The following is a 144,179-nucleotide window of genomic DNA, read 5'->3' on the forward strand; positions in this document are numbered from 1 at the left end:
GCACAATCACTGGCAAACAGAAGTTTTGACTACCTGCTCCCCAGGTAGTTGCTCACCAGTCGAGAGATATAGGAGCTCAGCCCGGCTCTCTTCAAAGCTCACACGGATGTACAGTAGTTGAGAAATTAGGAAATTGTTCATCACTGCTATTTCTGACATTTTTTTTTTTTTTTTTTTGTCAGAATTGTGGCTTTAGAAGCTGCTTTTGTCAAAAAAAAAAAAAAAAAAACAGCTCATTCGTTGAGCTGAATGGGGAAAACAGTGATTTCACAAAAAGACACTTGACTCTCTAAAGACTTAGGCAGATAAGTGACTCGTGTATCTCACGCACCTGGTAAAAGGAACATTTCAACAGGGAAGGTGATGTGGCAAGTGTGAAGTTGTATTAAGAATGGCAGCTGCTGTGACAAGAGAGGCTTGTTGAGGGCAAAATAAACAGCTGGTGGTGTAAACAGGGAAAAAGAAAAGGAAAAGTACCCCAATTAAAGTTTGTATGCAGAAAACACCGGAATTATGTAACAGAGGATGGACTTATGGCATGACCGTTGACTGAATCTTACATGATGTTGTTATATCTGTCAAGCAGGACTGTCAGGGGACAACAGATCAGCTTTGAGTCTAATGCCTTCTGACAATTTTGCTACATCTCTTCATTTGCTCTGGTGCTGAGCATATGTCAGTTGTCCCACAGCGGCAGTGGACAAGAACACTTGGGCATGTCAGGGCCATTTTTCATTTAGGACCATGAAAAATTTAAGATTAAAGAAACCTGGATCTACAGGTATGATTTAGGTGAATACATAAATATTAACATGACTAAATGATTTATTAGCATGTAGCTCAGCTGCTAAAAATGAATGTAGCTTATTTGCAAGCTACTTTGAGCAAGTAATGCTCAATAATTGCACATAATGTAACTGTCCTCTATTATGTGTGAGCATAAGTCCAGTAAAACATGTTTAGATTATCCAAATGGTTTCATTTACCTGGTCAAATAATAATAATAACAATAAATAATAATAATAATAATAATAATAATAATAATAATAATAATAATAATAATAATATTTTTAGTTCCTACTAACAAATCTTTGTTTTCCTGGGTTTTTCTTCTTCTCATTATATTTATTGAATTTATGACAATTTATTTTAAATTTCTTGTCACAGAGATCCTCCTGTAGTTCCCCTTCAGGAACTCGAGCTGCTTCCAAAGACACTTTGGAAAGGCTCCCAGCGTGACCATGCTCTGAATCATATGTGTAATCAGTCCATTGGAAGGGCGGGTGATGTAGTGACCAGGAAGCTATAAAAGCATGTGAGATGGAACCGGCATCAGTGAAGCACTCAGTGTTGTGTCAGTCAAAATTGTGTCAGTCCACATAAGACTGTTGTGAGTCTTATGTGGTGTTGTCTGTCAGAAAAGAATGATACAAGAACAATGTCCAAGGCCACAGAGAAAACAAAGCATAAGGGTGAAAGTGAGCAGCGTTTCAGGCTGTGTGTTCCTCCCTACCCTCGCTATATTATGAGTGGAGATACATACAGTTTGTGCATTGTTTACTTGGGGGTGAGCATGCAGCATTGGCTCTCGAGGGGGCTGATTGCCCACAATGTGAACAAATGTACAAAAGTAAACCATCTTAGAGCTTGCCCTTGAATACAGTACCTGTATAGTTTTGTAATCGATGAGTATGTCATGATCTATGGTGTTGAACGCAGCACTAAGATCAAGTAAAACTAGCAATGAGATGCAGCCTTGATCTGACGCAAGAAGCAAGTAATTTGTAATTTTATCAAGTGCACTTTCTGTATGGTGGGGCCTGAAATTCTTCATACAGATCATGTTTTTGCAGGAAGGAGCTCAATTGAGCAGACACAACTTTTTCTAAAATTTTAGACATAAATGGAAGATTTGAAATAGGTCTATAATTTGCCAGTTTACTAGGATCTAGTTTTGGTTTCTTAATAAGAGGCTTAATTACCACCAGCTTGAATGGTTTTGGGACGTGACCTAAAGATGACGACGAGTTAATAATGTTGAGAAGTGGTTCTTCTGCTACAGGTAACAACTTTCAGTAATTTAGTGGGTACAGGATGTAATAAACATGTTGTTTGAATTAGATACAGTGATACGTTTATTTAGCTCTTCTTGTCCTATGGTTGTAAAGCATTTGCGTAAGGTGTGCCTCATCACATGCCGCCAGCCCTGGGTATTTCAGCTCCCCTCCTCTCTCACACACCCACTCCTGTCAGGAGCCTGGTGAGAGGTGGCGATTAAGGGACGAGGTGATGATGATAACTGGGGGGAGGCAGCTGACTAATACGACAAACACAGAGGGTGTGGCACCAGACCTCAAACAGGCTTTTATTAATGGAAACAATAACAAAAACAGGGGATAATAGTGCCCAAAGGGGAAATTGTTCCAAATAAACAGGGGATCTGGTGTCCTCGTCATACTGCAGGGTTTGTGAAGGGCAGGTAGTATTCAGGAAGGAAGGTCCATGTAACGGGGTGTGGTTCTGGCGGCATGGGAGTCCCTCTATGCACCCATCCTGGACCCACGAAGACACCAGAATGCATGCACAGGGATGAGACCGGTCCCCAGAGGAGAGGCGAGCTTGGCATTGAAACAGAAGCGGTGATGAGGCTCCGTTTGCGTCAGGTGAGCCTCATCACACACCGCCGGCCTGGGTATTTCAGCTCCCCTCCTCTCTCACACACCCACTCCTGTTGGGAGCCTGGTGAAGGGCGGCGATTAAGGGACGAGGTGATGATGATAATTAGGGGGGGAGGCAGCCGACTCACCACATTATATTGAAAAATTGTAATGTAGCCATTCTTTCCACTGTTTTCTCTTGCCTAATAAAGAATGGCTAATAAATAATGTATTTGTTAAGCATTATCTCAAGAAGAGAAAACAGTCCCTCCATTCTCTTCTTGCTCTCCTGTGCTCTTCTCTCCTCTGTTTCTCTCTCCTAAGCTCTTCTCTCTTCTCTCTCTGGAATTTGATATCCTCCCTCCACCAGCTTCCACTCACTCCCTCACCTGTCCCAGGACACTTGCAATCCTAAGGCAGAGCAAATAAACCATGCCTGTTAACAAAAACAGCACAATGAATTTCAGCAAAAAATGTGTCTATGAACTTGCTTACTTGGTATGTTTAAGTCTTTCCCCAAAATAGTTCTAAAACAAGAGAAAATGGATACACAAAATATAAAAAAGGTTTGACATCTTAACATTAGAAAATAAGACTATTGCCTTAAATAGTTGTTGTCTTATTGTTTGTGGGCTTTTTTTTTTGGTTTAGTTTTTTTTTATTTTTATTTTATTTTTTACCCTGGATTTTTACACTTGTTTTGCTAGGTATTTGAGTAAATGAAAACACAATATTTACATTTCATTGTGAATTCCCCCATAGAACTGTCATCCTCCATGTTTTTTTTATATAAATTCCATCCTCATCTAAACATAAGACATTCTGGGATATGGTGGGGTGCGAAGTATCCATCAGATGTGCACTTAATTTTTCTGGGAAACGGAGGGTACATTTTAAGTTACTTTTAAATTATGCCAACCTTCGTCGCGCTGCGGTGATGCAGTCTGCCTTGGAATAGGGTCTTTGGAGGGTCCATCCTGAATTGGGACAGCTTACGTTTTGACGCTGTGACATAATCACACTTCACATGCGCTCTTGAAAACCTTCAAAAGGTTTGCATTGGTGTTGTTGATACAGGAAGGCTCTATATATGTTTCACAAACACAGTTTATTTGTGGTCTCTTTCCAAGAGTTTTTAATGAGACTGCATGATAGGAAAGCACTACTTTGACTTAGTTTTGCCTCATCTGGCTCGGCAATAAACTAATGCATGTCTAGATGAGGTGAAACACTGATGTGCAGAATCCCGATTAATTGTGATTCAAAGTCGCCCGCTGCTGCTTAAATCTTTGAATCTGAAGGTTTTAAAGCCAGTAAACGGAGTCGATGTACCCTGATGCTGTAGATCAGAGTTGGTTGATTTGGAGGGTTGATAAGGTACCTCATCACACTTGATGGCAAAGCAAGCGTAAAATGAACGGTGCACCCAGTGTCACAAGGGCATTTCATAGAGGCAGTCATGTGCATTGGCGTTTGTCTCTTTTTATCTGTAAGATAAGAAGAATTGTGATGGTGGAGATGGGACGGTTTTATCTTTAAGTATCAATACCTTCTATACTGATGTTGTGAGAGAAGCACTTGAAGATCAGAAGTTTTAATTTGTTTATATAGCATGAACATGTTATGTTACTGTATGTGAAATGTTACGTCTATCATAAGCTCTGCAGCTGCCCTAAGTAAAAAAAAAAATAATAATAATAATAATAAAAATCATAAAATAACAAAATAATAATAAAAACACATTGTTTTTCACATAACTTACCCTTATTCCACACCGCTCTTGTCCCTTCTCTGAGAAACACACTGATCATTTCCTGTTTTTATGAAGCCCCTCCCTCAGAAATAGGTAATGGGTTCTGATTTGTTTAGCTAACCCAGTGTGTTTTGATTGGCTAAACCACCTCTAGGTTGATCTAAACATCCCGCCCCTTACCTCAGTGGCATGTGCTCCGGTTGTATTGTAAACAACGGTATAGTTAATATCGCTTATTAATTTGAGCCTGATTGAGACGGAAAGGATGTTATTGAAGAGCATCGCGCAGAACCAGTGCAAGCATGGCTTTTAATGGTAGGCTTATGTGTCTTTTTGTTGTTGTTGTTGTTGTCTCATACTTTTAGATATATTTTATTTGTAAATGCTACTGCTTATGTTAGCTTTTAATGTAAGTTTTTATGCTGATTAAAACTTTAATAGAGTACGGTAGCTACATGCAATGTTTAATGCATCTCAGAGCTATGTGAAAATAAGTGCATAATTTAAACAGCTTATTGTTGGAGCTGAGCTGAATGAGAGAGAGAGAGAGAGATGCAGAGAGTGTGCAGAGCAGGGGGACGTGAGGAACAGAATTAAGAACCGCTGCTTTAGAACACTGATTTTGAAACTTGTGAATTCATTAGAATAGACAGAAGACTGAATCACGATTCATATATGAAGAGATTTTTACATGCACCTCTAATTTTCTCTTTCTCTTCTCTACAGCAGTGCAGCATGGCCTTGCCCCCTTTGCTGCCTTCACCCTTGGTTTGTTACATCACGAGCCCGGGAACTAACTTGTTGTAGTCCCTTACCAGCCGTTTTTTGTAGGCATTAAACTGCCAGAATTTTAAAAGACAACATATATACATTTGCATTAAACCTTCAGCTTCCCAACTTTGCAGACATTGTTCAAGCTCAAACAGCAAGATTACACAATAACAAACTTTATATTTTTTTATATTTTTTGTTATAATTATGTATAACTGTATATCGATAAATGCATAAGATCAATGCCCACTGCCTGCTCTGTTATGGAAAAACTGAATCTTTGCACTGCCTTCTGACTGATCCCAACATTATGAAAGTGGATGAAGTTTACTTTAAATTAAGTTCCAGACTTTGTCAGTAAGAACTCGGTCCTTTGTTCACTTCGTTTTACCATGGATTCCTTTACAAACAAGACATAATTTGCCAGGCATTTCAGAAAGATTGAAGCTAAAAGACGATGCAATGGTGACCATTTTGGATTTAACCCTAATGCCATGTTTATTACATGTTTATTACAACTCATGATATGAATTGCTGTCAAGAGCATGCCAAACCTACAGGTGGCAATATAATCTCAACCGTAAAGCCATGTTGGCCAGTCAGAAGCCTGAAAAAGTTTCCAGTTGGCGAAGATAACAGTGTAGCTCCGACATCACAAGCCAAAAACTCAGGTTTCGTTGTATACACGATAACTCTGCAACCAGAGTTTTAAAACATTTTCACCCTGGCAGGCATTTTCAAAAATATTCAGTCTCAGTAACCTGGTGCTGTGTTTGCATGTGGATGAACAGCCAAACCATGTAGAAAAGGCTGTGGTTTAAAAAAAAAAAAAAACTGCATTTATGTGGACAGGGCCTAACTGATCGACAAAAAATAAAACAGAGAAAATAACTGGTAATTTGGGATCGGCTTGAATTATTATGAAAGTAATACAACATTCAACAATTACGTCCAACATGCCCTCTTGTAAAGAAAAAGGGAGAAAAGTACTCTTGCAAAAATCTAATAAACCCTAGATTTTCCTGGGTAACTTGAGTCAAGGAGGTTACTGATTACTGAAAATGCCTTGTGGATGTGTTACCTTAAACAAAGTCTTGAGGGCTAGAGATGAAGCTAATTGAAATGCACAGCACACTCAGCAAAGGGATTTATCCTCCTCCACTTGTTCTATTTCTCCCTTCCCTTTCCACCTCTCTCATATTCTCCATCTGATCCTCAAGGAAGACAGCGAAACTTTTAGCTATCTGATGACACTTTTATCAGTTGACTTTTTGAAGGTTTGTTTTGTAGAGGATTCATAGGCACGCTGCCTACCATTTCACCAACAGCCACTAGAAATTGCTCACGTATGAAGGCATCTCAGGGATGGAGATTTCCCCAAGCCAAAGTGGCTCATTCCAGGAACATGGGATTGTATCACCATGAAAAAAAGTGGCAAATACAATTTCAAAGTTATTAATCCTCAGATTTCCCCATCACACAGCATAGATCAGGGAGATAAAATTTTATTTTGGCACTATTTACCTGTCAGAAATATCAGAAAGTACAGTTATCACTGTCATATATGAATATAAACAACCAGAGCCGGTTCACTCAACAACTCTTATAGAGTTGTTCAATTATGGCTTTATTTAGAAAGCCAGCCGTGAAGATTAGTTCACCATGGCTTTTGAATTTATTTTATTTTGTTTTTATTTACTTATTTATTTATTATTAATTTTAAACTAAAATGTAGTCTGTGTGATGATATTTTATGTAATAGTGATGTTGTTATATCTACACAAATAGCTATTGAGTAATATAAATTACTACATATACTTACCATAGTATTAAGTTTAAGATTTGGTCTTGTTTAATTGCTTGTAATTATGCATAATTTACTGTTATTACTATATTTAACATTTTTTGATATGAGTTTCACATTATTCCAAACCTCCAAACATGAATTTATAATATTCAATTTATAATATTCAGAAATGCAATCGCTTTGAACATTTTTTATGAGTTATGACTGTTTAGTTTTTATTGTTGAAGAAAACATTCAAAGCCTTTTCAAGTAATGTTAACCACAGCCCTTAAGTTACACAAAATCGATATTCTAAAACCCTATAGGAAAAAGATACTCTTGACTTGAAAATGCTAATTTTGCCAGAACGACTTAAAGCAATATGAATATTAATATGATTTTGTGTGAGTGTGTGGGACTGGAATCATATCCTTTGGCGTACATATTCCTAACAAAGAACATCAGCACAGGGGGTGAGGAGTCCACCTCTGGTCAACAGGAGAGGTCCGAAACTGATGGGTGATGCAAACATGAAGCGACAAATGACAGATGTTAAAGATCTGTAAAGTGGAAGCAGCATTAAGAATAAATAAATAAATGAACAGATAATTGACATAACACTTGCTGACATCTCTGACAGAACTACCACTTACGCTGCCATTTCTCTTTGTTCCAGCATCTACAACCTGAAGAGGTCTATTGTGCCACTGTATTCATGAAGCGATGCTTCTTCACATTCACAGTCCGAGCAGGTAGATTGTGAATATCAATATTAAGAGAAAGGAGCTATAACAAGCTGCAAAAAAGTGCGCTCTCTCTCTCTCTCTCTCTCTCTCTCTCTCTCTCTCTCTGTGTGTGTGTGTGTGTGTGTGTGTGTATCTAAGCTCCCGGCCTACAGAATATGGTATAAGTACTTTTATGCAGAATACGATTTGTATCAAGCAGTAGACTAAATAGGCTGACAAACAACTGCTTTCAAGTCTACAGTATAAATCCCCAGCTCCATCCCCTCCAACTGTGTGTCTGGGAAGGAGAATGACGAGAAAAGGCTTCTTCTGTCGACAATGCCTTAATTTCCCCTTTTATTCTCTGCAGAGGAAATGGTGCTGAGGCAATTTAAAAGCAGCTGGCACCCAACAAGGCCTCTTGAAAGGGCTGCTTGCTAAATGCACTCATATATATATATATATATATATATATATATATATATATATATATATATATATATATATATATATATATATATATATATATATATATATATATATATATATATGCTTCTACTGTAAATAATATTTTGGAGATGGACCACTCATTAGAGTTTATTGTTTCTGCCACTCCAAAGGAGTAGATTGCATTCAGCTGGAAACCTCGGGTTGCATCCTCACGGTCTGAATGGCTCTGGCAGTGGCAAATAACAGTATTTACCATGTAAATAGCTCTGCTATGTTGATTCAGTATGGCTTGGCTTTAAAGGCAGATTCATTTATGCTTTATTTCCATAGCGTATCCATCTATACAAACTGAGACCAATCATAATGAATCAGTGTTATTACTTTTGGGGCCCACATATGTATTATTCAACGAGAGCTTTTCTGATATGGGGCTGTCTGGATTGATGCAATAGATCCTGAAAGCATACCCTCTTTTCTCTTACATTTGTCTACAGCGTCTCATTTGCATGTCAGTTCATGCAGCTGTGTGTGGTATTACACTGAGGTGCATTTACTAAAGAGTGCCATTTGCATGATAAAACAAGCTCACTGATGACATGTTGTAGATATGGTAATTACACATTTATAAGCACGAGACCCTGGTCTTACAAATGTCTGAATGTAATAATAGAGCTCTTGGATGTAATTTCAGGATTGTAGATGCTTTGGCTTTGGATCCAACTTCTTTGGATTCAGTAGTCAAATGCAGTCAACTGAATAGGCAATAATAAATGAAAACTGCTAGAGATGAGGGGAAAAACATACAGTATTTTCAGAATCAGCTAGTCAGTGGGTTGTCTGAATGATTATTTGACTATCTGGACAAAGGTAGTCATGTATAATTGGTTTTGAGTTAATTTGAACCCATTCGGACAAAGGGCATTTACATAGGCTACATTTTTTATTTCAAACCATTTAGACAAGGGAATACTGACTGACTATTTTACTGACAGTTTTTTACTTGCATGTGTTGGGATACTTTAAAAACATAATAAAGCAGCCAAAAACACCCAGCTGTTGATGGCTGTAGCGGCAGCGCTGATATAAAATGTAAATACAAATAGTTTCTTTTTGAATATGTAGTAAAGTGTCATTTATTTCTGGGATGGCAAAGCTGAACTTTCAGCACCATTAATCCAGTCTTCAGTGTCATCGTTCTAATATGCTGATTTTCTGCTCAATAAACATTTATTCTTATTTATCAGTGTTGAAATAATTTGTGGTTCTCAATATGTTTGTGGGACATCTATATGAATGAATATACGTTTTAAAGAACATTCATAAGAATTTGAGAACATTTATTTTTAATTTATTATTATTTTATTTTATTTTATTTTATTTTATTTTATTTTATTTTAGTTTAGTTTGTTTAGTGCACCCTTTCTGAATAAAACAATTAATTTCTTATAAAAAAAAAAAAAAAAAAGACTTCAATATTCAACTAGACAATTGGGTGATTAACTGTCCGTTATGACCCATTCGTAATGCCAAAATGCTGTCCTGTTCTTATTCATGTTGACATTAATGCATTTCAAATTTACAAAAAAGGCACAAATGTCTTGAATTAAAGTGAAAATATAAAGTGCCTCCTAAAAAGCATCTGCTGAGTGTCTATATAATGACTTTTCATCCAGTCACTTTATAATGTGCCATTCCATTAAATAAATGAAAATGTCACTTGTCTCATGAAGCCTTGTCTATGTGTGTTTTTATTTTTTAAAGGATCTCTTGCCTCGGGCGAATGAATCAAACGTTCCCCGATCATTAACAATGACAATCAGAGGTAACCTAGGCTTCTCACACTGATTATACGACACACACATAAGAGCAGCCACTGGCTGATGCATCAAGACAGCAGCTGACTGAGGGCAAATTAAACAGCACAGCAATCACCAAATGGCTTCTCCAGGGCCAAATCAAGATGATTGCAGGGCTGGATAGATTACCTCAAATATGGGCAGAGCAATAACATGGCTATACTTACTCATTAGAATTTGTGGATTGTGCTCACCAAGCCTTTGGATTGCATCTAAATAGAAAATTAAATCTATAATTCAGGGATATTTTCATCTGCTCTTGTCTTTCTCATCTTTTGAATGTAAGTGTGTCCTCACGGGTTGGGTTGAGTCAGCAAAGAAATTGCATGGGCTGAAACAACCTTTAATGAGTACTCTAGGATTTCAAGGCACTGAACAAAGTTTTTTTTTTTATGAGACGTAGTGTGAAATAAATTATTATGATGACTAAATTCTTACATACAATAGTATACAGTAAAATCAGGGCTGTGGATTGTAAAATTAAACATTTCTCATTCTTGTATTACTTGTTACTTGTTAAAAGCAAAAATGAAGAATGAATTGATGTGATGTGATCTCATCTGAAAGAAAGTCAGGCCAAAACAATGGTTATTTGGAGAGTTTTTGAAAAAACTTGTCAAAGCGATGTTCTGGAAAAATTTTGTACTGGCTCGCAAAAAAAATTCAAACTACCATTGGTCCATGACAATGATCTTGGTGTGTACTTATACAGTGCTATATGAATAAACATCACTTGACTTTATTGTAATGCTGAATTGCAGAGTTGGTGCAAACATATCCACATGGTCAGAAAGAAAGAAAGAAAGAAAGAAAGAAAGAAAGAAAGAAAGAAAGAAAGAAAGAAAGAAAGAAAGAAAGAAAGAAAGAAAGAAAGAAAGAAAGAAAGAAATATTCATCAATCCTCAACATCAATATTTAGTCATCCTTCAATATTCAATTTAATATTCAGTCCTGAATAAACAATGTATCATAGTTTCAAGAAAAAAAAAAAAAAAAAAAAAAACATTAAGCAGCACAACTGTTTTCAACATTTTTAACAATAATAAGTGTTTCTTGAGCAGCAAATAAGAATATTAGAATGATATCTGAAGAATGATGTGACACTGAAGACTAGATTTATGATGCTGAAAATTCAGCTTTGCATCACAGAAATAAATTGCATTTTAAAATACAGATAGAAAACCATTATTTAAAATTTTAATAATATTTTACAATATTGCTAATAGCTAAGCATGCTAGCCCATGCTAAAAGTCAAACCCTGACCACTTGGATTGTAAAAATAAATGAAGTGAAGGCTACTGATGTAAAATAGAACTTGGATTGTTATAGTATATAAAGTGATGGTTATTGACATAAAATAGAACTAAATTCTGCTTTTATTCATCCTTTGTGTTTGAAATGTAAAGTGATGCACAGCAGGGAAAGCGAGAGCGGGAGAGTGTTGCTCGTTTTGAAATGACTCTCAAGTGTGAGAGCTTGAACCATGTCAGATACAGGGACACTGGGTGGATCCCATTTGCGTGCACTTTCTCTCTGCTCTTTAATGTCTCTAACTCATTAAACAGCACTTTTCTTCTCAAATGTGAAAAGTTAAAGCATTTTATCTTTGCTGTGCAGTCAGTCGGTATTCACCTAGGTATCCAGTGGTAAGGAAACTCATAAAACTACAAGGAGGAAATAATTAAAGCCTAAAGTGGTTTATCTCTTAAATGAATGGAGCCATTGATTTCCTTCTCCTCTATCTCCTTCGCTGGTGTGTTTCTGTGATCAGAGGAGGCTTTGTATGGCAGTGTAAGAATAAAAGGAGGACCACAATGAGGATGGAAGACAGCCATGCTCATTATCAGCAGAAACAAAAGTTCCTGGAACAAAAAGTGGTGTGAACTGTGTGGGAAACACTCCTTATTTTCCTGCCTACTGCTGTGCAAGGCTTCTTTGATACACTCACGCTTTTATATCTTAATGAGCAATATGGTTTAATTCTCTTTCGACCTGTTGCATGCTCAGCGGTATCCTGCTCATCTCCACTGTCTCTTATGTTGCTGACAGACGGCGCTACCTCATTCTCTTTCCTGATCATCAGAATAAGTGTTTGCTTATTCTGTCTATTCCTGGTTGTGATCGCTTTCTGCTTGCTGTGTTGTTTCTTATGAAGAAGGTTACTTGACTTAACTAGGTAGAGAGTTTCAGTTAAATGTTATATAGCTCATTTTACATTTTTAAACACTTCTCCCAGCACTAATGGATGTATATTATTTGGATGTTCGATAGGACTTTTTAAGCATCTCACTGATTATGTTACATACTAGATGTTTAGTCATCTGCTTTTACCCGATCAGGATGTGTGCAATTGTTTTGCTGAACTTTATCCACTGAGTGCTCTGCTGATTTATCAGTCTGACACTTCAGTTACTGAGCATTATGTATCCAAAATACTTGGAAGCAGGGTTTAAATTTGGCCGGGGCCGTCCAGGGTTCGAGTCCATTGACTCTAGGGCTAGACATTAATGCTTCATTAACGCCAGAAAATAGGTCTAAGCATGCTGAGGTAAAAAAAAAAAATAATAAAATTTTTTTTTCTAAATTAAGAGTTTTTATATTTAAAATACAGTTAGTTAGGCAACATCACACATTTTCACCATTACAACTGTTTAATAGTTCAATAATCAGTCCAATTAGCAAGTACAATAATATTAGGTCACTTACACTTTAGGCATATATATTACTTCTCCAAACTTTCAAATGGTATTAATATAATCATAATTTTTTGTTAATATGGAATGTAAAATCCCAGCACATTTTAAGTATCTTTCCTGGGCAATTGCAGTGAAAATGTGTTTTTGTATCCAGGGCTTTAAACAATCCATTGAAGTAAAAAGTGTGACACCTAGCCCCAGTCCCATCATGCTGTTCAGTGTCAGTTGAGTTTACTTTTTTCTTTTAGCTTGACATCTTTACAAAGTACAGTATAGCATGAAGTGTGTTTTTGATAAAACAAGTCTTACATACCCTTTTGCCTTTCGAAATGAGTGTTTTTTGACTACAAGAAATCTCACAGACATTTGATGTGGTATTGAAAATAGAGGACACAGTGCAATCAATTTATCATTATCACTAGCAGTTCAATATTTCTTTCTATGTTTAGACTGGTATTAACAGCAACAAAGGCTTTTAAAAAAATATAATTGTCCCTGCTTCCCTGAGGCAATGAGATAAAGTACAACCTTGTCGCATGCCGCGATTCAACTTTGCCATCCGTAAGCAGCAACAACACTTTAAAGTACATATATACATACATACATACATACATTCATACATACATACATACATACATAAATACATACATACATAAATACATACATACATATATACATATATATATATATATATATATATATATATATATATATATATATATATATATACATATATATATATATATATATATATATATATATATACATATATATATATATATATATATATATATACATATATATATAGTTACATATACCTTGTTTACATTTGACCAGCTCCATTGAGTTCCAGCCAATCACCCGTGTCCAATTAAACGACATGTTTCAGGAAAGTTGAGGAACATCTCAACTCCTTTCTTCTTAAGTGCTTTAAGCCAGTCATTCTCTCTGAGCTGCAGTCATGCTCTGTGGACACCTGATTAATGTTATCCATACCATGTCCGAGCAGCAGGGAATGCTCACTGGACTCCACCTCCAAACACGGCTCCAGGAAGGACACAGGAGCTTAGGGGAGCAAGGCTTTGCAATGACAGACAGAACCAGAGTTATTGCATTTACTTATATCATCACACCTGATATGTCTGCAGACCACTACAGCAAAATACCATAAGACCTCCCGTACAAGAGCTGTTCATTTATTCAGCATCCTTGATCTTCAAATGAAATTGGAGTCTATTGATTTTTACTTGCTTGAATCCCTCATTGCACTTTTTTTTTCATTCACTTAGACTGTAGAAGAATGTTTATAATACATATATTCCAATGAGAGAAGAGGATGGTTTCAAATTAAATCCACATATACAGTGAGCTAAAAATAAAAAAGAAAAAAAAAAGAAAAAAAAAAGGTTGATTTCATTCATAAATCCCTCAAATTAAAATTCTCATTACTGCTACTGCAGTAGCTATTTTTCTAAATTGCTAAGCTTGTGAAATCTTTACATTGAAAGCTTTACTAGATGTTCCATATTTATAATTTATTTTATATAATTTAATATTTTATGAATTATAGGGTAAGACTGAGGAAGATGCCCCCTTAAGAACAATGTGCATTTACTTTTAAATTGTAACATATTTAGATACAAGTTAAACATGTGCAAGATGATGATTTAATATCTAATGGGGTGTCATAGAAGAAAAAAAAATAGAAACATTTGCAAATTTATTTGTTACAGGACAAACTGTAAAATATTGAAAGTGGCTATTTTTGTGATAAGATGGTCCCCTGCCTGCTTAAACTAAACTTTTGCAGAATATATAAATGGGTTTTTATATAATACTTATAATTAAGTGTTATTAATGTAAAATACTAAATTAACAATTCAGTTTAATTATTTATTGACAAAGCACAATGACAAAGCAGAATCCCTGTAAAAGAGATCCATCTGAAGTGTAAATGTATTCTATGACTTATATACAGGCACATGAATATTTACATGCAGTGTTTAATATTTAATTGCTCATATTTTAATAGAAGATTAAAATGAATTAATTATGCAATAACAGCAACACTATGAATGCAAATGAAACTATAGACTCTAGGTTTTAATAAAAAAAGCAAATATATTTTAAATTTAATTCATTAAAATACTGAATCCTACTAATTGCAGTAAGCCCATTAATTACATTTAAAAATAATACAACTAAAAACAACATGCCACTTGGGGCCTTATGTGACAATCCTTAACTGTCTAATTGTATACTTAAAAAAAAAAAAAAAAAAAAAAAAAAAAAAAAAAAAATTCCACAAATTGTAAAAACATCTTACTGATCTTGCTCCGAATTTAATACCATAATATATTTTTCAGGTGGTTAGAAGAGTGTTCATAATGAATCTTTGGGCCAGGGGTGTAGCACCAAATTCTGGGCCCTGTATACTCTCAATGTCAGTGGGCCCCCTACACATGCCATTGTACGATGTGGGTTAGCAAAATGAAAATTCAATTTTGAATGATTTTTTTTTTAATTATTTGAATATAAACAAGCATAAATAGTGTTTAAATCTATTGGGCCTACTTGTGCTCAAATACCTTTAAAACTTAGGCTACATCGGGTTTGTGTACTAACATTTTGATCCATGATACTGATGCAAGTTTTAAATTAAAAACATGTATTTTTGAACAGGAGAACACAAGACAACTGTTCCCTCAGAAACCAATCAAATAAGCTAAGCTTGCCATAATGAAAAAAAAAAAAAATGTCAACTATAAAAAATAAATAAAAGTCAAATGAGATGTAATCTACCTCCCAGTAAATGCCCACTGACGAGTCTTTTTGTTTGTAAAATCAGTGATGAGATCTGTAGAGTCCAACTGTTTGGCCAGTTGGCTTTCAATTGACAGAATGGCGAGGCTGTTTAGTCTGTCCTGGCCCATTGTTGATCTCAGGTAGTTTTTTACCAGTTTTAACTTGCTGAAAGCCCGTTAAGCTAAAGATTTAACATTAGCATACATACGTTAGCAACAGCTGTCTGGAGTTGACTACGTTAACTTTAATTGGATGTAGGTGCATAACAAGCAAACTCAGTTCACCTTTTGGAAAGAAAAAAGGCATCAGCTGCTTCCCCTCACTCTGCCTCCTTTCTTTTTCCTTCCTGTCTTTCTTTTTTTGAAAGCCCGATTTAGGCTTTTTGCGCAGCATGATCAGGCTCCAAGGCTCTAAACTCACTGCGTTACTTGTTTGCCACCGGCTGCCGTCTCTTGTCGGACTAAACCATTGGGGGGGATATATACATTTCAATATATTTTGAAATGAATAATGACATCAATTTGAGGGCCCAATTATTTCGAATTAGGCTACAAAAAAAAAAAAAAAATATATTACAAAAAATATTTGTACAAAATTGACGGGATTTCAAAGGGCCCTCTCCCTAGACGGGGCCCTGGTTAGTCAGGTCCACTTTTCCCCCCACTACCACGCCCATGCTCTGGGCTCTTCAACTGTAACCTCAAATTAATTCATGTAAATTGAATTCCACTTTGTTTGAAATGCTGGTATATATTTTGTGGTATGTTCCTGCTGTCGCTGTTGCTCCATTGCATTGCTGTACATGAAGCCAGTATCCTTTCTGATTGGGGTGCTAATAAAATTCATTTATTCATACATTTGTTTGCGTGGTTTATTCACCCAGAATAACATTCATCCCTAATTTTGTCATAATGCTCATCCAATAATTGCCACAACCATTTTTTTTAAAAATGTCACCTGTCTTGATTTCATGTCCCGTTTAACAAGCAAAAACACACACACACTTTCATTCACTCAACCTGGGTTGTGTACATGAAACACACACATCCTCAAACCTGTTTAATTGGCTGTGATGGTTAGTCTTAGTTAATTGATATGACTCATAAGTCCTCATGGCCCTATACTCCTCAGTACAATTTTAATGGCCTTTGAAAATTTTGCCAGAAACAACTCATTAATTTTCATAGATGGAGATCGGGAAGTGTTAATGTGGTCATGTGTCACTGCATGATTTAAAAATAAAATAAAAAATGCTGTAGTGGTGCTGTTTATTCAACAAGTAGAATGTGTTTTCTTGACATTATCCAAAGGCATAGAATGGTGACCGCTTTGGACTCCTGCTTCATGCTCGTAAGAAGTTTTTAATAACCTGTATAAGGCTGAAGGGTGCATTTTTGTAAGCCAAAACCATGAAAAGAGTTAGCAGTTTAACACTTCCAATTCCATCCCTCTGAAGTCAATGAGTTTTCCAAATCTTTTTTTTTTTTTTTACATTATTATTATTGAAATAAGGTCTGTGCTTAACATGTAGGCTGATCAAGATATTTTTATTTTTAATCTACAACATAAAATACATCGGTAATACTCCATTGTGATATCTTAAAGTTCTTCTGTTTTAGGGGCCGTTTACGCAACACCATTTTCAACTGAAAAATGTTTTTAGTAGATAATAGTCCTGAAAGTACCATTAGTCTTGAAAAAGGCTGTTTCTAAATAGTATCAAACCCAGCTATCAAAAATGTGTTCCAATAATGTTTTACTAACATTCCCATTAGGTTATGAAAATTTTCTTTTCTGATGTTCTCCATATGTTCATGAAGTTTTTAAAATGTTATATTAACATTTAACATTTTATCCATTTAACATTTGGTATAGCATTTTGAAAACATTATGGGAATGTGAGTTTCCAACATTTAAAAAAATGTTAGAAAAATGACTCAAATATTTAAATAAATAAATAAAATTCACTGAGTTTTAAGAACATTTATGACCCAGACAGCATTAGAAGAAAACTGAACGGGACATTGGATGGAAAATTCACTTTTCAAGTTTCAAGTTTCAGTTTATTTAAATAGCACGTATAAAACCAAAGTGACCAAATTGCTGTAAAGAGTTTCAAAATAGTCAAAAGAATATAACAATCAGCACAACTACACAATTGAACAGGGACTCGCCCTAATAATAAAATAAGTAAATGTATTAATAACACAAGAGAAACGAAGTATAAATCCATAAAAGACTAAACAAAGACCATAGTAGAAATTTATTTTTTAGCCAAACAAAACAGATATGTTTTTAGGAGAGATTTAAAAGTGGACAGAGATGGAGCAAGTCAAATCTCTAAAGTGTAGCTATTCCACAGCTGCAGCCTAACCACTGAGAAAAATTCACTTTTATATGGTGTTTGCATTTAATTTGTTATAGCAGTGTGTGGAAACAACCACCCTACAATGATACAAATCTATTCACTTCTTTTCAATCCTCCCAAAACACAAGCAGTCTCAATTATATAGCTGTTTTGATTTTCTGAGCAATATGACATCATATTGCACAAGCCCCGCACACGACCGCTGACAGAGTAGTGACCGTCACATGTTCCCTTCACTAATGGACTTCTGGAAGAGCCCTTCATGAAGGGATTCAGTTGTTCACTTTTGTTTGGAACATCTCTACAAATGGCGCCCCCTTCTTGAAGTGCCATTCGCCGTTTGGAATTCGCAGAAAGACTCAAAAGCAATGCAGGTGTCTTCTAGTTGGATGTAAAAGTGATTATAAGATTCTTCATTTTCTCCTGACATCAGAGCCACTGAGGACACAGTGGATTAGTTTTGTTTTTTTATGGTTATGCACCACGAAATACAACTAAATTGGTTTATATCTCTGTAAATCGTTTTACTCCAGACTGCTTTCTGAACGAGGGACGATTCAAGGCAAGTTTTGCTAAAATGTTAAAACTCAAGGATGGATCATTACCCACTGTTCATGATCCAGCTGCACCTCCAGAAGAAGTAAGTCTCACACTTTATATTTTTTATTATTATGGTCAAATCGCCATTCCTCTTTCACAGAGGAGACCTCCTGTCTCAATAGGAAATGCACATCAAGCATTTAATGTGGTCTTTAGCCAAAACAACCAAAAAACACATGCATTCTGTGAAATGATAAGGAGGACTTTCTTAAGGGCAGTCTGATTACAACATTCTTGATTTTAAGATGTCTGGAGGTCTGACACTAACAAGCAGCTGTCACTGTCTTTCTGTGGAGTTATCACAGCTTTTCACTGATCTAGGTCAAGGCTGCTGACAGAACTATAAGAGAAATTGAGCCAAATTCTGCATTTATACAGAAAGAGCTTAATGATGAGTCCTAGTTTGTTTCATGTGCCAGACATTTTCTAGTTTTATCATTTTGTGAAATGCCAGTGCGTCTGTGCTAATGAAAGCATCAAAGATACTGTATGTGTAAACCACTTGGCATTAAAACATTCACATTAAACATCTTTTGACAGATTAGTTTTATCATTAACTTCTGTTCATTTAAATGAGATTTTCCATTCTTTTACATTTCACTTTTTTGCAGTCTTATTCAATTAACTAAATCTTTTCAAATGTTAGCTTTTAATTTGAATTCAGTCCTTTGGATTTGCCAGCTCGGATGTGTCATTTCCCCCATCAAAAGAGCTCGGAGAGGATATACTGTAACAAAAAAAAAAAAAAGTGCAGCAGATATCTGACATCAGCAGAAATTTTATGTACACAAGCTGCCCAAGGTCAGTCTCACAAATGTAATTAAGCATTTTTTAAAAATGTCATTATAATAGTGCCCATCATCCTTCAGTTCTCCATTCTGCATGTTCAGCTCAGTGTTCCAGCATCCTGTCAAGGCTTCTGGAGTTTGGGCCTTGTTTCTCCTGCCAAACGTCTGGGCTTGCCCTGGGCTCTTTCTCTTCCACTTTCCCTCAGTTTTTCTGTTCCTTCAGAAAGCTCCAGTCTGTCTAGATTAAAGATGGTGTGAAATTGATGTTTGGATGCTTTCAAAGGGCTTCTGCTTTATCTTATTTTCCGTAAAGCCTCAATCCTCACTTTGCACCCTTATCAGTACTTTCCTGAGTAATCTTTGAAGACACTACCGTATTTTTATTTTTACATAAAATAGAATATCCAGTGTTTCTCTAAAGATGAGATTATCATTCTTTAAAGATGTTCTAACTTTAGCGTCATAGTGACTCTTTCTAAAAGAAAAAAATGCAAGTGTATATGTACATACATACATATACATATACATAAACACACATATACACACACTGATTCTAATTAAATGATATATTAAGTAATGTGATTTAATATACAGTATGTGTGATTATGTAATCACAAAGGATGTGATTTATTTACATGAACAGTATATATTTTGGTAATATAAATAATTATCATATTATAGTTCAAGCCAAAAGCACACACATACACACAAAGTTAAGCTATTCAAGTCATCTGGGAAAAAATTATAGTTTTATAATTAGTTAATATAGTGGTTATAATTATTTTAGCATTATTTTTTTGAATTCCCTTTAAAAATAATAAGAACTTGTCATACAATGTAACATTCATAATTCTTCTACATTGTGATCAGATCTTCGTCTAAGTCCAGTAACTAGATAAAGGTAAATCCACTGAAGCAATTTTCATCTTTCTTGGATGCCGTCAAACAACAATAACTGCAATGACATCTTTCTTGCAATATAGATGTATACTGTATATATACACACGTTTACTTAACTATCTAAATGGGGACAATCCATAGGCGAAATGGTTTTATACTGTACAAACTGTATATTCTATCGGCCTACACCTACTCTACACCTAAACCTACCCTTTACAGGAAACTTTCTGCATTTTTACTATTTACAAAAAGCTTTGTTTATATTATTTTTATGATTTTGTCAGGTTTAGCTCAGTTTTGGGTACAGAATTTGTCCCTAAAATATGGTTAAGCAGGCACACGCACACACACACACACACGTACATTTATATTCAAATTATGTATATTTTCAAATAATTTTTGTTGTTTACTTTTAATTTGGTGGTTGCTTGCAATCACTAAACTGAGCTTTAAGATGCACTTTTGGGATCCCCGGAAATCTGTTTTATTAGTAGTAACAGTAGTATAGAAATTATAAATGCATCTACCAAAGTGTTTGGGGGCAAACCGAGCCGGACAATTTGGTCAGTCACCATTTTAAACACATTTATTAGTTTTGTATTTTGCCATTCTAAACTTAGCAATAAACAGGTTTAAAATAATACACAAACATTTCTGTCAAATTATTTCAAAGGAGGCTTTTATTAAGCAAATCAAGGAGTGAATTTCTCACTCAATACTTTAGCTGGGTTTCCACACGAAGGGTCACATTAACTGTCATTATAAAACTTTCCTTTCACTGTGCAACTGTGAAGCGGAGCAGGACAATGCCCCACCAGTATTTGTTTTGGATCCTTATCCACAGTCAACCGGTTTTGGGCAAAGGGAGGGGCATTTTTTTGCATGATAAATATGAGCAGCACGCAGCGGTTTATATGTATGTTTATCCATAAATGGATAAAAATGTACCCTGCAGTTAAAATTATTAAGTACAGACAGTGAGAAACTCTAGCCTATATTTATACATGTAAAAAAAATAATCAATTCTGATTTAAAGGTTGTGACATACGTATATGTGCACATCAACCCGATCACTCAATTTATCTCTCATGTAAACACTGGATTCAGATTCATCAATCAGTATAAATTCAGTTCGATTGAACCAAAAATTGCACAGGGCTATTGCTGTAAATGCCTAAATTATGTGCCACACAAATACATTAAATTGATAATTAAATAATCAGGAATCTTACTAAAAATAAACTTCAGCCACTCATTGGATTCCTTCAATAGGATAAGCAGACCACTAGCTTCTAAACACACTCAGGAGCAGTTGAAGGTTTTCATTTCTGCATGCAATAGCATAAAGCAGTCAAGCAAAAGACTCAGATATTTGATTCTACACATTATGACCCCTTGTCTCTCAGTCAGTCTGTTTACTCAAACTGGCATGTATTGATCAGTTACAATGCATCATTCAATCAGTGGCATTTGGCATCAGTGTCAAACATAGCATTTGTTTTCATGCCATATTTTAATATATGAGCACAAATTAATTTTGTCAATTTATCTGTTCTTTTTCTCTAGGTATACAACCTTCAAGACATCAAAGTGCTTTAATTTAGTTATAAAGCACAGAATAAACCTCAAATCATGCCAAATATTATTGAGGCTTGTAAGAATGTGGATAGATGTTTATCTCCAAAGGTGGCAGAAGGAACACCATGAATCTGAACACTCAAAGGCTCATTTGCATGTTCCAGGAGCTCTCTGGGGTTTTGTAAAGCTGGCTGCATCACGTCTTCACAAGCTTCTCCAGATTAGACAGATGACAGCAGCACAAAGAACTAGTGGTACCTCATATAATTCAGCAACAATACAGCACTCAGAAGAGACTCAAGAGTTGTATGGCTATTTTTCACAGTACATCCGAGTGTGTGAACGGTCCACCAAACATGACTAGATTAAATACTTCTCACAGTTTTTACCTTTGGTCAATGAAATTAAATCTCTGTTCAGAATTTCACAGAGACCTGCTGCAATAATGAGACCCTCCAGTGGGGAGAAGTTATTTTTTTAAAATATACAATTACTTTTTTCTGTATTGCACTACATTCATTTCAAATAGGATGACATCTGGGGGAGAAAACATAATGTCTCAGGTTATGAATGTAACCATGGTTCCCTGAGAGGCAACGAGACACTGCGTCCTCTGAAGGGACACTATGGGGAACACCTCGTCGTGACCCGTGTCTGAAGCATACTTTGAAAAACACCAATGTGTTGGCCGGTGACAGCCTCTGACGTCGCTACCGGCGCAACTATAAATACGCACCCATAGGACCAGTCACTTATCTTCTTCGTGAAGCTTGCATCCGAAGCATGGCAGGGAGCTAGAGGAGGCAGTGTCTCGTTCCCTCTCAGGGAACCATTGCTATATTCGTAACCTGAGAATTTCCCTGTCAAGGGAACTTCGAACTGCGTCCTCTGGAGGGACACTATGGGGAACAGTACACCCACGCCGCCATGCTGAGGGGAGTGCAGGCCAGAATCATGGCAAACACTAAGTACCAACTGGGAGCAGAGCAATTGGAGGACGGAACGTACAGATGTACCATGGCGTCCAGCCCCAATGGAGCTGGATGAGTCAGAGGAAACCAGAGGGAATAGTGCGATGCTCTCTCAAGCCGCAACATGGACTCCGAGCTCCGAGCAGCATGCTCATAGATGACCCTTTCAGAAAAGGGGAGCGCTGCTAACTACCACGAGAATTTACCACACAGCCCCCCAAGGGAAGTCGTGGACTAATGGTTAGAGGGTTGGACTCCCAATCGAAGGGTCGTGAGTTCTAGTCTCGGGCCGGACGGAATTGTGGGTGGGGGAGTGCATGAACAGCTCTCTCTCCACCTTCAATACCATGACTTAGGTGCTCCCAACTGCTCCCCGGGCGCCGCAGCATAAATGGCTGCCCACTGCTCCGGGTGTGTGCTCACTGTGTGTGTGTGTGTGTGTGTGTGTGTTCACTGCTCTGGGTTAAATGCAGAGCACAAATTCTGAGTATGGGTCACCATACTTGGCTGAATGTCACTTCACTTCACTTCATGTTGAGGGGCAGTGCTTGAGGTGTATAACAAATACACACTGGTTGAATGAAACCCAAGGAACCCCAGGGCTAATCATCTTAAGGGGAAGCGGAGCGCGTAACCCCTACCGTACAGGATTTCAGAAAGTGCGCAGAGTCTTGCATGCACACTTACCACTTACGTGGATTTCAGACAGTGTGCAAAGTGTTCACGTGCACTCTGACCACCATGTGGTTTTGAGAAAGTACACAGGCTTAGCATGTGTACTGAAAAGTTACCTGACAACAACAGTATGTGGGAGCTCACCTTCAGAGAGGCCTGGTGAAGCCTACTACCTTGCTTCCCACACGCGGGACTCGCTCCGCGGTGGGTGTCGCCCGGGGGGGCGAACCCATGCGGCACGCCCGCTTGCCGAAAGTCTGTGATCATGGCCACCTCATACCGGAGCACGAGGCCGGAACTGAGAACTGTAAAGGAAACTCACAGAGTTTGTTGGTAGTCATATTACCACCAGCAAAATAACACCCATAAGCAGAAAGGGTTATATACTCATCCACCCTCCTGTACTTGAGTTCCGCTTTATGGGGCGCCCCTTTTGGTCCGGACCGTCAGTAAGGTGGTCACCATGAAAATAGGACCAACCAAAACATCACATGTCCAGGATAGGAGACTGTTATGTGAGAAACTTTTCACCTAACCTCGATCAGGTGGAGCGCTGGTGGCTACATGGGAATTAGGCAGGGGAGAAATAAAAACAGAAGTTAAAAACATCCAAAAGAAGTGAGTAACTCCTAGGTATCGCTCCGATCCAGACAAGAACGCTGCCTCGTCTGAAACACATCCCTCAGATCCTGCTTACCTCTTCGTGACCCGCGATTCCTCTTGCCCCTGCCCTTAGGCGGGGGAGGAGCGCGAGCCGCGACACTAGCCTTCTGCGCCCGTCTTCGATCCTCAGAACGAAATGGGCCAGGTCCCCTTTTTGTTCGTGCTCGGATCTGGACCTTCGCGGGATGAGGGATTTAAAGGCAGCTGAAAGGCCTCGCCTGTATCCAGGTCCCTCAGCAGGACAGCCTGGTAAGCCTGAAGCACTGCCATCGTGTGCAACGAAGCCACAGCCTGACCTGCTGCTGCGTATGATTTTCAATTTAAGCGGGATGTATCCTGGAAGGGCTTAGATGGCAAAGAGGGAGATTTTAGGATTTTTCCCCCACTGAGAGATAGCTAGCCAGCATCTCTTCTACAGGGGGCATCCTCTCATATCCGTTCTCATGCATGCCATCGATATCAGCATAACTCGTATGCTGAAACCGATGGATGCGAGAGGAAAATGGCCTCTTCCATTCCTTTTCGACTTCTGCATGTAAGTCAGGCAAGAATGGAAGGCTCACCTGGGCTGGAAGGCTATGGTCAGACAAATAACGCTCATCGAGGCGACCTCGCGACGTTACCTTTCTGGCACGCTTCCATGGCAACTCTAATTTTGCCGTGGTGCGATCCATAACCTCTAACAGCTCCCCATACGCAGAGCAGGAGAAATGAGAAGGCTCAGCCTCAGCTTCTTCGCCACTCTCAGACATCTCCTGTTCTTTCTGGGTAGAACCCAGCAGAGCACTTACTTCAGTATCAGAAGGGGTTAATGACAACACATCTTCCTCCTGAAGTTCATTCTCATTTGCCGCCTAAAGTCCCTCTCTACACTCCTCAGCGAGATCAACCTGTGATTCCCACGAGCTCATTCTCCTCTGTGCCTTGGCAACTGCGGGTCCTGAGCCGCGGGATCCAGATGGCTGACCCTCTTTCCTCAAAAAGATAGACAAACGAGAGCAGAGCTTTTTCACAGAAAAAAAGCTTGCAGTGCACACAGATTCCCCCCTCAAGGACACCGCGCGCGTGCTCTTTGCCCAAACAAGAGACAAGTGAAGAGTGTGCGTGTCATCAGGTGTCAAATAACGCTGACACGGATGCACACACCGTTTAAATGCCTTGCTATTGGATGCCATGATAACAATAATAGAACGCTCTTACCGTTTTGGTTGTTTCTCAGATGCACGCTTCAAACAAAGCAGTCAATGAAGACGAAGAAGATTAGTGACGGGTCCTACGGGCACGTATTTATAGACGTGCCGGTAGCGAGAGGCAGAGGCTGTTTTGTTTGTAAATTAGGTGTCCCTTTAATATATGAATTTGTTATTTGTAATACATTCCAGTGTTGTCAGGATATTCACATGAGGCAGAGGTAAGTGAATTCAAAGCACAGTGTTTATAAAAAAAAATTAAGTTCATAGTTGGGGGTTTTCAGGTGCAGGCTATGTGCAGATCACAGGGTGCAGGGTTGAAGACAGGTGAGTACTTCCTTTGCAGGAGTGTCAACACCACACAGTCACAGATTGTTAATATAAAATCCTTTCTTTCCTTTTAAGATGCATAAGCTATAAAGCTGACTCATGGAGAACACAGGAGACTAGAGGGATCGTTGGATCTCAGGTAGCAGGAGAATGCTCAGGAGTCCTGGGGGTAGTAGAACAATGACACCGGTTAGTGTTTCAAAGATGAGTATACTTTACATCTTGTCGTTTGCGGTGCATCACAGGATCGGGAGACAACAGCGTATGGTCTTTTCCTGTTGGAGGCTTGACCCAGAACTGGGGCTGAGGTGACTGCTTTATAGTTTCATTTGATGAGGTCACTGATAAGGAACAGGTGTGGGTGATTAGCTTGATCGGTTCCTGACAAGTGTATTAACTTTATTTAATATCCTATGTTCAATTAGACCCAGGTTTAATATTTACTTATATACTTACATATGATAACACGATTAGTTTGTTATTAATTTGTTGTCACTATTTCAAAATAAGCACAAAGCTTTTCTTTTTCCTTTTCTTTCACATATCTGCAATCGATGTCTGATCAAACTGACAGGCTGCACATTATTTTGGCTTGATGAAAAACCATGAAATCAGCTGGGGTCTTTGATTTGACAAGCCATCTTCGAACCCCACAACTCTAAGCCTGTATTTGATTTGGGGCAAAGTGTAATTTATTTTCTGAAATATATTTGATGTGGCTATTTAGCAATTCATTATGAAAGAAAAAAAAAAAAAAAAAAAAACTGGATGTTATTTTCGCTGCTTGCTTCTTGTGTGTGGGTTATTAGAGCAAATATGGGCATTTTTGGAAAAAACCTCAGACCTTGAGATTAAAATACCTGGACTCATTGAGAAACAAGTAAGAAATATTAAATGAAATATTAATAGAAATATTAAACTCTGCTTCAGACAGTCAGCATTCAAAAGAGTTCAGATATTTTACTAATACCAAACATCATCTCATAATATAAGGCCAAGCAGTAAGTGGCTCTTTGGATTGATCTAATGCAAACAGTTAATAATCAGTTTCTCAACATGGAACAGTGAATTTCACACATGAAGGATATTGTAATTGAATCCTGTTTTAGCCCCTCATTTTCACTCGGTAACATTACAAAAAAGGTGTAAAAGTCAGTTTTTGGGCTGATAATTTGACTTGCTATTTTAGCGTGATTAATAAAAACATTAAAATGACAAAATACAAAAAATAAATAAATGCAATTAATCATGTCTCTGACCAGGCAATACTCTGAATATGTGTGTTACCAGTCATGAAGATCTTTAAAGTTCATTATTTATTATAATTTCCTCTAGTCAGTAGGTGAATTAATCATATGTGACATAGGGTGAGAATATTTGGTGCATAACATTATATTCTAGTTTGAGGATAAATATAACCAAAAAAAAAAAAAAAAAAAACAGGACTCCAGGGAAATGTTATCATAAGGATTGTGACAGTATGGGTGCACCCTTTCCTTTATTTCACAGTACTTCGTCTGAAAGCAGGTAACATAGTTTTAAGAAATACAAAATAACACACATTGTGCTCTTGTTTGTATCTGATGCCCTCCATTCACAGATTTCTCAACATTTCTAAATTGAATGAGTTACAGGAGTGCTACACTATGCATTATAAAAACATGTAGGTTACTTGCTAGATTAAGTATAAACCTGACAGCTGTTGAAGTCTACTGAAATGTACTTTCTTAAAAACAAAAAAACAACAACAACAGATCAACAATTAAAGAAAAACACAGTTATACAGATATATCCAGAAGTTTAAGGCTGTTGAAAAGAAAAAAAAAAGGAAAAAAAAAAAAGAAAGAAAGATATTGGACAACCCAGTTACTTCCTGCATTTCCCTAAATGGCAGATCAGTAGTGATGGCCACAGGGTCCGTGCAGTGGCATTCAACATTTACAAAAGCATTTTTACCCGCCAAACAGTAGAAAAGCCTAAAACAATACCCTTAGGTTTATAAACATTTTTGTTTCTTCTGATTGATTAAATATTGTTGACAGATATGCCAAATGCATGAAACTGAAAAGAAGTATGAATATCAAAACTCAGCATAATGCATGAAAAATGGGAATTATGTGATTGTAAAAACAACAACAACAACAACAACAAAGGAACTGCAGCTGAAAAGGCTGCTTTATGTATGTGATACATTCATCCATAGGGCTGTTGGCTCGAGATTGGTGGAAACATCTGCAGATAAATGTGTAATGAGCTGCCACCCAAGCACTTTGGTTAATGATCAGATAACCCCTCACTACTATTAGGCATCGTAAGGTCAAAGCAGAAGTGCATGTTTTGTGGAGTGCTTTACTGGTAAACATATCAGACATAACTACTAAATGTGTATCAAAATGCTCTACTTTTTCATTTTGTTCCACTTTGACACTGCAATCATGTATGCAGATGTTTCTAAACCATCCCAAACAAACGGATTCACTTTGTGATTATGATACACAAATATAACATAATATCAGCCTTGGTGTAATATTGTGCGGTCCGATTAGTGTTATGTATTAAAAATTGGCAAAGCAGGGTAGCGTAAACTGTGGCCTAAAAGAAAATATGCCATTTCATTGACCAGTGCAATGTTTATCCATCAGGACGGTAAACATTCATTTAAGGACAGATAATATCACAGGAGCTAACTCCAAAATCCATGGTCTAAACCTGAATCATACACATTATAGATATTTTTCTCCATTTTTAACAGCGAACGTTGCAAATATAGAAACAGTATCTGTACATAGTTCATTTGTATTTAGAACAAACTCAAATATTGGGAGAAAAATGGTCCATAAATTACAGTGGTCCTGCAGAAGAAATAGTAAGATTTCAAAAATTGTCTGTCACTGTTGGATTCTTTTTAGTCTCACAGTACACAACAGCAAATCCACTGTCACAGGACTTGGCCATGCGGTAATCAAATACTAAAAATCCATTTCAACATATATATTTTATATTTGCAATATATTCTCCCTTTGTTGCTTTAAGTAACATATTTTAATTTTGGTACACAAACCTTTTTCCCTAAATTGAAATTCACTGTAGTTTAATATTTATCCATTAGAATGTGATTTCACTAGATTAAGGATTCCTTCTGGTCCTGTTCATTGTGGTCCTTCAAAAAGACACAGACGAACACTTGAGTAGATTAAGATTTTTGTTGGGCTGACACTCCCTTCCAGTAATCTAGAATGTCATGAAGATCTTCATCCTTAGCAAACTGCACTTTTTTCCTCAGAGCATGACCTGCAGCCATGTACTCCTCATTTTTGTGTCGCTTGCGATGGAGTTTAAAGCGCTCCCAGATGCTGTGTGATGGTTTGCTGTAGTACTCAGGACTAGACGAGTAACTGAGATTGTGGTATTGGGGAGAGAGCTGCGAGTAAGCCAAGTCTCTGGCACGAGGCCGTGTCAGGGGCTCCAAAATGGACGTTTTCCGACTATCTGGTTCTTCCAACTCTTCAATTTGGTGGGCGTCGGGGTAGGAGTGCCGATGCTCACTATATTGACGGATCTTCTCCGCCTCTGCCCTTAGTATCGCAGCTGTGGGTGTAATAGTCAAAATAGTCTCCCCTGTGGGTGAAGTTTTCTCAATATACTTTGACTCTGACTTGTAGGGCCCCTCTGAGCGATAAGGCCTTGGACTCCGCAGTGGACCACCAGTTGCTGTACTTGGACGCTTCGGAGAAGCATCTGATGTGTGATGTCTTTGTAAAGAGTGGTGGTAGCTGTCCTTGTAGACAGGTGACAGGAAGCCAGACTTGCTCTGAGGCTGTTCTGAGATCATTACCAGTTGAGGTTCAGCTGTTGAAACAGCACCAGATTTCACCCCTTGGAAGGAGGTGGACTCTGATTTCAGAGCATCTATACAATTGGTAATAATCTGGTTGACCTTGTCTACTTCCTTTGCGATTGTCGATATCTCGGGAACTGAGCCTTGACTGTTGCCAGGCATAGACATCTCACATTCCCTTCGATCTAGGTGCTCCCCAGTTCTCACTTCCATGTAATTTCCTTTGGCCATTTTTGGAGTGTCACTAATGTCTTGAAGTTTGTATTGCTCCATTCCACTGCCGGAAGGTAGATAGGGCATGCGGGTCATGTTCTCCCCAGCCATAATTTGCTTTTGAGACAGCCTTGATATCGTCCTACCCTCTAGCTCACCACCATATTTAAGCTCAATTATGTTCTTCTTTAAGCTTCCTGCCTTTTTGTGCTTTTCATCTTGTTGTCTCTTTTTTCGCAAGCAATAGTACACTATCCCTAAAACAATTACCATACCAAAAAGACATCCTATGATAGTCATTATGTAGTGAGTGGCTGATGATTTACTAGTTTCTGGCTCTTTTCCATTCCTACGCCCTGTGGATAGTGTTAAACAAGTATGATTGAAACGCAACGAGTTTCTTATGGAAGCCACACAGTAGGTGTAATCGGTGTGGGGTTTCAGGTTTTTCAGTTCAATGTCCTCCTTCTGTCGCTTCAGATTCTGTATAACAGTGAAGAAGCTGTTATTGTACAGGACAAGGATGTACATCTTCTTGTAGGGGTAAGGGATCTGAACAGTGATTAATGCATTCGTGTGAGACACTTGCTTTAGTTTCATGATTGGTTTCACATCTAAGTCAATGTACGTGGGACTGATGCTGATTTCCTCTGGCTCAGTCCCTGAGGGACAGTCTTCCAGCCCACATGGTGTAGAGTCTGGAGGGTAAGTGGTGGTCTCAGTAGGCACAGGGATGTACGGAGTCGTGTAGTCCTCCGTGCACACAGTGGACAGCATATGCAGAGCATTCCGGTATGTGGGATTGTTTGGATTCTGACTTAAGAGACTGTAGCCCGAGACTCCTGCAGGAGAATCGCACACCATCCGTTCACTTGTCCTGTTGGGAAAGACAGAGAGCCACTTGACAAACCCCAAGAGCTCACAGGAGCAGTTGAAAGGATTGGTGTAGAGTTCACAGGTGGTCAGCTTTGTTAGGCTGGTGAAGGTGGACCCATCAAGCACCTGGATGCGATTCATAGAAAGGTCGATGTTTTCTATGTTTGGGCACTCCCAGAAGGCATTGGGTGTCACAGTCTCAATCAGGTTGGCCTGGAGGTAGAGGTACTGCAGCTTTCCCAAACCCCTGAGAATCCCTTCAGTTAAGTTACGTAACTTATTAAAACCCAACTGGAGAACCTGCAAGTTGAACTGGGCTGAAAAAGCACCATCCTCAATGTAATTAATCTCATTCTTGGTCATATTCAGGTATGTGAGGTTGGTAAAGCGGCTAAGGGCAGAGTAGTGGATGCTCTTGATCTTGTTCTCATTCAATCGAAGGTCCACTATGGTGCTGTTGATATGCTGAGGGATGGCCTCATAGGGTGGCTGGTTTTGGCTGCAAATTGCCAGCCACACAAAGCCCTTTTCACCTTCTATGAGCCAGCAATCCCCCCTCACTCCACTTATGTGAGTCAGATAGATTATGGCCAAAGACCAGAAGAAGGCACTCTTCACCATACCTCCATTACTAGCTCCTAATGCCCTCCTGGAAGCCATGAGCAATGCCAGTTGGTAGCAGCTTGGGGTGCCACTTGAGTTTGAACTAGGCTGGATGGAGCCTCACAGTATTTAACAGGGTAATAAACCCTTTCCCTTCAGCCAAGGGATAAAAACTTCCAGTCTCTGGTCCAGAGAATTATTTCACATGAGTTGGGGTGTTCTGCACTAATATGTCAGCCCCTTATTAAACCCGCTGACCATAACTAATACATTTGCAGGTTAAGTCTCCAATGGAGAAGTTTTCACACCAGTGGAGTGCTTGAGCTGGGTCTTAGTCTTTCACCAATTCAAAATGGCCTGTGCTTATTTCCCCAGGGTAGAGCATTGTAGATGGCTTTCATCCTCTTGTCTTTTCTTCTCTTCCACCATTTTAGTCTCATTTATAGGCCCAGAGGTACACCCTGGATAAGAAAAGAAAAAAAGGAAGCATTGACTGATGCTCACAAAGTTTTTAAATTAAAAAAGCAATATTCGAAATACAGTTCAACTTGCGACAGCAGTTATGACATGTTCCATACTATACAAGCAGCATGCTATGTTTGTGTGCAGGCTCAAAGGAATAATTCATATATTTCATTGTATGTATTTCCCTGATGTCTTACTCATATGTCTGTGGACCTGTGAAAGGTAAAAGAATAACTTTGTTATCTGACCATCAATTTTTTTTTGTACACAATTTCACTTCCCTTCAGTTTCTGTGACATATTGCTATTATCAGAAACCATTGGCCAATTTCCTCCTGACAGATAAAAGAAAGCAAAAGCGTCCCAGTTCTCCCTCCATTAACTCTGAGACCATCAAAATGAGCAGAAACAATACTTGGTGGGTAAAACGGATCAATTACATTTCGTCCTTTAAAATGTTCAAGTGAAAACTGATTGTAAGACGCTCTGGATAAAAGCGTCTGCACAATGGCTTAATATAAATGTACATTTGAAACAACCAGTGGCTCTGGAGACTATTTTATAAAAATCAAATGCATCCATATTGCAGAGTTTGGAAGATTTGCATTTAATCTTATATACTTGATTTATAGGAAATACTCATTTTGGAGCAAAAAAACCTGACCAATTACTAAACACTAAAGTCTTATGCAAGCCTTTTCTTCAGAAGGAAATCAAATGAGAATAGTATTTATTTTAAAGACACTGCCCTCACAAAGAGAAGGTACATTCCCTGAGGTGGCAGAGACAAGAGGGAGCTTCAGTTCACTTCACAGTCATCCTAGGCAGTCTTTGAAACCACATTGAGACAGCTCTAAGCAATGTTGGCTGTATCACAAATCATTTTGTGAGTTAAGAGAGGATGGGAACTGGAACAATATTAAAGTCATTCAGTGTCTCCTTGAAGCTGGTGAAAGCTCCTAAAAGCCTCTTCACTCACTGGAGGAATATTTTTAAAACTTGCACAATATGGAATTCTTTACAGAGATTTCCACTGCACTAAAACTCATTCTAATTACCCTGTCTGGTTGACCCACTGTAAGCCGTAACTTCAGCAGCTACTTGCCCTGTGAAAGCCACGTTTACATGCAGAGAGGGAGCACACTGATTTTAAGCGAGTCAATTATGCAAGAAGGGCTTTCACTGAAGAGGACAGAAGCATTTCTCAAGTGCATAGATGGACATGGTCCATAAAGCTCTCTATGGAAGGCAGTGGATCAAATATGGTATTTTATGGGGGAATCTGGGTTTCCCCCAAATGATGCGTTGGTTTTTCTGTGTGTAAGATCACACTACAGTGTACAGCACAAATTACATCTTGTGCATCTTATTAAATTTTTGTTAATCATCGCTCAACTGAATTTTAAGAATTTAGAGGAATCCAAAAATCTGAGTAAACAATGGAAATCTGGGATTTAAAATCCCATTTAAACCAAATAAATAGTTTTAGGAAATAAAAGTTAATGTTAATGAAAAATGACAGAAAGAAGAATAATCAGTAATCAGCATTGTTACATTGACCATGTGACTGTACTGACTGTCAGATGTTCTTCTATTGAAGCTCAAGATCCTCTTTGGATCAGCTCAAATCATGTTGGAAAACATGATCATTAGATTTTACACAAATCTGTGGAGTTCATGCAGCATGATTGCTGCTTCCATGAAAGCAAAATAATGTGATGCCAAATCAGAAGGTCTAACTTGTTGTTATTTAACTTATTTTCTTTTTTTTCCATTTAGATTTTCAGTTGTTAAAATTCGATTGATAACACTTCAATTGTTATTCTAATAATATAACATGTAATTCAAAATATGTAATTATTACATTAGGGTTTTCTTTTTTTTAATTATTTATTTATTTTTTTGCTCATTTATAAAAAGCTAAATAAAAGCATTTTGATTCATTGTCTTAGTCTTTTATAGCACCCTGAATCAGAGTATTGAAGTATAATTTTATTGAAGTATAACTTTACTTCACTGTTTATTTTCTGATATTTTTTTACTTGCACTCCTTACATTTTTTACACAAATATCTGTACTTTCTACTTCTTACATTTTCAGACCAGACTCATTACATTAGTAAGTTACTCACCTTTTTCAACCTAATGTAATACAGAAAACAAAACCCCACATTGGTCTATTATTTCCCTGCTATCACAGCCACAGATGTAGGCTAGTTGCTGAAGTTACCACGGAGCAAGGCAGAAGGGAGCAAAGAGAATGTCTGATGTTATTGTAGAACGATAAGGACGTAGATATGTTAACATTACTGAGAAATTATAGGCGTTTCCAGAGCTGTACAGTGCGACACATCACGCATGCTATGAAAAAATCAGTCCGAACGATTAATAAATTTACCACAGTAGCAGACGTGCAATACAATTTTGCAATGTGTGTGAGTCTGTTTACAAACCTTTTGTCAAAATGGTAAAATTTACAATTTACAAGATAATTTCTTTAATTAATGTATTTAGTCCAAATTCACTTCAACATCAGATGTTTGAAATAACTTCCTTTTGTGATCTGACATGGTTTCATATCAGATAATAAAGCAAAAATCATATTATTATAGTATTCTGTTAAGGGATAGAAGTCGATTAACACTACATTACAAATATATTATATTCTTATAAAAATACCAGAAATGGTCTGAAGAAGACAGATAAACCACATTTTGTCGCAACTGTATATTTATTGTAAAGATGATTTATCAGGAAAAACACCTTTATCTGCATTTTTTTTATTCAAAGAAAACAAAATTGTATATTTTATACAAGTGCAAGAATAATACAATACAATTTTGTATAAAATCATAATAAGAAATAAGCACCCTGGGGAAAAATAAATAAATATGGTTGTTCAGCCTGAATACATTAATTAGCTAACAAAATTTAAATTGTGAGTTTTTGTTTTTGTTTTAATGTATTAATATAATGTGTGGTCCAGTTACCAGCATGACACTAAAACAGGTAGTAATGCTTACTCTTTACTTAACTACATGTAATAGCCCATACTTTTTATTTTAACTTGGGAAAAAATTGTAGTCAGTACTTCAACTTTTACCAGTCTTTTTGAACATGAGTATCTGTACTTCTAAGTGAAGAATGTGTTAACTTTTGCTATTTCTGCTCTGAATATATGACAAACACAATATAAATTATATTTTCCCATATCTTGTTGTCAGGGGCGCTGCCAGGAATTTTGGGCCCCATGACAAAAAAAATCTAATTGGGCCCCCTCTGCGAAGCTGTTGTCACCACATCTGTAGGACCTAACTGTCCCATCAAAAGCTTTACATAATTTTAATCAAAGGCTTGCAACTGTCTTGCTGCTTGTAGTTCAATACTACTACTAGCACATGCTGGTGATTTGTAAATGCAAGTCTGCATACAGTATGCAGTTCACTATTTGATGCAAGATTTAAAGCCACCATAAAAATGTCCTTAAAGCAACACTATGTAACATTTTTTACTTTAAAATAATGTTTCCAAAATTGTTTCAGTGGTTCATCAAGTTGTAACAGGGTGAAAGGCCTCCCTGGAATGATGCTAAGACATTAACACAGTGGTAGCTAATTTATATGTAGTTTTCAAATTAAAATAATCATTAATTCTTCTCTCTTTAGACTAAATCAAGCTTATGAGAAATTTGAATCAAGGAATACATTTGAAAAAGTGTGTGTATTTGAGCGCTGAGAACTGATCGCTCTGTATGTGAGAACTGAGGGAGTGGAGCGTGCGCACGAGAGAACACTTCTATCAGGGTGATTCCACCTATCCAGCCTTCAGTACCTTAAAGTTAATCTACAACCAATTGTGACCCCCAGGAAAAAATGGGACATCTGGTCACCTCATCCCTGCCCCTTTGGGTGCTGAGGCCATTGTTTCAGATCACTAGTTCGCATTTTGGTAGTCTATCCATCCACTGCAGCTGTTATACTATCTAGATATACAAACGGCCCTTATCCGATCGCAATCCAATGACAGGGACGCATATTCTGAAAGAAAATAGCCTATAGGATGCATTTTGAATGTCCAATAGTCCTCAAGTAACATTTTAGTCCAGTCTCGTCTAGTTAATGAAAATGCACATTAAATTTCGTCATTGTTTCGTCATCAGATATTATTTTTAGCTCATCAACGTCTCGTCTTCGTCACATAAAAAAACAATTTCGTTAACAAATATTTTTCGTCGTTGTCTTCGTTAATTAAATTAACACTGCTAGGGCTCTGTGCATTAATTGACTGTCTGCAACTAACCAAACACTGTCACTGATGAGTGTGCTAAGGCAGGACCAAACCATTTCATGCAGATACAGGGGGGTGGTCGGTCAATATGGATGTTTTATTTTTTGGTCAATGGTGATATTTAACTTTTATTGCCAAAATAAGAAAAATCAAAGACATCATTCATTGTATTAGTATTTAAAATATACTCAATGATGTTTTATATAGTGTATCATATAATACAAATTTTTAATTAGCTTTTACCTATTTTTTGGGCCCCTTGTCAGTCAGGGGCCCTTGGAATTGTCCTAACTTTTCCCCCCTATACGGCGTCCATGCTTGTTGTTTTTGTTCACAGGAGCTGATAATATCATCACCGCAACTAGTTATTGAGATACAAGAGTTGGACAAGGAAACCAGCAATGTGGTTATTTATAGAAATATGTGTGTACACATAACAAGCATATGTACATGTCCCCCTTGAGACTACAAGCTAGCAAGATTCTCTGTGTTTGACACTGAAAAATTACATTCATGACATTCAAGTGATTTGTTTTGATAAATATTGTTAGTTTCATCAGACTGAGAAAGACAATTGTCATACTCTGCATGTACAATTAACAATTAGGAAAAAAACTGCTAAAATGTAACATTCAAACTTTAATTTACTTGTGCATATACTCCATAATAATATTTTTTTATACCATTGTAGCAAATTTAAATGCAGATCTTGTCAGTCAAATAAAAAAATAATTTGCTGTGAACTAATTTTCAACGACATGCAAATACAACAAATAATATATTGATTTCTAAAGCCACTGTTTGTTTAATTAACAATTTACTTGTCTGCCACAAAAATGCAGTGTCTTAAATTATTTTAATTCATGGGTACTTCTCAGCAAATATTGACATAGGAGACTAATTAATCAGCAAGCATATGATGCAAGGAATTTCATTCCATTTTCTTTTGTTTTATTTTATTGGTGGTTAGCCCTAATTTTTATTTATGTCTCTGAACCGAAGCCAACATAATCATATTCCATTTCTTTTAATTGCCAGTTCCCTGCCACTAAACTGCCACACTGCAATCAATCTAGGCTCCTCATCTGAGTAAAATTCAAATAATTCTAGAATATGTTAGTGGAGAAAATTTCCCATGCAACCCAATTACAAAGAGTTTTTTTGTATATATTGTCCATGGTGTCTACATTCTTGTGTGATAGGCAACCGGGCCAATGTAAAATAGTATATCAACAGTCAATAGGGTGGTGTACTTGGACATTTTCAAAAAACATAAGCCTTTAGCCTCTAGACAGCTCCTATTATTTGCTGAAGCTCAGCGCTTCTACTCTGAGGTGAAAAAAAAAATTGTGTTCACGATAACCATGCCCCCGCCTCGCCTGCTCTCGGCCCATATTTTTCTATGGCGACTGATAGGACAGTGACAGGACAGGCAAGTGACAGGATGATAGACCGCTTCATCATGGGACACTGCTCTCTGGATGGTTTAATCCTCTGCCCGTGCCGCTCCCTGGTTTCAGCTGGCCTGTGCATACAGATATCCTGCTGTCCAGAATGGCAGCTGCTGACACGAGTGCCCCCCTGTTACGGGCAGGTGCAGAGCAGGAAACTCAGCAGGTGGATATATTCTGTGGTGAATTGAGAGCAGAATGACGCTCGAGGTAATGGAGGCTTCAGTACCAATCAATCAGATCCATCAATGACACTTAAAGGTCAGAGGTCAACTTCTCAATCAGATGACCTTTTCTCTATTTGGTTTGTCTTTTTTAGACCTGCGAGCTGGTGTCTATGTTAATATGACTGAAGTCAGACATTTTAAAGATTAGCCCAGGGACAAGACATTTTAGCATAGGATGTACGGTTCCCTTTAAAGTTAGTCACGTTTGACGTTACATAGACACTGACGTTAGGGATCCACTCATGCATCCACTCATTCAGATTTTTGCTTTTTAAAGATGATTCTCCGTCAAAGTGTTTCTGGATGTAGTCATTTTTTTGTTGGCCTCTTCTGACACGATAGCTGTTTCATGTGTCTGATAAGCATGCTGAGACTATGTTTGTGGACTACTCTGGGAGATCAGAAAATTGTAGCTCAAACTTTCTGCCAGGTCAGTCTCCACGGACCTACCGTTTGTCTACAGCATCACGTACCATCGAGCTGATCCATCTCATGTCATGTCTTGCGTGTTATTCGGGGCACCTGAGGAGGATCCGATTTCGATCTCTTCAATCGCAGGGTGTGCCAATGTCCTCTGAAGGATAAAGGCTTAGCTCAGCGTCACCCCTTTGGATTAATTCCTCGGTCGAATGTGCAGGGGAGGTAACAAGATTTTGAAAGGCACCTTTTTACTGCCCAAAGCTGCCTCCCAGCCTCCTCCACCCTCACTACCCTTGATAGTGGGGCCACCTGAGAGTGAGGAGAGTGGAGGAGAGTTGGATTGCAGTGCTGCAAAACACTGTCACCTGGGGGAATCATGCATGTTTCATGTACTTGGCCTTTGAGCATATGTCAGCTTTCACTGCTTAGACTAACTTGTAATTAGACAGGCCGCCTCCACCCTGCATATGAAGACCAAACTTGCAATTATATGAGGGCAAACCCCCGCTTCAGTCTAAAGGTCCAGCGGTACCCAAATTCTCTATGAAAGAGCTGTTTCTTCAGTCTTGGGGTTACACTTGGTGCGGTCTAGCAGTGAGAGATGTGATCCCTGCTCTCAAGCTAAGAGCTCACATTTCAGGGATGAGTTGCTTCCTCACGGTTTTCTGGCCACTTCCTCGTGAGTTCCATGGACCCAGGTAAGTGATATAATCCACTCACTACCCCTTAAAACCTAGAAGTCAAATACATGAATGATAGGTTGTTTATACTTATTGAGATTAAACTATGTCTATGAAAGATTGTTACTGTACTGTGATGAGAGAGTCACAATGCTGAAAAAGGTGTTTTTTGTTTGTTTGTTTTCATGATTTGAAACCAGAATAATGAACAAATGTTGTGTTTGTGGACGAAACAGCCGCAGATCAGTAGCGGACTGCAAAGGCGTCCTGTGTGAAAGCACAATGAGTCCGTGCTGCTTCTGCTCCACATACGTAACTCACACAGACTTCATATGCACTGAAAACGAAGCATGTGTGACTTGGAGCAGGATAGCTACTTCAGTTCCCTATGAGCATTTAAAAAACGCAAATATTTTTGTCTGGTTTTCATCTGTTTGACGCAACATATTTCCAGCCGTACGCTCTCTGTCCGCTAGTGCTTGTCAGTATGTAACGCAAGTGTTTGTTTTTGTGTGAGTGTGCGGATTGTCTTTTTATTACTCAATGAACCCATGTACTTAGTTTACTTTTTGCAACATCACACACTAGGTGTTTCTGTTTAGATAAGCAGCAAAAATCTGTTTGTTTTGGTGTGTCATAGTGTGAAGAGCACAAAAAAAAGAAAAATCACCACACAAATTTTACACACCTTATACAAACCATTTCTATTTATCTATATCTGTCTTTAAATTAGGTAAGATTCCAAACTGTTTTTCTTAATTCAGACGACCTTAAGCATGCAATATCAGAAAGGAATTTCCCAGAGAAAAATTGCAAAGAGTTTAAGTGCATAATATCATCCAAAGATTCAGAGAATCTCTGGGCCCATAGACGGCACTGCATCACATACAGGAATGCTACTGTAATGGAAATCACAACATGGGCTCAGGAATACTTCCAGAAAGCATTGTCGGTGAACAAGATCCACTGTGCCATTCACTGTTACCGGCTAAAACTACATAGGTCAAAAAAGAAGCAAGTTGTTATCAGTGCTCAGTTCAGAAGCCTGAATCTCTGGTGGTATGGGGTTGCATGAGTGCGTGTGGCATGGGCAGCTTACACATGTGGAAAGGCACAATCAATGCTGAAAGGTATATCCAAGTTCTAGAACAACATATGCTCCCATCCAGACGTCATCTCTTTCAGGGAAGATCTTGCATTTTCCAACATGTCAATGCGACACCACATACTGCATCAATTACAACATCATGGCTGTGTAGAAGCAGCCGGGTACTGAAATGGCCAGCCTGCAGTCCAGATCTTTCACCCATATAAATCATTTGGCACATCATAAAGAGGAAGATGCAACGAAGAAGACCTAAGACAAGAATGGGACAACATTCCTATTCCTAAACTTGAGCAACTTGTCTCCTCAGTCCCCAGACGTTTGCAGACTGTTATAAAAAGGGGAGGGAATGCCACAAAGTGGTAAACATAGCCTTGTACCAACTTTTTAGAGATGTGTTGATGCCATGAAATTTTAAATCAACTTATTTTTCCCTTAAAATTCTACATTTTCTCAGTTTAAACATTTGATATGTCATCTATGTTGCATTCTGAATAAAATATCGAAATTTGAAACTTCCACATCATTGCATTCTGTTTTTATTAACAATTTGTACAGTGGCCCAACTTTTTTGGAATCAGGTTTGTACTATTCACATATTTGAGGTTTCTGAAAGAAGACTTTTTATGCACACCAAGGCATTAATTTGATGAAAAATACAGTGGAACAGCAATATTGTGCATAATATTTTTAAGTTCAAAAGAACAATGTTTATTTGAAATATAAATCTTTTTTTTTTACTTTGTATTTAACTCTTTATGGCACTTTTGATCTATTTAATTTGTTTAGATTTATTTAGATTTTGCTGAATTGAAATGGTAATTTCTTTAAAGTAATAATATAATATCTTATTGACTTTCGAATGATCGTGCAAATAACTTTAATCTGATTTAGGTGCACTGAATAATAGCAACACTGTCATACATATTTTCATATAATATTATACCAAATTAAATGTAATCCTTAAATTAATCCTTTAAATCAATCTTTAAATTCAGATTTGTAAATTATAAAATATGCATGTGCAGTTAGAAAACTTTACTTCTGCCACTAACTTCTGTTTTGTTGACTGTGTCAACTAGTTTTGGATCACATGATTTCAGTTGTCCTTGTTCCATACATGGTAATAGCTGAAGGAAAAATTATGTCTACAAACTCTCCCAGTGCATCTGTATTACATTCATTTTGTAAAGTAAACTATAAAAGGCAAATTAATTTTTGGAATTACACAAAAGTGAAAATAAAGTGATCCCAGAGGGGACTGCATTCGCAAAGGACAAACAAACTGCGGGCAGCTTAGATGGTCTGAGTCTTCACATACAAGCTTCAATTCATGCCTACCACCCTGAAACTAAGTAAGTGGTAGCCAGAGGCTTATAGAAACTATAAGCGAGTGTGTATTTTTGCATTTAAAATGACAACACAAGTAACAAATATGGTGATATCCACACTTGTTTCTCACCCATGTAATCTCAGTTGTGCGGACACTTTCCACTCACACATTATCTGTCAAAGTAGAGCCTGTAAAAACAGAAATGTATGTTGTACAGTATGTTGAGTAATTTACACAAAGTAAACAATGACCCACCGACTAGTAAAAAGTCATAAATGCCCCGAAGTGAAGTTTTGATCTGAGAATTTGATGGGTTTTTAAAATAAATTTTACAGAGGTTCAATTTATTTCATAAAAATGAGACATAAAAGTCAAACAACTGCATTGCCTACAATCAAACGTGTTTGAATAAATCCATTTTTGATCCATTTCAGAAAGCCAGTGCCATCTTGACATCAGGACAGAGTCATAGAGTAGCCAGTGTTAAAATTTGTTTTGTCTGAATCTGAATGAGGCCTGAGGGAGGGATTATATGGAATTGTTATTCAGTGTTGGCTGGGTTTGTGTTTGGACTTAACAGTGGTTTACCAACAATGCACATTTCTATCCAAAACTAAACATTATGCCAAGCATTACTGCCTCCCTTCCCACAAATTTGAGCCCTCTCATCGTTCTGTTCTACGTTCATCCACACATATTAATGACTCTCGCTCTGCATATGCCATTAGTGCCTGCTGGCAGACTGGGTTACAGAAATTAACTTTGTTTTCAGGGGTGCCTGAGGAAGAGCACAGACATCCATGTGTTGAGAGTGGCTTGGCATGAGCTATTGGATTGATGCGAAATTGGTTGGACTGAAAAACCTGTCAGGATGTGGCCAGAGCCTCTCACGTCAGTAATGGTGCTATGTGGTAACATGATCATAGTTTGGGTTGGAACAGCCATTGATATTGATCCTGAATTTCTCTGAACAGATGCTTCCCATACAAACAGAAAGAATAAGGCAACTGTGGTACAGGGACTGGAATTCGCTTATGGTCCCTAAAGGGATAGTTCACCCAAAAATGAAAACATGGAGCACAATTTAAATAATTTTTACACAAATCATCACACTATATTCTCACATACAGTATTACTTAAACTAATGTGTTTTGGATAAATAATGAGATTCAAGCTCTGTGGCTTTTGCTTACATTTCTAATTTTCTTAAAGAGGAGGTTGATTGCTATTTAACTTTTTTAACGTTAGTGTGTACTATTCCTGTTTGAGTTAGGGTTAGGGTTAGGGTTGTGACATAACAAAACCCTGAAATTTACATAAACATCCCCCCCGGGAACACATGCAAAAAGGGGGGGGGGGGGGCATGCCTTCAAAACTAGGGGTGCAAGAAAACATCTGTTGATATATGAATCATTATTCTGTCTTTTAATGAATCTAATGGATTAATACATTTTCAAAATCAGTGTTCTAAAACAGTGGTTCTTAATACTTTTCTTTGCGTCCCCCTGCTCTGTATCTCTCTCTCTTTCTCATTCAGATCATCAGCTCTTCAGCTCCAATAAACTGTGTTCCAATTATATACTTCATGTTTATAGACAGACAGATATTTTTCACATAGCTATGAGAAGCATTAAACATGGATGCGCATGCTGTTGCTGTAATGTATTAAAGTTTAATCAGGATAAAACCATATGTAGTATAAAAGCTAACGTCAGCAGTAGCATTTACAAATCTAAAAGTATGAGACAACAACAAACAAAAAACATACCATTAAGAGCCATGCTTGCACAGGTTCTGCGCAATCCTCTTCACTAATATTATCTACTTCCCAATCGGGCTCAAAATTGTAAGCAATACAGATGATGTCATTGTTTACAATACAACCGAAGCACATGTCGCTAAGGTAAGGGGTGGGAGGCGAATATAGTGAATATAGCGAATCACAACACATTGGACCAGCTAACCAATCTCATCGCATATTTCTGAGGGAGGGCTTCATAAAACCAGGAAATGAACGGACCTTTACTAAACTTATTCAAAGAATGACGAACTTCGGCTACTTCTCACACTTTTCAAGTATTCAAGTATATTCCAGTATTCATCATTATCCGTTTCAATAATAAGCTACGGAATTCATATTTCTTTTGAAGCAATACTGCTTAGGAAATGCATCAAACTAAAGAAAACCCCATGAGAAAATCTATCACTTGCAATTTCCAAAATCACATTGTCAAAATCACAATCACCAAAACCATCTGTGCATGTGCTGATCTTTAGAGTGAGTGTCAAGAATATGTTTATAAAATTGCTGGAGTTCTGCATTGATTTCTTATAAAATGTGGTCTGACCTTAATTAAATTAAATTATACAAACACTATCTGCCTAAACAAATAAAATAATGAAAGCCTTTGGAATGGAGGCATGGTTTACACAAACAAACCTTCCTTGATAAAAGCAGGTTTGCCAGTAACCAGGATTTGTGTGATTTGTGCACAGAGGTTCACTTACTTTTTTCAGCCTGTCTCGTCAATGATCACTCAAACTCAAAATAAACTGTTTGTATGTTATGAATTTAGACTGTTTCTCTATAATTGTATGTTCGATAAAGATCATTAATTTTACGGCAAAAAAACAAACAAAAAAAAACATTATCAGTATCAATGCAACAATCAAGAAATCTTTAAAGGGTTTACAAACATATTATTGCTATTCTACATATTTTATTATTACTATTTTAATTTTTTTTTTTTTTTTTTTTTTTTTTCACTGTAATTTGTGATATCTCCCAAAAAAAAAAAAAAAAAGACCAGTGGAGGGCTCACTCGGGAATACTGGGATGATCTAAAAGCAATGAAATTCCTCCATGGCTCAGTCTCCAACTGAACCTGAAAAAAAAGAACAGAGCCAAAATTATAGGCACTTTCCTCTATCTTCAAAAAAAAAAAAACCTTTACATACCAAACTCAAATGTCCATGAAATGAATATCAGAAATCCATCAGGGCAAAATGTGAAATGGGATGACTGATGACTTTAATGGGCAAAAGAAATGGACTCCATCCTGCGACCCATTCTCCCAAGTCTGTGACATTTAAAGCAACAAAATGGCAAAGGCCAAGAGTGTATATAACCAAAGCCAGCATGATACAGAGGCTAGACCCGCTTTAGGTAAAGTTCTGGGTAAACCAACAGAGACTGGCCTCATTAATATAACATAGACATGCTGTTTGTCCAGCCTGACTCACTCCAGTTAGACTGATTTTACCACAAAGTGCAGCATTCATTACAGATGAGCTGCATAACTTATGTTACATGGAATATGTTCACAGTGGACACAGATAAAAAAAATAAAAAATAAAATAAAAACATGATCTGCATGAGCTATAATTTCCATTCACATTTTGTTTCTCATGTTTTTGCTTGCATTTGGCTCCAAACTCCTTCAAAACATGCAGAATCTCTTGCAAATTTTAGTATAAATGCTTCCATTAACAACTCAGGGCATGTGTTGTTATGGAAGACTATACTCCACTCTTAAACAAACTACATAAATAAATGGTAATAGAGTCTGCAGGGACACTTCCTAGCTCCACTTTATCCTCTGCCCATTCCTCATTAATAGCCTGAGTCTCTATAGTCCAGCAGAGGCCATGTGTGCTGTAGACCAGAACAGTCTGGGTCTTCAAGCCAGACGGAGCATCCTCTGGGAGTGCACAGCTGCTTCCTGGTCTGGGTGACATTTCGCTTTGGCGAGCATGCAGAGCAGCGATGACTTTTTCTGTTGTTTCTTGATGCACAACCTAATGAGATGGCTATAGATAAACTCAAATGTTTTCACCACACATTAAGCACTTTGGAATGCTCTTTGTTATGATTTAAAAGAAAACTGTAATTAGGAAAGGGAATTACAAATTTGTTTTTCTTTAATATTTCAATTGTTCCTACTAGACTGCAAAGAAATGAAAGGGAGGGACTTTTGAGCAACTACGCTTTTTCCTGACAAAAGACCACAGGAATCTTGAGTGTGTGAGAGATCTTAATGTGACACACCAGTAGTGTAGCCAGAAAAGAGACTCTGGGTGTGCAAATGAAAATCTGGTTGTGCCACATTTATTGTCAGATTACTGTGCAAAATTATGGGATAGTATTTTTGTTGCACTGCTTCCGTCCAACCATACTCCTAGTGGTAATTTGCAGGTCGTGTCAAAATGCAATTAATTGTTAAATGTAATAATTTTCTTCCAAATACGATAATTTAGAACTTCTGGTACGATACTTGGACATTTCCAATCTGGCAACAGTGTTTGTTGATGTAGGGCCCGGGGAGGGAGAAACATCCTCGTCAGGTGTAACATGAAGGCCTTGTGTCTGGCTGTCCATCAAGCCAAGGTTTTTTGCTAAAAAAAAATTAAGAAAGGAGATCTGCGACATATTGCTAGCTAGCAATGTGCAATCAAAAATTATCTGTTTATTTCATAGACTGCTGGGTTCACAGTCAGCTGCTCTTTGCTGATTGGTTGGCAGTCCAAATGTCGGCAGATATATTTTAACAAAAATAATTTAAAATGTAAATTACATTTTAACATTTTTAGCATTATTGCACCATATATAGGATTCTTATTTCTGTGCCCCTGAGAGTATGATTTAGAATGTTCAGTGACGTCACAGATCTGGCGCTGAGCCAGAGACGGACGAGCTCAGCGCTTGTCATTAATCACAATTAATAATATGCAGTGCTTTCAACCACATGATGTTTATTTTAGGTTTCATACATGTAAATATACATAATCACTAGTAAAACAATACATTGGTAGTCTGTAAAATACACCGATGTCTATGGAAGCAGCAAAAACTATCTAATCAAATGTAATTTGCCAACGTGTTTTATTCATATATCAGACATAGCAGAACAATAAAGTGTACTCTATTCTTCATGTATTTCGGGAGAAACTGGGGAATTCAAGTGCTGTACGTTAAATCCGGCTGACAGGACTATAGAGAGCTAATCTCGTTATAGATCAAGATAATTTATAAAGGTTTTTAAACGAAGAATCGGAATATCAGATAGTTGACTTGGTAAGCAAGTTTGTGTATATATTTTAATAAAAAATGAAAAACTAAATAAAATGAATAGCGATACATCTGTTAGTGGCTGCGGTGTGTAACGTGACAATAATGACGCGTCGCCATGGAAACAAGGAGTCAGTTAAAATATTTGTAACTTACACGTGAAAGGGTTAATTTAATAATAATTATATATATATATATTTGCCACTCTGGGTGGCACAGGCACACCCTGGCACACCTGTGGATATGCCACTGTGACACACTGTGAAAAGTCTGCAATCAAGTCATAGGATTCAATTTGAACTCAAATATTTCTCATTAGATTCTTCCTAAACCAAATGATCTGAGCCAGTGATATATTGTGTGGTAGATTTACATCTTCAAATGTTTGGGGTTGGAAGATTTTTTAATGCGAAAGAAGTGTCCTCTGCTTACCAGGGCTGCTTTTATTTGATCAAAAATACACTTTTAAATAGATATGTCTAATTGCATAGATGATTTTGGTTAAATAAGAGCTCTAGAGTGACTGATAAAAACATTTCTGAACTATGAATTTTAACTTCTAATCATGGAGCCTATTATAAATTCTAAGACCCTGGTCTCATAAACTGTGAAATTATTCTTAGATCAAGTAAATAATGATGAAAAACATTTGCCCTGTAAGAAATTCATGACAAATATTTCAGTTCATATTGACTTGACTGCAGACTGAGCAGTTAGTAAACAATTTAAGCTCTATATACTGTACGCCCACAAAATTATTATTGAAACATCAGAGTAAAGGTTTACCAAAATAACTGAGAACTCATTTGGGTCTCCTTAGCTGTGAAAAAACAACTTCTGAGCAATGATATTATCCTCTGAACTGGACTGTTTTCCAGCACATGCAATGGCTCTAAAATACTAATAACTGGCAGTGAAAATACCTTGAGAACATCTATAAATCTTCTGGATCTGCATCATAAACTGAATTCTACACATACAAAACTATTCAAAGCAGTACTGGAGAATCCCATGTGAGTAGCAATTGCTGCTGCTTGAAATCCGGTTAGACTGAACGGAGCCGCTATTCTACTGTGCTCTTCTACAGAGCCCTGAGGGTTCAATACTCTGTGATGAGAACATCAGTCTTAGCAAAGTGCAGGTGGTTGGACCTTCACGCCTCATAGAGGACGCAGATACACTGTCTACTGTAACTATCTCACCACCCAGGACCCGTCAGCAGAACTGTCAGACTAAATCACAGCAGCGGTGGGAAACGTTCACAATTTTAAAGGGGTCATGAAATGTCAACATGTTCTTGATATTTACCCATATAAGAGGTTATGCTACAATAAAACATAGTGGAAGTTTCATACCTCAAAGGGTTAATTGATGCTATTTAAATTTCTCCTTTCTCTTTGGGGCGTTACAAGCTCTTGGTGCCTAAAGAAGATCTGTAAAGTTGCAAAAACGAAAGTCTTAAATCCAAAGAGATATTCTTTATAGAAGTTAAGAGTCAAACACACCCTCCTAAAATGCCTCATTCAAACACGCCCTCACATGTCTACATCACGATGTGGATAGATTGGCCTAACGATGCCCAAATGTATACGCAAAGAAAAAAGGCGTATTTTTTTTCTCGCTATTGCTGCTGGCGCCATGTTGTGGAGAAGCTGTGTGTTTCATTGTGAAAGCGAAACTAATTCCAAAAGAGGACGCAACTAGAAATCAGTGGTTAAGTTGTATTTATAACACTGTTCCAGAACAGTTCATCCCAAATATTCAGATGCAGACATCCCAAGTCTCCCGAAAGTTCCGGGAGTCTCCCGCATGTTGAAAACTGAGACCCGCAAATGAGTTAAAATCTCCCGGAATCTAGACCGAGCGAGCAAAAGCGCGCATGCGAAACAGATACTTTGTTTCAAACCGTGTAGCGCGCGCACGGTGGAGAGGGAGAGGGAGCGAGAGACCTTGCGTGTGTGTGCTAATGTGCGTGTGTGCGAAGCGCATGTAAGACAGAGAGCATCATGATTGGCCTGTTTCTGCAAATTAACCAATCAATTGTCAGTGTGGGCGGACTTTTATCTCTTCTCCCGAACAAAATTAATCAGTTATGTCTATCTAGAAACAGGAGCACCATGGCAGAGGGAAAGTGCCACAAAAAAAAAAAAAAAATTAAGTATAAGACACATTTTATGGCAGACTACACGAAAGTGTACCCCTGTCTTATAGATGTAAAACATAATGACAGTCTTGCTCAAGCATTGCCCATGGCAGGTTAAATGATTGCAAAAGGAATGTTTGAGGTGAGTTGACAAGTTTCATTTCATCTGCATATTATTCAGGCTAGTTGCCAAGGCTACATGAAAACAACAAACTCTTTAGACCTGTTTAAAGGTGCAATGGAAAATAAATAAAAGCAGTTTACATAAATTGTATAAGCAGATTATATAAATAGTAAAAGTAATCTACATAATTAACGAATAATTACATAGGCCTATAGCTTACAGAAATAATATTTTATGCTATATCTTTTAGGGACCACAACATGTTAGGGAGGCTAAGGGCAGGGAACTTCTCCCATTCAGATAGGCAAAGTCTCACGGAGAAGGTGACTACAGCTGAGATGTATTTCCTTCCTTTTTTTTGTGTGTGTGTGTGTGTGGGGGGGGGGGGTCTTCGGGATACCTCCATGAAATGACTTTTTGCAGGTTGGGATGTCTGCAGATGTGTGTTGCACATTTTATGAAGTAAAATTGTACCAGTAGGGTACAATGCCTAAAATAGTATATAGATCTGAAAATGCATTTAATGAGCCATTTAAGAGCTTGCTCACAATTCCATTGTTATTTCTTTCTAAATTCAAATCCAAATTACAGATCTACGTATATCCTGTTTGCTACCTCAAATTCATTAATACTTAATTGATTTTTGAATTCTGCACAATCTAAACCACAGAACCTCCCCATTGTTGCCCCCACTGCCTCTTTTATCTCTCTCGCTCTGCCCCTCCAATTGCCCAAGAACCTCATTTCTTCTTGTCATTTCCCTCATATTTTCAGCCCCATCCACCTTTCCTTTAGTCTTCCTTCAGAGGCATTCTGAAGGTGTTTGAACCCCTCTGAGGCCGTCCTGCTATGATGTTCTCCGGCTGCTTATTTGAAGTCATTTCGAATTAATACTGTACGTGTGTAACAGGAAAACATAAAAGAGTTGCACAGAAGGGGCTCAGAGGTGCTGCAACAATTTAGTTGTAATGAAGCCAGCTCTCGTGGGAGAGGAGGACATTTGGCACATCAAACCCTCAAATTACTTTTGAGTGTGAGAGAATTATGAGGAGTTGGGAGTCGTGCTACATTTGTATCAGATGGTATTAAGGTTGTACGTTAATTACTGGAAAAGAACAGGGTGGAATTGAGTGTCAGTGGTCCTGCCCCAGCCAGACCTCTCCGTGTGAAGGGAGCTGGACTTTCTCTTATGACTGTGGAGATACAATTTCAGGTCCGGCTTTCAGGTTTGCCCCAAATAGCTCAGTCAAGAGCATAGACTGCCTTGGGGCTCCGCACACTAATTATCTTTATCTAACATTACCGTGCTGATAAATGAGAGTCATTGTACCGATTCAGGGTACTTCAGATTCATTTGTTTGTGGGACAAAGCCTATTATTTCCTCATGCCCACTGGCGTCGCCTACAAATATAAATTGAAGGTAAAACAGATGACCAGATGCCTCTCTCAATATGCTAAACTTAAATGTGACATTGGCATTTCTTCAAATTTAAGTTTCTTTCGCAGGAACTGAATGTTTAGATATGATCGAGCACAGCGTTAGTTCAGTCAGGCCACGGAGGCATAGGCTGCGACCAGCTGATGCGGTCAGCTGTCAAATCGCTCCAATCACTACCACTCTCCTATTAGACACAGGACATATGTACGTGGCACCACTGCTTGGTAAGTATGCTCAACGGCTCGCAACCCTCCCTCCCTCACCATTATAATCATGAGCATATTACCGTGCACCTTCAGATTGACGTCTTCTTTGTTTCAGATCATTAAGGCTTTCAAATCTTATCTGGCATGGACATCACTGCTGAGAGACACTCATCCTCATAACCAGGCTACAGGATTGACGTCCCACTGCCACATCTAAATGATTATCACTGTTTGCTTTAAAGACATTATTAAGAGTCTTAATTGTCATGTATTTCTAAGCTGATGGTCCCGGGGGGTTAATGTTTAAAACTCTTGTATGTTCAAATATTTTGAGAGCAAGAACCCCCATAAGAAACCATACTGCCAAAGATAAATTGTGTTCAATAAACTCAATTAACTTCCCAAAGTGGTTCCTGTCTTAACTGTATTTAACAGTGACTCTCTGGCAGCACATTAATGCTAAAGTGTCTCAAGAACAGATCACTAGATATTGTGTATTTGATGAGTTTTAAAATGAGCACGTTATGCCAAAAAGATTTTTAAAATTATTATTATTATTATTATTTTAATATGACCTCTATAATTTGATTTTACGCCAAATTAAGTCTAAAGTATGCTTCTAAATGGGAAACATAAACAAAAATCTATATTTTCAGATCCATCTGATAGATAAACTACAGTCGTGATGTCAAAACCTGTAAAAATACTTTGCTTTACTTTAAGTAAATCAAAGAGTGAAAAAAAAAAAAAAAAAAAAAACTGTGGTGCTATGAAGACACTGCTCTGTTTATGCAAACACCATAATCAGCCCAGCAACAACATCTGCTCAACCAATGGCACCAATTTGGGACAAGACCATCAATTTGACCATCCAATAGTAGACACGGGTTTGTTTGATTAAAAACATACATTATTTTTGTAATAACATTCAGTGATGCTAATGGTGAAGAAAATGCTTTGACTTTAAGCAACACAAGAGTAACAATGATCATTTATGTTCAGGATTCATCCAACACAAGTCCTCATAAACCCTCATAAACCCTTTGAATTCAAATGCTTGAATGCAGCTGAGATTACAAAATATTCAATGTCCCATATTTCCATCCCAGCAGGTAAATTAACTTAAGGATATGACAATAATCAGGTTGTAAAGCACCTGTTTCTCCATAGAAATGGTGTCAGTCTATAACTGGACTAATTTGATTCAGCACATAAAATGTGTGTGATGGACGGAGGAATAAGACCTGCAGGTTTTAATGCAATTTTCCAGACCATCAACTTGTTTGCTCGGTGCTGTGGCCTTTGCGTGGAGCAGCTTCAGGCAGGAGGATGGGAGCTGACTCCTTTCCCACTGCTGACTCAGGATATGGAAGCCTACAGCACTTTATCAGCCAGCTCTGGTCGAGAAAATGTAGGTGGAAAGAAGTTGAGACACAGTTTGATGGGTTAATGTGGCCCTGTGCACCATCCGTTTGCTCTTTCATTTTTGTCTTCCAAAGAACAAGGGCTTGACAATCAGAAAACACATGGCAAAACAGTGCACAGAAAATGGGACAGTTTAAAGGGACAGTTCACCCAAAATTAAAAACTGTCATCATTTGTTCACCTTCAAGTCGTTTCAAGCCCATATGAATTTCTTCTATGGAAAAAAATAAACATAACAACATCATACAGATTTAAAACAACATAAGGGTTAGTAAATTATGACATAATATTACATATGGGTGAAATATCCCTTTAAATGTCCTTCTCTCTTCTGACCATTTCAAACAATATCTGGTCTCAGAAAGAAATTTGGGGTGTTACCCCATACTTTTCTCTGCCCTACCTTTCAATTATTGTCATAAGTACAGTATATTATTTTTTGTCTCTTTGCATTTGTATTGATTTCTAATGTCATAGCCAGTTATATATAAATGTACTGTACTCTAAATTATGGACATGCAGTAAATACGGGTAGTGCAATGTAAAGTGTTCATTGGAGTGGAACCTCTTAAACACAGAAATACTGGACACAATCACATTAAATATGGCCCAAAAAAGCCTGAGACTGAATAGCCTACATAAGTAATTTCTCTTATGTAAACATGACACAGCAGAACACAACGTAAGGGCATTGTGCTGCTGCCATGGAAACCTCTTACTAAGCCTCATTATTACCAAGTGAACTCATAATGGGTTCTGGACATAACATCTGGTTATTTGGAGCAGAGCATATTGTAAGCATGCTCTTCGCCCCCACAAAGATTAACCTCAAATCACCATCACAACAAATAACAGCATCGAACAGACTTTGTGTTCATGGAAAAACCTGAGAAAATGTCATCACAGGGTCGATGACTATAGAAATGCAGTTTGGAATTGCTGTTTGATGGGAATGAAACACTTTGACAGGAAAAACAAACAGACTTTTGAGAATAAATACAAGAAAACAATAGCTTCTTTCAAAAACCTAGTTAGCCGACCCATTGGTTACTACATTTACAAAAGATGGCTTCTGAATTTTAATTTCATGGAACATCAAAATGGACTGATTTGGAATGCCCTACTTAGGCAGTATCATGTCAAGTAAATGGGAGACTTGACTTGGAATTGATTTCAGTACAAGCAAAATGTATGTATTTGGGTAAAACACTGAGGTAAAATTATTCTACATTATTAATACTTTAAAAATAAGTATATTTATAATTGGTATTTTCTTGTTTCCTCCATCTATTCATTTGTTTTGTCACAGAGCATATTGCAGTGCATTCTGGGATTGTATTGTATGGAAAATATAGATGCAAAGCTGCCCTAGAATCCAGCTAAAACGAGTTATCTTACACAGTTTTGGAATATAACAAATGCTTTATTTTCTTAGGCCACATACGCAATTAACAGAATGTTCCAGACCAAAGGAAAGCATTTAGAAAGGGCTGACAGTCACTAAATCTGATTGAATTAGTAAAGACCATTTCTTTTCTGCATTCTGTTTTCTTGTACTCTTGTGAAAAAGAATAAGAATAAGAAAATAATTATATAAAAAAGTGTCCTCTTGAGAATCCTACATGTCCAACACTATTAGCAATTATTATATATTATATATTTAATGAAGTTGTCTTGATCCTCTGCAGAGGTTTTCCTGTACGATGTTTGTAAGTGAGCTGTGGGATATTGTACAACCTCACATCCTTCTCCCCATCTGTCATGTCAATGTTTCAGGGCTATGAATTGAAGAGTTGAGGATGCATTAACATAAGAGCCCACAGGTAAACTACTTCATGACTTTTTATTTGTCACACTCACCTTTTTTCCCTCATGAAAACCTTCAGTCCTCAGATACAGTACATGAGCCATTTTTGGCATCCTGGCTTCCATCATGAAGATGCATCCACATTTAAGCAATATCACGGGAAAGTGTGATAAAACTATAAAAAAAATATGTATATATATATATATATATATATATATATATATACGTTTTTTTTTAAAGATAGGGGCTACATGTTTCTAATCTGTATGTTGTAGATTATGTATGGGCCAAAGGGGTTTTCAGGGAAGTTGGACAATAATTAAGACTCTAAAGACTCCATGTTTAATATGAATAAGGGATGATTTATGAAATATCTGTACTGTATTTATAGTTAATGATGACAGATTCACAAACTGAGTTTGTAGTAAACAGAACACACGAGTAGAGCAGCTGATGATACTGAACTGCAGCATGTGCCGGTGTCCTGACATTTTATCCTACCCTGTCAGATTTTCCTACCCGGGTTTTGAGCGATTCTCGTTCTCGAGTCAAGAACCGGTTGTATCAGTTTTCAGATCATCAGTAAACTGAACCGAAAACCGTTTCTTTCGGACGCGTCCGATTCGAGAACCGAGGAGCTGATGATACTGCACATTCGTGATTCAGCATGAAGCCGAATGACTCACAGCGCGTCTGAACCGAACTGATTCTTTTGGTGATTGATTCTGAACTGATTTTGTGCTAATGTAATTAGTGCGGGTAAACCGAGGGCTTGAATGAAGGGCAATCTGACGAAACGTAAATTCATTTAATAACAAATACATTGCAATGGATTATGTCTCCGGTGAACTGTTTTTTTTTTTTCAACCGGTTTATTGAATCAAACCGTCCGAAAGAACCGGTTCGCGGAAAAGAATCGAACTTCCCATCACTAATCCACATTGATATCCAGTGAGTGGTGCGTGTGTTTCGTCTGCAAGCATGAGACTTCTGCCTGCCGGTGTGGTGCAGTAAAATGACAGAAGGGGAGACATTCATTAATTTATCATTTTAATTTTATGCTGGTTTTATTGTTACACATGACGTGGACTCGACTGTACTCTGAATATTTTCAGAGTCCAAAATGTTCAAGTCCGTGTCAAGTCCCAGTACAAATTCACCCGAGTGCGTGACAAGTCCGAGTTCATTCAAAATTGGACTCGAGTCCGGACTCGAGTCCGAGTCCAAGTTCGAGTACCCCAACTCTACTTGCTTCATTTCATTTCCTATCATGTGGATAGTAAAAGGTAGCTAAACAAGAGCTTGAAAATGCCAGCACCTTGAGCACAATGTATGATCTATTTCACTTTAATTCAATAAATAAGCAAAAAGACCATTTCCCTGACTACAGAAAATATGAATAGCAAATGACAGCAGCGAGTGGAGGCATGAGACAAAATTTTCAGGGAGGGGGGAGGATGTTGGATGGGAAAATGGAATCAATCACGCAGAGAATTCGGCGGCAGTGAGGACATTGGGCCTGTCAGAATATTCCAGCTCCTGCGTATGTGATCTATCCGCAGTGACGTAATGACTGTGGAGTGGAGAATTGGATGGATAGAAACATTGAGAGCTGTTCTGCCAGATGGCGGTTTTGGAAAAAGAGGATGCTGTAGAATATTTTTAATATTCTGTCATCACTCTTGTCAATCCATTCAAATTGTACGTAGTAGTAATACGTGTTTTTTTTTTTTTTTTTTCTTGTTGTTGTATTCCAGCTCCCCCATTTGTGATCTATCTTCAGCGAAGTAGTGACTGTGGCATGGAGACTGGAATGGGAAATTGTATGGAGGTGGACTGAAACATTGAGAGCTGTACTGTCAGATGGCTGTTTTGGAAAATATGGTTGTTGTTGTTTTGTTTTCTTGATTTTTGAAATGAAATTATTTTACATGGTATAATTCTGGAGGATGGTGACTGAGAGGGAGATGAGATGGAAACTCGATAGGTATGGAACAGCATCAAGAAGATTGGCACAGATACATAGGGTTTGTTATGGCGCTTCTTGTAAAGATAATTTCAGTATCACAGCAGTTACGATTCTGGACATGTTACTGAACCTTATTGTCCTCGAAGTGCTGAGCATAAGCATAAAGGGGGAAGTCTTGGCCTAATGGTTAGAGAGTTTGACTCCTAACCCTAGGGTTGTGGGTTCGAATCTCAGGCCGGCAATACCATGACTTAGTTGCCCTTGAGCAAGGCATCGAACACCCGACTGCTCCCCGGGCGCTGCTGCATAAATGGCTGCCCACTGCTCCGGGTGTGTGTTCACAGTGTGTGTTTGTGTGTTCACTGCTCTGTGCGTGAGCACTTCGGATGGGTTAAATGCAGGGCAAAAAATCTGAGTATGGGTCACCATACTTGGCTGAATGTCATGTCTCTCTCTCTCTTTATAACAGGAAGAAACAAGCAGTGACTAACACATTTTGATAACGGCTGTGCAAGAAACTTTTGAATTAGCATTTTTATTGCAATTGCTTATTGATGTTTTTTAAAATAAGACAGGGCATGAGGAGGGGAATGTCTTTAAAGCCTAGAGGAGCCTGATGAATATGGAATTTGCTGTGCTCATGCTATTCATTAAGTTCTAAATGTTTTTTGAGATGTGGTGGCCACCATCTTCCATCTTTGGGAAATCATCTTTCAGCTCTTGGCAATTTCCATCAGTGGGTCCCTAACAGGGCACCTTGGCCAGCCCACCCCCTCCTCGTCTCCACCGCCCCGCAGCCACCCCCAGTTCCATCTTCCTGCAGAGGTGTGAGTCAGCCAGCCCTCCTCACAGACTGCAGCTGTTCCACTGCCTCCTCGCTTCCCCGAGAGATGTCGATCGCCATTCCTGGCCAGCTGAGCTCTTGCTATTACCTCCACAGGCACTTCGTCTACTCGCATAACTAACACGCTGCTCTCACTCTCACACACGCTCTCGCATTACCAAACACCTAATGAAAGAGGCACAGAGAATCGAAGATCTGTTCGAAATGCCTGGTTCCCAAGCCTTCACTAAACAGTTCAGCTGCATTAAGCCACCATTCACACTGACAGCCATGCAATCACTGGAGGCCATTGAGTCTCGCTGTTGGTTGTTGCTAGTAGGTGTTTATATTTGATTGCTGAATCTTAAATATTTCTTAGGATTTTTTAAATCATGCCCATTTAAAAACCTAAAGTTCTATATCCAGGATGTAGTCGAAATTGTAGTTGTTTAACACAGTTTATATATATTACTCAAAATTCTATCGCTGGAGATCATTGAGTCTTTTTGTTGTTGGCTGCTAGGTGTTTCTATTTAACTAAAGAAACTTAAATAGTTCAAGTTACAGATTTTCTGTGTGGTCTCAGATGTCTGGACCCCACTGTAGTGTATATTTTAATGACATCTTATAAGATTGCAAAATTGCACTAGTTTACCCAACTGCCACACAATATTCACTTAAAATTGACTCTTCTTTGTCATATGTGTTATGTCATTCAGCTATTACCTGACTGATGAATCTTAAAACACTTCTTGTGATTTTTATGCCATTGACTTTTTAAAAGGCTAAAAAAAAAAACATTTATATTTGCAAGATCAAATGGAATTTACATCAATTTACATTTACGTCATTTTGCACCATTTTAGATAATATTTACTCAAAATTCACAAAATCCCTAGACAATTATTTCACTGGAGGGCAGTGGGACTTTTTGGCTGTAGTAGGCATTTCTACTCGATTACTGAATCTTAAATCTAAAATAATTCTACTCCATGTAAGATTTTCTTCAAATGTCTGGACCACACTGTATTTCATATATATATATATATATATATATATATATATATATATATATATATATATATATATATATATATATATATATATATATATATATATATATATATTTAATGACAGTATATAAGATGTACATGCACTGGTTCTGTGTCCCACAATATTAAATAATAATAAAAAACACAGAGACAAACAAAAATCTAATAAATTTTGTCACATATTTTTTTCTGCTGTATTAAACTCTATCACACCTACCCAGAATTACCTCAGCTTCACCAAAGCTTTATTTTATTTTTTGTAAGTGCAAATATAAAAAATTGTGACTGAAGAACAGACAGCACTTCAAAATGTTTATTCTAAATAGTTAGGATCGGGATAATTTTGTGTTAACTTCACATCAGTCACAGTAAACTAAATTCCTCATCTCATTTTATTGCTCAGCGAATAAATTTCAAATCTTATGAGGGCAATTTATCTTAAGATCTTTATAAGAGATCAGTAAAACTTGTGTGACAGGCTCTTTTAAGTCTGCAAATAATTATTTTGGGTCTTCCTCAAAAGCACTAGTTTGTAAAACTCTTTTCTACAGAAACAGTAATTGGACTCAAAGATAATGAGGACTCCATAACAGATGACAACATCTAATCAGTCTTGACTCCTCTGGCTTCCTTTAGATCCTTAGAACAGTTGCAGCAATCATTCAAAGTCCTCAGTTAAATTTCTCTAAATAAATGTTGGATTTGGTTTATTATTTTAGCCATAAATATCTCACCATCATTTGTAAGCAACTAGTATTACTTTTATGTCATTTCAAAACCTCTGGACTTTCATTCCCCTTATGTTTTTTGATGGAATTGTGGGATTTGATGGTTAGGTAACAGCACAACTAGTGATATATATATATATATATATATATATATATATATATATATAATACTTGTTTATGGATAGGCCTTTTGGGTTTTTCAATACCTGATTCCAATATGATGTCTAGAGAACAGAACAACTGTTAAAATGCTGGTAATTCAATAATATAAAATGTTACTTATTTTATACAATAAAGATTTTATGGGAGCATCATGTCTGCTATTTATTCATTAATTTAAAGGAGCACCAAGTTAACCAGGACTGCTATTCAAATAAATAAATAAAGTAGGTGTATAAGACTCATGTAAAATAAAGTGTAAAATAAGTCAAAATCAGACATCACGAGATTAGACCTGTTTGTAGAATTAGAATCAGAAACAAAAACAAAAACAAAACTATTTTTAAATTAGTAGCTCTTTAAAAAGTATGATTATTTCTGGCCTTGTTGATATATGGGCCTATCATTTTTATATAATATAATACAGATAAAGTAGTATCAGGACAGATACAGCAATGGTATTAAATGCTCTTTTATGACAAATGCATGAGACAAAGTCCTTTCAAGATATAAAGACAAGCTATGATGAAGTGCAACACAAGATGAAAGAGCAGGCCTTTAATGCCACTAGATGGCACCTTCCACACTTTCGACAAAGTGTCCTTTTTCCTCACACCTCTATCTCATTTCATATCTGAGATCACTGTAGGCATTATATACACACTACTACTGCATCTCATGTGTGTGAGAGAGTAGTCAACGCCTGAGATGCCAAAATGCATTCCGTCTTCTAATCCATATCCACAGAACGCAGCCTGCGAATCCATTCAGTTAAAAATCTGTAGTGCCTTACAAACCCTTTCAAGAGCACATAAAAAAGTATGTTACATGAACCAATGATATTTTGACAAAGCACGTATCCTCAGAGTTTAACATGAGTTTGATGTGGATGCTAAGAGCTGGTTCGGTTATAAAGCAATTATGTTCCTAAGGGATTCTGCATGAATGCACTCCATCTTTTCAACTATTTAGACTTGCTGGGGCATGTTAAAGGGGAAAAAAAAGAAAATTATGTCATCGTTTATTTACCCTTATGTCATTCCAAACCCACTGGAATTTCATTCACCTTCAGAACACAAATGAAAATATTGTAAATATATATATTGTTTTATGTCCATCCATTGAAAGCCTAAGTAGTAATAAGTACCGGTAACTATTTTCAAGCTGACATCATATCTGGAAGCTAAAACACAATAGCAATAAGATTATAATATAATATAATATTCTCTTACAATCTTTTTATTAACTTTTTAAACATAGGTTTTCAATGAATGGAACAAATATTAAACACACATATTAAACATTCATTTACAGTATGTTCCACAGAAGAAAGAAAGTTATACAGTGTCGGAAGAACATGAAAATGATTAAATTACAATTTTCATTCTGGAGGAAACAGACGATGAAGAAATTAATATTTTCATCTTTTACTTATGCTCATGTGATTCCAATCTTGTATGCATTTCTTTACACCGTGATATTTTACTGAACGTCTGTGTTCTTACAATCGACATACCTAAGAAAGTAATGGGTAATATAAGATAGCTACAGATATTAATGTTGTGGTTAGGAGTAGGTAGTACTTAGTTATTACCCAGTTATTGTAACCACAGTAAGTACATAGTATGTGCATGTGAAACAGGAATGTAAAACAAAAAGTGCTGGCGAAGAAAAAAAGTTGAAATTGAATGAATTTTAAATTGTGAAAAAAGTCAGTCATACAGTGAAAATTAATGTGGTCCAAAAAGAAATTGTCTTTCATTATTTGTACAAAACCAAAATATCCCCTTTTTTGATCTGCAGAAGAAAGAAAGTCAAACAGGTTTGGAGTGACATCAAGTTAAGCAAATGGCAGATTTTCCTTTCTTGAACGAACACTCCCTTTAAGGCCGCTTGCCCTTTGTAGTAACTTTTTTCTCAACTTGTTCTCCGAGTTTAAGATGGCAAGTTGAGTCAAGAACGTGTGCCAAAGAAGTTACCTGGCCCTTTAAGGATTACATAGGATTATGGTGTGAATAGTTTAAATCTCTTGGTGTTTGTACTCAATTCTCAGCATGCAAGTAATGGCCAACAGTACTAACTGTATACAGCCTTTTAAAATCACCAGTTAATACATGACATTGAATTAATTAATGATGTAAGCCAAAGCAATGTCTTATTTACAGCTTTGTAGCTAAATTACTAATAAAAAGCAATGGCGGATGGTCATACATCCTTATTTAGAGGTGAGTGGCCTCAGGTTTAAACCATTGTTGTCTATGAGAAAGTAATACATTTGCTATATATGGAGTTTTAAAAAAATGTTTGTGTGTCTGTTATTATATATGACTATATAAAAAAATAATAATTATTAAAATATTCAAAATATTTAAATTCTAGTTAAAATATTTACTTAAAGGGGGGGGGGGGGGGGTGACATGCTCAATTTCACTCAATATCCTGTTAATCTTGAGTACCTATAGTCTTTACCGATTTTTCCCGGAAAAACACGACCGGCTAGAGGCGTGACGTGTGGGCGGAGCTAAAGAATCACGAGTGCCAGTAGGCTTTTGCGTTGAGAGCGTTTGGAAGCTGTGACATTACGTGAGGAAAAAAACATCCCAAAAAAAAACAAAACATGGCTAACAGTCAGATTCAGCGTATATTTATGATCCAGAATCAGATCCAGAGGCTGAAATTTAACAAGAGCAGCATCAGCAACAACATCTCTGTGTGTTATGTAGGGGAGAGCAAGGGCGAAAGTACCATTTTTCAGAAAAATATCATTGTAAAAGATAATGTTGTAGACAGAGAGATATTTCTGCTGTGGCCAGTAACTCAGAAGTGTGGTCTAACAATACCAGGTGGTATTTTTAGAAATGTAGAAAGACTTCAGTATAATTTCACTTTGAACATAAGTTGAACATTGCTACTTTCGACCCCATCGGTTGGGACGAAAGTAACACACAGGTGGGTCAAAAGTAACACAACAATATAAGCTAGATTTTTTGCTGTTACTCTTATTTTTCTTAAGTATAGCTGATTGTGACCTTGTTAATATGTAACTGCAAACATATTTTGTCCTTTATCTTTCCAAAAAAAATATTAAATTACATCTTCATATTTTCATTTTAAATTTAAGTCTCATCAGATGTCTCAAAACCTGACTGTATTTTTTTTATTATCAATTTCAATGTATTTTTATATATATATATATATAAAAAATTCAACAGATTGTACAATATAAAAATGTAATTACATTAGCATAATAAAAAAGAAAACTCTGAACATAATGTAACAGTAGGCCTATTTATGTTTCCATCCAGTTGTTTTAATGCATAAATTGAAAATGTAAATTAAAACAAATATAAATGAGATGTAGCAGCTGCCCAGAGAGAGATGTTCCTCTATGTCCAGAAACACCCTCTCAAAAACATCTGGATAAATCCAGACCTCTGTCTGTCTTTCTGACCCTCACTAAGACATATTCTTTTGGTATAATATGACATAAACATTTGTAAGAAATGATGCAAGACACAGAAATTCACAGTATAGCTTGCACTGGAACAAAATAAATACTTTTTGTCACTGCAGTGGGACAAAACAACTGTTACTTTCGTCCCGACAGGAACTCCTGACATTTAAACTCGATTTAATTTTATACAGAAGAAATCTGAAAATGCAAACTTTAGGATGTGTTAAAGCACTAAATAACCTGTAGATTGATCATTACTGTGACACATGAAACAAGAAAAACAACACGACTAATTTAAAAAAATTACCGCTTCAATAATTTACTTTTTGTACTCGAAAACAGTTTTACGGACCTAACTTTGGGAAACGATGAGGAAATCACGTGATATTTCTCAGCTCCGTCAGGAATTGCATGCTGAATATGCTGTCATAGCTGGGAATGAAAATGCAGAAAGAGGCTCGGAGAAAATCGCTTTGTTACTTTCGTCCCACGTTACTTTCGACCCCGCCCTCCCCTACTGAAACTGTATATATTTGCTTAGCGGTTTTGGAAAATGACTAAGTTCCACTTTGTCATCTTTTTTTTTTTTTTTTATTATTTTTTTTTTTAAGCTGTACATGTGGAAAGTGCAGTTTGATGAACACGTCGCATGTTGTTTACTTGATGTGCTTACACGCTGATAGCTAAGTTAACAACACAGAGATATTTGAAGCAGTTTTACTCACCGCATGCGGTTCCAACACACGATCGTGACCCTTTTTCGTTGGGACTGCATTATCCTTAAGAAATAAACCATGTGCAAATCCGGCGTCAAACTGGGCTTTGTTTGTAAAACAAGCGTCTTCGAAATGCAGGGGAACAAACTCAGACACTTGCACAACTCCGTTGATGATCTGTAAAAATAAACTCCATTCACTGGTCCCTTAATGCTGTTTCTCTTTTGGTAATCTGTGCAGGGTTGTTTTGCCCTGGCAACCAAAAACACACTCCTTTTGTGACATTCCGCGACGCTCTCGCTCTGATCACTGAATGCCTCTGCTCTCAGTGCTCTGCTATACGGGAGCGCGCGCTCTTCCGGCAAACGTGCCCTCAGGACCCATATAAGGAAATTCCGCTCCATCTAACGTCACACAGAGCCATACTCGAAAAAAAACTTTCCGAAACTTGTGACAAACCGGAAAGAGTATTTTTGGAACAGAAATACTCCTTCAAACATACAACTTAATTTTTGAAACTTTGTCCATGTTTAGCATGGGAATCCAACTCTTTAACAGTGTAAAAAACTCAGTATGCATGAAATAGCATTTCACCCCCCCGCCCCCTTTAATAATAAATATTATTGTTGCACAATGTCCATGTATACATGATACAAGTGAGTATTATGTTATATATATATATATATATATATATATATATATATATATATATATATATATATATATATATATATATATATATATAATTTTATTGTAAAATTGCAACACTAGTGGCGGTCTTAATTTATTCATATTCTAACCTTAAACTCTCAAGTTTCTCTTTTGGTGGAAAACAACAGGGAACCCTTAAAGCTTCTCTTTTGTTGACAACAGCTGGTTTTTAAGAGCTTCTCTTTACAAGTTTGAAAAGATGGTTGGCATATGTTGCATTCCCAAATGTATGTTAGAGGCAACCCAAACTCACAGCCCATGCAAAGATGAGTGTGTGTGGAGCATCACTTAATGTGAACTGAGCTGCTCTGAATAGAAGGTGCTGCACTTCACTCTGAAACACACAGCGTTTATATTTATTTCATTAAATTGTATGATTATGTTATTATTAATAAGCACTCTTATAATATCATATAACTCTCTCTGAAAGCAATGGCTGCAATCTGAGCTTATTAGTTTCCTTTCTGAAAGCCCTCCATTCCAATGAAATCACAATATAAAAACAGCCAAATATACCTCAGATGCCGGTATACATCTACTGAAAAACAAGATGTAATATTAATGCTTATTTACAAATCTCGCTTGACTGAAATTATTCAAATTCATGACCCTTTGCACTTAAGGCAAGAAATATTCCTCGGAGCCACATCAGCTCATGCTCAGGTAGGGGGCTGATCCCCGCTAAAACTGCAATCCTACCACTGCCCTGTTTCACTCAATCACTTCACTGGCCAAGAAGTCACAGAGCATCTGACAGTCACACTGAGATGAATTTTTCTGTGTAAGTCATGATTTTGTCTGGAATGAAAAGGGAAAAGTGCCTGAACAGATTACACAATCTTTTCCACTTCATTTTTTTTTACCACAGAATTCTGTGGAATGTTTAAATATACACCTGCAAGCATTACTAAGCATTACTAATCAAACATCAAAAACTTGGAAATGACGTTAAATTCTTAGTTTTTATTTTGTATTATTATTATTATTATTATTATTATTATTATTATTATTATTATTATTATTATTATGTATTCAGCAGGCACATATTCCGTACAGGCCTTGAGCTCCCCATGTGCTTATCAGCATCGGCAGTGAGAGAAGTCACACTCGCTGTAATGAACATGTGACAGCTGCCTCTCAGCCTCAACTCGATTTATTTTCTTCATCATTACCTCTCTCAGCTCGAGTGAGACTTGATTAACAAGCAAGCTCTACTCTAATCATTAATAGAGCAGTAGAAGAAGCAGCCATTTGACTCTTACATACAGATGATCACCATCTCATAGGACCTTTATTTATCCTGCCAGGCAAACTAATATATAGCTCTCATAAATATAGCTCTCACAAATCACGGTGCATGCTGGCCACTAATGCTGAATTTATTTTAATTTTTTTTGTATACTGCTGTGTAGTTGTAATTGTACTGCTGTAATTGTACAGTGATGCTCGTAATTGTATATAAAAAATGTACTGTATTTATGTAAAATAGTGTATTTTTTTTTTCTATTGCTCTGATTAAGCTGGGTTGAGTTTCCCAAAAGTTTCATAAGCCTAAGTTTGTAAAAAAATGATCGTACGACTGACCTTAATATTACAGTCAGTTTCCCAAAAGCATCGTAACTTAAGTAGCCCTTGAAAGTCATCGTAGATCTACAGGTAATTAATCATAAAGCCCTAAGTGTATCATAAGAAGACAGATTTATGCAGTCACCTGTAAGACAATCGGCAGATTATACCTTTAACTTGATTCAAGTGCAATGTGATCATAATATAAGAATTCGATTGTGCTTTATTGTACACTTTATGACTCGTTTTATTTATTTTTACATCAATTTATAAATGAAATAATTAAATATGCTTCAAAGACGGGGCTATGTCAAGGACTTGCTGAAGTGCACGAAAACCAGCAATGTATTAGACCCGGAAATAATGTCTCTCTCTCTCTCTCTGTCCTGTATATAAAGTATATTATATATTATTATGTAAAGTATAATATTATACACTATAATATAATATAATATTGTATTATAGTTATTCCAAGTTTTCTGGAATGCAGCAATAGGTTAACAATTGTACTACAATTAAGAGCCATTCTGTAAGGTGGCATTTCAGCACAAGCGGATAGCGACTCCTTAGTAGAACTTAAAGCACCATTATGTGTGATTGATTTACATACATTGTTGAGAAATGCATGAGAAACAATAACTAACGATCGTAAAATTACTCGCAGAAAACATTCTTAAGTGCTAAGATCAATCGTTATCGGGAAACCCGGCCCTAGTTGACATAACAGATTTGTACAGTACATAATATTTTACATGACAAATTAACTGAATTTACACAAATCATTTAATAAACTGATCTCATTAGTATTTATTAGTATCATAAATGTACCTGTTACATAGCTACTTGTATAAAAATCATTAAATGACTTTTCACTCAGTTTAACATGTTTAAGTTTAGTCTCGAGTAATTGAATCCTTCAAAATAAGTTGAATATGGCACCAAAAATTACAGATAACAGAAAGAGACTCTTATAATGTCAAAAATTTGGTAAATGCATTAGATAAATGTGATCGCTTTGACAGAATGAATGAATGTAATTAATTCAATACAATAAAATCAGTCAATATTCTATGAACATAAAATGTTTTGTAACCATTTTTAGATGCTGCACATTTTTTCAATTACAGTTTGTATGTGCATGTGGAAATGCACATTATGTATAAATACAATTATTAAATGAGTCATGTTGAATCATCCTGTTATGATAGTCAATGTTACCCTTGGTTCTGAATACTGTATGTTTCCTCCTCAATGACTCTCTGTAGCCTTTAAAGCCACTTGTGTATGAGTCCCCGGTTTGTAACTTAACAAGTAAATGCTTGCAATACTGAAACTCTGCAAAGGGTATTTAAAGTATAAGCACAACTGTAGGCAGTATGTTATCATCACCATGGAGCACAGTTCATGGGGCCGTCTGCTCAGCCATGTCTTGCCTCCAGCTTGTCCGTCAGTGCACTGTTCATTTGGACCATTTAAAAATGGCTGTTGCTGGGGAACCGGCCCACGTGAGATCTCTGGGCTCCACAATGGATGATTTCCCTTTATGCAAAGTGTGTTATTAATTCCCAAATGCAATGTAGTATAATAAAAATAACAGCTTACCTTTGTGATCAACTACAAATTATGGGCATTTTAGGAAGGCCTTTGTTAAGCCAAAAAAAAAAAGAAAAAAAAGTTTTAAAGGCTGATCTCAGATCTACTACAGTAATCCATTCAAATAAGTCTGAGGATCAAGTCATTAGACACTCAACAGTAAAGCTTGATGGAAACACACATGTTTAGCAGCTACATTATGGCTGTATTTACCACACAGGTAGAAATACAAGAAAACAATTCTTAGAAATCCTTTTAGATATGTCTAGACACACAGTATGTGCACTTCTTTGTCTGTCTTGATGAAGATGTTTTGTTGCTCGCATGTTTAGTTATTTTTTACTTTTGATTTGAAATTGCATGTGAACTTATGAGCTATCACATCCGCCGCCAGTTTTGGAGATGCAGTTGGCTTTTATTAATCCTCTCTGCTTTCAGCTTGCATTGCAGTGAGTTTTCTAAATGTAAGTCATTAGAGATGAACACTTGCTTTAAGCTGATACAGCACGTTGTACCTCTTTTTTTCATGCCCCATATATATGAAATTATTGTATGGCAGAGCTAATGGCCATGGCTGTGGGAGGGATGCCTCTTCTCAGCTGGAAATAAAAATGATGACATTTGGGTAATGCGACTGACTGATTCGTTGAGAAGAATAACATTAGCGGCGCAGCAGAAGTATATTTACAGTACATATTCCGGAGGAGATGTTAGGCGTCAGAGGTTTTAAAAAGTTGCACAACACACAAACAGTGATGAACTCTATATGTTCCATGTAGCTCCACACCAAAAACAGTTTTGCGTGCAGTCTGGAGTTTCGCCTACTCAGTGAGAAAGTGAGAGTGAGCGAGGGCCCAAGAGGCAAAGAAGTATACTGATGAATACTGGGGTTCAGAATTACTTGGGAGAAATACATCTAGAGACTTAAAAAGCTTCAGAGGAGATGTCTATAAAAGCAATAAGCCACAAGAGGCCATGTGTTGGAATGATTTTACCACAGGGTGTTTTTGGGTATGATGTGAAGCCCCTTAGCAGTAGTAAAAATCACTGCAGCACATGGCTTTGAGTGGATTATTGCAGCAACAGCAGTATGAAAACAGCCATCAATGCTCACTCTGTGCTTAAATAATCCACAAAATCAAATGATGTATCCCCCAAGCAATATAGTTCATTAGAATAATTGCAAGGCGTGGGCGGTTACCAAGCAATGTAGTAACTCATCATTGTGTGCATTCATTTCAGTCACTCTTTCTACAGGTTATGGAGGTGTCTTTAAAAGTAAGTGATTTGAATAATTAATTTAACCGATTGGGTCAAAAACACTGATTCGTTTAGGAAAGAAGCAGTCATTTAATTATTAATTCAACTAATTTGTTTAAAAAAAAAAAAAAAACATAACAAATGACTGACTTTTAAGTGATTTACTGAATTAATAATTTAACTGATACCATAACACTATTACTGTGGTTTGCTTAGTGTTGCAGCTGCAACTTCTTGATTATTGCGCTGTTTTATATCACACAATCATGGTGCCTCCTTCTTACTAAAACCTGAAAATGCTTTTTAAATGTTTTAATGTTTCTGCTGTGGTTCTAACATGACAGACATAGAGACAGATGATAGACAGAGATAAAAACATTATGTATCACCATATCCATGAAGGAGAAGGAGGCAGCCCAGTCTATGAGACATCAGTGCAGCAGCACACACATCGTTCAGGAGGTTGATGGTCTTTGGGAGAGCTAATGTGTCTCAGTGCCAGATAATATTGTTCAATTTACATTGTTTATGGGTCTAGAATTCATAAATTATTGAATACTTGACAAAATCATTCATTTTCACCGCTAGACAATATTATGTATATCTGGAATCAACCTGGGGCTCTATAAATAGGATTCCAGGCAGACAGGACATGTTGAATATCTCCCTAAGACATTCCCCTCACAAATGCCTTGCATTATAAGGGAAAACTGTCAGTCAAATCAAGCTGTCTGACTTAATAATGCAACCTCTGAAGGCTTTTTCCCATCAGACAGTCTGGTCCTCTGGGTTCTGATGTATCCCACAATGCCTCACACAAAAAGCTGTCAACTACAAAGCAAGGTTTCAAATCTGTTCACCGATTAAATACTCCTTCATCGTTTAATTTGGACTGATTATTACTTTGGAGTGTTTTTTTTTTTTTTTTTTGCTAATACATTAAATAACTGTATATATATATATACATATACAGGTGCTTCTCAATAAATTAGAATGTCGAGGAAAAGTTCATTTATTTCAGTATTTCAACTCAAATTGGCAAACACATGTATTAAATAAATTCAATGCACACAGATTGAAGTAGTTTAAGTCTTTGGTTATTTTAATTGTGAATATTTTGGCTCATATTTAATAAAAAACAACCAATTCACTATCTCAACAAACTAGAATACTTCATAAAACCAATAAAAGAAAATTATATATAAAAAATAAAATAAAATTTTTTTTAGTGAATTGTTGGCCTTCTGGTAAGTTTGCTCATTTACTGTACATGTACTCAGCACTTGGTAGGGGCTCCTTTTGCTTTATTACTGCCTCAGTTCAGTGTGGCATGGAGGTGATCAGTTTGTGGCACGGCTGAGGTGGTCTGGAAGCCCAGGTTTCTTTGACAGTGGCCTTCAGCTCATCCGCATTTTTTTTTTCTTTTCATTTTCCTCTTGACGATAGCCCATAGATTCTCGGTGGGGTTCAGGTCTGGTGAGTTTGCTGGCCAGTCAAGCATCCTGCTGGAAAATGAAATCAGCATCTTCAAAAATCTGCAGAAGGAAGCATGAAGTGCTCCAAGATTTCTTGGTAAATGGGTGTAGTGACTTTGGTTTTCAAAAAACAAAATGAACCAACACCAGCAGATGACATTGCACCCCAAATCATCACAGACTGTGGAAACCTAACACTGGACTTCAAGCAACTTGGACTATGAGCTTCTCCACCCTTCCTCCAGACTCCAGGACATTGGTTTCCAAATGAAATACAAAACTTGCTCTCATCTGAAAAGAGGACTTTGGACCAATGGCAACAGTCCAGTTCTTCTTCTCCTTAGCCCAGGTAAGATGCCTCTGACATTGTCTGTGGTACAGGAGTGACTTAAAAAGAGGAATACGACAACTGTAGCCAAATTCCTTGTCACGTCTGTGTGTGGTGGCTCTTCATGCCTTGACCCAAGCCTCAGTCCATTCCTTGTGAAGTTCACTAAAACTCTTGAATCCAGTTTGCTTGACCATCCTCATAAGTCTGCGGTTCTCTTAGTTGGTTGTGCATCTTTTTTTTTTTTCAACACTTTTTCGTTCCACTCAACTTTCTGTTAACATGCTTGGATAGAGCACTCTGTGAACAGCCAGCTTATTGGCAATTCATTTTTGTGACTAACACTCCTTGTGAAGGGTGTCAATGATTGTCAGAGACCATTTTGAAGGCTCAGGAAACATTTTCAGGTGTTTTGAGTTGATTAGCTGATTGGCATGTCATCATATTATAATTTGCCAAAATAGTGAATTGGTGGGGTTTTGTTAAATCTGAGACAAAGACATCACAATTAAAAGAACAAAAGACTTAGACTACTTAAGTCTGTGTTGAATTTATTTAATACATGAGTTTCACAATTTGAAATGAATTACTGAAATAAATGAACTTTTCCTCTACTTTCTAATTTATTGAGAAGCACCTATATATATATATATATATATATATATATATATATATATATATATATTCCTTTTTTTTAAGAAACAGAATAAGTCTGAATGACTTTTTGTGGTAGATAGCATTACACCACAAATGCTGTTGACTGAGCTTGATGTGTACTGAACCTGGAATATTCTTTCAATTATTATGCATTGCTCTTATTCATTTACATGTTTAATGTATTGTTCTGCAGCCCTACAAAGGATTGGCAGTATTGAGAATGGAAGGCTGCTAATGAATTGTTGCATATTTGGAGGATTGTCCACGCTCAGTTTTCTCCCCGTGAAGATAAGCAGAGTAAAGCAGCATCTAATCTCTTTGGCATTGCCCCACTGACAGTCTGGGTTGCATCAGCCAGTGTGAACTAGAATGAATGCACCAAGACTCAATGGACAGATTTAAGCAAGAAGTCAACACACGTGGCTGCTGCTGTCAGTGAATAGCCTTGGAGGCAAAACGGTGCAAGTGCATGATGTCTGGAGGAATATTCATAAGAACTAAGCAAATTAAACTGCCTGAGCTATTCACTATGATCAAATATTAAAGCTCTTTCATATTTGCCACTTAATGTGATTTATAAGGACACATCAAAGGATCGGCTCATTCTTACTAAATTAAGTTGTCATAATGGTTTCTGTAGACATCCATGTCATTGATCTCTAGACGAGGACAGAGGCTGTCAGCTGTAGATCCAGCCTGTGATGATAATTAAAGTGTATCTGACAAAGATGATTAAAACATGAATGAAAATAAATATGAGACTTTAAGCATCCTCTATGTGGCTTTGGAATACTATCATGGCACACGTTTATATTTAACTAATTAGATATTTAATTAATTAGTGACCCCTGCCCCATTTGTACATTTTGTAATAATCAATTTTCTTACCATCAACTGAGCAACTGGACCATGAAGTACCACCAAAAAGTAAAGCAGTCAACAAAACAAAACAGAACTGAACTTATTTGAACAAACCTTGGAGTCAATGGTCCTAGACGAAGAAAAATATGATGTGTACCAATGGCCATGTATGCATAGGCAAACAATAAAAAAAAATAGTCCAAGAACACATCCTGTATGAACAACCCCTGTACCTTGGAATAAGCAACATGCTTGGTTGCAGCATGATTGCTGTGGATATTAGGTACAGAAATAAAACAAATAGCAATCTTACTCCAAAGCTACTTTTTGTAATCTCTATTCAGTGCTGTACTCATCTGCTACAATAATAGTGTCTTTGAATCAACATTATGTAACTGATTTAATTTTATCAGCTGACAGAACTAGAACTGAAGGAGAATCAAACTAAATCATCTGTTATCACACTTCAAACATGAGTATATGTTCATTTAATGTCTGAAAGCTTTGACAGAAATCAGAGCGATAACTGAATGTTAAGTCTTTAAGGCTCACAGTAGCACTTTAAAAAGGGGCGGATTCAATCAGAGAGGAGGAAACATGGGCTTTAGAGCAACCTCTCACCGTGCCACTATTCAGGTCATGGATGCATTCCAAAGAGGACTTACCCCGGTTAAACTTTCTAGTGATCACATGCATGTCTGAGATCCACCATCAGTAGCTCGCCTGTCCCTGTAGGAGAAAAGGAGAAAACTAATTAGAGGCGCATTTTCACATTCACATACATACAGTGACATCGCTATGCACATTAGAATGTCTAAGAGCAATGACTTTGTCTTAGACATCAAAAAAAAAAAAAAAATGCAAAAAGTGAGATGGACATTCATTATGCAAAGCATTTAGTAACCTTTTTAAACTGACAAAAAATAAATTAATAATAATAATCAAGTAGCCACGAAAATCCTAGGCTACTAGCGTTATATCTCCTGACTTGACTAAAAGAAGCATATGACACAAATAATATTACATAGCAGCTTTTCAGTGCTTTGACTTTTTATGATAAGTGGTTTATCCAAAGATAATTCCTCTATTTATATCTTGTAATACTTTATGCCTTTAGAAATTAATATTCACTTCTCAAAAGATGCAATGATATGCTATGCAAATAAGATGACACTAATGAGTTAGCAATTATTAACACTCCATTAATTCAGTATGCCTTTTTCTGTGAGCTCCTTGCACATCCATCCAGAGTGCTAAGGCATGTTCGGCCCAGCAATGTAAAAATTCTAACAAAAAGACGAATAGCTACGAACACAGAAAAAAAAGACTACAGGAATAAGGTTTGAGTTTTTTAGATTTCAACAGGAATTATATTAGAACAGAATGAGAAAGTTGCCTGAGCACAAATACAATTTAGGTACAGCTTCAAGATAAGCAAGAGACAGCATGCTAATTGTCACCTTGGAATTATAAGGTTCGTGATTGTGAATGTTGATGCTTAGCCTAAATAATTTTAATGTGAGCGCTGCTGTCTTAGGCCCTCCAATTTTTCTATTAGCTACCAGCATTTATTTTTGTTACACAGCATAGTCACTTATAAAAATCAACATTATAATCACTTACTGTAAATACCTAAATACTATAATTTCAGAGTTCCTGACTCTTCCACCTATGATTAGCTTTCGTTTGCTAATATCAAGCATTCTAGAATACACACAGTTAAGCTAAAAAAAAATAAATACAATTTCACATGGAAAAAGTTTCAAGTGAAAATATCAAGCACTGCAACTGTCAGTAAAGCAGGGGATTGTTGATGCGGTATAATTAGCTGGTCAGGGTATCATTTGCATACCCCTGAAAGAGGTCTCAGGCAGCTGTCATACAGCAAAAGCCTGTGAAACCTCAAAAGCAGCGGAACCCAGAGCTCCGCAGAGACAAGGTTCATGGATTCGGGTGCTATTCTTTTAGTTACTTGTCATAATGACTCCATTTAGCTGGTCAATGACCCATTTAATGGCACAGAGCAGGCTTTGGAAACACCGCGTCCTTGGCAGGGCAGATTTTGCAGCTGCCCTGGCGTATGCTACCTTTAACCCAAACTGTGGCCCCTCTCAACAACACCAGCATCCCTGCAATTTTCTAGATGTGGGAACTAAGAGGAGCTCCAAATGTGACTTCAAAACTTGTAACATGACAACAGCCATATGCACAAACTGGATGAAATAAAATATCATTAGTGTAGTTTAATTAATGACGCATAGATCACAGAGAGCTTTTATACAAATAAATAAACAAAACGAAATTCAGAAACAAAAGGATTTTATACATCACGTCACAGGACAATATTTTCTTCATGGCCATCTTGAACACACACCTTATGTGCATAGCTGGATATGGACTGCAGGCAAAAATAGACTAAATCTGTTATTTTATTTTTTTGTTACTGATTTATTTACATTTATGAATTTAGCAGAAACTTTTATGCAAAGTGACTTACAGTGTATTTTAATTTATTTTTTTATCAGTATTTTGTTTTGTTTTTTCATAACCGTGTGAACAGCACAAACCACTTGAAATCTTTAAATTTTTTATTTGGGCCACCTAAAGGACGTTTATCATTTATCAGGCCCCCTGATAAAAAAAAAGATTCCAAATATTTTGCTGGATATTTTATTATAATTATTAATATTGTTATTATTTAATAATGTCATGGATATAAGGATATCAGTATTTTTCTTTTTTTTTTACCTGTAATATAGTCGTTCAAAAACTGAATCCGAAATAAAGATCATCTTCATTGATGACAATGACAGAAGCTATTTTCCCCACAGTAGAAGGCTTCGGCCTAGTCCCAAACTAAAATAGAAGCCCTAGCTGGTTCAACTGAAAGATACTTGCACTGATTGATCTTAAAATATGTCATTACCCTTCTTTTTTTGTCAAGATGCACACCAATATTGTTTTTTTTTTTCTAAGGCATGTTTATAAAAATTACTTATACGTCCTAATTTAACTATGGCCTAATCCTGATTTAGTGTAAACCCTGTCTGTAACCTCATCTAGAACTCTTGCTGTTTTCTGTCTTATAAAGCTTCAGGGTGAGAAACCACAGGGAACTATTCAGTCCGTGACTGTCTTAATAAATCAAAGTGTTCAAATTCTTAACAGCTGAAAGAAAACACAAGAGATGATTGCTGAAATACTGTCAAAAATGTTTTTCTTCAAGTAGATATTTAAAATTAAACATTAAATAAAATTAAGTACTTAGACTTGCAGTGTGAACATAGCCGTTGTGACAAAACCCTGACCTATATGTGATGTAAGACAGGAAAGCCACAGGTGTGCCGGTGCTCACAGACGATCAGACCCCAGTCCTGAGGAGCATATCACCGGCACACTAACCACGAGCTCCTCAGCGGCTTATGGATCCTACTGCCACTCAGCTCTGATTGATAGCCTCTGCTCAGCTGCTGACAAGTGAAGGAAGCTACACATGGGTACTGTCACTTTGGCTTTGCCGCAGCTGCTTCAGATAAAAAAACAACAACACAGTCATTACACGTCTTGCAAAAGAACCTGGGTCTTTTGAACTGCAAAATGGGAGCACCCTCGGGTTAAATATTTGAACCGATGGCCATCATTAGAAGAGTAAGGATGTTTTTACTGCAGACAACAGCCATTGATTTCATTAATCGATACTGGTAATAGAAATGCTCATTAATGGCATGTTATCCAATAGGCAAATTCCACAACAACTCTTAACACTTCTTAACATTTATGACATGTATAGCATGTATTACGGATGCCAACTGTAATAAAGCAAATAAACCTCTTAAAGGGATTTTCCCTGGTGAATAAGTATTACTCACAGACTTTTGGATGATTTCAATACAATCTCATTATCATCTGCATCCTGGTGCTCCTGACATTTGGAACTGTTCTTATGGTATGGAACTCCCTGGGCAGATGCAAAATTATATGTTTTATGTTAAGAAACTGCACTGGTCTAATGCCCTCTTTAGCACTTGCTCTCTGCAGCAGAGCAGTCTTGGATAAAATTATACTTTTTTCCTCTATTCATCCTCACAGGTACAAACAGGGCCTTGTTCCAAGGTAAAAAGAGCATAGGAGAACTGAAAAGAAGACTGAAGCAGTGTAGGAATTAAAAATGAGAGAGAAAAAATATGAAGGACATATTTGTTTGGAGTGAACTGACAAGGCCTTTTCATTGGCAGTGTGTCAGTCTATTTGTTCCCAAAAGGAGTTAGGCAAATCCAAATAACAGAGAGTAGAACTATACTGTCAGCTGGGCTTTATTGACTTCACTGCTCATTCTAGTGATGCTGAACTATGCATGTGGTTATTATGAAATAAACAGAACGTCTGTTTGCATACACCAAAACAACTGAATAAAGTGTAAAGATATTAATTATCTTGCTCTCAGTACAAATTAGTAAGAACAAGCAAAATAATGTTTTCCTGTACAGAAAAAGGGGTAAAAAAAACATCTACATGTACAGGGAAGTAGAAATGGTACATGTGGTTAATTTGATTGTTTTAATGAAGATCATTTTAGCATTATGATCATGTACAGAACTCTTTCTTTGCATATTCACCTTAGAAATGGCCATGTCGACTCTTATATTAAAAATAAGGTACAGAGTAGTTAGTACTTTTCTTTTTTTTTTTTGCTTTTCTAACAATTAGCTTTTCTGCACTGTAATGGATTTGTTTTTCTTAATTAAAACTCTAAGCTATTTACAAGGGAATTGAAATATAATAAAATGATTCTAACTAATATCAATATTGTATTTCCATGTACAGTAGCTATTTATTTGGTAAGTACTTCTGTAACAAGAGGGATAAAATGTACATTCAGTCAGTTGTTGTTGTGAAATGAACCCCTCAGAATTAAACCCCTAGAATTATTCCTCATTCCATCACCACTCAAATTTGTCAAATATAAATATTTAATTTGATATACCTTTTAACAAAAAAAAAAAAAAGAATAAATGAAATAGAGTACAAGTAAAAAAAGAACCTGCAACACTATTAGCTTAATAAGGGTGAAAAGAGATTGAATCTTCTGCCACGAGGGCCAAGAGCAGAGAGAATAATCAGAGAAGGGTTGCGACTTTGAAGCCGCACAGCATGTGCAAGTGTCAGAAGATGATGGGGGTTTGAACGAAAGCATGCCGTTGGTGAGGACTGATAGGGCTTCTTCTAGTGACTGCCCCTAATGCTGATTTTCAGGTTATTTTAAGATGGAAAAGTCACGCAGCTCATCTCTTGAGCATTTCTGAGAATCCCTTTAATGCTCTGGGGTGGGACGCACTGATGCACGAGTCCACGTTTGAATAGGGCTTCTGCTGAAGATCTGAAGAGAGAATGCCACTATAAGAGAGGCTGAAAGAAGCAATTTTTATATGACAGTGATCGAGTAACATAGGAAATATTTTGACCATATAATAAATGTGAATTTAATTGGAAAGAAAAAAGGCATTGTGATATTGTGTTGTCAGTCAGAGAGATATCAATCCCAAACGCATGGGAACACGCGCACAAAAGCCATCAAGAGAATTATAATAAAAGACAGTCTGACTACATTGCACACTTCCTCATGTTGTGGACTGGCAGCAGTAGGAGACAGAGAAGAAAAAAAAAACAAAAAACTGAGGAGACCCCCGTGAACGTGATTTCACATCTGAGTGACTCTGTCTCTGTTAGGCCTGGAGGAAGAAAAGCAAAAGCCACACTGTTCGTTTCCCCCTAGTGAGATGAGGAGAGAGAAAATCTTGAACCATCCGACCTCCAAATACCCAGAAAACACTCAGACCAAAAATAAAAGCATAAAATCCGCAATTTGCTACAGAACTGCCTTTCTGAATTGATTTTTTACAAGGGATGCCTTTATATACCCTCAGTGTTGGCACAAAACCAACAGAAGTTCAGTCAGGGCAACATCTACTCGGGCATTTTCTCATAGAGAATTTTTCACCATACAAGACATAAAAGACACTATAAGTCTATGATTATTATACATGAGATTTATCAGACCATCAAGGACATCAGGTTATTTTTAAATGCTGTGTGCATATTACAGCATGCAAAATATAATTTGTTGCATTAATTAAAGAAGCAGTTAAGATCAAGATTAAGAACTATATATTCAGCTTTTTTTTTCCTGCAGAAAAACTAAAATAATAATAAAGAAAGAAACAAAGAAAGAAAGAAGTTGAAAAGGATTCATTCTTGAGGCTTAACAAACTTGTAGAATTAATTCCATTTTCTCATTAATGGTATGAAATGAATATTGTGATTAATATCAATACTGAATGATATTAAAATATAATATATGCTTTGGTCAGACTTTATTTTAAGATCCAATTCTTACTATTAACAAAAATTTTGCCTCAATAAACTCCAGCGTAGTTGTTTAGTTAAGGTATGGGGCAGGATTAAGGCCAAGGTGGTTCTTGGCCAGAATAAGCTGCAATGTGGACTAGACCTCTTGCTGGGGTCTGGTTCCGCTAGAGTGAGATCATTACATCATGCATTGGCCCAGAGACATAATCATCCATCTGTATGAGTTTAGGAACTAATGTTGAAAATGAAACCTGACTACACACAGAAGTGGTCATATGTTCTAATAAGAGAGAGGAGAAATGTTTTAACACAGTGCAATCTGTCTCAAAATACCAATGATGTCTGACATCATGCTCTGGATATTCTAATTGGCCTCTGAGGGCCGGACGGAGCATCAGCGTAATTGTGATATATCATGCAGGATGTACAGCCATATGCTGCAATAGATTTCCTCTCTTGTTATTTGTAGTTCATCAGACACAAAATATGGAGGCAGACCTACTGCAGCTGAGCATTACTCATAGCAGATGTACACATTTGATTATTGAAAATGGCGTCTTATGGGGGGCTATTTCCATGTTGACTCACCAGGTTTTCAAAATCCACAATGTTAATTTATTCATCAAAGCCCATAAAGAATACAGACGACATTTGATCTATTTCTGGCATTTTGATCTATTGCCAAAAACCAGGGTAATTGTTATAAATTGTATAAAGTACAGGTTTTATAAAACAAAACTCAAAGTAAATAAATATCCTGAATTTTCAGGGTGGGAAAAAAAATACATCCGCTCTGGCAGGTTTCCTAAATGTAATATAAACAACATAATTTCAAAGAGAAACAAGAAAAACTCTTGAGGATTATTTCTACTGTAAGAGACAAAACAGCCTGGAGTACACATGAGAATAAATGAAAAGAATGATTATATCAACACCTGCACTAACTGCTTCTTTAAGTCAGCTTTTATTGTTGCATTTTCTTACCCAAAGCTATTTTCAAATAGTTTTTCCTTTTGTATATCTTTTCAGCCATTTTTATTTTATTTTTATTTTCAGGGGTCATTAATCTGCTTTGCGCATTACTTTTTAGCTGCACTCCACAGTTTTATTGTTTTATTATCCAAGTTACCAACACATTCATCCACATTTGCTTCCAATCCAGAACAAAATGTAATATAAATACACCCGGAACATCAATTTTGTCTTAAAGTTTGTCATACCACTATGTTCTCCGTTATGTAAAGTTAACGCCTCCACCTGTCAATATTACAAATGTCAAACTCGACTCAACACCACTTAAAAGATGTACACTTAGCATCTGCCCTATAAAAGCACATTACAGTTTCTCAATGGCAGCTTGAAGACATGGCGTTCTTTTGTCACAGCCACTTAAATGGAGTTCACGTCTGTGTAAAGAAAGAGCAAGTGTTGTGTTTTGGAATGCAGAGGAAGCCATTATTGTGCCTTGTCTAGATGGTTTTGTGGTGCACCTTGCTCAAGGGAAATCATTCATTCATCAGGCTGCTTTTATGGGGAAGATTTGTGTCGGAATTGTAATGTATTCTAAAGAACGGCCCGAATTACAGATTTGTGAAAATTAGATTAATGTACGACCCTCCTATTCTTGCTCTCAAGGATTATAAAATGATGGAGCTCTTATAGAGCTAACTAAAGCTATGTAATGACTTTTGTGCTTAATCTATGGAAGATATCTTGAGTGACACAGACAGTAATTAGTTATTATACTAAGTATGTAGGGTGGAAGGACGAACAGGCCCATTCATCAAAAGCGTTTCTTGGCTTTGGTTATGGCTGTGAGCATTGTATTTTCAGAGGATATGGAGCTACGAAATGTATTCAGGATAAATAAGTAATCCAGGATTGTTTTCTGGAGCATGGCAGAGTAAGACTGCTCATTCATAGATAATATATAATATATAAAGAGATTCTTTCAGGAATGAGGATGATTGACTAGGACATTCTGCTAGCTATAGGTGAGTGCCCTGAAAGTGTGCTTTTAATTAACTAGAAATACATTCATTGTTTTGATAAGATGGTGCACACAAAAATAGACACTCATAAAAACGGGCCTTGAAATATCAACAGTTTACCTAATAAATGTGTGAGTCGATATATCCATTTTTTGATCTAAACAACTTTTGATGTTCAGCTAGCTATTAATTAAACATGGACTTCGTATTTAATTAAACATGGACATCGTATTTTTGTGATTATTGTGCTATTGTGAATTGTGGGTGGGGGAAGTACATGTACAGTTCTCTCTCCACCTTCAATACCACGACTTAGGTGCCCTTGAGCAAGGCATCGAACCCCCAACTGCTCCCCGGGCGCCGCAGCATAAATGGCTGCCCACTGCTCCGGGTGTGTGCTCACAGTGTGTGTGTGTGTGTATTCACTACTCTGTGTGTGTGCACTTTGGATGGGTTAAATGCAGAGCACAAATTCTGAGTATGGGTCACCATACTTGGCTGAATGTCACTTCACTTTCACTTTCTTTTCACTTTCTTCTATGTAGAAGATGAATTTCCTCTGTAGTCTCCCCTTGTGGTTCTGAAAGAGAGAAGTGCAACACCTTAGATTCTAATAGGAGACAAAAGTGGAACTAATTATCTGAGTCCTCAAGGAACCACCCCCCTCCCCCTCCTCAAACCTAGAGACCCTGAGGCCTGACCAATGAAGGTCGGGAACTGGGTCTTGTTCATAGTAGACTTGGTAGGCTCCTCTTTTTGCGAGCCTCGCTAACGGTCTTAACGTTTTCAGAGTTATATCTGCTCCCCAGAGCTCTGTCTAGGAGGTAGAGGGGTGTAGGCTTTTCTATTTTGAACCTCACTTACTGCCTTTGATGCTGAGTGTGATTAGGTTGGGGCCTCCACTCTTAAGAGCCCAAACTAGGATTGAGTGTGTAGGTTTCCTCTCGTTTAAGAGAGTCATTCTGCTGAAGCCTCCGCTCTCCTTAGCTCCACTTGGACAGTTATATTGGTAGCTAGGCTCTTCTTCTCCTTTGAGCCTCTCCAACTGTCTTTAGCGCTGATTGTTGTTAGGCCTCCTCTCACTCTAGAGAGTTGTCATGCTGAGGCCTCCACTCTTTAGAGCTTCTCTAAAAAGGTTGATTGTTAGGCTTCCTCTCGTTTAAGAGAGTCATTCTGCGGGAGCCTTCGCTCTTTAGAGCTCCGTCAGGTGCAGTGATATGAGTTTAAAGGCTCGTTCTTGAGCATTGCTTACTGCTTCTGGCACTGAGTGTAGCCAGGTCTCCTCTCACTTTTAGAGGGTTGTCATGCTGAGACCTCCACTCTTAAGAGCTCCCTTGCCAGGGTTGAGCATGGCAGGTTTCTTCTTGTTTGAGAGTTACTCTGCTGAAGCCTCCGCTCCCCAGAGCTCCACCTAGGCAGTAAAGTGGTGTAGGCTCTTCTAGTTTGAACTTCACTAACTGCCATTGACGCTGAGTGTCGGCTGGCTGAGGCCTCCACTCTTAAGAGCTCAAACTAGGACTGAGTGTGTAGGCTTCCTCTCATTTAAGAGGTATTTTAATTGTTATTTACTGCTTCTGGCATTGAGTGTAGCTAGGTCTACTCTCGCTTTAGAGAGTCGCTATGCTGAGACCCCCACTCTTAGAGCTCCGGACTTTGGCGAGTGAGTTAGTGTATGGTGGTTGGAGCTTGAGCATGCCTTAAAAGCCTAGAAGTTTTTCGCTAAAAAGGATACTGCCCCTCAAGTCCTGACTTGGAAAGAAAGTTACCTAGGCACTATCCCTCAGCATGGCGGCGTGGGTACTTCCCAAAGCACCCTCTAGAAGACACAGCGGGAAATTCCCTTTCGAAAGGGAACGTCTCAGGTTACGCATGCAACCATGGTTCCCTGAGAACAGGGAACGAGACGCATAACCTGAGACATTTTCTATTTACATTTTTATTTTTTTTTATGTAATTTATTCATGTGATGCAAAGCTTACTCCAGTTACTCTAGAAATAATTTTTGGGATTATCAATGCTGAAAACAGCAGTGCTGCTTAATATATTTTTTTTTTTTCTATTTTCTTATATTCTTTGACAAATAGAAAAGTCAAAAGAACAGTATCCAGTATACAGAATACAGTTCCAGAAGGCAACACAGTGCCTTAAAGTTAGCATTTTTGAATTTGAAGATCAGGGGAAATTGTACTTAGTTGCCTTCTTGAAGTATGAAGGTATCTTCTGTAGCTTCTGAAGGGCAATACAAAATGGGGGGAAGGGATTCCTCAGTTGATGTCAGTGTGAAAAGTTGGATCTCAAACAGTCACACTTACAGTCACTGCTGGAAACGGGTTCAAATATGCAAAAAATGCCAGAAAACCAAATAATTTGCAGGACTTGGGATGATTTTTCTGAAGATCAGCGGGCAGTTTAACTGCTCAGGACAAGTCAGCACTATTTATCAGTTATTATTTTGTCTTGTCACAAATTTTTTATGATCCCTCTTATTTTGGTAAAACAATTAACACTGCAAATTCTGCAAGCTGTATGTAAACTTGATCACAACTGCTTTTGGTAGTTTGCTAGTGTTCATTTTGGAGTCTGCTCTTATTTTGGTGTATTCTTAAGCATTTCTCGGCTGAGGTACCACATATATATTATCAGGGGAACATGCCAGAATTTTCCGCCCTTCTTCTAAAATAAAAGTCTCCTTCATTAGAGGCATCTTGCCTCAGCCTTTGACTGAGGATTGAGGGTTTGGAATTCTTAATGTTTCTGTTTGTGTGATAATCTCTGGCTGGGAATGAAATTAAGGCCTGCGGCATGTCCAATCAGTCGGCAAGTACTGCCAGGAATAGATGTGGGATAACTGTTGTCATCAGGGCCATTAGTGTGGCTGGACTCTAATTTCGACTGAGGTAATTCCACAGACAAAGAGGAAGACCTATGGAGCTCTATTGAATAACACTGTGCTGCTGAGTCCATCTTTTTACATGATAAGATCTGAACATTCCTACACTATCCGCTTCTAGTGCACAATGCTCAACTTCGGAGAACAATAAAGCATCTTTTAGCCAACCAGAATGAATAAGCGCTGACATTTCATAATATCAACTTCCATACAAAATGATAGTGAGTTGAGCAAACGCATATTTCGAACCTTTTTCTTCATTCAGCTGACAAATGGAGCATACCGGCACCAACAAAAGACTGCTTTGTCATGCCATTGATGAATTTATGATTAACACTGCAGTTCATCTTGTCAATCAAATGCAATTTATGAGGGTGTTTTCTGAAAGGGAGGGACTGTAAAATGTGTGGAGTTCTAGCAAGCTGCCTGTCTGTAAAGAGACAGCACAAGAACATGATCGAAGTGATAGTTCACCCAAAAATGAATATCCTGTCAGCATTTACACACCTTCATGTCATTTTAAAGCTTTACTATGTGTAGCATAAAATAAGATAATTTGAAGAATGTCTCAGTTTATTTATTTATTTATTTATAATTTTTTATATATATATTTAGTTTAAGCTCATGTTCACCTGCCATATCGTGTGCCATACATTCTTCAAAATCTCCTTTTATGTTCTGCCATGGAAAGAAAGTCACATTTGGAGCATCTTCAGGGTGAATAAATGAAATATCCCTTTAAAACATGAATATGATTATTAATTAACTATATATTATTATAAAATAATATAATTCTTAAATACAATGCATTTTAAAAGTCTACACACTTGACTTTCATTTTAATTTATTTTTCAAAATATTCTCCCAAGTGTTCTGCAGAATAAACATGAGGGTGAGAAAATTATGACAGAATTTTCCACAGCCAGGGAACAGAATAGGAGGCCTACAGATCAAGTTTCTAAATACAGATGCCCTCTAAATGTTTATCATGCTTGTCAGTGAGGAGAAAACGATGGGATGCAGATTTGTAAACAAACAAGTGCAGACTGCAAATTAAAAGCATTTATTGGAGGCATCCTGCATGACAGGAAGCTTAAACAGGTTTAACAGTGTCACAGAGCATCCACTTCCATGAAAACCTATAATAACTCAGTAGCTCACCTAAGACTTGTTCATGAGGAGAGGACACAGCTCTGCCCGCGTTTACAGGCACGGGCCATCATCACACTCGTGTTCAGCAAGGAAACTGCTTTCGCTGTAGCTCTGCATGAGGGAAACTGCCGAGCAAGGTATTTCAGCGTGTGCTTAACAAGCTTGCTCTCACCTTCCGTAATGTGTGCCGTACATGCTCCCCTGTAAGTGCAACAGCTCTCTCCCATGCTCCATCTCTAAGGTTACGGGTCTGAGAGCCGAGCGTGAGAAAGCACTACAGTATCTCTCAGCTCTTTCATGCTTTAATTCCTGCCCATTAAAACATTCCCCATTGATAAATGTGGAAAATCAATTTGCCGGTGTTGAATCTCATCCACTGGGTGCTCATTAAACCCCTTGTGAGCCTGTTTCCATCAGAGCACACTGTGCCTGTGCAGCTAAATGGCTGACGGAAGCCCCAGTAATCACACATGGCCACATATCATGCTCTTGCATGGGCCACTATCTGCTTTTAGCAGTTACGGCACTGTAAAAGTTCATATTCATGATGGCATTGTTAAAACCCAGCTTGCAGTCAGGAAAGAATAACATTTAAGAGTAAATCAACAATAAACTAGTGTAAACGACTTTCACAGCCAACAATTAATACTGAGATTCAGCAAATATCTTTACTTAAAGGTGAAGTGTGTAATTTCTAAAACAAGCAAAAATGTTAGTGTGTGTTGTGTACTTTGACTGCAGCCTTGGCTAGCTAAGCAATCGCTGTTGTGAATGACAATGATAATGCAAAGCTGCAAATATTATAGCCGCCCTAAAACAGATCATTACTGAATAGATTTTATTACAGTTTGTAATCTGAAAAATTTTACAAAAATGCTAAATGCACTAATTGCTTTCCTTTTCCCTTCTCAATAACAATTGTTCTTATTGATGAACATTCAGTTCTTGAAATTGATGAAATCACAATATGAATCACGGCTGATTCATTTCATAAATAAATACTATTAGTTTCTACTAATAAAAAAAGGAAAGTCTGAAAACAAGAAGCCATGCCATAATTCTAGAAGAAATACTAGAATTATTGTAGCCTGTATGAGGTGGAGGATCTTAAGATATGAATTTGTGCCAAGAAGATTGAAAACCATTGATTTATATGAACTCAAAAGCTAATAGACATGGACTAACAGCCAAAAATCTTTAATACTGTTCTATAAAAGCAAAAACAAAGTAACCACACCAGCAATGAAAGTGGGGGAAAAGTCTCAAAAGGTTTTTGTTTGAATTTTGATTGATTTGATTTCAATTTTACACTCCATTTTCTCTGAATATCAGCACAGCTGATTCAAAGACACCTGTCATAGGTCACATCACAGTCGAAGACACTCAACTTTGGCCATAACTCAAGACAAAATGGGAAGTAAGTGTATTTAGCCTTTGCACAGCAGAATAACCTGAAATAAAGTTACAGATATGAGGAATCTGGAGTCATAATAAAAACCTTGGTCATCCAGGCAGAAGCGCATTTCCTTGAGCAAACATAAATATTGCTTTAGCTTTGCATCTTGTCCTTAGAGAGCATGCAATCTGGCACCTAAATAAAATATGTTACTTAAAAAACCAGAAAACACCAAAGTCTGATGGAATTCCTCAATCGATACTGAGATAATTGCATGCAGGTCTCATGCAGTCTGTTTTGGCCGTTTACTTGGAAATCACTCAATAATGGAAAGATTCACTTGCGGAGTGTTTGCACTCTGGGCATTAGTCAACTTCTGGGTATTGATGGGTCTTGTCACAGTTGATTCATTAAACGGACTTAGAGGCACTAGTAATGCACTTGTGGATCAAATAAAGCCACATTGCTGACATGCAGCCAAACTTTCAGCAACAGAAAGCTCAGCACGGGGATCTGCCATCAGACATGCATGCCGCACATACAGCATGTTAATAAAGCACCACTGCAGACCTCACACACTGCGTCTGTGCATACAAAACAGACTCAAACAGACACATCCCACCTGAAATTAACTTGAATCCTGAGACATACTTCACTGTAAATTGAAGTTCAGCTCTGTTTAAATTAAAAATCCAAAACTAGATAATTCGTATACCGTGGAAGACACTGTTTACTGAGAATTTGTTATAAGACCATATTTTATGCTCTTTACTTTAATGTGGGCACATTTTAAAGAAAAATACCAAACTGAGTGTTACAAAATTGAAGTGAAATTCAGCCAAGAATGGTGACCCATACTCAGAATTCAAGCTCTGCATTTAACCCATCCAAAGTGCACACACACTGCAGTGAACACACACCCAGAGCAGTGGGCAGCCGTTTATGCTGTGGTGCCCAGGGAGCAGTTGGGGTTTGGTGCCTTGCTCAATGGCACCTAAGTCATGGTATTGCCAGCCCGAGACTCAAACCCACAACCCTAGGGTTAGGAGTCAAACTCTCTAACCACTAGGCCACAACTTCCCAAAGATGATGGGAAACAGCACCATAAATTGATTGAATTTATCCTAGAATCAGACTGATTTGGCTTTTAAGTTCACTGACTTGGAATTCAGAACATGAGACATATATGGACCAACCTTGATTATACTTTTAAGGAATTTTTGCATTCATTTTCAAGCTTAGAAATCTGCATTAACCATTGCAAATAACTGAACTATGTATACATTTCTCATTGTGCATTCTACGAAGTCACGCAGGTTTGGAACACCAAGAAGGTTAGTGTATCATGCACATTTACTATCCCTTTAAACCATTACATTTCCTGTAGGTTTATTTCAAACGTATAATTCATTACAGGGTGATGATTCCTAGATGATAATTTATTTATTCCTGGCACACTGATTCTCACCAGTGCATTTTCTGTTTGACTTAATAAACCATAATTGCTGGCAGCAATCAGTCTATTACGCTACTTCCCCTCATTCAATTCATTTAAATCACTTGAAATGGATTGTGGTACAATGAATATAATTTTTCAGACTTTCAAAAGGAGGATGAGCAATTAATGCTTGTAGATTAAGCCTATGTCAGGCAGAATATGCCTCAAGAGTGACTGAAGAGAAATGGAAACACTCTCTCTAAGGTAATATCTTTAAACGAAATACCCTGACATGATTTAACTTGATCAATTAAATATTTCTGAATGGAAAAGTGGACCCCTTTTCAAACACATTACCATCAAAGTGAAGGCTGTAAATAGCATAAACAATAGCAAAAGCACTGCTAGCAAACGGTAATGCCACTTTGAAGTATGATTAAACAGTGAGGTGATTAAAATCATATGATATTTGCATTTTAGACAAAGGAAAATAATAATAATAATTAGAGAGACAGGAAAAGATTGTTTCTCAGCTGCAGCATAGCTTGTCCCCCAACAAATAACACTAGTCTATATTTTGCCTGTTGACAGCACATTCACTCCTGCCCTCCTGCTTTGTGCTCTTCTCTTGCCATATTGTTTACGTGCATCTACACTGGGTCCTCCTCATTAGAAAAGGGCAACTATGCCAACAGAGGCGGCACCCAAGCAGGGGCTCCCGCCGTGTCAATCACATCCACTGCTCCAACTATCTTACAGCAATGACGTGCCAATCAATGCTTTAGAACAGATTGATGAGCACAGGCTCTCAGCTAGCAATACCGTTTGGAGGAGGCCAAGGCCCAATCCACTCGCCAGATGAGATTTAGTGGTTCTCTGATAATTCTAAAGCCTAGTATTATCAAAGTGATTCATTACATAAATCTAAACAGCAAGAATTACTCTGACTGAATGAACAGCCATCAGCCAAAGTCACATAAAATGGCTTACTCATTTACTATTGTGGTTATGTGATGTGACGAGGAGCGCTGAAACACGGTGCATCTGTGAGGTTGAATGAAAGGGTCTTATTTCACAGCAAATGTGCTTTTCTTCAAAGCTGGTCGGACAGCTGTTGCACAGAATCACATGTGTAATATCCATCCAAAAGCCCCCTGTTTATCAAAAATACATTCAGCCATTTACCATACATGTCATTAGACACGTATCTTCTCATAACCATTGCATCAATAATTGCAAATTGCATTCGAAACAAATAATTATTTCATAAATGCACATTATACAAAAGTTTTTTTGGTAACACTTTAGTATAGGGTCCAATTCACACTGATAACATGTTGCTTATTAGCATGTCTATATTAACATATTGGCTGTTAATTAGTACTTATAAAGAACATATAATACATGACATCCATAATCCTACCCAATACCCTAAACTTAACAACTACCTTATAAAACTATTAATAAGCAGCAAATAAGGAGTTAATTGAGGCAAAAGTCATAGTTAATGGTTAGTTAATCGTGAGAATTGGACCCTAAAATAAAGTGTGACCTTTTTTTTTTTTTTTTTTTTTTGTTATTGCTGTTGTTAATTTATTTGGAAGAAATTAATACTATTAACAAATATTTCTGAAAAAAAGGTGCTGAAAATTCATCATTGCCATCCAAGGAATATTTTTTATTAATATTTCACCATATTACAGTTAAACTGCATTTAATCAAATAAATGCAGCTTTGATGAGCATAAGAAATTTCTTTCAAAAACATTTAAAAACCTTACAGACACAAAACCATTGAACAGGGGCAGAGATGGCAGGAAATTGCAATTCTACAATATTTTATATTTGTAAAAAAATATTAATTAACATTTTCTAGTAATCTAAAGTAATCTAAAGTTAAAAAACAGGGGAAACAAACAAAATAAAATACTAAATGTTTGGCCAATATACATCCAATATCCGCTGTATTAAAATTTTTTTTTATAATAATTGACAGATAACCCATTTCGTACCAATATATTGTTCATTCCTATTTTATTATTGCATCAATTCTCTTTTTTCTTGCTGTATTTTTTCACATTCATGCATTTTGTCATGTACAAAAATAATATGTTCATTGGAACGGTATAACAGGACTAATGACACAATAAAAACTTGGCTTTTGCCCCCTGCATATTCATATGGTTTACAACACCATTTGGCAATTTTTTACACTACAAACCTCATCTGTTAAATTACATTTAAATGCATAAAATACCCTGGTTTTGCAGGCAGGAATTAAACATCCCAAAGCTAGAGTATTTCAGAGGTACTTACAGTAGCACAAAAGTGCACTGGCCTACCTCAGACGTGTAGTTTGAACGCAACATTTGTTGGATTCGTCACGAAGCCTCCCCCTCAGAAAATGAATAATTTACTTGAGCAAGTCATATCAAATGGAACTTAAAAGGTATTTGTCTTTGCTCTTGAGTAGTAATCCAAATGTTTTCCTTTGCACCAAATGTATAATTCATCGAGCCCTTGCACGTTGTGGCAGAGATTGTGTGCACCTGAGTACACCTCGGAGTAGGGCACTCAACGTTTCCACATTTGCGCTGGTCGACATCAAATTTGCACTCAAGGCGACCGATACCTTGTCTCTCCAACACTATATAAAATCACCACAGACTTGAACACGTGTGGTTGCTGTGAAATATGACGGTAAAAGGCTAGTTCACCCAAAAATGAAAATTAGGCTGTGTTTTACTCACCCCTGAGGCATCTTAGTTGTATAGTACTTGCTTCTTTCAGACGAATCCAGTTGGAGTTATAATAAATTTTGTCTTTGATCTTTCAAGCTCTATCATTGCAGTCAGTGGGTGTTCCATTCCTTCAGTCCAAAAGAAGTGAAATAAAAAGTGCCCTTCCATAAAAAAGGTGTCTCACACTGCTCTGGGGGGTGAACAAAGGCCTTCTGTAACAACTCATTTTTGTAAAAAAAAAAAATCCATATTTAAAATGTAGTAATCACTTTAATCTAGCTTGCGTCAACAGTTGTACACAGAAGCACTTCTGGGGGAAATTACATTTGAGGTCAGCTTTGCACATACGCCAGTCAGAAGTGAAGAATACGGAAACACAGCGGAGAGATCAAAACAAAACAACATTCACAAATTAGAAGTATAAAACGAGGATTCGTGAAGAAGAATGTTGGAGGATTTCGATATAAGCCAAGAGGAGACTTCTATTGATCCTATAAACAAATGTTGGTTTTCATGAGACTCAGCGGCGCATGTGCAACACTGACGTCATACGTCATTCCCCTGGAACTGCTTCTGTGTTCAACTGTTGACGCAAGCTATTAAAGTGATTATTCCGTTTTTTTTTTTTAATATGGATATTTTTCCTGCCAAAACACATCAATTCACTACAGGAGGCCTTTGTTTACCCCCAGGAGCTGTGTGGCTTATGGCATTTTTTATGGAAGGGTGCTTTTTTTCCACTTCTTTTGGACTGAAGGAATGCAACATTCGCTAATTGCAAGGATAGAGCTTGAAAGATCAAACACAATTTTTAATATAACTCTGATTGGATTCATCTGAAAGAAAAAAGTCATATACACCTATGCCTCGAGGGTGAGTGAAACGCAGCCTTATTTTCATTTTTGGGTGAACTAACCCTTTAAGTCTCCAGCACTATGGCTTTAGATAAGGCTTGAATGCTGGCCAGACTGCTTGCGATGCAAGATCACAGTGAAGGATCTGTCTCTCTCTCACTCGGTTTCATTCCTTCTTGGTCCAGCTCTAAGGATTTAATACCATTATTGATTTCTCCACTTTAAGAAATAGCCTTTCAAATGGCATCAGCAAATGAACTTAGAAACTTTGTCCCCCAGCATGCATTTGAACTCTGGGATTTGATGAAGAGGTGCTGCTCATTGTACATGAAATTACTAGGGCTGTCAATCAATTCAAAATTTAACCTAATTAACTACAAGATAAGCTGATTAATGCATTAAATTAATTACATAGTGTTGTAGTTGCACTTTCAAGCTCACTAAGTGAAGCTCGAGACCAGAAGAGTGTTGAGACCGAAGCCACATGATCATGAGTCCTTGACAATACTAAGACCATGAAAATATGATATTGAATTTAACTTTGACAAAAATTAACTACTGGTCAAAAGTTTGGAGTAATATAGTTAAAGATCCTTATACTCACGAAGACTGCAATTATTTGATCACAAATACAGTAAAACTAAAAAATATTGTGTAATATTACAATTTCAAATTGGAAACCATGATAGACTGCCATTCAGAAAGTGTAAGGCAAGTATGAAAAATAATAATAATAATAATAAAAATATTTATCCACTGAGGATGCATTAAATTGATAAATGATTGTTTTTTTTTATATATATATATATCAAAGAATCCTGAAAGAAATATAATGAATATAAAATATCAAAAATACTAATCAGCAAAAACTACTTTCAACATTAATGATGATAAAAAAATTAATAATAAGTGATAATAACTGAGCACCAATTCAGCATATTAGAATGATTTTTGAAGGATCATAAAACACTGGAGACTGGAGTAATTATGTTGACAATTCAGCTTTATATCATAGGAATAAATTACACTAAAATGTATTCAAATAGAAAATACTTATTTTGTAATAATTGTAATAATATTTATTGTATTTTAAATCACATGAATGCAGCCTTGATGAGCATAAGAAATTCATAAAAAAAAAAAACATTAACAAATCATGTTATTCCAAACTTTCTATCCAACTTTATCTGTAGTGCATATCAGTATTTTGGGTGGAATTCAAAATCCAAGGAAACGTGATTCAGAGAGATGACTGTAAATATAAGCAAAATATTCACTGGAAATTACAATAAGTGTTTTTAAAATATCCCTGCCTGACTCACAGCGATTTGTACATACAGTGGGTACAGAAAGTATTCAGACCCCCTTTAAATTTTTCACTCTTTATTGTATTGCAGCCATTTGCTAAAAGTATTTAAGTTCTTTTATTTTTTCCTGTCATTAATGTACACCCAGCACCCCATACTGGCAGAAAAAACACAGAATTGTTGACATTTTTGGAAGTCGTGGCCTAATGGTTAGAGGGTTGGACTCCCAATCGAAGGGTTGTGGGTTCTAGTCTCGGGCCGGACGGAATTGTGGGTGGGGGTAGTACATGAACAGTTCTCTCTCCACCTTCAATACCACAACTTAGGTGCCCTTGAGCAAGGCATCGAACCCCCAACTGCTCCCCGGGCGCCGCAGCATAAATGGCTGCCCACTGCTCCGGGTGTGTGTGTGTGTTCACTACTCTGTGTGTGTGCACTTTGGATGGGTTAAATGCAGAGCACAAATTCTGAGTATGGGTCACCATACTTGGCTGAATTTCACTTCACTTCATTCACTTTCACTTCACTTCACTTCACTTCATTTGTTAAAAAAGAAAAACTGAAATATCACATGGTCTTAAGTACACTGCTCAGTATTTAGTAGAAGCACCCTTTTGATCTAATACAGCCATGAGTCTTTTTGGGAAAGATGCAACAAGTTTTTCACACCTGGATTTAAGGATCCTCTACCATTCCTCCTTGCAGATCCTCTCCAGTTCTGTCAGGTTGGATGGTAAAAAATTGGTGGACAGCCATTTTCAGGTCTCTCAAGAGATGCTCAATTGGGTTTAAGTCAGGGCTCTGGCAGGGCCATTCAAGAACAGTCACGGAGTTGTTGTGAAGACCCTCTTTCGTTAATTTATCTGTGTGCTTAGGGTCATTGTCTTGTTGGAAGGTGAATCTTCGGCCCAGTCTGAGGTCTTGAGCACTCTGGAGAAGTTTTTCATCTAGGATATCCCTGTACTTGGCTGCATTCATCTTTCCCTCGGTTGGAACCAGTCGTCCTGTCCCTGCAGCTGAAAAACACCCCCACAGCATGACGCTGCCACCACCACCATGCTTCACTGTTGGGACTGTATTGGGGAGGTGATGAGCAGTGCCTGGTTTTCTCCACACATACCGCTTAGAATTAAGGCTAAAAAGTTATCTTTGTCTCATCAGACCAGAGAATCCTTCAGGTGTTTTTTAGCAAACTCCATGGGGGCTTTCATGTGTCTTGCACTGAGGAGAGGCTTCCGTTGGGCCACTCTGAGATAAAGCCTTGACTGGTGGAGGGCTGCAGTGATTATTAGCTTTCTACAACTTTCTCCCATCTCCCGACTGCATGTCTGGAGCTCAGCTCTAGGAAGGGTTCTGGTCATCCCAAATTGTTCTATTTAAGGATTATGGAGGCCACTGTGCTCTTAGGAACCTGAAGTGCAGCAGAAATTATTCTCATTTGCTCTGACATGCACTGTGAGCTGTAAGGTTTAATATAGACAGGTGTGTGGCTTTCCTAATCAAGTCCAATCAGTATAATCAAACACAGCTGGACTCAAATGAAGGTGTAGAGCCATCTCAAGGATGATCAGAAGAAATGGACAGCACCCGACTTAAATACATGAGTGTCACAGCAAAGGGTCTGAATACTTGATATTTCAGCTTTTCTTTTTTTAAAAATGTGCAAAAAGTTATTTCTGTCAATATGGGGTGCTGAGTGTACATTAATGGGGAAAAAATGAACTTAAATGATTTTAGCAAATGGTTGCAATATAACAAAGAGTGAAAAATGTAAGGGTGTCTCTATACTTTCATTACCCACTGTATTTTATGAGGTGGCTAATTTGTACGAATTCTTGTACAACCACACTTGTACAAATTCATAAGATTTTTGCCAAATACATATTTTACGAGTTGCACAATTGGTATGAATTTGTACGGATGACCTACACCTAACCCCACCCCTAAACCTAACTGACACTGGGGATTAGAGAAATCGTAGAAAATCGTAAAAGTGAGGTCGTACAAATTCGTAGGAATTAGCCACCTCAAAAAATATGTATAAATTGCCATGATATAGAGATGAATATCCTTATACTGACCTACATTTCACAGCAATACAATTTACACATTTACGAGTTTCAGTTAGTGTTTACACAAGCGTTTACTTTCAATTTATTATGTAACAATCTGTATGTTCAATTTCTGCACCACAATTTGTAAACTCTGCATGCCAGACCAAGCTCAGTAGAACTGCCACTGGCATGGAGGTGGTGATTTCACCTATGAGTGACCTCTCTCTGGGTATCCCCAAGCTGACACACACACAAACACACAAATACATCTTGTCTGGACTAGCTCCCAGATCAGTTTGCATCATGCAGGGACAGATCTTATGTTGCAGACAGACTCCCTGGCTTGTGTTTTGCCCTAGACAAACTACAGTATTTGTATAATATTTACTAGCCGGGCATCTTGCACCATATCATCACCAGTCATCTGGTGTTATATTATATTATATTATATTATATTATATTATATTATATTATATTATATTATATTATATTATATTAATAGTTTTGTTGTTGTTGTTGTTGTAGTTTAATCATTATTATTATTAAAAATAATAAAAATTATCTGCAGTGATAACACAGCAGTAGTCCTTATCTGAAGATCAAGTGTTTGTGACGTTGTCATGATTCTGCCCTCATGTCCTTGGTTTTTCCCTAGTCTTGAGGCAGGATCATGACAGACCCATGTTTTGTGTACAAGCACATGGCCTTGTCTTTGGGCCATGTGCTTGTGTTGTCTCGTTCCCTTGCCCCGCCCCCCTTGTTAACCTAGTCGTGTCGTGATTGCTATCTGTGCCACCTGTCGTGTCTTAATTGTTCCCCTATTTAGATCTCCTAGTGTGCTCTGTCTTGCGTCGGTTCATTGTTCATCACCTGTGATTGTTCCTCACCTGTGATTGTTCCTCACCTGTGATAATACCCTGGTAACCCCTTTGAGATATTGTGTCCTGTATAACCGTGAGTGTTTACTTGTAGTTAGTGTTCTCCAGTTTTGAGTCTTTGTTTATCTTGTCTAATCAGTCCTGTTTAGTTATTTTGTATCTGCCCTAGTCCTTGTTTTCCCCCTCGTGGGTTTTGTTTTCCCCTTTTGTTAAATAAATCCTGTGTTTCGTTACTTCCTGTCTGCACCTGAGTTCCTCCCTTACCAAAACCCTGACAGACGTATAGGACTATGGTAAAGTACTGTACATTATATGACTCTCAAACATGTGTATGTATGTAATGTACTGTATGTATATACACCCTAATTAAAAAATAGTATACTTAAGTAAAATTTGTTTGTATTAACTTTACTATAACTAAATCTATTTGAAGCACACTATAAATTGGTATACTTACAGTCTGCTAAACTGGAACAACGTTTATAACAAATTGTGTAATAAATGCATTTTAGTAAAAACAGTGCTAAAGTTCAACTGAACTATTCCAAGTATTCTTAAGAACACTTTAAATATCCACTCTTTTATTTAAATTTTTAAAATGCGGAATTAATTCAGCATAAACCTAAAATGTATTTTGGTGACATTACAATTGCAATTCAATTACACTGTTAAGAGTGTTGAACATGCATTAATATTATACTAATAAGAAACACAGCAAATTTCTGACTACAGAAATGTATTGTAAAATAATATTCTTGAATCCTGTAAATTCCTGGCATTTTTGCAGTGTGTATATATATCATGATTAATCGTAAAATAAAATGTAAGATTATTTGTTATGTTTATATATTAAATAGGTGTATATAATATAGTTATATAAATATATGCATGTTAATATTTTCTAAATATATACAGTGGGTACGGAAAGTATTCAGACCCTCTTAAGTTTTTCACTCTTTGTTATATTGCAGCCATTTGCTAAAATCAAGTTCTTTTTTCTCTCATTAATGTACACTCAGCACCCCATTTTGACAGAAAAAAAAAACAGAATTGTTGCACATTTATTAAAAAAGAGAGACTGAAATATCACATGGTCCTAAGTATTCAGACCCTTTGCTGTGACACTCATGTATTTAACTCAGGTGCTGTCCATTTCTTCTGATCATCCTTGAGATGGTTCTACACCTTCATTTGAGTCCAGCTGTGTTTGATTATACTGATTGGACTTGATTAGGAAAGCCACACACCTGTCTATATAAGACCTTACAGCTCACAGTGAATGTCCGAGCAAATGAGAATCATGAGGTCAAAGGAACTGCCTGAAGAGCTCAGAGACATAATTGTGGCATGGCACAGATCTGACCAAGTTTACAAAAATATTTCTGCTGCACTTAAGGTTCCTAAGAGCACAGTGGCCTCCATAATCCTTAAATGGAAGACGTTTGGGATGACCAGAACCCTTCCTAGAGCTGGCCGTCCGGCCAAACTGAGTTATCGGAGGAGAAGAGCCTTGGTGAGAGAGGTAAAAAAGAACCCAAAGATCACTGTGCCTGAGCTCCAGAGATGCAGTCGGGAGATGGGAGAAAGTTGTAGAAAGTTAACCATCACTGCAGCCCTCCACCAGTCAGGGCTTTATGGCAGAGTGGCCCAACGGAAGCCTCTCCTCAGTGCAAGACACATGAAAACCCCCTGGAATTTGCTAAAAAAAAAACACTTGAAGGATTCTCTGGTCTGATGAGACCAAGATAGAACTTTTTGGCTTTAATTCTAAGTGGTATGTGTGGAGAAAACCAGGCACTGCTCATCACCTGTCCAATACAGTCCCAACAGTGAAGCATGGTGGTGTCCGCATCATGCTGTGGGGGTGTTATTCAGCTGCAGGGACAGGACGACCGGTTCCAACCGAGGGAAAGATGAATGCGGCCAAGTATAGTGATATCCTAGACGAAAACCTTCTCCAGAGTGCTCAAGACCTCAGACTGGGCCGAAGATTCACCTTCCAACAAGACAATGACCCTAAGCACACAGATAAAATAACGAAGGAGTGGCTTCACATCAACTCCGTGACTGTTCTTGAATGGCCCTGCCAGAGCCCTGACTTAAACCCAATTGAGCATCTCTTGAGAGACCTGAAAATGGCTGTCCACCAATGTTTACCATCGAACCTGACAGAACTGGAGAGGATCTGCAAGGAGGAAAGGCAGAGGATCCCCAAATTCAGGTGTGAAAAACTTGTTGCATCTTTCCCAAAAAGACTCAATCAAGGGCACTTCTACTATATACTGACCATTTGATATTTCAGTTTTTCTTTTTTTTTAATTAATGTGCAAAAATGTCAACAATTCTGTTTATGTCAATATGGGGTGCTGTGTGTACATTAATGAGGATCCCTGGGAATTGAACCCTACAACCTTGCACTGCTAATGCAAAGCTCTACCACTTGGGCCGCAGGAACACTATTTTTATATGTACATAACAAATATACACAGTACACACACATGTATTATGTAAGCAAAATTTTATTTTGGATGCAATTAATTGTTTGATAGCACTAATTTATTGTGTATATATATATATATATTTATTTATTATTATTATTTTTCCTAAAACCATCAAATTTCATCATCTTATTGACACATTCTGTCACATAGCGATATTCAATAATAAATATGCTTGACTTTTTATTGTTTTCCTTGAAAACATCTCACTTAGTGGGAGCTCGACAGTGATTTATCACTATACTGGCACCGGGTGGCTTTTGCCAACTTCATTAGAACAATGAATCCACAAGCGGCCTATTCCACTAGGAGCCAGCAGGACGCTTACACACACAAATGGATTGCTTGCCTAATGAGTGCCCGTTCAGTGTATTTCACTTAATTATTTTCCCATGCCTTCAGTCAGTAAATAAGTCTGAAATGTACACACCAAACTAATGACGCTCAAAATCTTCCCTTGAAGTGATCTTTGTTGAAGCTTGGTTGAAAAGGAAAGGACTGCTACTGTTCTCCTGAACTTAAATGAGTGCATCACTCAATTAAAATATAGCTCAACAGTCATACAATATTGCTTATGCAGTAAATATGCCAGAGTATTTTAGACAATTTGATGGCTTTGTCAGCCCGATTATCCTCCCCTACCTCTCTGTGTGTTGTGGGTCACTTCCTTTTTACTGGACACAGTAGTCTGTACGTGATGTAATGCAGGGGAGCCTTTGGAGAACGAAAGACATCTCTCTTCTCAACTGATAAGTCCTACAGCAACATCACGGTATGAATGAAGAAGAGACTTGTCAGCTCAGCTGTTTCTTCCAAAACAAAGACTTTCAAACTCTCAAAGTCACCGCAGTTTCCTCTTCCTTTAGTCACACCTGCCAGGCATCACGAGTAACAAACTAATCATCCCGTTGATTCAAAATGTAATTAGTTGCACAGTACACAAGATCTTAATTATCTATTTGCTTGGGTGTTTGTTTAAAGGGGCTCAGATAATTGGCTATGTTCACACAGTCAAAGCGCTTGGGAGTGACAACTGTATTTACAAGCAGGTGTAGCTCTCAAATGATCCTGTTCACACAACGCTTCTGTATTTTTGCATTAGCCATGAATAATGTATGTAGCTCCTCTCCTTAAAACCCCTTAAACTGAAAAGTGGTCTAGCTGGTCTCTTAGCCTGGCCAAGCTGGTTTATTTAATTTACCAAATCAAATTATATTATATTCACAATTTCACATACGTAGACTATATGACATTTTTATTTTTTATCATTTGCACCAACATACTGAAAGAAAATCTCCGCCACTGCTGTCACCATAACAACAGTGACTAAAGTAAATATCTAAGATGGCGACATCCATAAGGCTGGCAAGACTTATCACAATTGACAGGATGTTATTTAATGAATGAATCCAATCAAAAGTTCATCCATCAAATCTTAATTAACCGCCAGCAGTTTTGAATTGCAAAGTGCATCATTTGGTGCGTGCCCAGACGGCAGTAGCTCTGGTGGAAACTGACGGCTGCTTCTAAAAGCTTCAGTTGAGACACAACCTCATCTCACACTCAAAATGCGAGTACTGAAAATTTACGGTTACATAAAGGCAATGTCACTCTGCTTTAAAACCAAACTATGTGCGAATGTAACTGTATTTAGCCCCGTAAAACAGGACTGGCATTGTATTCAGCTGCTTTGTTTGAACGTAGCCGTTATTCACAAGTTGTAGCGAGAGCCACATACGGGCTCAGTTTGACGGGTAAAATGCAGATGGTGTCAATGAGAGAAGTCTCTCTCTCTCTCTCTCTCTCTCTCTCTCTCTCTCTCTCTCCCTTTGTCCTGCCTGTTAGATCTCCTGTCTTCCAAATCCATTTAGCGGCAGGGATGTAAGACAGCAAATTATCCTTGTATGTCATGCCATTGATACACGCCGCCTGACATGGATCCATCAGCCTAATGCCCTCAAAGAGCGATCGCGGGTACCCCGAGATCTTCTGCTCCAAAGGTGATTTACTCAGCTCCAGCTGCGACTTGAGTTTTGATGGTTGATGTGGATCTAGCAGTTGTTGAATCATGCATGGATGGAAGGTACCTGGACTGTGAGGTGACTGATTCATGGTCTTATTTGTGTAGCTACTGTGTTCAGACTCTCCTCCTCTTTTCTTCTCTCGGTGTAAACAGAATAGGGCACAACCTTTACTGTGACAACTGTGCCACACAGTAAGACTGGAACTCTTTTATAAGTGCACTGACATGAGTCTGTGACAGCAGGGATGGGCACAGGGTGTTTGCTATATATATCCAGCGGCCAAGCAGCTCTCATCCGTTGCTGCTTTATCCTGTACTCTGTAAATCAAACAAACCTCACACGTCATCAAAACATGCCCTCATATTATCATCTATAACACAGAGGAAACCGTTCCAATGATGCATTTTAGATATACGAATCAATATGTAATTTAAAAGAACTGATGCCGGTACATGACTGTAATTTCCTCACTGCTCACTTTTTCAAGATGTCTCATACTCTTTTGGAATGCTAGTCAAATACTGATATTTCATAATAATAAAAAAAATAAAAAAATAAAAAAAGTCAAATGAATAAATAAATAATAATGATGATAATTAAAAACAGCTTTATTTAGTACAATTATTATACAAATAAATAATAAAAATAATAAAAATAATAGTAATATATTATTTATATAAAATATTTATATAATATATAAAATAATATATAAAATATTTAAATAATCAAGTAAATTATAGTATTATTAATATAAAATATTGTTAAATTATTATTAAATCAAAATTAAGAATTATTTAAAAAAGTAAAGATGCCCCCTGACATGTGTTAATTCTATTATAGAAATTAAATCTTGAAGTACTACTTTATTTTTGCAGTTTGAACAAGCAGAAACCATCACACAGTGTGCATTCTTCACTTCATAAAAAGGATGGGTGGACTACAATACAACTGAAAACAGTTTTCACTTAACATACAGCAGTGTTATGAAAAATACTGCACTCATAGCACCAGACTATTTCAAAACAGCAAGAAAACAACCAAAGATATAAGTCTGCAAGTGTACAATGTTCTTTGTTTTTTTTTTTGTTTTTTTTTTGTTTTTTGTTTTTTCTCCCACAATGTAATTTCTTTAAATTATTTTCATTAGAGAATTTTCCTCAGTATATATTAATATATATAGTTAACTTTACAATAAGGTTAAATTTGTTAACAAATGAATGCATTAGCTATCTAATAAAAACTGCACAACAACCCAAAAATTTAACTTCATTTTATTTATTTATTCATTTATTCTACCCGATGTTGTAGTTAACCTATATGGCTTCCTTTTTGACCTGTGGAACATTTAATTAAATAAATACAATTAAAGTAAATTGGAACTGAAACTGACTGGTTACCAACATTCTTCAAAATCTCTTCTTTTATGTTCCACAGAAGAAAGAAATTAAAATAGGTTTGGAAAAACTAAAAGAGTAAATAAATGGTGACAGAATAATAATAATAAAATAAAAAAAAGGTGTCTGGTGTCACAATATATATATATATATATATATATATATATATATATATATATATATATATATATATATATATATTATTTATTTATTTTTTTTATTTTTTTATTATTATTATTTTTATTTATTTTTTGGGGGGGGGGTGAACTACTCCTGTAATATACTGTAGGTTACGTTCATTTATCAATATTGTTCAGTATTAATTCATGTTCATTCATGATATATAAACTTGTGCTAAATTACAATGTTAAAAATGTATAAGTAGGTATATGAAACAATAAATGCTGTTATGTTAGCTGTTGGAATAAATAATGACTTGAACTAATAATTTGAACATATTGTAAAGCCTTGCAGATATAAATTCAATTAATTCAGTTTAATAAATGACATATCACAAATAAATTAGCAGCCCTAATTCAACTTTACAGGAGAAATGCCATTTCCCCCATCACATGTGCATTTATAAAGAGTCATGACTGACACAGAGGAGTCACGGTTCATGACCGCTTTTAATAGAACAGCACAAGTACATCACAGTGAGCGCGGCAGATGTATGTTACGCATGAAGAGAGGAGCAGCGGCAGCCTCAGGGACGTGGTTCCAGCCATGTAGATATGTGCAAAAGGTTCTGTCGCCTCTGATCAGATAGCGCCAGCTGCTGAGGCCTCCAGCTCTGTTCTCAGACCTGCCCTGATCCTCTTTTCTTCCTGAACTTCCAATACCAACCCTGCACTTCCAGCATGACAAATAATGGATTACGGGGATTAGAGGTAAACGAACATAAGAAGCTCCATATGTTTTGAACCTCCTCCTGACCTAGATGTATGTGCATGCGAAGGAGAGATAAAGCCACATGTGGGCGCATGTTACCAGTTGTGATGAACGAGCAAACCGACCAAGAGAAGGTGGCACTGGCTACCATGTTTGCGATTGGCCATGCTTTGGCGTGAGGCTAGAATTCATTAACGAGACATAATTGTACATTTCTGGGGGGATAGGAAGAAGCAGTGAAAGGCAATCAGATAATGAGTCGACATCACCGTGCACAAATGTTGCTTATGAGGACGGTGATCAGGACTAAATGAATCCAATTAAGAAGTTGTTATTCTCAGACCTCATGAATCTCTGTGTATTCCTCAAGGATATACGGTCACCCTGTGAAGGAGACGTGGACAATCTGACCATCCCTCTTGGTTCTAATAGAAACATGTGGCCATTATTCTCTAGGATGGGCTGGAGTATTAAAGGAGCCAACAAAGTGAAGTGTCTAAGGCTGCCAGGCCCCTGGGATTGGCGGTAAGAAAACGATGGGATTACCCAGGGATTAAGAAACGATAAGTATGGAAACAAAACCACTTTAAGAAGACACTTTCATTTTACTGTGCCAAGTTTGAAAGCAGACAGTAAAGCTCTTCAGCGCAACCCCTGTGGGAATGAATGGCTTATAAACTGAGAATAATGGCAGAAGAAGTGGCCACTGCAGGACTCTGATGAGCAGGAAAGACAAGAGGAGGGAGGACAATAGCGCTTGTGACTCCTCATATCCTGACTGATTGGGAATTACACTTCTGGTGTCACATGCATGTTCATACTCTGTGCCGATTCATTGCATTCAAGGGGTTGTCTTGAATGAGAACCCTTCTCACTATTATCAATGTTTGCATTGCTTAATATTTTTTTTTTAATTTTTTTTTTATAGAAGGATCAATAGAACACTAATTCTGTAACACTCAAAAAAAAAAAGTATTTACTGTCACTTCTGATTAATTTAACGTGTCCTTGAATAAAAGTTTTGATTTTAAATCAGTTATAATAAATGCTGACTCTACACTTCATATTTGAGTTCGTATTTAGCATACATTTTTTTTTCTAAACCTTGTTAAATTTATGATTTAAGAAAGGAAAAAATAACTATATGACAGTAAGTTAAGAAAATGTATGTCTTAATCATATTATTATATTATATTTTCTCGGGTTATTTATACATATTTTAACTGTAAAACAAGACAAAAATACCCCCCAAATCTCTCAGGGATGTTGGTAATGAGGGATTCTGTGAAGCAGATGAGGATTTGGGGAAGCGGTGGTTGGAAAGAGACAGCCGAGTGCACGAAGTGGAGAAAAATGGGGAAAACTACAGACATGGAGCTAGTTTGTCGAACGGTTCGAGTCCCTTGGTGATTTGTGAGTCTAAAGACCCCACAGCTGCAGGTGTGTCACTCTAAAGGTGGGTCAACCGGGTGTAACTCACACGGCTACAAAGAGGCTTATCTTAATTCTGAAGGCAAGAAACTCTAAGACCCCATTCACGCATAGTCCCTCTAATTAATGTGGACAGGTAATTCAGATGAGAGCAGGAGAGAGCTTACTGCTTTCAGCTCAGCGCTGCTGCATGGCAACTGCAAGGCACGCACACACACACACACACACACACACACACACATACACACACATCTATACCCGCAGCAATTTAATCAAACACACTTAGAGCAGGCAATAACAACAGGTATTATGTAACATAAGCATCCACATGAGCCAGGTCTGAGATACTAATAACATGAAGTGATGAGCAAAACTGTGTTTAAATACCCCTATATTCACTCCCTAATTGTTCTAACCTGCCAGAGAAACCCCTGAGAAAACATATCCACAGCTCTTTGGCATGTAGTGCGGGAATCCGAGAATGACTCAAAAGAACTGAAAGCATTTTAGGAGGGATCGTAAATATATCCCTTCGAAGAAAAAAGACAACAAGCGTATTTGTTTCTGGCTTTTGCCGCATGCAGGCGAATGCCATTAGATGAGTCATATGCGTACAGTATTTCTCCATTATGGTCATCAGTTGTGGACTGAGCAGGTGGTTTACTGTAGTGTGTAACGCAGCATGCAGGCCAGAGTCTGGGGTTTTTCACCTGCTGCTGCCTGCTCTGATATATTTATATTTTAAATTAAATTTCTATATCTGCACATACTTTTAAGTTTTAGCTTTAAAAAAAAGAAAAAAAAAAAAGAAAGAAAAGGCACTTTTGAAAAATTCCATTGTTATTGTCCAAGTTAAGATTATAAGTTAATCTTTTGTGAAGCATATCATATGGGGTAAGTTGTGACATTAAACAGCAACATTTTAAAAATGTTAAATAATTACAAAACACAAAACAATTCATTGCTAAAAAGATAAAAAGTCAACATACAGAAATACTACAAAAGCCAAAAAGGGAAAGAGTAAATAAAAAACAACCACTAAAGCTTTTAAAAAAGAAGAAATTAAATAAATAATCTATTTAATAAAAACATTTAAAACATCTGTCAGAAGTAAATGGGAAGAAAAAGATTTAGCAAGGATGCATTTTACAGAAGTTACCATTTTTGTGTAAGAATCCAAATGTCTTTTTTTTTATTTCAAATAAATGCTGTTCTTTTGAACTTTCTAACTATCAAAGAATTCTGGGAAAAGGTATCAGTTTCCACAAAAATACTGTTTCTAACATTGATAGTAATAATAAAAATACTTAATGTTTTTGAACAGCAAATCAGTATATAAGAATGATTTCTGAAGGATCATGGGACATGGGGACGCTTGACTGATTGATTGGACACACTATTGGAAGAGAACTGAACTGGATGATGTCATCACTGAATCATCACTGAAGTTTAGCTAAAAAAAATACTATTGTCTTCTTGCATTATTGACAAACTAGACTATTTTCTGTGTTTGACTCTTGTTTTCCTGTTTGACTGTCTGACTGCTTTGACACAACCAGTATTGTATAAAACGCTATACAAATAAAGGTGACTTGGTTTGACTTGACTTGACTGAAGACTGGAGTGATGATGCTGAAAATTCAGCTGTACATCACAGAGATGAATTAAAATAGAAAACAGTTATTTTAAATGATTATAATATTTCACAATATTTCTGTTTTTATTCTATTTTTGATCAAATAAGTGCAGCCTTGGTCAGCATAACAGACTTATTGAGTTCAAAGGATGAAACACAAAAATGTAATGAAGAAATTTTGAACTAGATGTTTTAAGCTAATATGCAAAACCTACAAAAGCAGAGAAAATAAGCATTTGAATAATTGGACTTTTGACCCAAAACCTCAGTTTTGTGACAACTTACAGTCCTCTGTCACAACAAGCCCCACTCTCCCCTACAACATGCTCTAAAGGCAGCTGCAAAAGAAAGCAATGGTTTGGGAAGATCGGCAACAGTTGCTTCTATATCTTACTGCAAAACACAGCAAATTTAGTCTGCCATTGCGAAATCTAACAGGCACAGATGTCTTCAATTCTTAAGCAGCTCTCAAAAATTTTTCTGTTCCTTTTTGCGTCAAAACTTCAAATTACAGCATGTAAAAAATTTAAAATCCAATGAGCCGTGGCACTGTTAAATATCCACAGGCAAACTAAAGCAGAAATAAAGCAGAGATGAAGAAGTATACTGATTTGCACAGCAATAGTCTTCCAACTTTCTTTTTGATATACCACACTTTCCAAAACTTCTACAAGGGGTCATAGGACATCTGTCTGCACGATGTCACATAAAGCAAAGTTTTGACTTTGACTTCATTATTCATCAGCAAATGCAACCGGTTCCCCAGGCAATTGAGCATTCATGCCTGTTTTTTTTCCCCCATTATCCAAACAGACCAACCAAGAATAGATCAACTCCAGAGGTCATAGAAATCTGGATTTTATTGTCTTACACACTAACCATTAATGTTACCTCTGAGCAGAGCAGAGATCTGCTAAAGCGTGAGCTGTTCAGAGCCCGAGAGGAGTGAATGCAGATGCAGTCCAGCGCAAACATGGGCATGACAGAGGCAGCAGTAACCTCAGGGCCCACTGCCAGCGTCTTGCACTAGAATTATGCACCTGCTGTCAAAATGTGTTGTACACACACATATTCAAGCAAAATATACGGCAAGCACATGGAACCATTGACAACTGTCTGGCGTTCTTAAATTTTCAAAAATATAAACAGAATGATATGCTTTGCAGAATGATGATTACTTAATATGACAGACACAGATTTTTAAATGCACCTAAAGGTCTGCACCAAATTTTTGCCATAAAAAAACACAACAAAATGGAAAGAACTCCCCATATATATATATATATATATATATATATATATATATATATATATATATTATATATATATATATATATATATATATATATATATGTGTGTGTGTGTGTGTGTGTGTGTGTGTGTGTGTATGTGTGTGTGTGTGTGTGTGTGTGTGTGTGTGTGTGTGTGTGCATGTGCGCGCGTGTGTGCGTGTGTGCATGTGTGTGTGTGTGTGTGTGTGTGTGCTAGCATGTTTTTGTGACATATCAGAACACAACTCTGTATAATGACATGGGTATAACACAGGTATTACAAGGAGAGCGTGACTTATGAGGACATAACCCATGTCCACATTTATCAAAACGCTTATAAACCAGAATAAGATCTTTTTTCTTTTTTTTTTCTTTTTTGAGAAAGTAAAAATGCACAAAGTTTCCTGTTAGGGTTAGGTTTTTTTTTATTTATTAATAAACATTAGTTATTAGTTTCAGTCCGCTTTTGGACTGTGTTTCTCAAGAAAATACTATTAGTTTTTCTACTAAAATGTTTTAATTGTTTTTCTTAGCAAGAATCACTATTTGTAACATTTTCAATTGTTTCTAGTGGGAACTGTTTCAAAGTAAATCCCAGACCTTGTTTTTCAGTGCAGAACCCAAAAAAAATATTGGGTAAATGATTTGATGGCTCACTTCTTAATTAATAAGGTTTTTTTTTTTTTTTTTTTGCACCTTTATTAGATTGAACAGTGTAGTTATTACGAAAAACAATGGGAGGAGAGAGGGGAACGATATCAGTAAATGACCTCAAGCCAGGACTCAAACTTGAGTGGCCTGAAGCGCTACTGTTGAATCAGTGTCTGTTACATAAAAAGAACAATCAACTACTAACGCAAAATGTGATATTATAAATAATCCCCGCCACTAATAATGTGTGCTCCAAACCATCTTGGTTTATAACTGGTTTATTGTTCACAAATATTCTACACTTTCCGATTTCGTAGTTGCACTGATTTGTTTTCTCTCCCACTGGGCGTATTGCACCCTTGTCAATACGAGATGGAATGTAATGAATTAACATTTTCATTAACGATGTCCTGGTGAGAGAAGTGTATTGTATTGATTTCCATGAAAAAAAAAAAAAAAAAAAAATTCTAAATAAAAGCGAGCAATAAAATAAATGAAATCTGTAAATACTTCTGCTCATATATAGAGAACAGGTTCATGAAACATTTATTTCATATACTTCAGCCGGACTCTGACTGTCATCACACAGGTCTCAATCACACAGGTCTCAATCCAGAGAGAATAACGTTTCTCAGATGAATTTATGATTAAATCGTGACAGTCCAATGGGAGAGCTAACAAGAAAGCAGGAAGGGAAACTTCAAGAATTGAGTATGTGATAAATGTTTTGTACGTCACTCAGCAAAACTACATTTTCTGCCCAGTTGATTTGGTGTAAACAGAGGTCATATATAAGCTATGTGCCTTCAGAGAGCAAATCCTTCAGAAAGCATCTTTCTGCTTCTTCACATGTTAGAGGGAGGAGCTTCTGGTCCATCTCTTGAGGGAACATCTGACAGAAAGCTTCTTGAATATTTAACTAGGACTTTGCTCCGCTGATGAGATGAGTCCTGCTTTCACCATGCTCTTATCAGCACATTCCCTCCCTGGGACACACCACTTCATGTTGGGATAGAGAGAGCCCAAGACAAGAAAGCATGTTTGTGGGTTTTTTTATAAATATATTTAATATAATGAAACCAGCATTGGCTCCACCGAGGCTCATACCATTGGAGGTTTCCGGAGCAATATGAGTAATGAGAGGTGAAAGATAAAACCGCTCTAATTAAAAGAACACAGGAAAAAAAAAAAACATTAACCACCAGAGATAAGCATTTAAGCATGAAAAATAGTATCAGTCAGTTAGGGATCCAGTTGTTTGGATGATAAAAAAAGAAGAAAAAAAAAACCCTTTTTCACTTAAGGAGATATTCCCCACTGATTTGAATGTGGGTAATATAAATTTCTATGGTGGTCAGAAGAGATTAGATTTCTCTAATCAGACCCAGATCTTATTGGAATATCAAATAGAATTAATTGGATTTTCCGGCTTTTTATAACATGATTAATGTGCCCAGCCCTCGTGGTTTTAAGCAGCCGGGTGCCTTAAGAGGCTCTGCTCTTTCTGTATTTTCACCAGCTTGCTTCACTCTCGCAGGGGGAGAGGAGCAATAAAAGTCAGAGTCATAACAAATAAGGTTGACAGTGTATGAACTGAGTAGGCTGATAAATTCAAAGGTCATAAATCATAGCTAATCTGGTGAATTGTGTAATGTTAATCAAATAAGATTGGGTTTGGTTTGCCTCAGGAAGGAGAGCACTTCTGTTATTGCTTGGCCGATTACCTGAGCACATCCTTAGAGGGATTCATAAATTCAGTTATTACATTTAGGAAATTTGAATGAATGAAGGAAGGAGGTTTGGGTTTGTTGGGAGTGGGGAGGATAGACAAGGCAATGAATTTCTTACTTTGAAAGTAAGCGTAAGCAAATGGCACTTTCCACAATGATGGCACAAAATATAGCTTGGGAAAAAGAAAATTTTAAAATGAATCCTTTTCAAGTATGTTTTTTTTTTTTTTTTTTACCATTATTATTAAGTTATAAACAATAACTGAATATCAATTCAGCAGATTGTTAAAATGACATTATTGTATATATTCATGACTTGATTCGAAGAAAATGGCAAAGACCTCTGAAGTGGGAGAGATTTTGTGGCAAAAACTGATGTTTGCAAAGACTCAAAATTGTTCTATAATTACTTTTTTTAAGTATTTGCTGGTAGCTGATTGTATGCATTCCTGAGGGAGATATATATAAAGAGAGATTTAGGGCAATGATTCACTAAACTAAATTCCAAAGACCTTTTAAGAAAGACTACACTTTTGGCCAAGGCATAGCCTTCCCATTGAAGGCCACAAGTAACATCCATACTTGCTTCACTACTATCTGGTCCAAAATTAAGAGCCTTCATTTACAGACTTACTCCGTCATATGTATTTAGACTCCAGAACAAATACAAATGGAAAGCACCAGAGCGCCTCTGTTTTTCTATCATTTGCACATTTCATTGATTGGCCTTCATAACCATGCATGTTAAATATTGCATTACTAATCGATCTACAGTACACTTTAAAAGCCTCTACTGAGAATGGCTTGATCATTTAGTATTTATGAAAACACTTTTTATTTTATTTCATGGTACACAAACAGACATTTACTAACAATGGGCTTTCACCAAGAGTAAAAAAATATATATATACATAAAATTACACAGGAATATCCTGCTTTACCTGCATCTGATATCTCTATTAAACCTCTCTTCACAGCTTTAAATCTACGGGACATTTTAACAGCATGTACACTTCCTCCACAACTCTGGAAAAGCGATAGGATCAGGTGGAAGTAAATACCCACTGCAGGGTCTGATCACGGTCTACTTTCCCCCTCTTTTCTACTCAAGCAAAGCCCAGAGGACATGTTCTCATGTCTTTAACTCTCTTACTGCTTTCTGGCTCAGGTGGTCCAGCGCTGAAGTGAGAAGCTGTAATTGGCACGCAGTGCTTCCGTGAATATCCATATTTATCTTGAGGATAACACCTCACGCACGCTGCAATCTCCAATCCCATGGTGAGACAGTGCTTTTCCCACTCTCTCGCTCAGTGTCTCTACAGTATCTCTCTCTCCCTTCTAATCTTTTCCCGCCTTCACAATAGGTAATCAGTGGGTCATTCTGATTGGCTCTGAAAGTCAGCCCTGGTTAATGAGAAGCAGAGGGCATGTGGGTAAGGAGACTACAGGTGGAGCGTCAGTCTCGCATGCTACAGCTGGAGAGGCACCTCTGTATCTACCAGCTGTCGGGCCTGGATAATAATCATTAAAACCGCAGGCCTGCAAATCATCTTCATTCAACACGAGCATGGCTGCCGCGAAGGACTCGCATATTATCGCCTCATTTGGCGAGAATGTTTTGACACGAAAACGAGCGATGGGTTTTGATCATTTTGCAGCATCGCTATTTCGGAGTGACACGACAACGTAATTACTGAAATCCACCTGGACTTTGGCTAAGCATGTGAATAGATGGGGAAGAAACAACTGTTGAATGAATGTCACAGTGTAATCTGAAATGAGATGCCGTTAAAGGCTTTCTTTAAGCTTGGCATGCAGTGGGGTCAAGTTTATAATAAAAAAAAAATATACTGAGACTAAATTGATTTAATTTAGTAGATGGTACTGTGTGAATCTGAAAATGCCATGAAAGTCCAATGCTATGTCCACCTTCATCAAGTTGCAATCCATCATTGTAGGCATCGTTGACACATGGCTGGGGACCACTCGAAGCAAAACAACAAGTGTCAAACACAAACCCTTTTTAAAAGGCTGCAAAATAATCCGTAGCATTTTGCTGTTTCATTTCACCTTTTCCCCAAACAGGTCTAAGAAAAGACCATAGGTAAGAAAAATAGCCAGTGAGCTCTCTTTAATACCCCAATTGTTTCTACAAGACAACAATGAGATTGAATCGAGAAGAAATGCTTGAATCTCCTTCTTGTAAGATTTTCCTCCTGATTTTTCTCCCGCATGTCTCCTCTGGAGTTACAAAAGAGATAGCAACAATCTCAATGTGATTCGATTTGCCGAGATATAAACTCCAACATCTTTCATCAAATTCTTCTGAGATCAAATTATCTGAGCCGTGTTATCTGCTTCATTTGGCAGTGCTACACCCTTACTCTGTCAAATGCACCTCGTTTGTTTCTCAGAGCCTAACAACAAAGATGGCCTGGGGATAATATGAGAGAGTTGTGATGAAAAAAGTTGAATATGTGTATATTTTTTAAATTGTTTATATTATGTAAATACACACATGGATGGATGGATGGATGGATGGATAAATGGATAGATAGATAGATAGATAGATAGATAGATAGATAGATAGATAGATAGATAGATAGATAGATAGATAGATAGATAGATAGATAGATAGATAGATAGATAGATAGATAGAGAAGCCAGCGAGCAATTACATCTTCCTCTGGGATGTCCTTGGATGGACTCTCCAATAAACTCTTAGTGTGCTTACTAAATGACCCATAATCATTAATGCAATTAAGATATCTGCCTCCAATTCAAGAGTCTCTAAGTATCTGTAAAAATCTGGATGTGATACTAAAGCAGATTGTCACACCAGCATGCTAATATCAAGCCACCAGCTCATTACTGAACCAATATGGAGCTTAAATATATTAAGAATAATGTAGTCATATCCAGCTGCATGTAAACCTTGAATGAATGAAATTAATGCTAATAGTGGACCCGGGGAAATAGAGGCCCCATCCACTGTGCGTTGAGAGAGACTGATTGGAACGTTTCCATACAACGTAGCCAACAAACTGTGTGAATATTGGCACATTTTTAATAAGTAGATGATAGTACTGTATGTTATCCGGCAACTTCAGAGACAGTTTCTATGGTAACTGTGCTCTTTCTCTCTGCACTGTGAGAAAATATCAGTTGAATTCCCAAATATTTCTAATGAAAGTAATGGTCTTTAATCATGTGACCTCTTAAATTGGATAAATTATATAAAACAATCCCAAGCCCTTAATTATGGACAGATGCTCGCAGTGAGGTCAGCAAAAAGCCTAGGCCAGCCAAAAGTGAAATTTATGGTCCATCATGGCAGAAATGCTTAGATGCTTTAAAACCCGTCTTGGCAACTGATGCAATCTGCAGTCAATAGAATTTAAAAAACATTTTACTTAATTATCTCCTGAACTTTGAACAACCATATGGGTCCTTAATGATAATTGAAAAAACAGGGATCAATATTGCACATTAGCAAGATATTGGTCATAGAAGTCATGACCTTTTGGCTCTGCCATGTTCTGGTGCTCTTTGGACATAATATGTATTAACTTGGCAGGTCCTTGTTGATTGCCTAGACACATGCAGCATCAAAAATACTCCAAATGCCTGCAAGGAAACTCCAGTCTTCATTGAAATTGTTCCCCTCTGTTGAGTATCAAAGCAATTTCACTGAACAAGGAAATGGACAAATGGTTGCAAGAGCATAACTGAAAATGTTTCCTCAAAAAAGATTTTATTTTATTTTTTTACGGTAACATTGACATGAGGAATATGGGTCTGTCATCTCAACTGGGTAAAGAGGTAAAATGTTAAAAGGTGCAAAGTGCTCTTTGTTTTCATGCTGGTTTCATATGGTTTTATTTAATTTTTCTTACTTTTTGAAACTTTTAAACACCTTTTTAAACTTTCACTAAATTTCAATAAAAATAAAAAAGAAAGAAAGAAATAAAGAAAAAAGAAAGTAAGTTACAATTTACTCACCTTTTTTCTTTGAAACATGAAAATCAAACAATCCTGGTAAACCATTGACTTCCATAGTATGAAGAAAAAAAAATATTCACATTTTTCAGATGTTTCTAAAAACATATTTTATGTTCCACAGAAGAAATGAATTCATATCTTTGCTGGAACAACATGAGAGTGAGTAAATTATGAGATATTTTTTATTTTTTTTACATTTTTTGTTGGAACAGTCACGTAACAATCATTAGTTCTATATTTGCAAAAAATAAAAATAAAATGACTATAAGTATGTGTATTTAATTAGTTGTATGAATAGTATTTTTATGTATCGGTTGATAAGTACATCATAGACTCAAATGTTCATCTATCTGACCAACTTTACACATTTATTTATCTGCCACTATCTTTGTATTTGAAGTTCAAGTTTTGTATAAATGCCCTGGGGGGCAACTGACAAAAGAACACAACGTGGTCTCAAAAGGATGGAAAATATTTGATGTCTGCTGGTAAATGCCATCGTTTGGAAAGTGCACAGTTCACGCTACTGGAGTGCTTGAATAAGGACCGTTGACCTGCGTGACTCTGTTCTTTGTGTTGTTCTCAGAGAATAACATTCTCCTGTATACTCCTCACCATGAACAAGATAAGTCTGTCAGAAATGAAAGAAGGTGCTCTCTGTGCGTGATACGGCTCAACACATGGATAAATTGCCCTGCAGATTCAACTGAGGGACTGATGGAACAGAGAGGAACTGGAAGAGTGGACTGTTTGAATTGTCATGTGGGCATTAAGTATTATTTACTGTGATGAATAAGCCACACAGTCAGATTATAAATGAGCTTTTCCCCAGGAGAGGGTAAACAGTGACACACTTGACACAAAGACAGACATGGTGTTTGCTTTCGCAGCTTTTTCCTCCTCTACAGCCATATGTACGGTGCCACACGATGAATGATATCTCCTTTGTTTTCTCATTTCATTTCCTCAGAGATATCCTCAGACTTTTGTCAGTTTTCAGAATATCCCATCTGTTTGAATTGTCTTCGGTGAGCAGACGAATACATTAATCAGATCTGCAAGTATGAGGCAGTTTACGTTTTTATTTATTTATTTGTTTACTTATTTATTTATCTCAGAGGCCAGAAGCAGATGTTAGTTTGGCGGTTTCCAAATACCCATACCTGTTTCTCAATTTATTTCTACAGTTTCTTTCTCAACACATTTCTAATGTCACATCCTATTCTGTCCCACTAGGCAATAAATCAAATCTTGAAACGTGATGAACAAAAAGTTTAAATTCTTTCCAATTTCAAGTGCAACTGTTTCCAGCTTGATTCCAGACGTATTTGACACATTCATTTTGTCCACAGAGATTTTAAACTATTGCTTAATACATAGTTCTAGTCATGAATTAAACCAACCAGCTGTGAGATGAGTCACGATATTAAAAATTTTTATTTGAAGCAAAAACTATTTGAAAAAGGTACTGTGCGTTTTTACAGAGCAATGAAATACACCGTTAATAATGCACACTGACTGACATACTCTAATTAAAACTATTGAAAAAATATATATATTGAACTGCTGACTTAGTCATTGATTCACTGCATAAAATCACTGATTATTAAATCAAATATATATATTTTTAAATCCAATATATAATATTGTATATATAAAATCCAATATATTTGAAAAGAATATTCAAATTTATGTACTTTTCACTTTAAAAACAATTTCTTTATGAAAAAAAAAAATTATAGGGTGGGAGATTTCTATCATCATCACCTACATCAGCATCAAAACTATCATTATTGCTATTATCATAATTTGAATGTACAAACACATATCTTTAGATTATTTTTAAATACATTTTTGACTAGTAAATCCTCTCATGGAATTAAAAACAAGGTTTTAACTTCAGTCACAAAAAGATTTAGTAGAATGTAGAAACAGAAAGAACTGACCATGATGCTCAGAGTATTAGTGGCCTTGTGAGTCAAAGTGGGGGACCAGATGAGGACAGGAAGCTCTCTTTTCCAGCCAAAAGCCTCACAAAAAGCTGCACATGGAATCTAAAGGAGCACATTACTGGACTCACGCTTTATATTGATAATCCACCCTTACACAGTGTATGTGCATTACTGCCCAACAAGTATTATTTTGGCTTTGGAACAGAATCATTTGCACAGGCCTTGTATTTTCCATGTGAACTGATTACAATGATTGCAATATGGACAGTTCCTTTAATAGGAAGCAATTTACAGTGTGTGCGTGTGTGTGAAGAATATGCAAGCGTCAGCTCTTGCTTGAAACGCAGGGTGATCAAGAATATTGATCCTGTTAAATACAATGACACTGTGATGTAACTCTGACTAAAATTTAGACATCATACTAATAAGACTTTAGATACATTTCTTATTTTTTATCAAATAATGGAAACCATGATCCGGTACACTACTATTTAGACATACATTACACTAGAATTCTTTATTTAGAAAAGATGCATTAAATTGATCAAAAGTGACAACAAAGGCATCTACACTACCAGTTAATTTTTTTGAACAGTAAGATTTTTAATGTGTGTTAAGAATTCTCTTCTGCAAAAGCAGTAATATTGTGGAATATTTTTTCATGAGCATCAGACAAATGCTGGTTTTCATCAAAGAATCCTGAAATAATATTTTAAATATGAATGATTATTAACTGTTTTAAATATCAATTTTGTATATATTGAAAAAAAAAAATTAATTAATTAATTAAATTTTAATTAATTAAAATTTTTTTAATTTAATTGTAATCTGTTCCCAAAGGCACAACTTGTCTTAGTCTTTGTTTAATACCACATGAACGATGCACCAATGGTTTATGATTATACTGATCTCATAACCCCTAAAAGCACTGCATTCTGATTGATATCTACACTGAATGTATATCTAGAGAGAGAGAGAGAGAGAGAGGAAAAGTGGCTGGCCGCTCAAAAGCTCAATCAATAAAAGAACCTCTGAAGTGAGCATTGACAAACCTGTTATGTATCACCAGCTTTAATGGATTCTCATGCATAGGATATTCATCAAGTCAGGATGCAGGCCTGCAGGTATATAGCCATGCTTCTCTGTATCCTGACCTCTAATTACTTCGCAGGGGGGATGACGAAGACTAAAGAAGGGTATAATGTTCAATATTCTCTTATACTCTCGAATGTGGAGCCTGATCACTAAAGGATTTGCAAATAATAAGAGTGCTGGCAGCAAACCCCATACTAATTTATATCCATGGATATTATTAATACAAAGTTTGTTTGTTTGTTTTAAATGTTGCAGTTCAAGAGATATTTCAACCTCATTTCAGTGTATGGGTTAAAGACATAAGTGTTAATGACTGCAGTAAAAAGTAAAAACATATTGTCTTTAAACTTTGAAAACATGACTGTACACATTTTTTTGTCTGCATGTATAGATTGCACCACATGACGTTTTTTTTTAAGAATAATATTTAGAATAATAAAAAATAATCATCAAAAATGAACCAACGTAAACTAACAGAGACCAACAAAGTATAAAAATGAATTTTAAATTAAAAAAAAAAAAAAATGTACAAATGTAATTGTCATATATATTTTGAAAAATGTCAGCTTGACTGATTTACTTATTACTGTTTAATTGATTTAGTTAGATAAATTACTTAGTGGATGTATTTATACTAAATTAAGCATGAACATTTTAGTGTTTTCTTAGGTAAAAATTGTTAGCTTGAATGCATTGTAAGTCGCTTTGGATAAAAGCGCCTGCTAAATGCATAAATGTAATTTAATTTAAATGTAATAAATCTGAGTAAAACGGCTTCTTGCATGAGAAATGATTGGATTAAAAAATTATAAGAAGACGACCTTGATTCCATGGTTACTGGAAATACACTTTTGACGTACAGTGATGGACAAAATTATTATTACACTAGTATTTTCAGTAACTAAAAAAATGGTTTTAAGTCAGTTATATCTATCTTTTGCTGCAGTGTTTTAGTAGGAATTATCAGTTAACATTTCCAAACATTCATTTTGCCATTTATTGTAATAATCCAGTGAGACGTTTGTTTGCACAAGAAGTCTTACAGCAGCCAGTGCTCCACACAGAGATCTGATCTCATTATCATCCAGTCTGTCTGGAATAACATGAAGAAACTGACCAAACTACAGACTAACGCCAGAAGAACTGTGGCAACATGTCCAAGATGCTTCAAGAGACCTGAAAAAAAAAATAGTGTGTATACTGGTGATCTAATAATCTTGGCCACCACTGTAATGGCGACCAGTTCATGCTCTGAACAAGATTCAGAATTTCTGTTTTCCAGAACACATCTAAATGTAGCATTCACTAACTATAGGCTCTGTAATCACCAACCATCCCAAAACAGTGGTCCCACTTAGTCTACATTATCTTACTTTATTAGCTTTGAGAGCATTATGCTGTGACTGACAGGGACATCAGCCGCGTTAGAGTTGCAATCTCCAAAGCAAACTCTGCCACGGTGCTTGCGAGGTTAGAATGGGCCACACTGCTTGGTAATCACTAGCCACGCAGTTAATGACTCACACAAGCTACTGATTCAAGGTGAAGCTGTTAATGCCATTTGTGTGCTTTATAAGAGATACAATCGCAACAACTGTGCAGTCTTTGCTTTGCTAAATTGAAATAAAACAGCACTCAAGGGCAAAGGCTGTGAAGCCATCGGTTTTCTAATTTCAGCCTTATCTGCAAGTTCCAGTCACTTATTTAACACAATGTTGAGGCCCCCGGATGCTCACTGAAACCTCCATGTTCTCTTTTCTGAACATTTCCTTTAGATTTTAATTACTTGTCAATTTCAAGCTCTCCCAAGGCTTAACACTTGCTGTCAGCTTCCAGTCAGTCCCTACCAACGCCAATGCATTACTGCCAAAAGGTATTGTGTTCAGGTTAAGAACAGGGAAACCTTAAAAACCAGCCTAGCCTTGAATCCCCACGTCACTTTGTCGAATGCCCTCAAGCATTCAGGTATAGTAAAAACCTTTGTTTGCATCTATACATATCCAGCTGATAATGTGCTTTGAAGCGCAAGGGACATTGCCACAGGCTTGCAACATCTCCATCAATTTAAAATCAAAAGGCTGCCGTCTCAATGTGTAAACAAGAAACATCTATCAAAAGTACATAATTCATACCACAACGAATCAAAGCCCAAAATGCCACTTCAGTCCAACAGCCTCTCAATGGTGTTCAGGACCACGGACAGCCCCTCATTTGCTATTCAACCTCTGCCGCCTCACTACAGGCATATGAATAAAAATAGGGTCCTTCCAGTCTTATCTACTTATGTCACATTCCTGCATTTTACCAATGCTGTTTATTGTAGAAACACCTTTTATAATTATGATATCAGGCATGTGCTTCGCTGTAAATTTCCTTAAAAAGAGGCACATCTGGTATTCTACAAAGAATCTAGATCTAGAATTATAGAAATATCATAAATAATTTAGAAATATTATATATAAAATACACAACTTTTTACAAAGTTTCAGTTTAGTATGTTTTTCCATACATACATACATGTACGCGTTTGCTAAACAATCTCTCTCTCTCTCTCTCTCTCTCTCTCTCTCTATGTATATATAATCAAACACTGCCTTTGATGTATAAGCTAGATAATATTCTTTTTCATGTTTAAAAAAAGTACTCTAGTATGTACAGTACATACACACACACACACACACACACACACACACATATATATATATATATATATGTGTGTATACAGCTGAAATTGACACATCAAAAAACAATCCATTTTCTGTATTGATGAAAATATAATTACAAATTGATTGCTATCTATGTCTTCTACACCTATGCAAGTCTTCTCTTTTATTCTCCTCTGTACTTTACTGGATCATGGCACTCGTCTCTCAGAATGATCAGTTCAGAACTGTCCTTATCCATTATCAACACACACTCAGTGGTGCTCTAAAAGCCTTCTACCTCACATATCACCAATAACTGCACTTGTGTTTTTTATGAGTCTATGTATTAAGTGAGCACATTGGGTGGCTACATAATTTATCATTATGCTTTACGTGAGTGCTGCAGGCATAAAGGATGCTTTTTATAAAGCCAGATAATATGATATTAATATGAGCGTTGCTATCCCAACAATGCACATACATGCCATCTCCCTCTATGACTGTCTATGTGTCTGTATATCCATCTCTCTCTCTTTCTCTGTAGCCACGGCATGATAGCTCTCTGCTCCACAAAGAGTCTGGCTCTGACACCTTGCATACAAAACAGCTGACTCAATTTTCAAGCTGCATAATCAAGATAAGAGAGATGGAGAGAGAGAGAAGGGGATAGACATGCACATCTAACAAATGATGTTTTAGTTTTTTGAACCAGCGCAACTCATTGAATGTTAGGTTATGCTTAAGCACAGCTCTTGAGTTAATGCTCCTGATGAAAGTCGAGAATGATTGGCTGTGTTTGTACCAAATGATTAAAGCGAGGGTGGAGATTCTCAACCTGTTTGTAGCTTACAGTGCAATTCAGTCATTCAGTCATCTATATACAGGTTGTACAGATATACTACTACTGTATATCTTCTAGTGAATGATCTTTCAGCAGAGACACGTACATGCACAATAATAATTCCAAAATGATAATAATTATGATGGCCATGCTTCTTCTGATCTAAGGTTTTTAATCATCCCTGAAAATACTGCAGTGGGTCCTTGGGTAAGATATTTGAAGAAACATATGAAACTTACATTATCTAACTGATGATCTGTTAAGCATTATATACGGTTTGTTTGTTTTGTTTTGTCTTTTTTTTTACCAAGAAAATCTAGCTTTTTTATGTTGGGTGGTCCCTGTGGTTGGGTCAGAACCTGGATAGGGGTTCCCTGGGTCTATAAAAGATGAAAATGCCTGCTGCAGATGAATAACATTCAATATTTTGGGCTTCACCAATACTTTTCAACCTGTTACCATCAAAACAAATCCGCTGTAAGTGGTTGACGATCAAAATGATCTAGCTCCTTTGCACCTTCTTAAAATATATATATATAATAATCTTATAATCCAAAATGTGGCTTTTAAGAACTCTGAAAGTTATTTACAAGTCTCAAAATAGATGCTTTCATTTATCGTAAGAGGTTTGTCCTGACAAATGTGTTTGCGTGTTTTGAGGGGGATAGCTGCTTTATTTACAAGCTGAGACACCTTCACTCTGTTTGCTGATCCAGTTCTTACTGGAATACACTGTTAATAATAATAACAGTGTATTATTATAACAGAGCATGACGGAGAAGCTCTTTTCTTACCATGTGAACTGTGTTACTCGGATGTCCTAATATGCTTAGGATCTTTCAGTGGGTGAATCTCAAAGTATAACTGTACAGTTATGTCAGTCAAGGTGAGGAAAAATCAATTCCATATCCAATTGGATGCACATTATTTCACAGCTTAAAGCGTGCAGCGCTTACATTTCACAGATAACTAGGAAGTTTTCACTGAATCCAAATCTGTTAAATGGAGCAGATTTGGTAATTTTTCATTTCTTCTCTTTTAGAGCTTTTTAAATCACAGCTGTTTGTAAAGTGTATTACTTTCTCAATTTCAAGTTTAATTAAAGCAAAGCTGGTTTATGTATTCATGAAATCTATAAAATTACATAATCTAAAGTACGTCTGCGTCATACATTCAACATTAACTCAATTATTATCTCTCTGAATAATTTATTAGACTTATAGCGTCAATGATTTCTCAATTTAGCAATCCCTACGTGCAGTCCTCAGACAGACACTCAGGCACATATTTAATTCTACACTACACAACACTGGTAAAAACCAACTGCATTTGTACATACAGCCAGAACACTTGCATTGTTGTAATAGACTGGAAAACTTTCAGAGCTCTGTCGTCGTTAAATGACACCGTAAGCTACTATGCGTATTTGTCTTGTACGCGATTCACTAAAATGTGACTGAGGACTGAAAGGGGGCGATCACTTGTCAGTTTTACGGCTGAAGGCGAACTCTAGCGGCTAACCAAACCTTTCTGCTGTCCAGGGTCCTGAAACGTTCGACTACATTTCTGTAGATGTTAGCGAAAGCACGAGATATTCAAGCCTGTAACATCTCTAAGTAAGACGCTTTGGAGTTCAACAAGCCCTGCACTAACAGTCATGAAGTATTCACTTGCTTAATCTAGCTTAGAATTGTATATATTGCTTCTCAAATTCATCATGTCAATATTTGTCAAATTATTTCATGCAGAATGTCAAATGATTCCAAAAGAAACACGCTTACAACTCACGTGCACATGTGAACGTCTATATACACTCACGCCTTAGTGCAAAACGAAGCGAATTAATTTTTCATTTCGAGTCCATGTAGGTTTCACTGTCAAGCACTGTCAACACAACAGACGATGCATTTATAAGTTATACAAGTCACGCCGAGTCATTTGTTGCAAATACGCGGACGTACAAAAGCCACATGGATAACTTACATGTCTCAGACTACACTTGCGCTCCTTTCATTTCTCGTCCGACAAAACCAACGTTAGTAGAGGCGCAGATGCGACATTCCAAAGCATTTCTCACTTACCTCTTTCGCAGAGCGAAGCAAGAGTCTCTCCGTAACCAAACGGGGTCCCTATGTCACCATGTACCCCCTTGACATTTTCAAAGAGGCAGTAGATATCGGACGAGGGTAAAAAACACACTCACACACATACACACAACAAAAAAACAAAACGCGCTCACACACACAAGGTTCCTCTTGGCCTCGGAATACAAGAGCTGCAGCTCCTCGCTGCGTCAAGCGCGATCATCAAAGATCCATTAAAGAGCGAGTGATTAATTCAAGGCAGAGCATTTATGTATTCCGCACAGACAGAGCCATGGCAGAGTAGTTTTATCTGTCAAAAAGTGAGCGACAGCGCCTTATAACTATTTCCATGCATTTATTATTTGAGCTGGGGAGCGGGACTAGAGCACTGCTCATCCACAGGTCCAGCTGGGGCAAAGTTAAATCTCATAATAAGATTGTAGGTTACTGCGAGGCTATAAATGGTGTGGGTTGGACACTGAAGGCAAGAGGGCTGTGTGCCACGTGAGAGCACTGTTTAGTAGAGGTGTGCGATACCGCTAGATTTGGTATCGATCCGATACCAAGTAAATACAGGGCCAGTATCGCCGATACCGATACCAATATCGATACTTTTTAATAATTAAGGTGGATGCGTCTTCAACCTAAATCTAAATGAATTTTCATGACTTTTAATTTGTTTTTGTGATTTGCATTTTGGGTTATTAATCAGTACTACGAAAGCTTTTGTTCAGAAACAACTTTTGGTTACTTCTGATTTATTTAAATAAACAAAGTTACAAAATGATTACTTCACAAATATAAAAAATGTAAAAACAAATTATCTTTTCAAGTAGCATGTTAATAAAAAAATGTTTCTCCTCTTGTGCACTTCTTTTCAGGATTGTTTTCTTAAAGTCACAACGTTTTACTTCACAATTGTAAAACAAATTCTCCTTATACAAAATTCCTGAAGCCGACATCTTCCACTATGGAAAGAGGCTGCAGGTCCTTCACAATCATTTCTGATAGGCGCCTTGTAATATCCACTGCTCTTGGAGAATCAGTTATTGATAAAATAATAAAAAATAATTAATTCTGGTGCACATCTAGGTGAAGTTTAAATATAGAAACTAGTATCCCTTTCACAGCTAACACAAAAAGGGTAGATCGGCCTGAAAATACAGCCATACAACGCTCTTCTTTCTCTCCGCCTCTGACTGACTGCTGTTAGAAATGCGCGGCTGAGCGGTGCGCGCGCCTGACTGCTGGTGGTAGCGCTAGTGGTGAGTCACGTGACGGTACAACACAGGAGAGGGGGCGGAGAGCAGTGTCGAGCACGAGCAGCACTCTTAGAGCTTGCTCTGCTCTGTGACAGCAGCAGCATTTTGACAAACACGGCCAAGTGGCAAAACGAGAGAAACTGAAACTTAAGTATCGATATTTTCCCGTTGGTATCGATCAATACCGATACCAACGTTGGTATCGATATTATCGATATTAGTATCGATCTGCCCACCTCTACTGTTTAGTTCAAAATGTGAGATGTTAACACATCATCACTGTACGCAGTTAGCATCTAAACTTGCCAGATGTTTTCGAATTTGTACTTAAAGCAGCACGGGGAGAACATTGGCTGTGTAGAAGAAAGCCTTTGCCACACACTGCCAAATATATTTACGCTGCTGGTCGATTAATATGCGGGATTAATATGCTTATCTTATTCTTTAGCAAAGTTATAGATATAACAATACCTGTTGTACAGGCTACTGGCACTCCATTTATTTAATACTGGTATACCGGATTCTATTTTCAGGAAATCGGTTAACGGTTATCCAACCTTAATGTATGGAGTATCCTACACTTTTCAGTGGCGCTTCTACTAAATAGCTAACTCGCCCAAAGAGATACATCGCGACCAGCGTCGCTCGATTAACGAATGACTCAGAATAAGAGCTGGTTCTTTCTAGTAAATAAAAAACAGAGCAGTGCAATCGACAAACGAATGATTCTTAGGAGACAGTATCGTCTAATAATCGACTGAACGATTCAAATGAGCTGCTTCTTTTGGTGAATCAAAAACGTCTATGTCACAATCAGGGCGGTTATTGAATGAATCAGTTACTGGATCTAAACTGTATTAATTCCGTCATGAATTGTTATCTTGAATTTAAGGCTAGTGACACTTAGGTCATCACTGCACCTACTGATTGATTAATATGACACGGTTCGGTTAAAAACAGATTGTGAATGAATAAACAGATTTTGTAGATGGGAACAGTTGTTGAACAGCATGAAACATCATTAAAACTGGTTCAAACACATTTTCCATTAAATGTATTATGTCATATCGTTGTATTAAATCTTTATTATCTCATAATTTGGCAACAGACAGAATAAGAATTGCATTAAATCTTTTTTTCTACTACAAGACTACTTGTAGAATCATTAATGGAACCGTTGTTTGACTAGAATCATTAATAGGTATCACAAATAGAATCACAAAATTTATATCCAAGGTCCAGACATACAGGCAGAATACTCAAATGCAATTTTAAAAATTCTTGCTGGAATCATACAGGGAGAGGGTAAAAAAAAAAAGTGGAAAGAAACAAGACTTGCATATTGACTTCTTGCACTCTTGGGAACAGCACCTATCCACCACATACTCCAAATGCACTCAGTCAAAATTTAAGGTCAGTAAGCCTTTGAGATATGATTGACAGCCATTCTTCTTACTTTGTAACCATGACTCTCTGGAGGCAGTACTTGAAGAAGGGGGCAGGAGGGAGCTGTGGGCTGTTGTCTGGCACAGGATGGATGCATTGTGGAGGCTGAAGTTCCTCAGCTCTCTGCAGCACTCATAAAGAAGCATACAGGCACTGAGTGGGCATCCATCTGTAGAGAAGCGCTGGTGATCTGGTGCATTACCCACAGAGTGACCGGGCTTTTGTGTGTGTGTGTGTGTGTGTGTGTGCCTGCTGAGGATCACCAGTCCAAACAGCTGCAGGGCTAGGGCTGTCAGAACTGACTGCTCATTACAGTGGGCAGGCTGATGTGACGTCACAAGGTTAAATGCCTTCTATTCCTGTTGTAGGTAGCAGTCAATCGGGGGTAAGAAAAGGGTTGCAAATTGATCCCTCATTAAGTATTATGCAACATGCAAATATTGCAAAGTATATGTTCATCATAAATTAAGCAGTGTCCTGAGTCACACAAATTTCGTCCTTGTTTAAATGTATATTTGTCTTCACAAATCAAAACAGCTGAAGCTATATTTATGTTAGGAAGGTTATTAGACCTGTAATTTGTGTCTGTGCTATAAATTCCAACTAATTAAAAATGAAAGGGAGAGCTTATGTCAGCATACAACCTCCTGTAGTTTGTCTACCTGCCTCTAGAGGTCCTCTGTGTTCCCTTCTGCCTTAATTATTCCTCATTTACTCTTGTTAGCATTATCCAGGTCACCTGTGCCTTGTTTCTCCTAGAGTATTTTAGCTGAGTTTTTCTTCACCTTCCTCTGCATCACCTCTGAGTGGCCTCAGGTGGCAGAGCCCTCAGGTTTCCCCATGGATCACTCTAAGATCACTTACATTATTAAACCTTCTCTCAGACAAAGCACTCTCTATGGCCTCCACAGTGTGGCAATCCCAGGATGCCTGTTGTAAGTCCTACATGGCATTTGTGGAAGAAATCAAATGAGTGTTTGATCATCCTGTCAGTGGTCTGGAGGCTTCCAAGTTTCTACTCACTCTCCGTCAGGGTTCCAGTAGCCCTGCAGATTTCGCCATAGAGTTTCGAACCATAGCTGCATAAAGGCACTGAGGGTCTGCACTGAGGGTCTGCTTTAAGGGAGGGTTGTCTGAGCCCCTTCAAGATGAGTTAGCCACTCAAGAACTGGCTGAAGATCTTGAGTCCCTTATAGCAATAGCCATCCACCTAGACAATCGCCTGAGAGAGCGGCGGGCAGCTCGTCGCAAGGAGTAGTGTGAATTTCATGTTACCCAGGCTCAGTTTCTTGGATTCATTGTCACTCCTGGCCACCTGGAGATGGACCCTAAGAAGGTAGACGCGATCCACAACAGCCCATACCTACCACGGTCAAGGAGGTTCAACGTTTTATTGGCTTTGCAAACTTCTATAGGAAGTTTATTAAGAATTTCAGCTCTGTCGTGGACCCCTTGACGGCACTTACTAAGGGAGGAGGAACCAAGATTCCGGGTCTGGAGGCAGCAGGGGCCTTCGAAGATCTCAAGCGCTGCTTCACTTCCGCTACCATTTTTTTGATTCCTGACACAGACAGACCTTTTGTGGTGGAGGTGGATGCCTCAGAGGTGGGGGTAGGGGCCATGCCGTCACAGAGAGGTGATGATGGAAAATTACACCGTTGCGCCTCCATGTCTTGTCGCCTTTCGGATGCCGAGTGCAACTACCACGTGGGGGATCGTGAGTTGCTCGCAGTAAAATTGGCCTGGGAGAAGTGGTGCCACTGGCTCGAGGGGGCCCAGCACCCTTTCCAGGTTCTCACAGACCACAAAAACCTGGAGTATCTCCAGCAGGCTAAGAGGTTGAACCCTCGGCAAGCTAGATGGTCACTGTTTTTTAATTCATTCCAGTTTCTCCTATTTTACAGACCCGGCACCAAGAACATCAAGCCAGATGCCCTGCCTCGAGCCTACTCTCCTGAGACACAAGAGAAGCCTTTGACACCAATAATTCTGAGGTCTAGTATCGTAGCGCCCCTTCAGTGGGAACTGGAAAGAGTGGTGCGAGAGGCCCTTGCCCATGAGCCTGATCCAGGTGGTGGTCCCCCTGGATGCATGATCGTTCCTCAATCTGCCTGATCCCGGTTCTTGCAGTGGGCTCATGAGTCTCCCTTGACTTGCCATCCAGGAAGTGCCCGTGTGCAACCAAGGAAAGTCTGCTCATCAGCAACCTCAGAGACTGCTCCGTCCCTTCCCTGCAGGCCATGGTCACATCTCTCTCTGCACTTTGTTACCGGGCTTCCGCCATCCCAGGGCAATACAGTCATCCTGGTGGTTGTAGACCAGTTCTCTAAAGCTGCCAGGTTCATTCCCCTGCCCAAGCTGCCTTCGACCAAGGAGACTGTGGAGCTCCTCATGAACCATGTCTTCCGCATATTTGGTATTCCCCTGGACATTGTCTCTGACCTAGGTCCCCAGTTCTCGTCCCAGTTCTGGGGAGCCTTCTGCAGGCTTATTGGGGCCACGGCCAGCCTTTCATCTGGGTTTCATCCAGAGTCTAATGGCCAGACAGAATGTATTAATCAGGATCTGGAGACCACCCTGCGATGTATGACAGCTAGCAATCCCACGTCTTGGGCCACCTATATGATTTGGGCTGAATATGCCCACAACACCCTCCAGTCCTCGGCCACTGGACCATCATTATTCCCAGAGGAAGAGGTGCAAGTTGGTGTTCCCTCGGCCCAATGCTTTGTCCAACGCTGTCGGCTAACATGGAGGAAGGCCAGATATACCCTCCATCTGACTTCTCAGAGATACCAAGAACAGGCTAATCACCGCTGCCGGACTGCTCCCAATTTCCGAGCCGGTCTAAGAGTTTGGCTATCTACAAAGCACCTGCCCCTCCGGGTCGATTCCAAAAAACTCTCCCAGGAATACATTGGCCCTTTTCACATAGCGAGGAAAGTTAACCCTGTTTCTTATTGTTTATTTCTCCCTTGTTCCCATAGAATTAACCCCATGTTTCATGTCTCATTAATAAAACCTGTCTTGTCTTCTCCGTTTGGTCAAACATGTATTATACAATCAAGTGATAAAAATGAGGCATTGTAAGGTATGCACATATTACTGAAATCTCAGTGAGCCTATTTCAAAGCATAATGGCAAAACAGATGAATCTGACTGATTAAACGTGATGCCAATCTGGAGAGAGAAGATGCACATCGATACTCTGCAAATTTCCTATTCACCTACAATCAGTCTACAAAGCATGAATATGGCATTATGTTATATTTGCACTGAGATCTCTAAATTGAGGCTAAATATTTTAAGTATCTGTCAGTATTACAGAGAGTGGACTCTAATGTCCATAAATGGGTTTTAGGGAAAAGAAAGGACAGGCTGTGAGGTGAGTTATTGGTTGTGATTTATTCAAATCCTCTATTTATTTGCTAAGCCTATTAGAAGGTGAAGAGAAAGAGGAGGCTAGTTATAATTCTGAAAAGCAAATGTTTAGTGGCAGTTGATATAATGGAGCATCTGCCACCCCTGAATATGGCAGATCCATCTTAACATCTGGACTATGGACAGATGCCTGCAGCAGTTCTCCTTTTGTTTTGGCAATGTCAAAAAAAATGAGATACTATTAGGTCCAGGATTTTTATTTATTATTTTTTTCTAATGCATGATTTAAGTGCCTTAGTAGCAATGGTAGGCCATTTATTTAAGTGGTTCAACATTTTTTCTTCACAGCAGATGTGGAAGACTGCCGTTAGTGGTGTGAAGAGCACATTGATTACAGATTTTCATGCCATATGGGCCCTCCGTGATGTTTCTTTGTAGGGCAATTGCTAATATTTCCATACGTCGCTGCTGGAATATGGGACTTTCAATTAGAAGGGGAAAGCTCAGTTTACTTGTTATAATTCCATGTTCCATGTTTAGAGGTTTTACTGTGCTTAAAATATGAGACCTAAAATTACTTTCCATGAATAAATGGACCATTTATTTATTTTTCAAAGTTTTCTTCTAGGAAAACGGCTTCAATAATTGGGATTCAGCATTTTTTTAATTCTGGGTTCATATCTCACCTTTTTGCCTATGAATTTCAATATTGCATGCGAGAAAAAAAAGTTTCATGGATGTGCATGCGCCATGTGTCATGTCTTCATCCATCGCGCTCTGCCTAAGTATGTGAAAAATGCTGGATTGTCTTTGATAAGTGTTTTGTCTTGCTCCTCTCTCTAAATTTCAATGTCTCATGAATAATGCAACAGAAAGACAGCCTGTATAAATATTATAAAGCAATGTTAGTTTGTAAGCTTCCCTGTGAGTTTTAGTGGTGCAGCATTCCTCGACATCAGCAGAATTGTGAAAGCACAACAAGAACAAGGTAACAGCATTAAAAATCAGAGCTTTTACTAACAAGAACAGCACGAGCCAGTGAAAGACACTACCTTGGGTTATCATGACTGCAGAGCCTTGAACTTTAAGAGTTGTTTCTTCAGAATTGCATTTTAGTCTAACAGTAGGAAAGAAACCTTAGTGGTCTTTTGAGGTGTGTGATGTGCCATCATTTACATAAACATGCTGAGTTCACTGTTTGAGGTAACAGCAGTTCATTACGTAGGAGTTACATTTGCATAGATCTGAATATGCAGTGACACCAGACGAGGTTGGCACAGACTGTGATTTTTTGAGACAGTTAAGTACACATCTCTTTGGTAATTAATGAAACTTATGCTTGCAGTCATTTCACAGTTGAGACATTTCAGTGTTTAATAAAAACTAAAAAAAGTAAACTTCCGAAATAAACATGGTTTCTAGAAACTGGTAACTAGTAACAAGTACATAACATAACTTAAGCCTCCTTCACAGTTAAACAAACACAATAAATACATTTTCTTTAAAAACCCCTATTCTTCTCTGATATCTCTTTCTCTTTACGTCATTTGTACTTCTGCTCTAGCTTGAAGCCTTGAACTATTCTAGCTTACTCTTGAAGCTTGGCATTGTGAGACTACAAGAATTGCTTGCTCTTGTATGATAAATTGCTTGTGATGTTCCTCATTTATAAGTCTCTTTAGATAAAAGCATCTGCTAAATGACTAAATGTAAATGTAATGTAAATGTAATGAGTTCAAATCCCTAACCCTATGTATGAGCAATTGTAACAATGAAGCTTGTCTTTGCAAGAACCACTCAATATTTGCTACCACTGACTATACGAATAAGGCACAAGATATGAAGATAACATAATTTTTGTATATTTTATTTTCACAGGCAGAAAAGAAGCTACACCTGAAGTGCCATATGCATCACACACACACACACACAAAAACTGCATTTATGTGACAGTTTAATGCTGCGCAAAGGAAGAATGAATGCTTTTTCTCAGGTAAAAAAGGAATAATAATAATAGTAATATTGTAATACTTTATATTCAAATACATTATTATTATTATTATTATTATTATTATTATTATTATTATTATCATTATTATTAGTAGTAGTAGTAGTAGTATTCTTATTATTATTATTATTATTATTATTATTATTATTATTATTATTATTATTATTATTATTATCCAAAATACAAATAAGAAATAATTATATTCTGAAAATATTTTTTTAAATATTAATCATTATTTTAAAAATGGTTATTAAATTAATCAGTGGTAGTAATAATTATAATACAAATAACACAACAAAAATGGTATTATTATTATTGTTATTATTATTATCCAAAATTAGAAACAATTATAAATTCTGACAACTATAATATTAATTATAAAACATAATGTAATAATGTTAATATAATTATTGTTTTAAATAATAATAATAATAATAATAATAATAATAATGTATTATTTAAAATAATGGTATTATGATCATATAATAATACTTATATTGCAAAAAAATTATTTTATTATTCTAAATACAATCATGTAAATTGTAACTATAATATGAAATAATGAACTAAGCATTTAATATAGACTGATATTCAGTCCTAATTATACAGTTAAATACGTAATTTACATTATGTAAATGCATTAAATAATGTTAACAAATTTGACCTTATTGTTATCATAAAATGTATTCTTTATCATGACAATGGCAAAGTTCTGCTCTGATGATCATTATTTGTTTGTTTGTTTACTAACTCAAAATTTGCATGCATTTAAGAAATGAGACAGCCCTAAAGGAATAAATTCATCATTCCTAACACCACTGCACCAGTGAGGGGGACATTTGCGAGCAGAGAAAACATCTTCAGATGTTATGTCTAGCAACAGTCTTGTTCAGCAGGCCAAGGAACTTTGAACGTACCGCTGTATGACTCAACCAGATGCCTGCGATGTTCCAGTAAACCGCTCTATGCAGGAGAAAACCAGCTCTAATGTAGACCAGCTACAGTATCATGTTCACTTACTCTCAAGTATGCATAAACACACATACGCAGTCTCAAAAATACATATACAGACTCACGCAATATGTGTCGTGACCCCACAGTGGCAGCTTTCATCCTGACCACTGGGATAAACACACCATCTATTCTAAAAGCTCTACAAAAGAGCTACATCTCTTCCGCCAGCAGTGACATGCCTCTTTTCTCCCCAGACTCCTGAATGGAGGGCCTTTATTTGCAGCAGTATGGAGGTAGAGTGCAATGCCTGACTTGTGTGCTTTGAGGTTACTCCAGCCATCCACTGCCCAATCCCTAAGGGCTGCCCTACTCCACAGCTGTAAATAGTGCGTGTCTCAGATTGATACACTTACAAGGAAAAAGCGTACAGGGTTATTTGGAACGTGGAAGCATGGCATGCATAATTAAAATTGGCTAAGTGCCTGTGCACAAGGCTCTGGTCATTTTTTCCCGGCTTGTTCCTTGTGTGTCAACTAAAGATGAAATTTCCGGCCTCCCTTTATATCTACGAGTATTTGGCTCACAAATATAGCATGTACTTGATTTTCCCATCTATATACAGAGCCAGATGAAAGGCGGACACTTTTTTTTTATCTTCTCCTGATTGTGTACGAGTCTCCATTCTCTGCATTGTGACTTTTGTGTCCATTGATGCCCCTGGGAATGATTTGACGACTGGCTGCTCTTAGCTGAATAGCTTATCAGGGAGTGATAGCATTTTCTGGAATCACTCTCGCTGTCTGGTCAGCAGTTGGTGGCATTATGCTCCACACAATGGCACATTAAAGGTTTGAGAAGACAGGAAGCACTTTGAAAGAAGGGGCTGGGCAGTGTTCAGGGTATATGTGAGGCTCAGATGCATTTGAATGCAGTGCATGCATGGGAATAAGGCATTCATTTGCCAAGCTGGCAGCAGGGCTGCTAAACCACAGACGCCTTTGACTTCTTGCCAGAGAGCTCGCTTATGCAGTCAACAATCCTTTCACCTCTGAGCTGGCACGCGCCTGCTATGCATCTAACTGCAGAGGAGAGAAGCGGATCTATCGCTGTGACTGGCATGCCATAATTTACTATCTCTGCTGTCCTAGGACAAATTTACGAATCAGTATCGATAATATAAACATGTAGCAGAATGTGGCCTCCTCTTTATCATGGCCATATTGTAACAACCTGATTTCATTGTTCATTAAACATATTCCATGCTGTTGTGCTGTTCAATTAGGCCTAAGGAATCAAGCTGGAATCGGCTGAGTGTGTGAGAGCAAACACACACATGCTTGGTTGCCAGTGTGTACAATATTTGCTTATCAAAAAGATCATTTGTGTAAATCACTGATGTTCACTTTCCTCATTTGTATTTTATTTTTATTTTTTCAATACTACAGCAAATTTTAATTGGTAAGTTATTTTATATATGATTGAAAAGTTTAAAATTGCATTATATGCACTTTTACTGTAATTTACTGTCAAATGTATATATTTTTATGTTTGTAACAAGTATGAATTACCATGTAATTTTGTACATAATTATACAACAAACTATTTTGGTGAAAAACGCTAAAAGGACATTCCCTGTGTGATCTCACTTATACTTTATATATATATTATATAAATGTATATATATATATATATATATATATATATATATATATATATATATATATATATATATATATATAGTTTATATATAGTAATAATAGTTTCCTCTTATTTTTGTTATCAATAAAATAATAAAGGGTGTTTTGAGTTCCTTTTTTGTATTTTATTTATGTTTATTACATTATTTCAATGTCGTATGTTACCACGCTGGTGTTTTGTCTTTGTTTGTATGCCCCTGTTACTGTACACTGTCTATACACAAGTATTGTTGGTTTATGAACTCTGATTTATTATGTGGCTTTCTATTGTGCCTACTATTTTATTAATTGTTATCAGCACATTTTAGAGTAAAATGCTGATTTTGGCAGTTCAGGTATATTAACATTATATTTTATCATTTTTAAATATATAAGTTAGTAAATAATTAAACTAACCTTGCGCTAACAGAAAATACAGTTAGTATTATATAATACCAAAGCAATTTTAAGCTCCTAAACTAATACCACAGTACATGTATGTGATTTTTTTAATTACAATATTTTCATATATTGCATGTTTTAAACTCCAGCAGGCAGTTTCTGCGCTACTATTGTCATCTGGAATTAAAAAAAATAAAGCTTGTTTTTAAGCATCGTTTGTGAATGCCCCTTTTGCGCGTCACGAATCAAACTTTAAAAGTAACAGTAAACTTCACTCAATAAAATGTCCAGTGTGCACACCTTCGCTGTATCTTCACTTTTACCAGTTCAGACTGTTTTTGTAGTTGTTGTTGTTTTGTATAACACTAAACTATTAGTAAACTGCAAATTTTTACTAAACCTAAATGAGCCAACTGTGAAGATGTAAACAACCAGTGATATACATGTTTGTCTACATGTTCTCTAGATGTTAACACAAGCAGTTTATGTATTGCTATCACTTGATTAATCAGTCAATCAATTCAATGTTAGTGCTTTTGTCAATTATGTCAATTTGTGTACCATAGTTTGAGAGTTGCTGGTGTATTATTTATTTTCACTTATTTTTTAAGTTTCTTAATTATTTATTTTTGATTACTGTATTACTCATAAAATGTACCAAAACAATTCACAAGAATAATTAATGTGATTTAGTTCATGTTTATTGTGTTATTTAAAAGTTGTGTTTGTTACATCTATGGGGTTTTGTGTTGTGTGCACCATTTGTGTGCTCATTGTGTCTCTAATTGATTAATGGCCACAGGCACAGAAGAAAAAAAAACACATTTAATGATTATTAATGCTAATTATTATGATGGTTATCAGAACATTTAAAGGTATCAAGCAGATTACTCTGGTTAAAGTGAATTGCTTTATCAACCCATTATGCCATTATTTTTTCCCTATATATATATATATATATATATATATATATATATATATATATATATATATATATATATATATATATATATATATATATATATATATATATATATATATGCGAAAGCCTTAAAGTGAAGTGTGCATCTGTGCATGGATCAGTTTTACTCTCCGTTTTTTGTTGTTGTTTTTTTTTCTCCCTTCCGTTGGCACAGGTTTAGGACACTCTCACTGGGTCGCCCACTAGTCTGCAGCTGTCTGTGAAGAGCCTGCCAGCATGTTTTCCTCCCTCCCTCCCTCTTTCTCTCTACCTCCATCTTTTCCAGCCCTCCCCAGAGCTGAGGCGGATTCCAAAACCTCTGTGACACCACACAGGCTCTGTGAGTGCAAACACAGACACATCCACCCACATCTCACCGTCAAAGTGATCCCCTGCTCACGATGCTGAGGGGAAAACAGATTGAAAAGCGAGTGTGTGTGGAGGGAGGAGCAAAAAGAGTGAAAAATACCTGACTCATTCCCTCCTCTGCCTTTTTCCTTTCAATTAAATATGCCTTGCAGCAAGAGATGGAGCAGATAATGGACTCTTCTGATGATACTAACTCGGCTACTTTTTAAAGTCAAGGCAGGATGTTGGCCTCTCCGTGTTTGAATGGTGGGATGCTTTAAAAATGTTACATAACTTCACAGTTTAGTTTGTATTGAGTACGGGATTTCACATCTCACATCTCATGTAATGCTTCAATGACACCTATATAACTATATTTGCATACTTACTGTAACATTATTTCCAAGGAATTGTTCACACATTTACTGTCGCTGGAATTTGTATGATTTTCTTTTTCCTGTAGGGCACAAAATGAGATGTTCTTTTCGATACAACAACATCCATCCAACAAAAAAAACATGGTAAAGTATCATACAAGACTCATGCAATATATTCAAAAGTCTTTTGAAGGCATACACTTTGTGTGAAAAACAGGCAGACAGTCTTTACTTTCACTGTAGAGGATGTTTCAGTATGTGAACAAATTCTAATTTGGCACAAAAACAAAATTATTTGCATTATTTATGTCGAACCTGGTGCGACATATTTTGACATATCATATAAAAAAATGCATGCCCATTAATGAGATTTGATGGCCACAAGGAATCATTCCTTATCGTTATCATAAAATAAATTACTTCATAAGACTTGAATAAATCCATATGCTTACTCTCATTTTTTGGAGCTTGACCAACTCTATTCGTTAGCCAGTTTTATAGTATGGAAAATAGCAGCATGAACATTCTGATAAATATCTCTTTTTTCGTTCTACATGAGAAAGAAAATCACACAGGCTTGGAACAAAATGATGAAATGGATGAATTATTCTTTTAATTTCCCAATCACAGGATCAAGCTATTTTATTCAAACAACTTTACCAAATTCCTGAAGATTAAAGTGAGTTTTGAGATTAGAAACCAGGTACCCACTAAGCAGACGAATAATGGTAAGATGTGATCATCAGTTCCTCTTGACTACACCTACAGAGGCAATTGCCTGACCACTAGCACTATAATTATACTGTATGTTCCCCTCCGTGCACACTGCACTACCTCCATTTCCTCAGCACAGCCATTAAGCAAGTTGTACATACACCTACGCACACATAGAAAAGCATGAAGACACATCTCATACAATGCTCTTGAAACACACAGAATAGAGCCCAATACTTTTGTTTCAGACCATTAATTATTTGAGAGAGCTACCACCAACTGCAGCAAAAGTTTCGTCAAAATGGAACGCGTGCCCATAAATTTCAATCTGTGAATTCCTCTTGAAACGATTAGCCTGATGTGCTAACCCCTCTTCAATAAAGAACATTAACTCACAAGATCTTTTTGAGTGGAATGTTTAACTGGAAAAATGGAAAAAGCAAACTGAATTGAATGCAGAAAAATATGCAAATATATGACAGGTATTGGTCTTCAATATACATGGCATTTGTAGGCTGATATGCTAAAAAAATTTGGAAATATCCTGACCAGCCCGACAATAGCAACAGTCGCTCAACCAATGGCATGAGTTTGTGTAAGAGATAGCGGAAACCTGTTTATAAAGACTGTTTATAAATGACACTATGACTTCCAGCATTGCATGAGCAAATTCCATTTGATTTATATTTAGTTAATAGGCCATGCTTAAAACATTTTAAGCAATTTTTATATATTTAGAAGAGTTACTTCTGGTCCTCGAATCTGATTGGCTGAGAGGTCTTATGTGCCATCCGATATTCTACCAATATGATCACGGGAACTACAATACAGAATTTCAATTTTAAAAGTTGCAAAATCTTTCATTTTAATTTACTGGACACTTGCTTTCCCCTCACAAATATTATGATTTCAATATATTATAGATAAGTATTTTTGCAATGTTTGAAATCGACACATGCTACTTCAAATGTCACATCTTGTGTATCGTCAAGCTTTCCTGCTAGTAAATACAACGTTGCTTGTTCATTCATGTGCTTGGAACTGGGATTTATGCTATCTCTGACTCTGACTTAATTACAGATAAATATGCATTATATTAAATGCACCTTTATATAACATAACAGTTTTTGAAAATTGTATTTACAAATGAATGGAAGCTAAACTTTGTGTTTACCCCAAAAATATCAAATAAAACCGGATTAGCCTAGAGAGGACGGGGAGCTTTTGAAAAGTTAGTGTCAAGTCTTCAGATCTGGATTGCCAGATTTTAACCTCCCACCCATCCTCCTCAATCTCTCTCTATCTCTGTTCCTCTCTTCCTCCATTTTTCTCAAGAATCTATGAAAGGCCTCTCCCTTGGCCAGAACCTCATCAGCTCAGAAGCTTACTTATGGACACGGTACTTGGCATGTTTTTTTTACATAGCTACAGGCAGAGTACCAGTGAATCTCTGACTCCTTTCAGAGGGAACGGAGCCCCTGCTTGACGTCTTTGAGAGATGTGAAGTCGCATAAATGCTTCAACAGTCACAGCCAAGTGTTTTCAAGAATGCATGAGTTATTTCCAGCCCAGTCAGTCTCGTACATCTTAATGCAGTTAAGGACCCTATACATGTGCATTTGTTTCGTTTAAACAAAGACACTTTGATGGAATTTTTTCAGATTCTCATCTGTAACAGTCGTACTATTCATGTTGCTCATGGACTAATCTCATCATTGCAAGGCATGCTGGGCACAATTATTGTTCTAACCCCATGATACACTCTGATGTCTCTTTGACAAGAGGCCTCTTTTAGGTTCTAGGAGACTTACAGTGTACTGTATACAGATGAGCTTGGCTTCACATTTCCTCTCCGTATCTGCATCGCTTGACATTTTCATGTTTACCCACCTGGAATTTAAGCCATCTATGGTATAAAATTATTTGTGGACACTGTTGAATAGGGCAGACAAGATCTCTCAAGAGGGTGAAGATGTTTCATGATAAACCTGTTAATGCCAAAAGACTGCTATTGCCGGATGAATTTCTGAGGTTCCTTTATCACATATGCATATTACCCATGTCATTGCCCACATACTTTTTTTATTTAATTTTTTCAGCTCAAACTATTTCGAAAAAGGAGCAACATGAAGATTCTCTAAACTCTCTTCTTCTATGACATACAGGTTGAAAATGCACGAGGAGTAAATGATGATTCATTTACAGTCTGGAGAATTTTTTTTATTTTTTTTTAACTGTAATGCTTTTTGTCCAAATTGGGACATGAGGATCATTGATGACATGACATGTTGTCAAGGATGTACTGCAAAATCGGATGGTATATTTAACTCAACATCTGTTCCTGCCATCACTTTAGGAAACATGTGGCACTGCATTGTGCACTATTGTTTCTTTGGCTCTGTCGCAGCACTTTCCGTGAATTTCCATGTTCACAAATTTGGCTGAATACCAAGGATACCAAGCTGAATATTAAATGATCAAATATTGACACTGACACGGAATGATTACCCTATGGAATTTTCATGTTAATCTTCAAGGTACTTCAACTACTGTAGCATTTTCATGCTTTTTTTTATTATTTTTGTTTTTGATAATAGTTACCTTAAAACGTTACAGTAAAGTAGCAGAGAAGTCACACACACAAAAAACTGCATAAATAAATACAGAAAAACCTATCGTTCAGCTCTGTTAGTACTACTGTATGAGGCAAACCACAGTCAATAACATAATTTAAGGTACTGTACATAGACAACAAAACAGATGTCAACAAAAATGTCTAATGTTTAAGTCTAACTCAAGAGGCATGGGAGGCACTTTTCTTATTCTTATACCTCACAAAAACATTTCACTGCATCTTGACCCAGATAAAAAATGTTTGCTGTACTTAAAATATTACTTGGCTTGAAATGCAATATTTACAACATGGTTTTTAAAGAGCTGAGTGATTGAATTGCAGTCTTTGTGGAAACTAAAGAGGCCTGCAGCAAAAAAAAAAAAAAACCCCAAGAAAACAACGATAAGAAATCTCAGCAAAGTTGGTGGCTTGCATATTTGCTGGTACATTTCTGTGATGTAGTGGTTATGCTTACTGTAAGAACAGATTTCGTGCGGCGCATTTAATACAGTATGATGCACAAATCAAAGGTAAAGTAGTTTATCCGTCTCCTGCGTGGAGAAGAAACAGTATTTGTTTCATGAAGAATGACTCCTGCGTCTTGGAAAAAAATTCAAACAATTAGCAATAAATACTGACAAAACTGCAAGTATGGGCTGTGTACAGATAATGAGGTGTCTTGTAGTGAAAACTGAGTCATTCTCTTTATGGGATGATTTTCCATCCCTATGGAAAATCATTTTATATCACACTGTAACATGGCCTGAAATTTCACCCATAAAGATGAATTATGCTATTATGCTTTTATGTATGTTTGTTTTTTGTTTTTGTTTTTGTTTTTACTTTACAGTGATTATGCAAGTTCAGTTGAATATTTATACAAAATAAGAAACATTTTGATTATAATACTTAATTACAAATTTACTTTTAAGAAAGGTTATCACTTTCCTATAAAAGCACACTGATTTACACATTTCCCAGAGTACTATTTGTTACCTTAGTTAATGAAGTCAAATTCAGCAGAATTTTCGATGTTTTCTGTTTAAAACATAAAAAGAAGAAAATGTCTCTTTCTCTCTCACTGTAATTTTGGTTAGCAAGTCCCCTTGCACACTAAACAAAAAAGACAGTCCTTATATGGAGAGCTATAAAATCAAGTGAGCCAGTACTACTGCTTGTACCCAGTGTATTAGATTATACAATTCAGAGCTCAGTGACTCAACAAGTTGTTTACTGAACAATATACACATCCTTCTCATGATGCAATGTAAAAAAAAAAATGTATCCAGACAACTTTTTCTTCGACATTTCATGAAGTTGAAAAAGGTACTGCATTGAGAAATTGACCCAGGTGATATTCTAGCCTTTAAACAGCATTAGACATTGCTGTAGGAGTTTTTCATTTATTTATTTTTGAGGAGTTCTGAAGCATCTGTTCAAAGCCAAGCGGACTGTTTCAGGCCACACACACTTATTTCTGGCACAAAAGCAAAGCAGGAATGATAAAGTGATTCCATCACAAGTGCAGTTATTTTTCAGAGCTCAAGCTTTTCATGGTTTCTGTCTGGAGAATGTTACCTTAATGTCATGAGTCACTTTGTGAGATCAGCCTGTCAATCAGAAAATCTTGGAATGCAAAAACTTGAGTTTTAGCCAACTGCATATTATCCTCTGAAATTATGTGGCCAACATTAATGAAGATGTAATAGCAAAATATAAAAAGAGAATATCTAATATGACCTAATGTGGTTTAAAAGCCATGATGTTTACTGTAGCTATGAAACACTTGAGAGAATCACTGGTGCTTGATGAAATTGACATTCAACCCAATTAACATTTTCTAGAACATGCACTGCCATTTTTTAAGTTTTTTATTTATTTTTTATTTAGCAAGGATTACTTAAATTCCCTCCGAATAAAAAAATAATAAATAAAAAGTAATAAATGCTGTTCTTTTAAACGTTTTTGTTCGTTAAAGTATGTGTCAGTTTCCACAAAAATATTAAGCAGCTGTAAGGAATCCATTGAAGAGAGTTGAAATAGTTGCAGTTAAATGACGTCCAAAATCAGCGAAAACTTAAGAAAAGTTCAAAACTAAAAAAAAAAAAAAAAAAAAAAAAAACTTCAACATGGACAAAGTAACAAAACGGTTGTTACATGGATAAAACTTGACTTGAAGCGATGCTGCACAGACTGATCAGTGTATGACATCAAAGTAAGAGCCATTCGAAAGTAGAACGAGCAGCGAAAAAGTCACTGGTGATGTGAACGGGGCTTAATCGCTCTTAAGATACTTTGATATGCACAGCGCCGCTTCAAGTCAAACACACCTAATGGCAACATGAGGGCTACTTATACCAAACAATACAGGTCACATGACACAATCCAACCAATGAGAAACAAGACACATGACTAAGACAACCAATGACTTGAACCATGGCTGCAGACAGCGGTCAACGAGAGCAGCCGCTTGCAGTCGGGGGCTTAGTTGAAAATAGACATGTTAAGCCGGACACTTTCTGCTCCCATAAGTGAACTTCACGCTGTGTTTGCATACTCTATCACAGATGAAGTGAATAAAATGCAATATCTGTCAAATACACAGACATTTCAGAAACGTTTACATGAGCAACAGAAACACTTTTTATACAGCACTGCTTAATACAGCACCATCTTTCAAGAATAAAGTTCAACATGACACATTGAACAAAGGGACCGATAGATCATATGACAGGGTAGGGAAACACATGACAGGAACATGAAATGGTTAAATATTAAAATAAAAGACAAAACAAACCTAAACAAGAAAACATAACCCAAAACCACCGTGCTAGCAGCACAACTTTTTTTTTTTTTTTTTTTTTTTTTTGATAATAAGGAATGTTTCTTGAGCAGCAAGTCAGCATATTAGAATGATTTATGAAGAATCATGTGACACTGACGCCTGGACTAATAATGCTGAAGATTCAGATTTGCCATCAAAAGAATAAATTAATAAAAAAAAATATACTGAAAAAGAAAAACTGTTATTTGAAATTTTAATAATATTTCACAATATTACTGTTTTTAACTGCAGTTTTGATCAAATAAATGCAGGAAAATAATGACCACTATTTTTATTTTAGTTTATGTCTAAACTACTTTTTTCAAGGATGACAGGAAGATTCTATAAAATAATTGAATTGGCAAGTTAAAACTTAACAATCTCAATTAAAAATTAAAAATAAAATAACAGATAAAAATGCTTCTTCACTCACCAGAATCCCATAATCCCAAAACTGGATTGATAAAGGATGTATAACACGGGCACAAGATGATCATGTTTATGTTGTATTTGCCTAACCAACTGAGTAGTCGTGAAGCCAGGCTTCTTGCTCAGCAAGGTCTGGAGCAATTACACATACGCATACTGCAGAACATTTCATTTACTGTAAAACAGTATAGTCTACATAATGACAACTTAATGGCCTGGTCGTTCATATCGATCTTCTCCTGGATGAAATTCAAAAGGCTACAACCTCCTGGGTGGAAAGCAGGCCAAGCTATGAGGGAAACCTGGAAAAGTATAAATGTAGTTTGATCTAATGCCAAATAAACAGCACAGATCGGTTCATCCACAGGTGATGAGAATAAGAGAGGGTTTTATACAGTCATATGAATGGTCATCTCAGTCTACAGACCTTTGGTTCGCCAAAACATCTCAGCCCACATCTGACGTAAGTGTCTCTGACAATTAAAAGCAGAACTTGGTTGGATAACTCAAAGGGCTGGATGACAAAAGTGTGTCATCCTTATTGAATTAAGGTGATGAAACGACTTTGTGGAGCAGTGCTTTTCATGCGTATGACTCAGCAGCTGGATGGAGCAACAGTCATTTAAAACTCCTCAAGAACAGGATGTTTTATACTTCTCCTCACCCAATCACATGAGGTCTGTTTGTCAAATTACATGACCTTTAGGGAGAACAACTGATAAAGTGTCTTGGATGAAAGGCACTTCAAATCAGATTGATGAGCTACACGGGCTGATGTTTTATGACCTATAGAATCAATAGATTAACAGCATGGGCACTCATTATTATCAGGGGATGTCAGCACTGTTTGCCAATCATGACATTAGCCAATCATAAATCTGTTTACTGATAAGCCTTAAAGGAACTGCCCTTAACAACTGAGCATTTCAGACTGATAGGGTTAAAAATAATCATCTTCTTGTTTTTTATAAGTGAACATAAAGGAACATATTAAAATAATAAAAACCCTATCATGACCACTATAAACACAGATTTTTCTCTTCAGTCTTTGGCATAGAAGTCAAGGCATACATAGACATTCTGTTTGGGTTTTCTGATACTCAAAACAAGTCATTTCCAGCAGTTCCTTTAGTGTGTTGTGGTTGTTGTGGCAATCAAAATCACAACTTAAGTCTAAGCTCATTTTTATTCACAGAAGTACTCAAAACTTTCTGTTTAAACAATAAAATTTTTTGCCATGTATTAACATGGGTTCCTAGAGACCATAATAACACAAGAGTATGCAACAAATGTTAGAATATGTCATGGTGGTGCTCATTGGTCGCTCAAGGAAAAGGTAAATGCCTATTGCACACTTAAATAAACTTTGGTAATTGTTGATACGACTAGAAAATAGATAGATTTTTTTTTCCAGGTATTATGGACATTCCTACAGCTTTGGTTTAAACAGAAGCAAAGCTAAATGTAAGGTCTGAGGTAAAAGCATGCTAAACCCCTGGATATCTTAGTATTTACCTATTTAGCTTTGGAAGTTTAATGAATTATTACTTACATACTGTCCGAGCTAAAGGATACATATATACCCACAGCCTGCCAATGAATTAGCAAAAAATTTAGACATGCACTAATTAAATGTGTATCATTTGGACCCAGCGTCACTTTGCAAACTGATCTGACCTTTACAAGAGCACTTCAGATATACATTCCTGCTCTGAGGTGCGTAAATTTTAATTGATAGGGACAAACTCCACTGCTGGGAATGGCTGTATAATGTCATGCTTCAAAGGTTTTCTTCTCACCCACTGGCATGATTGTATCTTTGATTTCTCTGCGTATGATTTGCGCGGCAATGTGCCATCGCGCTGTGACATGGATCACCTCCTGTGCGCTGCTGGGGAGGTGCTCTTTCACTAGGACCTTCAGCAAACATTTGCATTACCAAACAAGGCAAGTAATTGACATAAGAGAGTGAATATAGGTTGCATTAACAATTGACATAATGTATATTCATATAACAAAGACTATAGCATACCCAAGATGTGTCACTCCTATAGCTTGAAATGGGGAAAAATACAATGCTCAAATGTTTCCATTCTCTCATTTTTCTCTTCTAGCAACGTTAGATACAGTAATATGCATCTGCATGTGCAAATTAAATGCAGATAAGGTTGTGCACAAGTTTACCACTAACTAAGTACAGTGTTCCTGTAGCTCAACTAGAGCACTGCGCTAGCAAGCAAGCAAGCGTAAGGTTGGGGGTTCGATTCCCCCGGAACACATGATATGTAAAAATTGATAGCCCGAATGCACTGTAAGTTGCTTTGGATAAAAGTGTCTGGTGTATGCATAAATTTAAATTTAATTTAGTTTAACTAGAATTTATAAAGTAAACTTTTTTATGCTAAAACTGAAAATCTGCCAACACATGCTTTTAGCACAAAATCAATGCACAGTTTTTGGACCCTGGCCTCCTTTTGTAGTCTAAAACGTTTTTAGATGTTTACAGCAGAAGTAGTGAGATTTTTGTTGCACTGACCACACAAATGGCCTGATGGAAGAACATAATGTGAAGAGGGCTGAAGATAGTACAGAACTGTTTTTATCAGGATAGACTAGTGAGGGCACAAGTTCAGACACTGCGCTCTACCGCTTCACCACACACCTTAATACAAAGCTGTGGATCGAAGAGCAAAGTCCATTTACAGGAAAATGTTCATCAAACTAAATGGAGTGATGATAAACAAGCATTCCCATTACAAAACTAGGATGTAAACTGATTATTTACATATTGTATAGTGTTGCTTCTAAGGATGGCTTAGAATGGTTGACTAAACAATCAGCATGGCCATCTAGTTTTTTTCCTGCTTATTTTTTAAGCTTTAATATTATTTATTGATTATATTATATAAGATGAAAAAAATGGCAATTAAGAGAAAATGAATTAAGAAAAAACTCGCAAGTGTCAGAGAAGTGTAAAAAAAAAAAAAAGAATCAGTCAACCACATAAATAATTTGTTCACATATCAAACCGAATCTTTCGGAGCCTCTTTTGAAAAAAAACAACAAACCAGTGTTATTTCAGTATTATATATATATAAAACATAATGAATTTAATATATTATATTATATATATATATATATTTTCAGATTTTCAGTTTAATTTTAGTTTACTGTTCAGTAATTTTACTGTTATTTGCTTTTGCCATTTTTAGCAGTATATATTTTTAACATTACTATTTAGATTTAATAAAAAATTTCATCTTATATATATATATATATATATCTTCTTTTATGTTCAGCAGAAGAAAGGAACATGTATAGGTTGGGAACAACTTGAAGGTGAAAAAAATAAATGACAGAGTTTTCATTTTTGGGTGAACTATCCCACTATCCCTATTTTAGTGCCAGTACTTTAAAGAGAATGAAATAATGGACATAGCTAAAAATATCTGAAGATTAATAATTAATTGAAGTTTGATAGTTTCCACTTGTCCTACATAACAACACAATGATTTGTTCATACATGGGTATAACTGACTGAGACATGACTACTTGATTTAGCTAATTTCTTTCTGTGCATAATTAGTTTCTTGTTTTAATGGCACCTTTTACAGATGATGTACTGTGTTATATCATAATATTGTCTGTCGTGAATGACTCATGCAGCCCAGCCGAATCTATCACAAATAAAACCACACATAAAACCACTCGTCTCGCACAACACTTGTCATCCACAGTCTGTTCTTTTCCAGGTGTGTGTCATTCTAGAGACAGATTACAGATCATATGTAGAAGAAAGGTTCAGTATTCTGTGTGGATGAAGTCTCACACAATATACCCGCCGGAAGCCCTGGAGACAGAGGGTACATGGCCATTGAGAGCGGCTCCGGTCCTGTCTCAAGCCCGGTGGCTCTCATGTGTGAAGAATGCAGCATATGGAAGCAGCGGCGTGAAAAGCCTACCGGGCACCTGAGCAAAGATGACACATTGAGCACAACTCCGTTTGCACCATGGTAACATGAGAGTGGATCAGAGCTCATCATTCTTTTATAGCCACATCAGCCCACCATGTTCTAACAGACGTCATTCTGTTTCATGCATATATGAGCGTGTTCGGAAAGTGAAAACAACTGGACTATTGTTTATGACGTTAAAGCATGTTTTTATAATCAAAGCAAGACAAGTTAGTGTGAAGAGCTCTTTTAGGGCAGTTCAGAAAGCATTGATCTTTCATGTCAAGATAACTTCTACCTATTTAACTATGATTCGAAATTTCAGGATGACTCACGGTGATGTGTCGGTGTGTTGCTCCTCCTGAGGAGATCATTTTTTAACAGTCAGCCAAATCTGGTCAGTGAATTTCTGTTTAACCTATGAGAGAAGAGAAATGCAGAGGCTGAGAAACACATGGTCAGTGGAGAGATCACAGACCAGATGGGAGGAGGCAGTTAGTTATTGTAAAGGAATAGATCCCCTAAAAAAAAAGTCATCATTTACTTACCTTCATGTTGTTTTAAGCCTGTATGATCTTATAAAATTCTGGTCATTCTTTTCAATGCAATTACAATTAAGGCTGGAGAAAAGGCCGAAAAATAAACAGAAAATGTTGTCAACAGCCAACAACCCCGCAAACACATTTAATGGCTCAACTTTTCTGTGAACACGGCTGTTCAAAGTTGGAGCTCAGTAAGTGTTTTTAGTGTTTTTGAAAGAAGTATCTTACTCTCACCAAGAATACAGTAAAAACAGTAATACTGTGAAATATTTTCAATATTACTAGATAAATACAATTCAAAACAATGTGTTCTTTATATATATATATATATATATATATATATATATATATATATATATATATATATATATATATGCTATTTATTTTACGGACCAATTACAATTGCAATTACACCAGTCTTCAGTGTCACATGATCCTTCAGAAATCATTCTAA

The 144,179-nt window shown here is 37.0% G+C and overlaps 1 protein-coding gene across 1 annotated transcript; it reads right to left on the minus strand.

The window, feature by feature from the left end:
- Positions 1-27,332: 27,332 nt before the first annotated feature.
- LOC113073605 (protein ELFN1-like) lies at positions 27,333-120,241 on the minus strand. The gene is made up of 3 exons (XM_026246417.1): positions 119,832-120,241; positions 71,289-71,352; positions 27,333-31,554 (listed from the first exon to the last, which is right to left on the minus strand). Exon 3 carries the CDS (start codon positions 31,148-31,150, stop codon positions 28,757-28,759), a length of 2,394 nt encoding a protein of 797 aa, XP_026102202.1. The 5' UTR covers positions 31,151-31,554; positions 71,289-71,352; positions 119,832-120,241; the 3' UTR covers positions 27,333-28,756.
- Between the last annotated feature and the right edge of the window lie 23,938 nt (positions 120,242-144,179).

The sequence above is a fragment of the Carassius auratus genome, unplaced genomic scaffold (assembly GCF_003368295.1).
Source record: "Carassius auratus strain Wakin unplaced genomic scaffold, ASM336829v1 scaf_tig00012452, whole genome shotgun sequence".
NCBI classification, from domain to species: Eukaryota; Metazoa; Chordata; class Actinopteri; order Cypriniformes; family Cyprinidae; genus Carassius; species Carassius auratus.

What these genes read in the sequence shown, in the direction of transcription:
- LOC113073605 (XM_026246417.1), bottom strand. Translation starts at nt 31,150, where the DNA reads ATGGCTTCCAGGAGGGCATTAGGAGCTAGTAATGGAGGTATGGTGAAG.